At 42.7% G+C, this 131,066-nt stretch overlaps 2 protein-coding genes across 3 annotated transcripts; both read left to right on the plus strand.

Moving 5' to 3' along the window:
- The first annotated feature begins 12,278 nt into the window (after positions 1-12,278).
- Positions 12,279-80,023, plus strand: LOC127466577 (metalloprotease TIKI1-like). 2 transcript variants are annotated; one of them, XM_051777492.1, is made up of 7 exons: positions 12,279-12,641; positions 19,789-20,349; positions 54,663-54,809; positions 56,980-57,154; positions 69,980-70,070; positions 75,808-76,065; positions 79,019-80,015. In XM_051777492.1, exons 1-7 carry the CDS (start codon positions 12,435-12,437, stop codon positions 79,197-79,199), a joined length of 1,620 nt encoding a protein of 539 aa, XP_051633452.1. In that variant the 5' UTR covers positions 12,279-12,434; the 3' UTR covers positions 79,200-80,015. The 2 variants fall into 2 exon arrangements, with proteins under 2 accessions (XP_051633452.1, XP_051633453.1); XM_051777493.1 differs by lacking the exon at positions 54,663-54,809 and having other exon boundaries at positions 79,019-80,023.
- Positions 80,024-80,618: 595 nt separating this feature from the next.
- Positions 80,619-86,632, plus strand: LOC127466593 (kelch-like protein 10). Its single transcript, XM_051777529.1, has 6 exons — positions 80,619-81,491; positions 82,888-82,918; positions 83,896-84,348; positions 84,442-85,056; positions 85,510-85,659; positions 86,172-86,632. The coding sequence occupies exons 1-6, from the start codon at positions 81,241-81,243 to the stop codon at positions 86,541-86,543; spliced, it is 1,872 nt and encodes a 623-aa protein (XP_051633489.1). The 5' UTR covers positions 80,619-81,240; the 3' UTR covers positions 86,544-86,632.
- The last annotated feature ends 44,434 nt before the right edge of the window (positions 86,633-131,066 follow it).

Genomic DNA, 131,066 nt, shown 5'->3' on the forward strand with positions numbered 1-131,066 from the left:
GTCTGAGTAAGTACTTTGCAGTCTGCCTTTTAATTCTAGTAGGAGCAGAGCAGTCATTCAGCAGCTGGCTGGCATAGCAGATGAATTCCCTCGTCTATAGGCATCCATTGTGTGAGATTACAGATGTCTCCACAAGAAAGGAAATCTTCTCATAAAAGGCTGTGGCTCAGGTAAGAATGCATGAGCTGTTCTACTTGTATCATGCCATCTGGAGGAAAGGTCTTTCTGTATTAAAAAAAAAAAAAGAAGAAAAACACAAAAGAGGAGAAAAGAGTGGATCTCATTAATGTGTATAAATAATTGCAGGAAGGGTGCAAATATGTTGGAGCTAGTTTCTTTTCACATGGGAAAATGAGGCCCTGGAAAGTTGAAATGGGGTCATTCAGATCTAAGACAGCTCCAGAAGCCAATGCATCAGGTAATACCACTTACTGCATGAGGTGGTTATGCAGTTCTGTCCTAGAGATAAAAAAAAGCAATGCATTCCAGCTTTTTCACTTAGGAAAACTCTGTAACGCCTTCCTTTTCCTTCTGTCCTCTATGTCTGGAGACAGTTTGACTGGTAGTCGACCAAGCATTCCCAACTCACATAAATACAATACATAAAATATTTATATAATTATATAAATATAATAAATCACGTAAAAGTAGAAGGGGAACAGAACTGGAAATGTCCCTAATAATCAGCAGATGAACAACCTGTTGCAATCCACTAAACTTGAAACACAAGCAAAGATTTGGTCAGGTTTTTTTCAGAACTAAGTAATTTTGTGGTATAAATGAAATAAAGAGCCAGTAAGAATTTTTCTCTTCCACTGTCTCGGGGAAATATTCTCCAGGTTTTTGCAGTCTGTTGGTAACAAACAGCAGTGTGAGGGACTAGATGACTTTTAAAATTACGCCTCTAACTTACCTGAAGGATAAGTAATGATAAAATGTCCAGCAACTGGTTAGGTGGAAGTAACAAACAGGATATTGTAATCCAGGCCTCAGAGATAGCTCTCACTGTACTTTTCTTGGGGGGAATTTTCAGACAACAGACCCAAAACCAGCCCTAATGCTGAATGATTTGTTCTCTCAAGGTACTGGTAGACAGTGACTGCCTGGTCTAAATCCTACTCATGGTTTTGAGCATACAGCACTGGAAATGAAGAAGAGCAGCATTATTTCAGAGACAGTTTGCTGTCTGTGGAAGTCAGGCTTGGCTCTCTGAGAGCTTTTGAGATCTTCACCAGCACGAATAACCTTCTCTTGAGGAAAAACACAGAGATTGAGAAAAACAGTGCAAAGCGTCTAAAGACGTGAAGTTTCTGAAGCTGATACAAAAGTGAATTTGGTCTCAGAGCCCGGGTTATGTGAGATATCAATGCCATTTTGCAGGGGTCTTCTCACTTCTGATGCCACAGCAGAGCCAGTTTGGGATTCTGGTGCCAGGATCAAACTAGCCTGTGCATAACCAGTTACATAGGAAGACTTGACCTCAGATACTATGTTCTCACTGCGTGTCATTTACAGACTACCTTTAAGGTAACCATGTCCCAGAGTTAGCAGAAGCTTTATGTCTAGGAGACAAGCAAATGTGCACATGGAGCAGTGTGGTGACTTCCACTGAAGAAAAGCCCTCTTGCTGCTGAGCTGAACGCTGCAGCATGGATGTCCTGTGTCTCCAAGGGTTTCTGTGGCAACTGAGTTCTGCTAAACTCACCTGTGCTATTCATGCTTGTGAAGGTGCAGCCATACTTCTTATTGAACTGGGAAACTTTTTGGTACTATAGCTATCATGTAACAGTTATTTTCTTTTAAAAGTGTCAGTTCTAAACTCTTGGTTCTGCTTACACCAGCACTAGATAATGTTTTTGACAGTAGTGGCTGCCATAGATGTATCAGGATGCTTGATTACAATGCTTCACCTCAGGATGCTTGTCGTCCTCATTCAGCATGGCTTCATGGCCCTGGACACCAAAACAGAGTATGGATCACAGAGACAGGTCCAGAAGCAGCATAGCTGCTTTAGCACAGTGATACATGAACACACCACATAACCTGTTCGCTCCATATGCTGCAGTATGGAGTTGGGCATTCCTACCAGCCTTTGAACTTTGTTATCTCAGCATGACACTACAAGTAATAGCATATTCATCTCAGTGTCTATCAAGGACCCTAAGTTGCTGTAACTTTCATGCAAACTTGAACACTTGGCTGTTGAACTGGATCCCTTAACTTTTCTGAAAACACAAACTACAAAAATATAATCCAATTTCTTTCATAGGGTGTGTTCTGTTGCTTAGAGCAAGGTGACCAGTCCCAAAAGCTGGTTAGACTGTTGTGACACAGCAGGTAGTTTGCAAATATTCATTGTCCCAGCTTTTCATTGTATGCAACAAGATCTGCCTTTGGAAGCCAAAATAGGTGTGTGAGAACAGGTGGGCAGGCAAAGTTATTGTGAAAATGCTTCTGGAGATCAGAGCCTGCTCTGCCTTAAAATTGGGCAAACCCACACTAGGTCTCCATCCCTTAATTTCAAATTTTCTTGAAGGAGATCAGAGAGAACAGTCCTGTGGAAATCTGCTGGAGTCTGGGAAGAAACTTACCTCTGGGTAGATCCTGAGGAGTGAAAAGTGTGCATTAAAACCAGAAGGATTTGAATCCTGGACAAGAAGTGGCAAGGTATAATTGTGTCTCTAGGAGTGATGGGGAGAATCCCACAAAGTGGGATGTAAATTATCTGGTTTTCCCCAGCGGGGTTTAGCCAAGAATTTAACACCCTTGTTTGCTTAGGACAGGTTCTGTGGTGCTTTTAGTATTTGTTAGAGCCCTCAAAGGAACTGCTGCTGTCTCATGCAAATCGGTCCAATGAGCACTTCTGAGCAAATGACCTGAATCAACATTGGCCCAGGCTCCCAGAGAAAAACAAACAGTCAGCCTTCCAGGCTTTACTGGGAGTCTCTAGTAATTTATGAGTGCCTGGGGGAATGCTTCATGAGGAAGTGCAATCTCCTCCTCTGGTTTAGGGTTACAGCCTGAAGGCCATTTTTAGAACTGACAGGGATCCTGTCCTGTGCCAGTACAGGAAGAACATGTCCTGGTGTCTCCATGTGGTTTCCACTATAGGTATATTAGCTGCTCCTGATAAGCAACTGGAGGGAGTTTTCTTGCAGGATGACATTTAGCACAGCCATGGAATCGTTACCACAGGGCTAGCCCTTGTGTTTTTAATATCACCACCTTGCAGATGAATTCTTCATAGAGGAGGCGGAGGGACAGAGTCTCCTTTTGCTGTTCTGGCACACCTGGGATTCAGCATCAAAACCAGAGTGGCGGCATTTCTCTCCTACTGAGACACTGGTCTCACCCCCTGTGCCCTACCTGCCACCCCCCATTGGAGGTCTATCCCTCCTCTAAGTGATGATGATTTTTAAAAGTAATTATCTTAGATGGAAAGGTTGACTTGATAGAAGCATACTGTAAGGAAAACCCCTTCCATACGTAACTGATGCTCCAGTATCCACTTCTGATTTGTCAGTCTGCAGCTAAATCCCACCAGTGCACAGTCACTTCAGGAGGCCTCACATGGCCAGTCTGGGACTAGAAGCGATTTTACTGTACGTGTAAGGCACTGAGCCCAAATTCACAAGCCCTGCCAGGCCTGAGTTGACATGCTGGCAGCATTGCCAGGCAGGATGGAGGAGCAAGAGGTTGGGAAAAGGAAATACTTACTAGCAGCATGCCACAAGGGTGTGCTAAGTGTGCTAAGCACAAACAGGCACAAAACTTCTCCTTTTCCAGACAGTTCTGGGAAGGCAATCTTGTGGGTAATGCAAAAGATAACAAGACAATGCAGAGACTGGAGGTGCAGCAGATGCATCAAGCCTGCTGAACTGGTGTGCAGTGTGGCTGGGGGTAAAAGAGATGGTGAAAAAAGCCATGCTTTGGCACCAGAGGTTTTTTGACATACAGAAATAAATATGTTGTACTTTTTCCCCTTTTCTCACCAGGAACTAAATTCTCATCCAGGCAAAAGCCATATACAGATTGGAGTAGGGAATCTTCTGAGCTGGTTCCCTACTCCAGCCTGTATATGGCTTTTAGAGGCCCAGTTTTGCAGTAATGAAAATCTTGTTCAGTTTTAATGAGTTATTCACAGTCACACATTTGAAGAAACAACACAATCTCTTCCTGCCCTCACTTCCTCATCTATCTGTTCCTCTGACTTGATAATGACCAGGATATATCCTACAAAATTTGGTATTCATCTCAAAATATTTTATTAAACTTTTAGACAGTTAGAAAAGGCTATTGTCTTTGATGCCACTTATCCCTCAAATCTTGCTCTTTAGAACACAGTCTCTATATTGTTGATATTGGAACATTTTCTGTTCACTTCAGTTTCATGAATGTCTTTCCATCTCATTGCTGCACCTGTCCAGAGACAGATTGACACATCTAGATAGTGATCATTCTTGCTTTGTTGCCATATTGCTGGACAACAGAAAGAGGTACAATCAAGAAAAGAGCAAAGGAAAGAAACATTCTCTAACTGGAATTAAAATGCTATCTGTAACTTTTCTTAATCACCTATAAGAAATGTCTGGCATTTATAAATCAGTCAAATCTGACCAGGAAGTTACAGTCTGGGAAAAAATTGCACCCCCCTTATTCCTTCTAGCAGAACTGCTCAAGATGCTTTCCTGTGATGAATCTAGCTGGTTTTATTTGAGCATATGTCCCTCCTGCCTTCTGTCCAGAGCTGTGAGAGCTGACTCGCCCTGGCACTGAATGCTTGGTACCATTCTGCATGCTTTGCGTGGAATCTAGACATTACCCTACTGTGATGTTGGCAGCTATTGAGAAGAAGGACCCAGAGGCAGATGGTTTATAATGTCTAACAGATACTGGGCCCCTAGTGAAGCCAAAAGCCTGCTGAAGTGGCTTAAATCTCATGAAGATGGATAAGGGGGAAGAGGCCATCCTAGGAAAAGTATGGTCCTGTGCTTTAGGATGCATCCACAGAAATCATAATGCCATTTTTGTGTCAGAATGTCTTTATGAATCAGAAGAAGATAAGGGGCAAAGAACAACACATCCCAAATCCATTTATCTGCAGAGAAAGAAAACTGAAGTCAATGTTGAGTGCTCTTCAAAATCCCTCTCAGTATCTTATGTAGAGTCCATTTGTGCATGGGTAAGCACTTGGTCTGCAATCCTGAGCAGTCTGAGTTGGGAAAGTAGCTCTGACCCTTTGTGTGCACAGAAAGTAGACGAATAAGCTTGTGCATGGACTTCTGTTTCTGCTATAAGCCAAATCCATGTCAAAGATGTAGCAGCTAGCTTGACTACTTTTCAGGTACAGAGATGAAGAGACCTGGGAAAGTCCTACTTTGAATCTGTCATTTTCTAGCTGTGGGATAATATCCCTGTCTGTCTGAAGAAAGGCTATATAAGGCCCACAGGCCCTTCTGCTTCTGTTTCACATGTTAGAATTAAGCTTTTCCTTTTAGAGTTTCACCATGAAGTGCCAAAGCTCATTGTAGAAAATGCCTCTGAAGTTTAAAAAATGAGGCTTTGGTTTAAAATAGTTGCAGGCAGTCATGGCAGCTAGGAGGAGTCCTATCCACCATTGAAAGGCAAAAAAGCAGGATGGAGTAGCTTTATTGCATGGGCCTGGGTTCCAGGGAAGAATGGGCTGGCTTGCTAATGGTTTTGGGCAGATGGCTTGGTCCTGGATCTTTAATCTTCACATGGTGAGGAGATATTCTTAGGAAAGAACTGTCTCCCCAGGAACTTCTCTCCTATATGTTTTCAGACGTATTGAGTATTAAATGCATAGAACAATGGAGGGTTCAGGTTCTTTTTATTGTTCTGGTTTGGTTATATTTTCTGCACAACAGAGTGTTTGACTAGATCTCAGCCTCAAGTGGAGATCTGTTTCAGCTGTGGTACTGTCCATCTGCTTCAAGTTAAGCACGCTTCCAAGAACCTTTCTGATCTGGAGTTAGAGCATGCTCCTGCTGCTTTCATGTCCCTGGCAACTCACTTACTTGAAAGACACCACAATGATGAAAAAATTTGTTTTATGTCATCATTGTGGTTGCAGAGGAGGTAATTCGGCCTGTGTTTGTAGCACGTTTTTAACACAGGATTTAGGGAGTAATCCCGTGGTCGCTGAAATCCTGGACAGAGCTGTTAGCAGAGAGAGTGTAAATCAGATCCAGAATGGCTAAGAAAGTTACACAGTATTTCCAGCAGAAACAGTCCTGGTGCCTGATGAAGGTTGGACAATCTTTCAGCTCCTCAAGATCACCTGTTTGGCAAAGGTAAGTGCAACAGTCATGACTAGAGACAGTTATTAGCCCCCTTTCCCCACCCCAAAAGGCTATTTCAGCAAATAAATTCAGCATGAAAAATTGTCAAGCTAGGGTTGTGGCATTTCTTGGAATGAGTAGAAACACATTTATTGTCTCTTTTTATTTTTTTTTTTTTAATCTTGATGAAGTATAGGCATTTTATTCAATATTTAGTGGGGAGAAAGAAAATTCCCAGTCGACAGAAAGCAAAGCAAGTGTTGATTAAAAGAAAATTACCCATGAAAATAGGGCAAGGATAGAAATTTAATTTCAGCTCTGCTACGCTAATGGGCTGACAAGAAAGAAGAATCTTTGCAGTCAAGTAAAGGATAATATCTGACAGAATCATATCCAGGTATGTGGTCTCTTGAGAGGGCTCAAGGCTAATCCAGAATTGCATGAAACTTTTTCAGTATGCTGTTTCTTTAATTTTCCTTGGACATTTTGCAGTTAGTAAAGCAAACTCTCTGTGTAAATCTTTACAAGGTCTGGGCTTCAAAGGTCTTAAGGCAGAGATGCCACTTGCTGTGCAAGTCTGTATAGCAAATAACCCAGCAGGATCACCAGTGGCTTTATGCCGTGCAAATGTGTACTTCAAGTGCTTCCCAGAAGTCAGGTCTGAACAGGCTGGCAAACACAGAGAAGTTCTGTAGTGCCACAAATGCCTCATCTGACCTTCAGCATACCAAAGAAAAATCCCGTCCCACTGAAATTTGTATCAAAATCACCAAAAACCACCAAAAAATGGTTTCCTTGTGCTGGAGTTTCACTCCCATGACACACCCCGTGGTTCTGTTACTTACACTGTGTCTTCAACTCTCTCGTCTTTGTTCATAGTCTTTTAGAGACAGTTGGAAAACCAGGAGAAAATATGTGCTTTGAATGTGTTGGAAAATTCCTCCCATCTTTAGGGAAATCCTTAATTACAACTGCTAGAAAACCAGAATAGTTTTTCTCCCCCAAAGACATCCTGAAAAAAATTATGCTAATTTAATGAACAAGCTGAATTCAATGCACGCCTATGTGTTTTATATTTCTTTCAGCTGTTCCAAAGCAAAGTTTTGCTGATATTTCCCGGAAGACGTCAGTAAACTGAGGGTTTTGCAAATTTTGGAGCCCTCCTGCAGGGCAGCTGCTTCCCAGATGGATGCTTACGTGCACAGGACCAGGATGCACCTGGGTTTCAAGGGCTGATTGCTCCTGCATCTCTCCTCCAACCCAATGAAGGGCTTGAGATGGATGGAAGTGAAAAGAGGGACTGCTGCATCCCTCCTTTCTGATGCCTAAGGAGCTGTTCTTCTGTCAGCAGCACCGAGGGCCTTTTATAGCCTAGAAGTGGGGCTGCAGTTCCCTCTGACAGACAGACAAGTCTTCGGCGACATGTATTTCCCTTCCAGTCCTGCAGGGCCTGTTCGGTCACTGTGCTCACTGTCCAACATGTGATTCCACACTCAGTGCAGAGGAGCACCAAAGCATTAGGTGAGAGGGTGAGCCATGGCCTGATTAAGATGGAACATCCCTTTTGGAGAAAATCGGTTAATATAACTGAGACTACTGGAGCTTCACCATGGAGCTGTGGTCTGTTTCTACTTTTCCAGTTGTACTATGATGACAATGCCGCTCAGTCACCACTTTAAAATATTTCAGTATTTTCTATCTGTAGTAGTTTCTATCTGCATAAGATATGGGGTCACTTGGGGTCAATTATTACTAAATTGAATAAAATTATGCATTAATAATTTTTTTTAATGATTATTTGCATTTTTTTCTCCTAACATTATGGATTAATGGTTGAATAGTTCACATCATTTCTATTATTTTGTTAGCACTTTATTATCACATTTTAAACAGTTTGGGTTTTGATTGCACTCTTACAAAGAATACTTTCAGATGGGGGCAAGTGGTTTATAAGCTGTCCTTTAACTCCTTCCAGCCTGGCTTCAAATGATCCTTTCCTTTATTTCTAAAGTGCTGGGACCCAGCACAATTCAGAGCTCCCTGTTATGGTCATGTACTTTCTCTTCACCTCCTTTCAACGTCTAAGAGATTTATTTTTGTTTAGCTTTCTCTCTCCATTCAAATTGAGATTACTATTATTAAGATGCATTTGAAGAACAGAATTCTACTCTTTACTCTTTATTTTTGGCTTTTGACTAACTATGCTTGATAATTACATGTAACCACTTCACTTTGTAATATATTCCCCATATTTCCCTTCCAGCTGACCTAACACTTTCATACAGTAATATACTACAAAGTTCATTAACCCTTTTTTATTTAGAGGCATAATTGGGATTCTGTATTCCTGAATCTCTGAAGTCCACATCAATTCTTCTAAGCAAACTTCCTTTCAAATGCAGATAGAGTACTTTTTCTCAACTTGATGAAGAAAGCCCCTTTGCCTTCTTTATTATCTGCTTTATGATATCTGTTTCATAATTTTAAATGGTGAGAAATCCTCGTGCTTCATTTTCATGCTGTTTAAAATCTATGTTAAACTCAAAACCAGCCAAATCATGTCCAACAGTGGGTGAGTCAGAGCTGACCTCCCTGTTAAAGGACCACGAATATAATTCTGCCCTGAAGTCTGTGCAAATCTCTTTTGTTGCAGTTTCTTTCACTCGGAGTTCACTGTGTTTGGCTGTATGAGGTGGCTTTCTTTCCCGCTGCAGGTTGATGTTAGTTAGGTAATAAAGGCACATGCACAGTCTGGAGGTCTCTCGGGGGTGCGTGCTCTGTGCCATGTGTGTACACAGATTCATGCCACCTAAATCAGCACGTGCAGGAGTTTTGGACTGTGATCCTCTGCAGATCTGTCTGCAGTAACACCCACTTGAGGAGACTTTTTCCTCTGACAGCCTCTCAGCCATTTCTACATAACTACTCTTATGGCCTAAGAAACTGACTGAAGTTAAGCATCAGCTGATGAAAAAAGAAAGCAGCCTCTTTTTGCACACAGTCCAGGTCACTTCTTGGCCCCACTTGTAGGCATACCTAAAGCATGGGATGCGAGTGTGAGCAACTGCCTGTGCATGACAGCTGCTTAAAGTAGCTGCTTAAACTCTTGTACTGTAAGAGACATGGCTGCTTCAGTTACCCTGAATTAACTACCAACCAGATAACTCAGCCCACAGACTCTCTGTGGTCTAAGGCCCGGATTAAGGAAAGCATTTAAGTGTGTACCTCAGTTTACCCTTTCTCTGCAATCTACATGAGCACATGGCTGAAGTCCTGTTGAATCGTTTCACAAAGGATGGGGATAAACAAATCCGGGTCATTCTAGAGACAGAAATTCATTAAATAAAGAATGTTGGTTTTTATCTCTTGGGTTTTTGACAATAAAAGTGGCTTTCTACTGAAACATTGCAGTGAAAACAAAAATTATTTTGGAAGTCTCTTTTAAATATTCCCTCTGTCCTTCCTTGTTACCTATTGTCCACTAGCAATTCATCACAAAGAAAGCCTTTCCCACAAATTTAAAAACAAGGCCAAGCAGCATGTTAACCTGCATTGCCTGTATGCCTGCAAGCTGTGTTTCAGAAGGTGTTGTTATATATTTTGCTAATTTAGAATCAAAAGCAAGCCAAATGGTCACACAGAAGGTATCTGGTTGGTCTGGCAGCACATCTCTCCACCATGAAAAATTTATTCTTATTCTCTATAGATTGATATAGGTGTTGTATGAATGCTACCTGGCTTCCATGCCCAGAAATACATATGACAAAATGGGGGTCCAGCTCACTGTAATTCAGGGCAAAGAATATGTTGTCACTGTTTTACACCTGGTTGCTAAGAGTGGTGTTTGTAAAAGCTGCTTAACTGTCTATGACTGTTAGGCAAACTCACATTGGAACACCCAGTGTTGAACAAGGGATCCTTTTTTTTTTTTAAGAGGGTGATGAAAAACCACTTCTTGCTCGGATTGGTATAGGAATACCTGGATTGCTGGCAAAATGAAGGCATTGTTTTTCCCTGCTGTAAAAAAAAAAAAGAATAAAAATTAAATTAAAATAATCAGGGACTGTAACTACTATATATTGCATAATATTGCCATGCTCTTAGTCAGGTAGTACCTTTTGCTCCAAGTGATTAGCATTACCTAACAAAAGAAAATGCATTTCATGTGTTTCCAGTATCATTCTCCTCATCAAAATCCACAGTATTAAGAAACACAGTAATGCACATAAGAGAAGGCAAAACAATGAAGGGTTTTGGCTCTACCTACCTGCTGGAAAGAATTGCTTTCCACCAAAAAAAAAACTAGGCAAAATTAAAGAACCGCACCTTTTCTTTCTTTGAGTTTGTGGGAAGTTTGCCATTTGCTCTGAACCAGAATTTAACCTTGGGGACAAATATCTGGATCTCTAGGGTTGAAAAGGACTTGTTTAAGAATAGGAATATGGGAAAGTCAAAGTAACAATGGCTATCTGAGTCTGCAAATAGCCTGAAACACTTGGTCTGCAGCTTACCTGTTGCTTAGTGCACAGTTTCAGAAGGAATGGCCCACATCATAAAGAAATTATAGTGGTCTTTTAAGACCATCTTTGTTCATTCTGTGTACTCAGCCCAAGAGTAGGTCAGAACCACCAGTAATTAAAAAAAAAATCCAGAAGCAACCTCATTCACTCCCACAGGACAGTGAGCATAACGATGACTACTAAGTAGAAATGGTAAAAACCCTATTACTAAATAGTATATTTTACAGATATATAATATATATAATATATATTACTATTACAATAGTATATATTACTAATATATACTATATTAATATATATATATATATAAAATAGAATAGATGGAGAAACGCATTGTGTAGAAAGGTCTCCATAAAACCAACACCTTATTCTTCTAATTAGGTAGCAGATCCTGATTCATGGAATGGCATAACCTTTCCCCTTTCCTTTGACCTCTACTATCTCTTTATTTAAGGCTTCAACAGATTTTGGTTTCAGTGTTTGGAAGTACTGAATTAAAACAATTTGGGATGATATAGGAGGGAATGTTCCATACAGTACCACCATATACCTTAGTGAGCCACTGTGTCAGTGTTCTAACTTTAAAGGTTGACCTTGCTTAAGCCTTAGAAGTGCTAATTTTTGCAATATGTGAATTAATTACATATGCCATAGTAAAATTATCAGGAAGACCCTATTGAATATTTCGAGACCTATGAAAGCTCATTCTTTTAGTTTGCATCGGACTAAAAACTGATATATATTTGGCTTTTCCCAATATTTTTAAGACTGTACTTAATAGCAAGAGGTACTTCTGTGATGATTTAAGTCTCCTCAGCAAAAATGGCTGAATTTCACTATTTGAGATGGTGATCATTTTTCAGTGTATTTTTGGTCATAAAAGGACCACAGAGCATGGTGCTGACGATGCCAAGGTGACGGGTTCAATCTCTGTAAGGGCCATTGACTTAAGAGCTTGATCACGATGATCCTTGTGGGTCCCTTCCAACTCAGAACATTCTGTCATTCTGTGAACACCGCTTTGTGCAAAGCACCCTGGACACACAGTTTTGCAACAGCCACCTCGAAACAAGAACGAGTCAGAACAGCTCAATCCGGCGAAGAGGCCTGTGAAGAACCACCACATTCCGTTCTGTGCTCACTCCAGCAGAGCCGCGGGATGGGCACAGTCCGGCGGGCAGGGCCGGGGCCGTGCGCTCCCGGAGGGTCCGGGCGCGGCGCGTTCGTCGAGGGTTGCGGGGCGGGGGGCGCAGCCGCAGCGGCCCCCGGGGCCAGGCGGGATGTCCCCGCGATGCGTGGCTCTGGCCGGAGGCTGCGGGACCCCCGCTGCCGCCCCATCGCCCGCCCCCGGGGCGGCGGGGCCCGCGCCCTCCCCTTCCTCCCCCGCCCGGGACCCTTTAAGAGGAGGGGGCAGCGACTAGAGGGCTCGGCTGGGGGACGGGGCCGCTCCTGCCGGGGCTCTGGAGTTGGATCGCCTGGCCAAAGAAACCCCCAGCAAACTAAATAAAAAGCGAGCGGGAGAGGGAAGGGGGGGAAAGAGGCAAAAAAAGTCAAATTAAGTTAAAAAAAAAGAAAAAAGAAAAAAAAAGAGAGAGAAGTAGGAAAACGGGAGATGTGGAGGCAGGAAAAAGGGGGAAGAACAGAAACCGCAGGGGGACGCGGTCCACAGGCTGCGCGCAGGGCGGCGATGGTGCGCCCCGGCGGGATGTGCTTGCTGCTGCAGCTGCCGCTGCTGCTGCTGCTGCTGCTGCTGCAGGGCTCCCTCCTCCTGCTGGCCACAGCCCGGCACGGCCGCGCCGCCTGCCCGCTCCGCAGGAAGGTAAGTGCCGGCCGGGGTGCCCTGGCAGCCGGGGTGCCCCGGGGACGCGGGTCTGCGCCCCTCGGGGGGCGGTGGCGGCAGCGTGGGGTGTGCGGGGCCGTCCCGGCCGCAGCTCAGCCCGGGCTCAGGCGGGCGCGGGGCGAGGATCTCCGGCGGCCGCTGCCCGGGAGCGGCACCGCGGAGCGGAGGGAGGGAGGGAGGGAGGTGGCTTCCCGGGGCTGTGTGCCAGGTGAGATGACCACCGCCTGAGTGCTGATGGAAGAGCGTGACCCCCTGGGTGAAGCCCAGGAGGATCTTTTGCCTGTGCTAAGTAGGACGAGCTGCGCCGTTTGCCACAGGACGGTCTGGCCCGGAGTGAGTTGCTGCCAGCATCCCTCGCAGGGGTACCCTCTAGCCCTATTACGAAACGCTAAGGTGCTGGAGCAGGTTCGGACCATCAAAAGGTCGTGCCCCGGGAGTGAAAACGCGGTTACAAATTGTGTTAGGTTTTGATCATCTTCTAACCTCATCAGCCTGACTGCAGTAACCAGGCGCAGCATGGGCTGACCTAGCTCTGATGGGCGCTTAACACAGCTGAGGATCAGTGCTGCAGGTTAGGGGTGATACCAAGGCCAGTGCGAAGCTCGTGAACAGGGTGGCTGTCATTTCCATGAAAAATCAGACACCGAGGAAAAGCCTTTCTTGCTGAAGCTTCTGAGATGAAAGTATCAAAAATCATGAAGGAAAAGCCTTCTTGAACTTTGTGTTAACGGACCGTCTGTGCTGTCTGTTGGCATCTGCTTGGACCCGAGGTGATTCCAGGACATGTGGACCACCACTTGTGCTCACTATCCTTCCCAGGCAGGGTTAACTCCTCCAGCAGAGCTGTTACGGAGACTGGATGCCCTCAGAAGTAAGTGCAGATCCGCTGCACTGGGGAGGTGCCAAAGCCACAGCAGACTCAGTGCAGGGTAGGTGTGAGAAGTTTTGCAACTCTGAAGGTCTGTTCCGTGATTTTACTCCTCCCTCTCACTTGCACCTGGTCTTGGGGCCTTGCTGCCTCCAACCGAGCTTACCAGTTCCCCAGGATATCTTCTTCTAGGGGTTAGGGAATTGCTGATTCAACCATATGCCAAGCTACACATGCTTCACTGGAGGTGTCTGCCTAGCTTGAGTTAAACAGAGCTTAACCCTACCTTGTGGGATAGTGTCTTTAAAATTTGCTTGTCCCTGGAACCAGTTTGTCAACTGGATTTATAGGTGGCCAGCTGTGACACTGCCATAAAAACAGGTCAAGCATTTGGAGTAGGTGCCTCCTTCCCCTTGAGGGCGTGAAGTGCAAAAACCTGTGAGCTGCTGTGAAACTACCGACAGGAGCTACTGAGAGCAAGGACGAAGGGGACAGCCCCTGAAAGCCTGAGCAGCAGAAGTCATGGTTGTGGAAATTTCACAGATTTGGTGGGACAGGCAGGTAGTTTTGCTCAGGAGATATTGACTGGACTTCCGCCAGTTACTAGCAAAACTGCTGGTGAAATGTGTTAATGATATCTCATTATCTGCTGATTACTCTGTCATTAAAACATGAGACCACCTGTAGTTGTGGAATTGGCAGGCTGTTTCCTAGGGTCATTAGGACAGTGGTAGTAGCTACACTCTCTAGGTATGGCAGCATCTACCTTATTTACAAAGCTGTTAAGTTTATCTTTACGAATATTTACATCCAACCCCTTAGGAAAAAAATATATTCTCTTGTTCCTCCATCATCAGGCATGGCTTTTTGTTTGTTTTTATTTTAGTTCTTTATGGATTTTCTTTTCTTACTTCTCTAGACTACAGGTTTCTTCTTTTTGTTAGGTTGCCTAAAGTTTCTGTCATGAAAAAAATATGCACGCCAGCACCTAAAAGAAAGAAAGAAGTTATTTTAAGGAATGAACATAAAATATTTAAGAGAGCTTTCTCATCATCACTCCAAATTATAGTTAAAACTACAAGCAATAATGTGCCCCACCGTTCTCTCTTTTTTTTTTTTTTTAATAGGAAAAAAAGAAAGACATTGAGAACAATTAATCTAAAATAAAGTATGCTAAAATCTTTCTGGGTTATATGCCAGTTACTAAGTAATGTGGTCTGGTAGTGCTTTCTTTTTGCTTAACGTTGGAGTGTACAGGAAAAACTGAAGCCAGAACTGAGGGATTAACAGTGGAATGCTTGTAGTTGTAGTGGGTTAGTTTTTTATGATGTGTTGTTCCTGACGAAGGGCCAATTAATTTTTATGGCTACGTTTCCCCATATATGCACTTCAGCAGAGCAAGTCATCTCTACCTGTGGCTTTTTAGTTAAAAATTCTGTTTTTATTTTTCACTTCTGGCAGATGGAGACCGAACATGTGTTCTTTCAGTAGCTGTAGCCAGCACAGTGTTTATTGCTAAATGAGTTCTGCTTAGAGTCTTAAGCTGAGTTTGAAAGTGTCAATAATGCAGGTGGGCAAAAGCTCAAGACTACTAAAATGTGCCTAGCATTTTTGTGTGCATTACTGTAGTTGCATGAGCACTTACTGTAGTTAGTAAAATCACAGTCTTTACCTCAATTAGTTATAAAGGAACATGACAGGATACGACGCCAGGATAGATAAGAGAGAGGGAGTAAAGCCATATAGGGAGGGTTATAGGGCTGTCTGCCTGGGTGAGATATTGCATGCCACATGCTCTGTCTTCTGCAGCAAGCAAAAAAAAAGAAAAAAAAAGGAAAGAGAATATTGTAGATTAAGAAACAGTGCATTTCTGGGCTGAGATTTGGAAGAAGGAGTAGCTGTGAGGCCAAGTGGTGAGTATTAAGATTAGGGGTCCTGAAACTCCCCGAAGCCACAGAGTGCACCTACCTGCACAGTGCTTTGAAACACACAGTCAACATAGATGAGATGGAAGAAAGTAAAACTGATGTAGAAAGAAGCAGACCGAGTGTAGGTTTTCCACGTCTGGAGTTCACATCCAGCTCTTCATTCTTTGGACAGCAGATTTTCTTTCCCTCTGAGCCCTCATTCTCCATATCACTACAGTCTTCTGCCTTGTTTTTTAGTTTTTAGATGGATCTTACTGTGGGAGCAAGCTGTATTCTATTCTGGGGCTGCCACTCTTTCCATTTGCTCATAGTTTTTCCCATCATGAGTACCACCAGTAAATTGAAGAGTGGAGACAGAAATGTGCATCTTGATCTATTTGTGAACCTTTTTGTTATGCTGCTGAAACTGAAATCCCTCAAGTGTACAGCCCAGCTCTCTTAAGCCTCCAGGACACCACTTTGACTGTAATTTATGTTGGTTTTAAAGCACCCTTTTTTGATGTAACAGCTGTGTTAAAGGATCCCACAGCAAAGGAAAATCAGGTTGTAGCACCTTTATCTACTGCATGCTCTCAGGCAAGTGAGGTGCCGCCAGTGATGGTGTATGGTACGATGCTGAACAAGCCTTGGCACTGCTCCTGTGCTATCTCACAGCCACCTAGAGCACTGTTTAACAGCTTCCCTTTTACGGTATTGGGGAGAGATTATATCCTTGCTTTTCCCTCTCTGAAGCTGCAGTGACACATGTGAGAGCTCCAGGAGGTGGGCAGGGATGTGAGAGTGCACAAAGGTATAGCAGGGGAAGGCAGACTTGCTCAGGCACACCAAGGACTTTGACCCATCCCCTCTCATGCAGAGCAGTAGGAGGGTGTTTGCAGGGGTCTGGCACGGACACAGAGCAGTACTGGGACTCCAGTCTCCACCTTCTGAAGAAAAGGAGATGCCAAAGGAGTGTGAGGCATTACCATGTCCTGAGCAGCCTTTTGGAGGCAGAGTGGGCTTTGTGAGCTCCCCTTGTACCATCACTTAGTGATGATACTGAGCTGCTGGTGCCCAGAAACTGACTCTGCAGGGTCTGGAGAAGTTCCCCATCAATGGTGGAAAACTGAGGGTTCTCTGCCCTCTCATGCTGGCTCCAAGCTATTCTGAGAAGGCAGGTCTGAATGGTGTTTGGGGTCATTTCCAAGTTTGTGATTGCTCTTGTTGAAATGGAAGTGCCAGCAAGACTGTCCAGCTGCTCTGCTTTGTAAGGTCGCAGTCTTGAGGACTGTGTGAAAATTTTTGCTAGGTCTCAGCTTGCTTTTTTCTGCTTGTGCTACAGGCCCTTTGAAGGAAGGCTTTACTCTGTGCCTGATGGCCTGTGTGATTTCTTCAGTGGTACCACTAATAGCTGGCAGTATTACTCTGCTCTCAGTATCCAATTATGAAAGTGGGAGGGCTGTGCAGAGCAAATAAGGAGTGTAATGCCAAAAGCCTTTCTAGCTAGGCTGTGTGCAGCAGTCCAGAGCAACACTGGTGATCCCTGTTAAAGTCTAGTACCATTAATCCGGTACTTGCTTGAGCCTTCCAGCTGGGTTTATTGAGGAGCTAGGTTGAAGTTTTAAGCTGGCTGGTGACCACTTGTTCTTTACAATTCCTTGCAGTTGTGGTTGTTCTTGTGCACTCCCAAATACATGGTTAGACTTGTGTGAAGAGAAGTGTTGACCTTCTAACCCCTTGCCTACCCCAGCTGCCTCTTCTGTCTTTATACTTGCATTAGATAGAAAACAGAACTTCTGGTCCTTCCTTCTTGCTGGCTGACCACTACTTTCAGTTCATTTCCCTCCACGGTGGTGAATCCCTTCATTTTTCCCTTCTGACTAATGACAGGGGGAACCCTGTTTTGTTTTCCCTCTTGTTTTACTTTACACATTCATTTTCCTGTGTTCTTCCCAGGTCTGTGTCAGATTTGTATTCAGCTGTTGCCCTGTATCTTCTTCAGCTCTTGGTGCTCTTCCTGTTTGTTCTCCCTTCTTCCCATGGTCTTCAGGAGGGTTTTTGTGGTCTGTAATTTGGGTGTCAGGATTGTCCTATACGATATAGAGTTGTAGCATGGTGTTACCAGGATCTGAAGTATCCTTCAGACTCTTGAACACTATGGAAGAGTCAGAAGAGCCCTTTGCAATATATTTGTTGTGGACAATGCACATGGTGTGATTTTTTTTTTTTTTTCCCTGTATAGCACCAGGAGTTGGACTCAATGACCCCTGTGGGTCCATTTCAGCTGTGGATATTCTATGATTCTGTGGTGCATGCTGGTAAGCTGGACTAGTGGAAGCATTTCTCTGGAGTGCTGCCTGACCCATGGCCTGGGTTTGATGTAGAGAGCTGCTGGAGAAGGTTGTCTGGGATAAGCCATTGCAGAGCAGCCTGTAAGATTAACCTTTCTGACCCCGTGGCTTTACTGTCAGAAATTTATAGTCAATGTGCTTCCAATAAATTCCTCCAAGCAGACTGTTCTGCGTTTGGCAGTCAGGTAGGCTTCTTGGATCAGCACACATGCACAGTTAGCCCCAGTGCTGAGGTTAAAGTTATCTACTGGCTCACAGCTGACCAGATGTTTGAGTGCATCTGGAAGCCTGTTCTCTTACTTAGTCATGCAGAGGCTACCTCTTCCTGTCTGCGCAGACAGAAACTGTTTGTATCCATTGCTCCAGTAAGTACTGCTGACCAGTGGGGTTCATGCATGCTGTGGGTGAGGAAGGTTGTGCCTGGTGCTGGTGTAAAGTGAGTTGGAAGGATTTAAGCAGGATCCATTTTATCCCATCTGCTCTTCTGTCCTGCGGGAACACCACAGGCCTGTACCAAGGTGTTCCTGGTGATGCTGTGAGGTACATGAGAACAAACTTAAATATGATTCTGACTTTCTGATGGCTGTGGTTTTGGACAGATTTTAAAAGCTAATCTAAAGAAAGAAGCTTTTTCCTCCGCTGTGTTTAGAAGTCTGTACTCAGAAACCATAGGCCACTTTTGGCCTGCAGAATTTTTTCTCTTATTTTCCAAGGTATTGCATACCCTTCTCTGCTCCTTAAGAAGGAGAACTGTGAAGGGTCTTGGCTATGTGTCTATCTGCCATGTGCTATGTCCCTGTAAAACTGGATTTCTACCTACTCTGGCAAGTCTACCTGCCAGCTGTGTTTTGTGTTACTCATTTTCTTAATGTCTCACTGTCATAGTTTAACTCCACCTGGCAACCAAGTAGCACGCAGCCATGCACTGAATCCCTCCTCCATGGTATGCAGGAGGGTGCTGGAAAGGTAGAAGTGGGAACACTCTTGGATTGAGATAGACAGTTTAGTAGGTAAAGCAAAAGCCATGCGCACAAGCAAAGCAAATCAAGGAATTCACTCACCCCTTCCCTTTGATAGGCAGGTATGCAGCCATCTCCAGGAAAACTGGGCTTTATCATATGTGGCAGTTACTTGGGAAGACAAAACCCATCACTCTAAGTGTCCTCACTTCCTTACTCTTCCCCCAGCTTTTTGTGCTGAGCATGGTGCCGTGTGATATGGAATATCACTTTGGTCAGTTGGGGTCAACAGTCCTGGCTGTATCCCCTCCCAATTTCTTGTGCATCCCCAACATCCTTACTCGTAGAGTCTTAGGAGCAGTAGAAAAGGCCTTCATGCTGTGTAAGCCCTGCTCAGCAGTAACAGAAACATCTCTATGTTATCAACACTGTTTTCAGCACAAATCCGAAACATAGCCCCATATAGACACTGTGAAGTAAATTCACTCCACCTCAACCACAACCAGTATACTCAAAGAGGAAAGTTCTCCCAAGATGCTGCATGACCCTCTGACTGTCACAACAGTTTCTTTGATGAAAGATGCCTTGCTGTGCGGAGGTGAAGGCGATAGAAACCCTGCTGTCCTGCTCCGCTTCACCAAAGTGATGCCAAATTTTGACTCAATGAAAGGCAGAATTTGGATAAGCATCCTGCCTGGAGATGATGTGCTAGGGCTGTGCTCTGCTGCTGGTTTTGGTAGATACCTGGGTGATGTATCAGGTGATGTCACTGTCGAGAAGACCCGGTGTTACCATTCAGGAGGAGAAAGCCACAGCCAATCTTCTCACGTTTTTATTTAATGAAAATTGAATTTTGACCTCAAGACCTGAGCAAAAGGATGGTCAAAGGGGACTCTGTGTAAGTGAAGTCACTTTAGGAAAAGTCCATGCTGGCAAGCTGCTGAGCCAGGTGACCTGCTAGCTTGGCACCTTAAGCCTGTACTGCAGTGGCCTGGTGTAAGTAAGTGTGCACGTACTCATCTGTGTCTCCCTCTCTCACAGCAAAATGAGCTGAACTCCTTCCTGTGGACCATCAAGAAAGATCCCCCGTCCTATTTCTTTGGCACCATCCATGTCCCGTACACGCGTGTCTGGGATTTTGTCCCAGAGAACTCCAAAAAAGCCTTCCAGCAGAGCCACATCGTGTACTTTGAGCTGGACCTCACTGACCCCTACACCATCTCAGCTCTCACCAGCTGCCAGCTCCTGCCACAGGGGGAGAACCTCCAGGATGTGCTGCCCCGTGACATCTACCACCGACTCAAGCGGCACCTGGAGTATGTCAAGCTCATGATGCCATCCTGGATTACCCCAGACCAGCGGGGCAAAGGGCTGTATGCAGACTATCTCTTCAATGCCATTGCTGGCAACTGGGAGAGGAAGAGGCCAGTCTGGGCGATGCTGATGGTGAACTCTCTGACAGAAGCAGACATCAAGTCACGGGGTGTGCCCGTCCTGGATCTGTACCTGGCCCAGGAAGCGGAGCGGCTGCGGAAGCAAACGGGTGCTGTGGAGAAAGTAGAAGAGCAGTGCCACCTGCTCAATGGGCTGAACTTCTCCCAGGTGAGGCAGAGTGGTGTGCAGGGTGCCAGGCTGGCTGCTCAGGTGGATATCACAGCAGCAAGAGCACGGGCTGGGGTGTGGGGTAAGTGCTTTCTACCCAGTGATTTGCTTGCTCCCTGCCACCTGTGTCTTTGCTTAAGTCCTCAGGGGAGTTTGCTAGCATAGGAGTTCAGTCTAGATAATAAATTCATTTGGGCCTTCCTGGGGAGACCCCAGTTCTCTTCCTTGGGCAGCCTCCACCCTCAGGGACACTGGACCTTTGGATGTATGCTCTCTGTCCCTGACTGGGCTGTCCTGCAGGAGCCCAGGACAGGCTGGGGCTCAGTTTTTGTAATAGCAAGTTAAAAAGACAGGTGTGATCTCTTGGGGAAAGCAGGGGTGCAGTGAGTAGTGCTGAGAAGTGCTGATCGTAAAAATATCACAGTGGATATTTAAATGCCCACAGTTATAGGGCCCTCTACATTGGGAAAAGTGTGGGGGTTTTGTTTTGGATTTTTTTCCCTTCCTTTGATACCAGGTGAAGGGCAACACAGCACAGTTTTCTGCAGGGAGCTTCACAGGCTAGTGTGGGTGCTGGTCCTAGAGCCTTTGTGTTTGCAAACCAGATGGAGTTCAGCACCCTTGTTCATGCAGTATCACAGCAGACAAGTAGAGTGACCTTTGTGATGTCCATGTGTTGGGGTGTTCCTCTCAGAACTAAATACTTCAGGGAACAGTATCTGTCACTGTCTCTGCCCTGTGCTAATCACATGGAGGCATAAGGTTGCTCTCTGATGTTGGATGACTTTGCTACAGGGAGGTGCTAGTTTGGGGAGATGAAATGGCATTTACTTAGGAATAGGTGAGACCTGCATTTTGCAGCATGCCCTGATAGCGCAAGGTGGGAGGATCTTTGGTCATGGGAAGTTTCAACTGATGCCCAACCCTTTCCCCTGCATCCTGTCCTGTCACTGATGCAGAATGTCCTGTGCTGGAAGGGAAGGAGCAGAAGGGGAGGTGCAGCCCAGCAAGGGCAGGGACAGCATTTTGGGGCAAATGTCTGCAGTGTTGCTACCCCAGCCAACATTGGTGGGGAACCACTGTGCAGGGAATAGCACAGAAGCACAGGCTGCATCACTTGTGCAGTCCTTAACTGCAGGCAGGACATCACTTCACTTGTTTGGAGCTGGGCAGCCTCATTTGCATCTCCAATCTTGCTTAACATTGTGCTTTGAATCCTTATGCTGTCTCTTAGTTCACAGCTAATGCAGGAATAGGCTGAGAAGTCCCATTTCTTCCACCTCTTTCCTGGTTGAGGCTTTATTAACGTTATTGTCCATGTTTTTCTGTTGCTGCCACAGCCCCTTTGGTTTAACATGAGAGAGGTGGAGAGAGAGACAGTGGGCCATGTGCATTCCTCTCCACTGCCTTGTAAGAAAGCAGTAGGGAGACTGAGAAACACTGCTTGCAAATTATGTCCCAGTTAAGTTCATTGCAAATGTTGACTCTTTAAGCCTTCACACGGCTTTCTTCAAAGAGCAGCTGTTGCTGTACTGTTTTGCAGATGGAATAAACATCAGGCTGCATTGGCTAGGGACACAAAGCTGCAACATCTAGAATTGCCCAACCTGCTGAGGGGGCCAGAGTGACCAGAACTGCAGGAGAAACTTGCCTCTAATTGGGACAATCACAGCCCATAGTTGCCCCACAGTGAGTGGAGGTGTACATGTGCATCCTGCAGGCTGTGGCTCTTTCCATGCCTGCTCACTTCCAGGGGAGTCCCTCGAGAGAGCAGGTCTGGAGCAGCTACTGCACTGCAAATTCACACCTTCACTTTTGCCCACTACCAGATTTCCAAAATGGGCAGCTTAAGGAAAAGGAGAACCAGAAACAGATGATTTTATTTCTAAGCCAATTTCTTGGCTGTTTCAGAAAATTACTTGTGAACTGTCACGGCTGGCAATTCTGTAAATCTTTGATTTTAGAGCTTTCTTCTCAGTTTGTTCAGGCAGATTCCCAGGGCAGCCTGTGCCAGTGCCTTACCACTATCACAATAAAGAGTTTCTTGCTGATATCTAACCCAAACCAACCCTCAGTTTAAAGCCATTCCCTTGTAAAAAGTCTCTCTCCATCATTTTTGTCATTTCCCTTCAGATACTGGAAGCTGTGTTTACAGGTCACCCTGAAGCCTTCCCTTCTCTAGGCTGAACAATCCCAATTCTTAGTTTTTCCTCAGAGGTGCTCTATCCATCCAATCCATCCCTCTGGACTTACTCCAGCAAGTCCATGTCTTTGCTGTGCTGAGGACCCCAGAACTGGATGCAGTGCTCCAGGTGGGGTCTCACCAGAGCAGAGTGGAAGGACAGAATCCCCTCCCTCAACCTGCTTGCCATACAGCTTTGGATGCAGCCGAGGACACAACTGGCTTTCTGGGCTGTGAGTGCCCATTGCTGGGTCATGTCCAGCCTCTCACCCACCAGCATCCCTCGGTCCTTCTCAGCAGGGCTGCTCTCAGTCTGTTCATCCCCAGCATGTGCTGATACCAGGGGATGCCCCAATCCAGCTGCAGCACCTTGTGTTGGTCTTTTACAGCTTTGAGAGTTTCCCATGGGTCCACTTCTCAAGCTTGTCCAGGTCCCTCTGGATGCCATTTAGAGGGATGCTTTTTATCCTACAGCAGAGAGGAATTATTTACTTGGCAGAGGAGCAAGTTTAGTGGTTTCAGTTTGTTTCTGTATAGGATCTGCTCTTTCCTTCACATTCAACCTGATTGTACTACCTGGTGAGGAGGACTCCCAAGGCACTTCCAAGCAATATGTTGTTATTAGCTACATTCCTGTTTTGATCCATGCTTTGAGCAAGGCCTTGTTGATGTATGTTATTGCAGGCAAAGGTCTGGAACAGTTTACTGTTGTCTCCCTGGGTTTCACAATGCTCAGCAACTGCAAAGTCCAGACAAACCCAAGCTATCAGCTTCATTCTTCTCCTTGTGAAGTGAGAACAGTAAAAAATAAAGAAAATACTCCCAACAGCCAACACTGTCTGTCATGGGGCTTTTTTGTACCAGTTTTCTCTTTATCTTTTTTTTAATGACTCTCTTATTTTGCCAGCCAGATGTCTCTGTTCTTGCTCACTCAGGCTGGCTGCCCACATTGCTAAGTCATAAAAGTATCATTTCTGTACAGTGCACAATGATGAGTACACTATTTTTGAAATACTTTACTGCCTTGTCAATCTTTTTCTAAATTCTATGCAACTTTAGGGAGTATGGAAAGATTAGTCTACCTCCATGTCAGGGCCATGGTGTTTATTTTTCCTTTCATGCTCTTTCTATCCTAGTTTTTCTTAAAGACTTGTTCTTCCAGCCATCTCCTCTCATGGGTAGTGCCTCTTGTTGTAATACCCTGTAAGGATTCAGGTCTCGTTTCTAGCAGTATCTGGGCTTCCAGAAGATAGAAGATTTTGTAGCTGTATAGAATCTGCCACCACTGACTTTCAGGACTGAAGTCAGTCCCTCAGGCCTCCCAGCTGTTCCTTTCAAGTTATGCACATGCTTACTTGTTTGTTGTATTGGAAGCATTAGTGCTCCAGTCTAAAACCAGTGCAGCTTTGCTGTTGGCTTCAGCTGTAGTGTCATGAATATTAGTTTGATGTTGGCTCAGAAAATGAGCAGACTTTGGCCTGTACTGTGGCATACACTTGCTTTGGTATACTGAGGTGATGTCCAGGCTGTATTTCTCACAAATTGGTTTAAACTTGAACACAAAAAGTTTGGACTTATGTCTACCCTTTGTGTGGACCTACGGTTCAGTGTGTAAACACTGTCCACCACTTCCTAGCCAAGACCCTCTCTGGTTTGGCTTCTCCACTACGGGGACACTTTGTGGAAGATTCTACCTGTTGTCTGTTCTTGATTTGAGAATTATCTCCCCACATGACTTACCTGTGGCCAAACCTTATGACAGCACTCTTCCTATCTGACCATCCGAATGCATGACTACATCTTCAAAGGTAGTCTTCAAAACTGCTTGGGTGGCAGTAGAAAGCAGGCAGCCACTAAGGGCTGACTGCTCTTGAAATCCTGGCTTCAAATCTGGGACTGAGCACTTGAAAGTCTTGCTATTTTCATGTTACAGCCAGTTCCTCATACAGTTAGTTGCAGATAGACAACGAAACAAAGTTTTCTACATTAATAATTTTGCATCAACTAGGATAATATTTGTTCATGTTTCTAGTCGAAGAGCAACCTTTGCAGCAACAAAGCACTGATTCTTGCTTTCCTCTAGAGGGTTCCCAGCTCTTCCAGTTTCTGGACTGCTAATGTGAGAGCTGTAAGACTCCTGCTTAGCAAATACAGCCCTTCTGACATAACAGCAACATCATTTTTCCTACTTAACCTATAAACTCACTTGGGTGAAAGGGCTGCCCTTGATAGCCCCTCATATAAAATTATTATTTAGTAACAGTCTACATCTGTGGGGAAGGTAGGAAGCGAAGACACCACTGCCTTGTTACATGTGTTACATGGTTTGTTGGTTGATTTGGTCCCCTCTTTTCTCCCCTCCTTTTAAGAAGTTAGAAGTGATGGCTTGAAATTAGATGCAAAAGATACCAGTATAAAATGGGAGAGAATTGTGCTAGATTTCTCGTTTCAAATAAAGAGGGTTTTTTTGCTACATGTAATTGGTCAGCTATACTGTTTGTTTTTAATTTCTGGGATCATGAGGCCAGATCTGGCAGTGTTTCCATTCATAAAACTTTGGTTCAGGTTCATTTTTGACAATGGCAGTAATGGAAAACCTCAGAAAAAGAAAAAGCAAGGAGAGGCACATGGTGCAAGATCTGCAAGGAGCAGTTAAGATCTAAATTGGGAGCAAAATGAAGAGCAGTTGCTTGATGAAAGAGCTGACAGAGAAGCAGAGCATTTAATTGCTAAACAAGTTGGACGGGACCCTGTTTGTGGTAACCTGATTGCATCTTCTGCCCTGAGGGTGTAACTTCAAGCTGTATTTGTCAGCAACAGCCCTCCCTCCTCAGGTGATGGGAACATCAGGGTTTTCTGCACATGAGCTGGAGCTGGAACAACTGAATTGATCCTATTTGCATCTTTGGCTGCTGGAGTCTGTGACCTAGACTTGTTTTTGTTCTCAGTTTTTGTGCAGACACACCTGCAGCCTCCACGTCTAGACATCAGGGATGGGGAATGGGCTGGCTGGTGGGAACCAAAAAACTAAGGCTTCGCATTTCTATTGTCATAATTAGAGTTTAATTAAGATCTTTTTAACTACCTGGGGATTTCAGGGTTTTTCCCTCAGTGAGCGTAAAAGGGGAATTCACTTGCCAATCTGCTGTCTCTGCATTCAGAAGGGTGGAGAGTTTGTTTCAAACAGCCTGGACTGTGTGATAGGGCTTTGAAATCTCACACTATGAACTGTGACAAGGATTTGCACTGGTCACATGTACCATTATAATCTCCTTGCATTTTCTTGCTATATGTCTGTCAGCTAGCCAGATTTTCCCATTAAAAATGCTCTTTGCTCAGCATATTACACAGCTGAAACAGATGTCAGGTGGCAAACATGGCTTTGTCTCTCCTTGCTGCTCCCATGGGTAGCTCCTTACCTGTGGCTGGCTCCCAGTGTTATGTGAGCATGCCAATGCACTTTCCTTTTTACTCAACTAGCAGGGACTGGGCCATGAGTTGTATGTAGAGCTTTGAGGGCACTTGTGACTGGATTATCATCCTGTCAAGTCAGCACTAGACTGGTGGGCTGGTTGGCAGGTGCACTGTGTGACGCTTGAGATCCTCTAGCTTTGGGTGAGAGCACTGTTGCTGCAGAGGAGCATAGCCCTGTCCGCAGGCTGAAGGGTCCTGGGCATCGACAGCCACTCAAGGTAGAAGTTTGGGCTGGGTGCTTTTTGGAGCAGTTCAACCAACAGTAAGGAGTGTGGACCAGGAAGGGGATATGGGCTTGGCATATCCACCTGGTCATGCAGTTGGGTGCCTCGGTGCTAAACTTTGATCTTCATGTTCTCAGGTCTTGACACAGAATTGTGGTGCTCTGATGCTGTGGCTTTGTCTGACGGCTGCTCCCAAGGGCTCGCTACTTGTTGCCTGTAACTGAACGTGAAGTGTTCCGTAGCTGCCAGCTTTTCCTTGGACAATGAGGTTGAAACCATTCTGGACACCCTAAAGGCACATGCCTGCAGAGCTGAAGACTATTTCCTTTCTGACTTCAGAACTGGACTGTACTCCTGTCACCCTCCTGTCCAGTACTGGTCAGATGATTACTTTTTGGCCTAGACTGGATTGTAAGGGATGTAAGTTGGCTCCTGCAACCCAGCTGACAGCGTTTCTGTCCCATGGCAGTGGTTCTCAAGACTAATTTTTAGTTTTCATCAACAAATCCAGGCAAATTCAGACAGAAAATACAACCCAGCTTTATCTTTCAGCTGTTTGATTTTGTGAGGGTTTGTATTCCACCAAAGAGTCTCTGCTATCAACTTTCTTTACCTGGGCTGAAATTTCTGTAATCAAGCAGTTGCAGACACCTTGAGGTGAGTTGTATCTGTACTGTCCTGGAGACCACACTGGGAGCCTGGTAGGCAGGTGTAATGTACCTTTCTTTATGTCTTGTGTTGGGCACTGCATTTCCAGTTTCACAGAAGCCTGCAAAGAGGCTTGACCCTGCAAAATGCAGGCATGTCAGGAGTAGCTGAGAGCTTCCAGTGGAGGCATTTCTGCTGAAACAGATCATAGCATACAGCCTAGGTCTGACCTCCTGAACAGTCTCCGCTGCTCAGCCAGTGTACTTGTTAGGCTAGGGTAATTTGATCACAAGTTTCATCCCTGTGTGAATTTATGAGGCCTGTTTATAAAGATAAATGAGCTATTGTCACAGCTGGAGTCCCATGGGATGAACTGCATTTTTGGAATGTTTAACAATAAAGTGGTTACAGCCCTGTTTTCCAGAAAGGAGAAAATGGAGAAAGATGAGAGGGTGACACCACATATATTTTTCTTGGCTTTGAAGCTGTTGGTAAGCCAAAAGAAGACATGGAAAACTCTTGGTTTAGCTGATTAACAATTGTACAGGGGGTGGAAGCACTTGTTACCAGTACTGCACAGTGCTTCAGTGAGCATCTCCCTTAAACTCTGCCAGAGGAGAACAAGAGAAAGATTATACTTTCATTTAAGTATCTCAGGTACATTTTTTTCAGCACTAGAAGAAGCCTATACACCTAAAATACATAGGTGAATAACATTCTGACTGGAAAGTATCACTGCTGTCCTGGAGTAACAAAATTTCAGACCTCATCCAGGTTGGTAAAAAATAAGGTACATCCTGTGAGTATTGCTGGTCCCAAAAATAATTCCTGATATATGCTTTATTTTCAAAAGGTTACAGGTTAACTCTATTTTAGTTACAAAAGATTAAGAGTCTACTACTTCATTTTAAGATCATGGGTTTACAGGGGGATGTCCTTGAGAAAAGGTGTGGTTTCATCTTCCAGTTACCAAGTGTGATTGTGCACTGGCAGTAGCTAAGCAGACATCTAAAATTTAGACAAATTAGAGACTGTGTGACTACGATACAGGAGAAACAGAGGTGTTCCCACATACCAATGTCTTTAAGACATATGTGCTCATCCATAACTGATGCTTCTATGTATCCTTCTACCTGAAATACCTTTATGGAAAGAACCACCCTGCAGACTGCTGAATTCAGTGCTGGTGACTGTGATTTGGAAAGGAATGTGCAGGACTGCAAGCTGGCACAGAGCAAGTTCTCGGGCAGTGCAGTGCAGTGCAGTGATGGTGGTGATTCAGTGGTATCTGCCTAGTTGTGATCCCATGTGCTGTGTGCTTTTCTGTTCTTGCTCTTCAAGACAGATGCTGGAGATCTCTTGAGGGCCTGTTGGTTCAATCTAGTCTGTAGAACTGCTGCAGGGTGCTAGATCTCACTAAGTAAAGGAGTTTGCCAGTGTGTTATAGAGCCAGGCTGGTGTATCTAGAACACATCCTCCAAGCCAGAATAGCCTTGGCTTAGGAAAGAGTATGAAGAAGGAGTCCTGTGGCACTTGAGCAGACCTTGAAGAGTCTTCTGTAGCCAGACAGAAAGTGAGTTGCATCACATCTGTTCTAAATTTTGCAGAGAAGCTGTCCTAACCGGTGGCAAAATTTTTCTTTTCCTCCTCTGTGACTAGTGGTGGTGAAGATCACAGCCTGGCAAAGAGCTCTCTCTGTGTGCAGACCAAGCTGGCAAGGGTGAAGCAGGTAGACCATGGCAAATGGAAAGGTGCCTACAAATAATGTTGTCTGAATGAATTTTTTGAAAGGTCAGCTGCTATTTCTTGATGCAAAGCTTGCGTAAATCAGCACAGGATCTCCCACAGGCATCAGTCCCTTACGCTTCAGTCGCTATAGAAGAAGTAAGAAAAGTCCTAGGAATAAATTCTGATGGTGGATTTCTTTATACAAGCATGGGATGCATGGAGAGTACCTCTGGAAAACACAGCTGTTGTACACTCAGTTTACAGCTGCTTCTTGGTGCAGGGGGTGGAGCTGACCTTCACTTTTTGCCCCTCCGTGCACATTGCTTTCCTGAGATGTGTCCCAGCCAGGGACAGCACCAATTCCCTGTTAAAACCATGTTATATACGTTTTTGTAGTGTAACATTTCAGGGTACTGGTTCTGTAGTCATATGCCTTGGTTACACCGGTTTAAATCCCAAAATCTTCCTACTCATTCAAATGCTCACTGGTTGCAAATCAGCATCGATTCTTGATTAGAAATACACAAGTTTTTGTCATTCAACTCTGTCTTTGTAGTCTTTGTATAGACACTCACATACAGTGCCCAGAGTTTGAATGGATCCCAAAGGATCTCAGCTCACTGGAAGACTTCTTGCAAGTGACACTCCTGTTTTCCTTCCTTTTCAGGTCCATCAGCGTTTCCCTGCTGTCCCTATAACTTCACTCTTTATCCAGTTTCTGTGGTCAAGAGATTTAGACATAGTGTTAAGAGAAACATTATGTTCAGTTCTCCTTTCCCTTGACTTGTTTTCTTCTCCTTCCTCTCTCCCTGTCTTAACAACAATGTGGTTTAGGGCAGATGTTGCTGATGATGCAGAAATTGAATGACATGTCACTTTGTGCTTTCATGGTTGTATGCAGAGCACCAGCCCCCAGAGGGTGTGTGCAGCAGGAAAAGGGGAGAGGCAAAAGAAATGGGATTTGAGTTACTCCCAGTTTCTGCTTAAGGCTGTCATTCTGCCCTTCATCCCACATCCAGGGCTTGGTTTTCTAGAAACTCTGTCAGGTCTGGTTTGCTGGCACCCTGGTGCTGTGAGGCTGTACAGTCTTGCTGCTGTCACTTTCTCTGCTGCCTCCAAACTCCACAGGAACCCAGAAATTCAGTCCTGTTCCCCTTCTGAATGAGCAGAGTTTTTTTTCTTGTTTCCACTCCCCCCACATACTGGGCTCATGACCTTTTCTGGAATAAGCACAAAGGGGTAGAGGTAGAACTGAGTTTTAACTGCGTTCCTGCCTGGTTCCTTTTCACAGTTTAATGTCAATACTTAGCCAGAACTTTGGTTTGGGGTTTTTTTACCTTTTATTTTTTCCTGAAATACACAGACACATTTATTCACAGGACACTTGGGCAGGTCAAATGCAAACCGGTGGAGTGCCTGAGCACTGACTGTAATCCAGCAAGTACTTTGGCTGCCACCAGAGTTCATATTTAAAAACAATGATAACCATTAAGCAAACTTTCCTGACTGTTGGGTGACAGGCATCAGCCCTGCAAGAGCATCACTGCTTGAGCCAAGGTGCTTCAGTTCCATGGTGGAGTGCCACAGGCCTCCTGGAAGTCAGTGTCTGTTGAAGGTTTCCTCCCTCAGCACCGTGTGCAAGCACATGTGGTGTTCTGTGCAGGTCTCAGGACAGCAGGTCTCCCCGCTCTCCTCCTGCTCCCAGGGTGCATGCATCAGGTGATGGTCCTGCTGGCCAGGAGAGGACCAAGAGGGAAGCCCAGGCTCCTGCCAGTCCAATTGCCACCACCTTGTTACATTCTATATGGAAAATACCTTCTGGGCAGAACTGCATTCCTTGCTGGATTTGTACATCTGTATGCACTGCAGGTTGCACAGCCAGAGGTGTAGGGAGGTGAGAGGCTTAAGGCTTAGCTTTCCACTCGCTGGAAGCCCTTGTGAAGTGAAAAGGAATGCTCTTTCCTCCAACTGGGAAACAGAGAACAGAGCATGAGAAGGTGAAGCGGGTTCACCAGGGCATGTGCTGTACATAGACAGTGCCATTCCATGGATGGTTAAAGAGCTTCCCAGGGTCTGCAGTGGTGAGAGCTGCACAGACACCTGTCAACTTCTACCTGGTAGAGGGAGGAAAAAATGTAACTTGTTGCAAGGCTGGGAATAAGACAGTTGCTCTACTGCTGCTGCATTTTCTCAGCATTCTCTCCCCAGCTAAGGTTCCTGGTTTCTGCTCACCAGCCTTTCTCAAGGACTTTCAATGAGCCAGATATTCTCATGTTGCCACATTGTTCCAGGGGACAATGCAGTGCTTCTGTTCAGAGCCCTTTTATGTCCCCTCTTTCTCCTCCTTTTTTCTGCCCCATCACCCATGCCAGGCAGAGGTGCAGTTCTGGTGAATTAAGAGAGACATCTGCTTTGAAGCTGGGATCTCACACCAAATTGATCAAGATCCTCTTCAGCCCCAGTGTCTCTGCTTGCAAATGCCTGCCTTCACATTGTTAAAGTGTGAATGTGTGCATTGGCACTTCTGGTTTGCTTGAACTCTGATTTGTTTTCTGTTCCAGTTGTGTTTTAATCCAGCCTGGCTCCCCTAGAAACAGGCGATTCAGGGTCTAACTGTGGGTCATATAATGGAAACCTGGAGATTCACCAAGATATGAGTCTTCACATGAAGTATTTCAAGTATTATGCAAGGCTTTCAAACATCCTGTAGATTGCTTACTCTGTTTCTAGTTGCATTTGCCCTGGCCAAGATATTTTCCTCCATCCCTTTCAGCCCCTAGAGGAGAGTAATTGCAGATTAGAAAATGGATAATGGGAACTTTATATTGGCCATAGAGGGTTCCAGCAGAGGATTTTATTAATGGACTTTTCATAGCTGAGAGTTATTGCTGCAGCAAAAGTACCTTTCTGAAAACTGTTCTGCATTTGCTTTCAATGAGGGCAGAAACTGTACTTGCCTCAGACCAATCTGAGTACAAGTGGTCATCTCTCATCTCTGCTATGACTTCTACTAAAAGCGGCAGGGGAAAATTAAGGTACTATCTTGTTGCTAAGACTCACTGGAATGAAAATCTGGTAAAGTCTCTAGGTCTCAGGTAGCAGTAACTGAAGCCAATCCATTTCTCAGCTTTAGCTCCTACCAGGAAGATGATCTTATTTTCAGTCATGTGCCATCTTATTTAGGAGTGGTAGTACTGTGGTAGGAAATAACTCTGTCCCAGCATGAGTCAAACAGCAAAGGGGTTGCTGGTATAGGCTTCAAAACTCCACGTCATGAGCACCCATGGGAAAATGAGTTGTGAAATGGTTGGTGCAGAAGTGGAGAAGGCTGAAGTAAAATTTCTCAAGGACAGAGACTACTAAGTCTGATAGGTGTTACAGTCATTGAGTACGTGACAGAGAGTACAGGGAAAATATCATGACAGACCAGCTCCTAATTCTGGCATCACTGCTTTCCCCTCCACTTCTCCGAGCTATGCCAGTGGCAAGCATTAGCATGTCCTGTAGAAATCTGGGTGCTCTTAAATTTTACATTTCGTGCATATCTGCTCATACTCTTTACTTGATAGTCAATGAATAACCTTGCAGAATTTGTCTCCAAGTCTTTTCATCTTACACCAGCCTCTGCCACTGGGAATTGTAGAGTTCAGTCACTTGTGCTTTGCTTCATGTGGCAAATGCTGCTGGATAATTAGCTGACTGTAATAAGTTCAGAGGATCAGCATGCTACATATCCGTGTTAACTGCTCACATCATATAATCTAGCCTGGCCAGGACCCTGCACTGCAGCGTAGTGTGTTTACCAAATGGCCTACCTATGAAAAAAGGATCTTCTGTTGAAAAAGGAAGAGCATAGAGCACCAAAGTAGTTGTAGTACTGGGGTTCTGTGAAGTGGGAGAGGAGGGATCAGATGCTCCAAACACATGCTCCAAGTGTCACAATGCCTGGTTGTATGGTCTCATCTCCCTTCTCTCTCTCTGTGTTTGTCTCCTCAAAGAGAGACTTACCACCAGATAAAAACAAAAGGAGGCTGAGCCCCAAAGATGTGAACAAGGACATCAAGCAAAGTTAGCAAGGCAATGTCTAGAGCAGTGGCAGGCTTTGGTATCCAGGAGAAGGGGATGGAGAGCCTTACTTGCAAGTGGTGGCTGGTAGCAAGTTTCTGCAAACAGGTCCTGGGCTAAAGGGAAAGCAGATCCTGGTGTGTTCCTGCAGACTTCCATCTACTTTGTTCTGGGTGACAAGGAGATGTAGTGCCCTCCACATCTCACCTATGCCCTGTGTGCTCGACCAGCTTTGTGGCAGCACTGGAATTCCTCATTGCCAGTTGTGTGGAGGGCTTTGACTAGATTTGCTCTGAGGAATTGAGGTGGACTCTTATCTGCCAAAAGTTTTCTGAAAAGGTCAGGGCGTTCTCAGTTTGAAAAAAAAAATCCATGTTAATGTAATCTTGATGATAGATTGAAAAAGATGGTTCCTATGACTGTTATTTGGTTGTTTGGTTGGGTTTTTTTATTAGTTCTTTGGGTTTTTGTGTTTTGTTGTTTGTTGTTTTGAATGGGGTTTTTTTGTGTGTGGTTGGGTGGGGTTTTTGTTTGTTTGTTTTGTTTATTTTGTGTGTGTGTGTGTGTGTGTGTATTTTTTTCCTGGCAAAAACATTCTTTTCCTTTAAAGGATGCTGTGGGATGGTATGTGAGGGAAAAAGAATCGGGTGTCTCCAGGCTGAAAAATTATAATAATGCCACTGCCTTTCTTCTTCTATTGTGCCTTCTGTTACTTGTGTAACATCAGGATCAGCAGTGCTGTACAGAGCTGTAATGGAGATCTTGCAATGAATACACTGTTCCAGTACTTGGAAATAGCAGCAGCAAAAGAGTTCACAGGAACAGAGGGGATGGTAGCATGCTGCTTATGGCATTGGGTTTCCTAGAGAAATACAGCTTGGCCACATGCTTTAGTCACACTCCAGGTTCATTTCTTTTTTTTTTTTTTAGGAGTCCTGAGAAACTGATCCTTTCCTAGCTTGAGAATCCAGTTTCCTTATTAGTAACAAGCCATTCCAGCAGCTTTTAGGGAGGTAGAACTGGATTGTTACTGCAAAGCAAGCTAAGGAGATGTGAGGTAGTCTGACTGCTCTAATGAAGGTGGATTTAGTCTCCCAAGTAGTTTAGGCTTTTCACATGCAGTGAAGCTCTGTAAATAAAATGGATTTAAAATGTTTTCTTTCAGGAACTAAGGATGGCGTTTTGTCAAAAAGTAGAAAGTATGCATCAGGATTACAACAGATGTGCTTTTGTGGATGGGTACAAAATCTGTTCTGTAAGCAACAGACAAATAACTGCCTAAGAGAAAAGGAAATACCAGAATAGGATTGTTTTGCTTGTTTTCTCCACTGTTCTGTTAATATGTCTCTTAGCCTCAGGTGATGCTGCTCTTGTTTTTGATGTTTCCTATTTCAAAAAATGTTTTGCTGTTAAAGGATTCAGTGAAGGTGGATTTTGTTAGTTTATGTTGTCTAAATTTTAGCACAAATTTCATTAAGATTGACAGTAGCCCAGCATTGCAGAGACCTAGGTGTAGCTGGGAGTTTTGCTTTTTGCCTCTTAATAGATCTCTGTTCCTCTAGCAGGAATTAGATTTTCATGTTTGAGAAGATTATATTCTGAAACATAATTACTTTTGCACCAAAGTGACTCTACATACTTCTGTGAAGGGGAGGATAGGTGATGTCTCAGGATATCTTTATTTTCAGGGCTCTAGTGAGTGTAAATTGAATTATTTTGGAGGCTGGAACAGTATTTCACACTTCTGTCACCAAAGGGCATGCTAAAAAACAGCAGGAGGGTAAGTTTCTTTACACTGGGGGAGAGGGGGTATTGGCAGATGTTGCTATGTGGCCTGAACCTAATGTTCTTTACAGCTTTGTCTCTTGAGTGCTTTGCCTCATGGTTAAATGAGTTATGCTGGGTCATGAAAACTTTTAGTTCAAGCCTATGGGTCATGTCGAGGGGTCTGTGTTTAGTGCAGGGAGTGATGTCCTGTTTCCTACAGACTTCTTGCAGTGTGAAGGCAGAACATACCCTTTGCTCCTGGATGTGATGTTTGCCAGATAAGTAAACATGTATTGGCTGAAGCAGATTTGGAAAAGTATTAAGTGGGTTAGAAGAGTAAGTCTTATTAGTCTCAGTGGTATTTGGACTCCTACATCCCTTGTCTGCATCCAAAAATCTTTGCTCACTGTGGCTGTATGGGATAGACTGGAATCTGTATGGTACTGGATTTTTGAAGAAGCTGTTTAAGGTCCCCTATTTCTTTCCAGCGACAGAGTTTGTCAGTGGATGTTAGGTCTGAATCTCCTCACAGTTATTCTGCCTGTGTTGTGACAACCCCATCATCAATGTCGCTGAAGAAGGAGCTGTGAACAAGTGAGTTTTCCAGCTGTTGGTGCAATGTAACAGCTCAGATTTCTGGAGCTGAGAAGACTCTTTGCTTCATGTTGGTTTGGCTCTGCTCTCTGCTGTGCTGCTTTGTAACAGGGATGAAGAGAAAAACCGTCAGTACACTTTTCGGCCTAGAGCAGAGTGAAGGTTGTGGCTTGCCTTCCAAGTGCTTTGCTGAGTACCTTTTCCATGGAGTATGCTTACAGGGGAGACAGCAGGATAGACAAAGACAGGTGCACACATACCTCAGTGATCTTGGGTGACGGAATTTTTTGGCTATTTGAAAATGTGGGCATGATGTAACTCAGGCCAAGGGAAACTTGAACCTTTTGCGTATACAATTCATGCTTTTTGTTATGATGTAGTATTGTCCTCACAGGTAATAAAACAGGAAGATGCCTGACCTGGAGTAGACAGGCCATGTCCTCGAGTTCTGTAGCTTAAATGGTTCTTCAGCACAGTCCTGGTTAGCTGATGCTTATTCTTTCTCCCCACTGGATTATTCATAGCCACAGACCAAGGAATCATATTTTCTCAGCTATGGCTTTCCAAGGCACAACTAAAAGTGTGTGGAAAAGGGTTTCTTTTCCTGTTAGAATTTTCCAGGTTACGGAAAGGTCTCTGTTGTGAATTGCAGTGTGACATCAATTTTTTGACAATGGGAGACCTATACAGACCTAGCCTTAGGTTTTGGAGCTCCAAAATTTTTAAATTGTTCTCTCGCTATATTTGTTTGTAAAAGCTAAATTTAATTTTCGCAGTACTGATTCCCAATGATTTTGAATTGGGCTGAAAGAGGCAGAGAATTTTTAAAATCTTTATATACAAGAACTTAGTCATAGGTTGATTCTCTTTGGAGAACCAGTTTTGAAAAACATTGCTGTGGTTTTCAGAAAGCTGGTTGTGCTGAATTTCTGGGCTTGTTTTTCAACTCTGTTTTCCTTCAGCCCAGCACTTCCCAGAGCACCTGTTTGCTTGGTATCTTGGCAGTCATTAAAACATCCAGCTGTTGTATGCAGAATTCTCCTGGGCTTTCAAGTCATTGGTTGTGTAAGGCATTAGGCAAAAACTAGGACTGCCTACTTGTGAATTGCTCTGAAAGTCAGTTCTGAGGAAGGTAATATGAAGTTTATCATCTGCACTGAAAGAAGACTTCTGGATAAACTTCAGAGTTGCAACCAATTTTGTGGAGAATTTGAGGACAGTGTAAATGCTGTAGCACAGAATCCTTTTCTGTCTGTTTTTGTCTCCTGTAATCATGTGAACTTTTATGATTCTCGGGGAAGATAAGAGTGGCTGGTACCATTCCAGTCAAGGGAAACATGCACACATGGTAAGAGTAGGTAACACCTTGGCAGTAAATTCTATCTGCTACCAAGATTTAGATTTGGCTTTTGCTTCTGATCTGCAGCCTCTCCTGACAGTCCCCTCCTGCAGGAGCCACTCCTGCTGCAGCCTGCTGATTGCTAACCTGTGCTGGAGATGCCACTTTAGGTGCTGCTGATGTTGCTGCAGCACTGGTTTTTTTTGTGTGTGGTCTAAGTGTAAGCTTGCTACCACTGGTGAAGCCTTGCAGCCACTGCTCTGCCTCGGCAACATCAGGACTGGGCACCAGTGTGGAGTGTCTGGTTGCCTACCACGTCTGAGTCTCAGAGGAAAGGTAGATGTTCCTACATCCATCTCCACTGGGGCCATTCAGTGCTGAGGAGCAGTCTCAGCTGCTTCATACCACTGTTCTGAAATGGCTTTCAGACTTCCCTTGGTGGTATGCATCCGTGCTCAAGTGGGGGGTGTGTGCATGTGGGCACGCTGAGCTGGAGCAGCAGTGTGATGGCAAGTTAAACATGTGAAGAGGATCAGAGAAAGGCAGAGTCTGGCAGAGAGATGATTTGTCAAAAGGGATTGGAGTACTGTGAAATCAGAACTCTCCTTGTAAGACTTGTTATTTTGGTGTTTTGGTTTTTTTTTTCCCTCTCCCCCCAAGACTAGTGGGTGGGATCAATGTGTGGCAGAGGTTAACGCAGTCCCTTGGCTGCAGTCACACCTTCAGCAGTCTTTTCTGGTTGTTAGAAATATGTTGTGAATCTGTCTGTGCTACAGGAACAAGTTAAGTGGCCTCTGAGCTCTGTGGATATGCACGAATGATTTCTGTTCAGTAACCTAAGTTAAAAGCTAATTTAATAACGACACTTGGTACGTTAAGTAGGCTTATAAGATAAACTGACCGAGCTAATTAATTTAATAAAATTGAAATTGAAGAACCAGTGAAGGGCCTGCAGTTGGCAGTCACTAAAATTCGTGACTCAGCTGGTTTGCAGACTGCTACTGAGCTCATATGATGTGGATGATCTTACTGTCATCAGGTGTCACTATTCAGAGAAAGCTGTAACCAGCACTTTGTAAACAATCTCCAAGATGAAATTATTCTGTCATGTAACAAACAGAAGCATTTCAGATCTTGTGGGTTTGCTGAGTTTAACAAAATTAGCAAGAAAAGTATGCTTTTCCATAGAAATTAATCTTTGGGAACATTATCATATTATTTTGATCATTGACTTTCTCTCTGCATGTATTTATTTTCACCACACTAGATGGCTCTTAATTTTGTGCATGCAATATTTGGGTTTTAACCAATTTTGGTTTCAAATTACAGCAGCGGCTGAAACTTTTTTAATAGGCAGATACAAATATGCAAAAAAACCTAGAGATTGGGGCAACCTATCATTTAATACTACTTTTGGCTTAATTTCCATGATTAGTTTTTTCAGGTTTGGAAAGATCCAGTATTCTGCCATCACTTTAGCTACTTTGTGTAGAACCTTCTAGTTTAGACTTAGAAGATGGAGAATGTTTCAGAGATAATTGGGAAAATGAGGCAACAAACATTCTAAAAAGCAAAAATCCCGAAGTGTTATGTCAGTTCAAAATGGAGATGGACTTTGACAATTCAACTGACAGTACTATAGTAGGAAATGGCAGTTTGAAGCACCTTGCATGTTTTTGTCCATGATTTCTAACACAGTTTATAAAAAACCAGAGCTTTCTTCCTTTTTGCCTTTTTTTTTTTTTTTTGGTCTGAATACAGGGTAGTATGTAGTATTGTACTTTACTGTCTAAAACAAGCCATTTTTTGATCATTCTTTCCTTAAGAATATAGCCTGAGAAGAATGGTAGGCAGATGATGGTTTAGGCATCACAGGTTGAAAAACCATATGTGTTGCTACAAGGAAACGTGCAGTAGAAAACATTAGCAGGACACATCTAGGCACAGGTGTCTTCAAGAGAGGAAACAGTCAGGAGCCTTAACCTTGGGGCTATCAGGGAAACCATTCAAGTGGCTCACAGGCAGCTACAAGGTGTGGTGAGAGCTCAGTGGCAGAAGGACCAGGTGTGCTTTGTGTCCAGGTTTTGCCAAGCACACACAGCCTCTCTTAACAACCGTGTGTCTGTCTCCAGTTACTGTCTTCTCACCTGAAGAAGTAGGTACTTGTAGTGTGAAACCATTTGGTTATTACAGCTAAAAAGACCTGCTGGGTCTGGGGAAATCTGATTCTTGTCCCAAAGCAGAAGTACACCAAAATGATACCTGAGAAATCAGGCTAATGGTGTCTTAAATTCAGTGGTGGAGACTGTACAGTGATCCAGGGGAATCCATCCCTTCTTCTTTCCTTTCAATCTTACCTTCCCCTCATACCTAAAATACTTGCTGTTGCAAGCTGACCTGATGTCTTCTTGTCCCCAACTTGTGGACCATAACTTGATGACCTTTTAATTTGTTAACTACCTTTTTTAGGCAAAGTGAACTGTGGTGATGCCTGTCTCTTTCCTCAGGCTTCCCTTTTCTGAATTGACTGAGTCAGCATCTTCATCCTCTCCTGTAGCTTATGTTTCCAAATCTCTGAACAGTCTTCCTTTTCTCCTTTGGACTCTGTGTTTCAGTTGTGTCCAAAATAGGATGCAAGAGACTGGCAGAGGCCTTGACAGGATGAGATAGGACAGCCTAATTATTTCCCAGTAATATTACACTATTAGAAACTGTCTTTGGCAAAAGCATCATGTTGCTGATTCATAAATTTTCTGATGGCCTGCCACCTGCAGCTCCTATGATGGTATGGCTGTCTTCCCCATATTGACTCATGTTTATTTGTATACTGATTCTGATTTTTTTCTTCCAAAATTTTGATTTGATCCTTCTCAGATTATCCTTTCATTTAACCATAACTGTTTTGAAATATTGCTCTATTTCCAAAGAAGGAGTTCTGATGACCTTTTAAACCTTGAAATTAAAGTCCTCATAAAAAAAAACCAAAAGAAAAACCAAAACCAAAATCAAAATAAAATAAAAAACCCCAAACCAAAACAAAAACAACACAAACCCCCCCCCCCCCACCAAAATGTGTTTGTCACAATAAATCTTCATGTACTGAGATAGAGATTCAGATGTTCACAATCAATTTTGTTATTTTTAGCTCCAGCTCCTTAGTCTGTTGCAGAAAGGCACATTCAGCTTGCAGTGAGAGCCTCTGTCCTGGGAAGACCTCATAAACTAGCTTGGTTAAACGCGTTGCCTGTTTATAAGTCTGAAAAGTCCTTTGATTTCAGTGCCCTTTTGGTTTGGAAGTGCTTTTGGATGGACTGATTATACATATAAGATTTTCCTGGCGTGACCTGGCAGTCCTTGGGCATAGAAATCCCATGTTTTCAGCATGGATTTGGCTTGTATCTCAGTGAACCTTCTCTGGTCATTAATATCCATTAGGACTTCTCTGTGTGGGAAGTGAAGCCAAACAAATGAAAAAACAATGGCTTTAGACCCAAATTCGTCAGAAATATTGCAAATTCATTGTAATCACACATTCATTCATTTAAATTAGTAAATCCCATAAGCATTTGCTGGATAGGAATTACTTATCAAATAGTGTCAGAACACGTGAAGAATAAAATGACATGTGGAAGGATTATGGCGTTTCAGTTCACTTGGCTGTATTAATTTGGGCAGTAATCCTGGGCAGAGTGCTTGTATCACTGCGTCTGACTTTTTGCAGTGCTGCACAAGCCACAAAGCCATGTGTGACTGCAGACTCCCTAAGCTGTGGTACAGCCGTGCCCAGCAGCACAGGGTGGTACGTGCTGTCAAGCTCAAGTCCAGGTTTGCTGTGCATTGCTGTACGGAAAGAGAAGTAGGAAATGTTTTGGGAGCTCCGTCCTGAACAGCTGCAGCAGCATGTCTGAGATCATGATACTTCACATCTGCAGATGAGGACTTCTGCAGTTAAGTAGCTTTAGGGCCAGCAGCCAGCCTGTGGTCCAATTTTATGGTAGTTCTTTATGAGCTACTTTCAACAGGCTTGGTGCATCCATCTGGTGACACTGAAAAGGGAACCCGATAGTAGCATTTGGATTGTTTATTGGCTTGGGTTTTATTTTTCCTTTCTACAGTGTGTGCTTTCTGCAACAGCTTTTTCAGTGTATTAGCTACAGCTAATTGCCAATACCTTTGAAAGGCACCCCATTCTCCATTACAGGGTTTTTAAAGAGAACAGGGACTGAGGATGAAGGCCCTCATGACAAAAGCAGAGGTATTTTCTTGTGTCAGCAGTTAGGAATTTAATAGTTTTTTTACAGAAGAGGTCCATGGGACTTCCTTTTTTACTACCCCCCTCCCACCCCCTCTAACAGCCTGTAAATGCCTAGCTACCACTCAAAACTAGGATAAAAGTTTCAGAAGACTTTCTCTGTTTAACCAAACAGGTTGCTGACACAGCTGATGCTTTGTTACTTATGTTCCCTTCCAAATTAAGGAAATTGACTGTACAAATTTGTGCTCATTTAGCATTTTTTCACTTGACTTGTTAAGTGAGGAATTTACTCCTAGTGTCGATAAAGCCACGCAGTCTAATGAGTGCGATAAGAAAATGGAATGGGCAGAAGCAAGAAGTGTTTTAAATAGTTTTTCTGGTGGCCAGGTTTTTTGAGAACAGTCCACCAGCAGGTCTGCGCTGGTGTGATTTCCCTCGTTATGCAGAAATATTCATTGTACCACTTTGTAGCTGGGGAGCAAAGATTGTGGAGGTAGTAGAGGAAATTAAAAAGAGAGCAGCTCTGCAAAGAACACCTTTGGAGTATCAGAGCATGGCAGAAAGGCTGAAGTAAGCAAATGTTTTTGCTAAAACACAGTGCTGTTACGGGCCATCAGGAAAAGAACGGAATAGAAGTGATATTGGTTTAGCCAGCAAGTTACTGATGAGGGGAGGGTTAGAAGATACCTGGTAAAACCAACCATTTAAAAACCAGCAGGAGGAGCAGACGCACGCAGCCAAGGCTTCTAAAGGAACTGGCACAGGATACTACCAACTGCTGGGCAACCTTCTTGGACATTCATGGAAAACAAGTGAGATACAAGGAAACTGGGCCAGGGAAATGTAGTAACAGTCTTTAACAAGATAAAAACCATGTCCTTGGAAATTATTAAGCTGAAAGTTGAAATAAAATGATTTTGAAATGTTACAAAAGGTCAAACATGTCAGCACTTCTATCAAACTATGCTTTTAAGCTATTCTGAATTGAAATTGAATTAGCCCTTTCTGATGGTGGAGAATTGCAGACCGTTTTTTGCAGTGCTGTGGCAACAATTCCATCAGCACAGAAGAAAATTATGATAGGCTTGAATTATTATTTTTTTTAATTTCATGATTGCTTGTGTCTGATTTTTTTTTTTTTTTTTATGGTGGTTTTCAAAATGGGGAGTCAGTCCATGTACCATCGTGTGGTGTCCTTGAATGACTGCTCTATCTCATCACAATTTAAATTAACACTGAGCTGCACCAAGTACATCCTTGACACAATATACTGAGGGTGGGCCCAGTGACTTTTAAGTTTTATGAGACCATTCAAGATAAAAGATTGTGCTGACAAAACTCTGAGGGCCTCTGGACCAGAATTATGGGATTGCTGAGGAAATTGAGACCCTAGGGCTTGATTAACTGAAACATAAGTAAAATTATCTCTCTGTACCTTCCTGGTTGCAAAACAAAGGCGCTAAAAATATTTTCTAAGGGCCTCTACAGAGAGGTGATATGTTTCCAGCAGAGGCTGGATATTTCTAGCAGGTAGATTGAGAGGGGAGTTAGGATTTGGACTGACATTTATTTGACTGCCTTTCTTGCAAAAAGAGGACTTGGGAGAAGTCCCATGTCCCATAGCCGAAATGACTTGTCAGTTTCCATAGCCAAGGATAGAGAATAAAGAAGTTACTTGAGGGAGTACAGCCTTCAAGTTTTGTTTTACTTAGTTTGAACTGTTTAGGAACAGGTATGTAGTTGGACATACTGACTGTGAGCCTGGTGTTTGACTCCAGTTTGAACTTTCAAGCAGTGGTGCTGCTGTTTTTGTGTTTGCAAGCTTGCAATATCCTGGTGTGAACAAGGCAAGCAGGACAGTTGTCAGGTAGCAGTGCTGTTTACTTCACCTGAAAGGTCTCCTGAAAGGAATTGTACAGGGGGGTTGCAGTAGGGGCTGCAAGGGATTGGGGTTCTGGGCTTGGTACTAAGCTTTGATGCTGACCAGAGGACATACCAAGGGAGTGAGTTGTCTCCCTTTGATCTCACTCTCACTATTTATGGATGGGTGTGCAAGCACTTCCTACCATGATGCTTCTTGTCACCTGGCAGAGAATCAATAGTGTCATGTCAGAAGAATCTGATGCTTCCCCGTTGCAACCTAAATTTCATACTGAAATATTCACACCTTTTGCTGTTGTGTCCCAGAGGTAAGGACAGCCTGATCATAAAAACTAAATGTGAGAGCAGTTAGCACATGAAGCTGAGCACTAGCATGTGACCATCAGGAATGGACCCTGTACTTCTTCCTACCTTTGGAGCAGCAGAACACTGGGAACATCAAATGGAGCGAGCTCTGACTGAGCTTGTCAGGTCTCCAGCCCACCAAGGTGCTTTCATTGACTCTGTGGCTTATTTGGATAGTCACACAGTCAGAATGAATGACAGCAGGTCACACACAAACAAGCAGAGGGGGGAGACTGGAAGCAAGGGCTTGGAAAGGAAAAGGATGATAATTTACATAGAGCTTTGGTTTGTGTAGCAGGAAGAGAGGCTTCAGCCAATGTATCAGAACCAGCTCAGTGTGCTTATATAGTGTGAAATCCTATTTATGAGTGCAAGAAGCAAGTAGAAACCATCAAATGAGACACTAGCAAGCATTACACTTAATTTGCAGCACTGCTCAGCTGGAAGTCTGTAGCTTGTGAGGGTTGAATTTTTGGAGAGTGTGGTGCATGCACATGACAAAAGGCTTTAATGCCCTCTATCTTTGAAATTCACATGTGCACCCACAGTAGTTCGTAGATCATCACTGGGCTTGCAGAGATCGCAGGGGGGTTAATCTGCAAAGCATCCAGTGGCTTCTGAAACCTTTTTGCAAACTTAAATTTTCTTTTTACGTTAATTCCAAACCGCTCAGCAGGTTCTTGAGGTTTGACCAGATTTCAGTTTTTTGGGGCTTTATATAAGAGTTTGAAGTGCTGCTCTCAGGGATGGTGATTTCATTCCTTGTTTTATCTGTCACAAGCAGACGTTACTCTTTATAAGTTTTCCTAACAAGATATTTGTTGTAAATTTACTTTTCAACACCAAGCGTGTTTAACAACATAATAAATATGACATATTCTGAACAGGAAATCTCTGCTGTCCTGTTAGGTTTGCATTTAGTTGTATTTGATCTTGAATGGTGCAGAGCCTGGATAACTGGCATGATTGAGAGCAACTCATGTCTGATATTGGTTGATGAGTGGTTTTGGATGAATATTCTTAGGGCAATGTCTAGGAAGATTCCTACACCAACAGGGCTCTCGTGTGCTTTTCTTCCCAGCTGAACTACTGCTGTCTCTGGAAAAATGAGGCAAGCAGTAATATTGACCTTTTTCTGTGTTCAGGGGGTTCCCTGTCCTGCTCATTGTAAGGAGGCAAAAAAACCCCAAATATGAGCTCAAGTAAGAAAGCAAACTAATGCACCTGAGAAAAGAGTAGCTACTAGAAAGGAAAGGGAGGTTTGGAGTTAGGATGTTATGAAGAGCAAATGAGCACAACTGAAAACAGAATCCTGATAGGAAGCAGTGGAAAACACTGTGAAATAAGGGTGCATTGTGTATTGGGTCATACTGGTGAGGTAGTCTTTGAGAAGAGCTAGTCCAGTGGGGTCCCTCACTGTTAGTGACTGTGGTAAAAGATTCCCTATTTGGGAATCATAATTTGTAGGCTAGCAAGATGTCCTATTCTTAGGAGGCACCTTTGTTTCAGGAATTGTTGCCAGTTAGAAAGTTTGCAGATGGGTCATAAATGCCAATAGGGCGGCATTTTTTTAAGGTGACAAAATGGAGAATTTGTAGGAGTTCATGACTATAACATGGATTTTGACACAAGTTTCTCAATGCCAACTTTATTTTCCTTGTATATGAGTTTGGGAGGAGTCCTTTCATGCAAGTGAATATTTAAAAAAAACCTGTAGGAGCTTTATGCAGTGGGATACGTAGAATATTTGAAGGGATGAGAAGCTGCTTTACGTTTGTCTATTCTGTGTCACAATCCAGAGTGAGGTAATCTCTGAACTCTTTCATCCTTGATCCAGTGTCACAACACTGTGTAGACACATCGCTTGTGGACTTGCATCTCAGATTTTAACTGAGGAAACATAAGCCTAAGGAGTTCTGGTAGGTGTTGCCTGACACAGAGAAGGCGCACACTCATAACGAGGTGTAATGTGCAATGATTCAGGAGGGAGGCATCCTTCTGCAGACCTTTGGAGTGGATAGCAATAGTATAGTAACAAAATTTAACCCAGGACTTTGTATTGTGTTGTGTTGTCATTCAAGTGTAAGTTTTCAGACTAGAGTTTTTGTAGTACGAGACTTATGCCTACACTGTACAGACCTTCTTGAGGGTTTCTTGTCTAAAAAATGGAACTAAATCACTTGGGAATCCCTAAAAAAGGTCCCATTAGTCTATAAGTCAGAATTTGTCTAGCTTGGGCAGCTTGAATTGTTTTTCCCTGATTACCTGCTTGTTGTTTTTCTTCTGTCATAGTTTTAGCAGATACTCACCAAGCAACTGCTATTGTACAATATTGTTTGTTATTTCCAAAACTGGATTCAGAGGATAATGATTCACATCCCACTAAACCTTTAAAATCTTTTGCGCAATTCTGAGTGCACCGCGGCTTTTTGCTTTAATGCTGAAAGTTACAGACTTTTAGCCAATATATTCTTGCATTTTTTCCATGCAGAGAGTTGCTGGTTAAGTTGATACCAATTGCACTGCAGGTTTTCAACATTATTTCTGAAAAAGCATTGCCCTGGCTAGCCCAGGAAAAATACCCAGTTGTTCACTTCTGAGGCCAAAGTATAATGTGCCCATGAGATAAATCTTGACATGCTTTGTTCTTGTTACTGTTCATTTCATCACACCCCAGAGCCTGCCTGCTTATCTTAGGCCATTTTAATCTTAACAGTCAGACTTAGGTAATCGTGGTGCCTTTGTGAAAATTATGAGCTCTTGGCAGATACCTCTGCTTTTCTCAGAGATGCTTGAGCAAATGTTTACTCAGGACACTTAACCTGACAGTAAGTGTGTGTGACCATGTGCTGGAACTTCCTGTGGGGTAGGTGACCTGCTCTGGCCTTTAACAAAATTGTTTGACTACGTAGGGCTCAGATGTGCTAAAGAAAATGTGCTTATCTCATTGCTGGAACTGTTGTCTACCTTGTTGACTGAGAAGACTGAGAAATTTCTGTTCAGTTGATCTGAAAGTTTTGAGCTCAGAAATATTCTCATGGCTTTTTTGCCTGGCAAAATTTTTTCTCTGATTTTTTTTTTTTCAGTCCATGCCAAGTGGCAGTGTCTGTAGACGCTTCTGTGATCCAAACTGAACTGGCATCCTTCTGGCTTCTTATCTTGATGGACTGCAGTTACATTTTGGTGATTTAACACCTTTATTTTTAAAAGTAGGCAGCAAGAGAAGGAAAATAGTAAAGGCTTGTAGTAAGTTGGGCAAGTCCTGGGATTAGCTAGGGAAATAAGAATCTTTTCTTCTGGCTTTGGATGCATTGAAACTGGCTCAGAAGTCCGCAGGTTAAAATCTGTCATACTTTTACAGCAATAGCTTATCTAATATGAGATTTTTTGCAAATTAGTTGAATTTCGACAGTCAGTTAAAATTCCTATGGCACCCTTTATGGTATGCAACAATCTTTTTCAAGAACAAAACAAAGGAAAACAAAACAAAACAAAAAACACCAGATACTTTCTAGCAATGAACAACCTTTCTTTCAGAAGCACCAAGCGCTCAGCAGTTTCCTGATTGCTCTGGCAGCAGGTGGGTTTTCCCGGGTCTGAATATCAGAGTGCTTTAGATTTTTTCACAAAGACAGCTCGGTATACTGGCTGAATTGGAACCACTGGTCGTGTCCTAATGCGGACAGCCAGGGAGGGAAGTGGAGGTGCCATGTGGTAGTGGAGCCAGCTGACTCATCCCAAGAACGTCATCTCAGGGCGTTCGTGCTGCACAGCTGGTGGTTTATAAGTTCCCATCCTACCTTGGGACATGGTATTTTTACTACGTGGCTGGACTCACAGTTACTGTGAAGAGCACAGGCTTACCCCTGTGTCTCAGTATTTGAAAATGTTGTCAGCTATTCCTCTTGGAAAGCTTTTGCACTGAGAACTTCCAGCCTCTGATCTGCCTGAAGCCAGCTAGGGACCATTTTAGCAGTTCTTGTTTGAGATTTTTCTTGGCAAGTCTAATAGTGTATAACAATATGTAAATAGAACATAAATTCTCCCTTTCACCCCTGTAGCTGTGGAAAAGTTCGTCGTGAGCTCTGCTGTGCTCCATTTGGAGGCCAGAACCTTCTCTTAAAGATTGCTTCCAGTGGCCTACAACATAAACATTGGTTCAAAATTGTTGTTCTGTTTGGAGCAGCAGACAGAGCCCTGGCCTAGTTGCTCTGTTGAGTGGAAAAATGTTTTATCAGTGCTGAGTGTTTCATATGGAAGAAGCTTTTACCGCTGGCAGAACTTCAAGAAAATCCAAATCCCTGTGTGGATACCAGGAGACACATGATAACTGTCTGGGGCTGTTCATGATGTTGTAAGGCTGGGTTGTTTACCCTGTTAACTTTGTAGTCTTGATTTAGTCATGCTTACCTGAATTACACAAGTAATGTACATCAGTTTTGCAGAAAGAGCCAAGTAAAAATTTTTTTTGTAGCCAATTAAAAATTTTCTTTCTGTGTTATTCCATTCCACCAAAAAAGGTGTAAAAGTACTGGCAAGAGCAAGTTCAAACTTTAGTATTCTATATTCCTAAGGCATGCTACTTCTAGCAATCTTCCAAACTGCTATCAAGTTTAGTCCTAAGTTATACATAGCCTGTGGTAGAAAGGACAAATAAAAGAATAATGAAGGCAAGGGGGTACTTATGAGAGTTTTTCTTTCATCTAGCAGCACTCCAAAAAACATCTGTCATTTAGTGAAGAAAAAAAAAAAGGAGGCAAAATCCCAGGTCATCAATACCAAGTTTGTTTAGTTTCAGTAATTGTGTTTTAGGAAGATTAAAAAGTACTGCTAAATGTTGTTCTTAAAGCTGTGGAAGATAGGAAGGCTTCAGCTTACTCGTTACAGTCAAAGACACAGTCATGTGTCATCATTTCTACTTTTTTTAATGTATTTTCTACAGTTGGAAAGCCAGATTGTTTCCATTCTAAGAGAATTTTCCTGTTAAGTTGTTTAAAAGTAAAAATAAAGAGTTTATTAACTTCAGTATTTTAGTTTTGTTTCAACTAGATTTAAGAGTATCCCGTGGAAAAGAAGGAAGTGGAAGTAAACCAAACCAACTATTTTAGTAGAAGGTTGGTTTTTTAAAAACAAACAAAAAGCCAAACAAAACACCAATTGGAGATGTTGAATTTTAGAAGTATAGCTAGTGTCAGCCCAAGAAACCCTAGTTTCAGATTTTTCCCCTTTGGAACTTAGTTATTCTTTTAATATTAATTCAATTTTAAGATGTTTGTGTTAAGTGTGCTGTAAACTAAATTGTTAGGCAAAGGAAAGAAACCCTTACTACTGATTTACTGGCTAGACAGTTCTGTAAATCGGAAAGTGAGCATATACTAAGAGAAATTGGGATTGTTAGTGATTCCTTTTCATTTGGTTAAGTGTTCCCAAGTCTGATTTTGACCTGAGTTTAGGAGTTATGTGGCAATGCTAGTCCAAAACAAAATGGACTTGCTAACTGAAAAAATGCTAAGTATGAGACAGGCAGGAATTCTAAGTGTAGTGTCTTGAAAGTAGTTTGTTGGGGCTCCTTTTTTTGGCCTTGAGCTTTGCTTCAGGACAGTTGAAACCCGAAAATTAGACAAAGGGCTAGTCCCTTTGAAGTAAAAATGTATCTGATGAAAGTTTCATGTGCGAAGGTTTTAAAAACAAACTTTGTTAACATTTACAAAATCTTTAATACAGATGGAACTAAAAAAAAGTTTAATCCTTCTTTAGTAACATGCTAATCTGGATCACCAGTTCAAAGATTGCCTGTACACAGATGCACTTCATGAAAAGCTTGAAGCATTCCTGCAGCACAGGGAGGAATCCCAGTGAGCTTAGATGAAGAGTTGCCAGGGACGAGGTGCAGCAGCAGGTTCATGGCCTTGCAATTAGCCCAGAGAAGGATGGGAGCAAGTTCCAGCAAGGTCTTGTAGATTTCCAGATGTGAATTGCAAGCTGCCCTGAGAAATGGGAACAATCTATTCCACTGCTGGTCTTATTCCACGTTCAGCATCTAATGGGGTGTTTATTTCTGCTGCTGTCAGTGAAAACATAAAAACTACCTTTCACACTGTAAAATCAGTGTAAATTACTCAGACAAAAGGATAGGTACTAATGCAGTCTATTACAAGTAAATGAGCTGCATTTCCAGCACTGCTGTAAGTAGTGGTCCTCTGATTCAACATTATCAACCATCCTTCTGTAACAAGAGGATTACTTCTAAATTCCCTTGTTTTATATAGCTCCTAGCTGAGGAAGGATTGGTTTGTGTGTTACCATACAAATTCCAGATAATAACCAAAAACTTCAGTGTCTCTTTGTTTGGTTCTGGAAAGACACACTGCAAGAATCTGGCATACAATGTCCTAGTGTAAGTTTGTTTTCGGCAGACCAAAGATTGAATTCTTCACTGCCTTTACCTGTGTCAGCATCTCTGTGTCAGATTTGAGGCAGAGTGTCGTCTAAATGCCTTGGAGGATCCTGATAGAGAAAAGTGCTCCCTCTCCTTGCAATGCTGGCTTTTGACTAAGAAAACCCCAAACATAAATAATAGGAAGCCCATGGGAAACTTGTAGCTCGTAAGTAACACAGTGTAGTTTGCACTTAGTTTCATTGACTTGTACTGTTCATGTCTTGTCCCTTGGGTGAGTCTCTCATAAAACCTCTCTCTGCTCATGGCTCTAATCCAATCTTTCTCACAGAAGTAGTCCAAGTTTGGGAATTTGCTTCCTTTTTCTCTCTTGTTTACAAAAGCAGAGGCCACAGGGAGCATCTCATCGGGTGCAACAGCTCTGAAAGTGACATAGACTGCTCTGAAGCCTGCAGATGGTGGGTTAAATCTCCTTTTGCTATTTTCAGCCCATGCCAAAATAAGACTTCTCTGGCCTGTTTGTGTAAACTGCTTTTTGCAGGGCTCCTCATGGCAGGTGGGCTCAGGTTTCCAGGCTCTGACATTGCCAGTCCTGACTTCTTACCTCGAAGTCAGCTGTGCCACACCACAGCGAGGAATCCTGCTTTCTTCTCAACACTTGGCCTGCTGGACCATTACCATGACAACGGAGGATTATTGATTCTCATAGTCATGATGCTTTTGATTTAAGGCTCGCTTTGATTTGGGGCAGTAGTGTTCACTGGCCCAGAGAAGCAATGGTCTCCTCCAGGTGAAGAGCAAGGAGAGAAATCCGCTTTTGAGAAGGAGGAGAAAGAGGGAAAGGATTGGCTGAAGAGGCTGAATGGAATCCGTAATGGATGCAGTTATTAGCTGGGAAGGACCCAAAAGCAGCCCATGACTCCTTAAGACAATTAAAAGCAAATTGTCTGGCTGAGCGATCCCAGAGCAAGGAAGATGCTCCCCCAGACTATAATTCAAGAGTTTGAATGGCCCTCAAAAACCGAGAGCTGAAAGAAAAAAAAACCCAGAAGATGAGGCAAATGATGGAACAGATGTGAGCGCTTTTGTTGGGAAGACTCGAGGCTAGCAGGATGGCGATAGGCTAATTTGAGGCGAATAATGCCAGGTTCCTTTCATATGCAGAACAGCACTTTGATCCAATGTGGATGAAAGTACTGAAAAGTGGAGAGGATGGCAGGGGGTCCTTTGTCTCTGACAAAAGAGGCATCTGCCAGGCTCTAACCCTCTTTTCCCCGCCCCCTTAGCCTAGCAGGCCACTCTAACAATGCTAGCAAAGGGGACAAGTGTCTCCTGACAGCTGAAGAAATATCCAGGGGGAGAATGAGGTTTGCAGCAATATGTATACCAGAGAGCTTAATCGATTTTTTCCACAGTACAAAAAGGGAGAGGGTTGGGGGAAGACAGAGATCACAGTGAAAATGGGAGGTGGGAGATAAAAAATCCCTTTCTAATAAACTTGTTACTTTTGTTCTTCGAATACATCTTTTTCAGGAGCTGCTTTGATGCTAGTATGAATACACTTATTGGAGCAGAGTAGGATGGAGTTGCTGGAGGGGGGTGTGAAGTAAGGAAGAATGGTTTTGCAAGGAGGATGAATGTGGAGTGATTTCTGTGGATTCCAACACAGGAAAGATCTTGGAAGTAGTAAAACAGTGCAATGCAAAAGATACCTGCAAGACAGATGCATATTTTCTGTATCACCTTTGGAAGAGCTCACAAATTTTTACATTTGATTTCTAAGCAAAATTGAAAATTTCTTTTCAACCTTTTCTTATTTTCTATTTTCTCAACTACTTGAAATTACTAGAAATCAAAGGAGTGCAGTATCGAATGCGGAGTTAGGAAGGCAAGCAGTATTTGTGCCAAGCAAATATAACAGTTGCAGACTAGCTGCTGATCTGCTCTCTGCTTCTAATGCTCTGTTGACTTTCTTCAGCTTTTCACATCTAGTAAACAAGACTGGGATCAGATTTGCAGTTTGAAGGGCTGTGATCTTCTTAAGTGTCATTTTGCACCTAGTCTATTGTTTTCTTTGAGAAGTGACTACAGATAGGAGTTATCAACTTCTGAACAACACCCATCTCAGTAAATTAAATCCTTTAAGAACAGTAGGTTCAGGAATCTTCCTTCTTGTGAGATCTTGACAGTGTTTATCCATTATTATTTACTGAAGATAACCTCCTCACCAGGGCAGAACTTTAAGCAACACCTGGTATGCAAACAGGTCCCTCCCTCTTTATCCCCACCCGCCTTCACTTCTTGACAAAGTGTTTCAATTCTCCCAAGAAGGTACAAGTGGTACAGAAATTGAGAGGAACTATCACATTTCTTTGAGAGGCTGTGCACTCATGCTGATGCCAAATTGTAATCCTATGTAGTCGTTCAGTAGGTGTGCCATCATTCCCCTCCAGCAGATGCCACTGTTCTGTTCAGAACAGCTGATGTGGAGAGTATTGTTGGCGATAGCATTTCCTGTTGTGCGAAGCCTGATGCGTGAGTTACTGTAACTTATTAGAGAGGGCTAATTTTCAAGGACATTGGTGCTCTCTTGACTTCTTGCTCCTAATGCAGAGAGACTTAAGCTGCTGCTGCTGCCCTCAAAGGAGCTGAGACTACCTGTGTCCCTCACAGCATCAAGGTGGAAATCCACTCTCTGGGTTGGGAACTTTAGGTCGTTCTTATGTGACTTCTCTCTCAGGTGCTGCATACAGTGATTGGAATCCGGTCTAGATCCTGGTGGGGAAAGATGTTGCTCATGGGGAAGTCTGACAACATGGGCATGAGAAAGGACAACACCTGTGTGGCTCAACCTGACTGCTACAGGCCAAGCCAAGTCTGTTTGGAGGACAGAGTGAGTCTGTTTCACTTGAGGAATACTGCGAGGAAGGAGGGAAGAGATGTGCATGGAGCTGAGGGTTGCATGCAGAGTAAGTGACAGTAGGAGTGCAGGCTGTGGGGGTACAGCGGAGAGAGGAAGATTTGCTTTGTTCTCATGCCTCTCCCAGCAGGCTGGTGTTTTCCCTACAGAAATTGGTTAGCCTCTTCTGGTTTGTGTCTGGGTGAAACTCAAAAGGTAAAGATTGCAAAGCTTTTTTGATGTCACAGTCCCTACCTGCTCTGTGGGCAGGGAATGTCTGGTCATTGTTTCAGAGGCTGCAAAGTCTAGAAAGGGACATATTGCTTTAATGGTAAATTGTAAAGCAGATGATCCTATGGTAGTCAAATAGCTTATATAAGCCATGATAATAGCCAAATATAAACCATTTACATGGAAGTGTTTTTGGATGGACTGATTATACATATAAGATTTTCCTGGCATGACCTGGCAGTCCTTGGGTATAGAAATCCCATGTTTTCAGCATGGATTTGGCTTGTATCTCAGTGAACCTTCTCTGGTCATTAATATCCATTAGGACTTCTCTGTGTGGGAAGTGAAGCCAAACAAATGGAAAAACAATGGCTTCGGAGTATGATAAACTCCAGCCTGCAAGCAAACTTTTATTCAGGCATTAAGTGGTTTCAGTTTGGTCTTGTTTAATTTACTTTCAAATTAAACAGAGGTCCTTTGCAAGATGGCCACTGTTAGTTTGATGTAACTTTGCTGAGTGTTCACCTGGAGATATTATTTTAATCCAGTGCAGTTTGTACCAACAAAGTGAATTATTGCCCTCTTTAAAAACATGAGATAGGATTGAATGTTACTATTCATGAACACTTCCCCAAGAACTAATGCTAAGTTATGTGCTTTTGTATTGGGCTAAATACACAGTGATTTGGATCCAAACAAGTAGCTCTAGCTGTAGTGGGGACAGTGATTCCAAATTTGGTGGAATTCGCACCTTTCTGTAGAAGACAGATTGTTGTTCTGGGGGAGGGAAATTGCACCTGTTTGTTCTCACATCTGCTCTATAATCCTCAAAATTAGTTCATACAATCTCAGATTATTAACAGTTTGCTTACTCATGTGTGAGTTTCATGGTGTTGTCAAATACTTCCAGTTCCAGAGTGCCTTTGATGGTGTTTGAGGCAAATATCCAAGAGGAGTTAATTGCACAGAGACTAACCAGAGCTTAAAAAATAACATTCCCAAGATTAATTTTTGAAAAATTTCAAAGCAATATCTCTGAGCTTACTTCCTTTAAAGAAGCCAGTAGGTATTAGGAAAGCTTGTGTCTAGTTTTGGTGTGAAAACTGGTGGTAGCTTGAGTATGCACTATGGTGAGGAGAGATGGTGATGTTTTACTTGCCAGGTGCTGATAGAGGACTGCTCCCTGTGCAGGTGATTATTCAGCTCCACATCCCACCAAAGGTGCCCACTGGCATCCCGTGTTCAGCCTGGTGAGCTTCTACCCCAAGTCTTTCCTTGGTTCCCTGCCTTTCTGGAGCTCAGTGACCACCAGCTGAAGTGATGGAGCAGCTAGGGAGAGGTGTGGAGGTTCTGCCTTGTCTGTTTGGCTCCAGGGACACCTGTGAAGTGTTGCTCCAAAGTGCTCTCTTCTCCCTTTTAAGTGGGGTGAGCGCTGCCCACGTGTGGGGTGGCTGGATCAGCAGCTCTCTCTAGGTCAGATCCTCCTGAGGCCACCGCCTTGGGAGAGCCATGCTGTGCTCTGCTGGTCTTCTCCCTTTTTGGTCAGTGGAAAGGCTCCCTGATGGTTGGAGTGGTGGCAGCTGGATAGTTTATCTTGAGGCAAAGGGAATGGGAGTGTTTGCATTCCCAGGGAAAGGCCCAGGAGGAGGGAACGCACGAAGCCCTGGTGCCTTCTGAGGCAGTCAGCTGGGAGAGAGTGAGTGCTAGGTGACGCCCTGCAAACCCCAAAGGCCACCATTCTTCCCTTGTCTGCTCCAGGAGAGCCCTTCCTGCCTGAAATAGATGTTGTCTTAGAGAAAGAGACATGAAGCAGGAAACAATAGCCTGGCACTGTTCTTGTGAATGAGAAAGGAAAGGCAAACACGGAGAAGCCATGCTTAATTTAGGTAGGTGGCTGAGGAGCTATGAGGACAGGAGCCCGTCTTGTTCTGGGGCTCTGTAGTGGTCAGGCAAACCGTCATCTAGGGGAGAAAGATTTCCCCTACTTTCACCTGCCCCTTTGTATCTTCTGTATTAACCATGTCACGGTCAAAACCCCATGGAACTAAATGTGGTGGGTCAGTTTCCTCTGAGCAGGCCCAGAGGAACCAAGATGTGAGTACCTGTGAACCCAGGAGAGGCACGTGTTGGTGAGATGTGGACTGTCTCAGAGCCAGTCCTGTACTCAGAGCAAGGCAGCTGCAGAGGGCCCTCGTCAGGTGGCTGTGTGTCTGTGACCTTCCCATGGGATGAAAAGAGAACTTACCAGGAACTCTGTCTTTTCCTCCCTCTCCCCCTCCCTCAGGTGGTCTTTGCTTTGAATCAGACTCTCTTGCAGCAGGAGAGACTCCGAGCAGGCAGTGTCCAGATCCCCTATACGACTGAAGACCTTATCAAGCATTACAACTGTGGGGACCTCAGCTCCATCATCTTCAACCATGACACTTCTCAAGTGAGTCTAGCCACCACAGCCCTCGTACTATGCACATGTCCCTTCAGCGCTAACCCCTGTCACACTTGTGCTTCTCTGTCCCCGAGGCAGGCCCTTTACAGGTGAGGGCCAAGGGCATGCTGCTGGCTCCCCGACCCATCTGCTTTCCTGTTCCAGGAAGCCTGCAGCACCTCAACCCCTGTCTCACTGCACACAAGCAGCAGAGGTGCACCTGGCTTTCCTCTTTGGACAAGTGGCATGTTTGTTTTAGCATCAAAGCTCTGTGAGTTAATCTGTTATTTTGTTAAGGACTCTGTGGAACTGCTCTAGCTTAGGTATGAGCAAACTTAACAACAATATAGAACAACAGCAGGCTCTTTTGTGCTAAATGCGACAGAGAAATGCACTCGTGACTTGGACACTTGTGTAAGGCTGGGCAAGTTGCAAGCTTTCTAATGTCCCCTATCAGGATGAGTGGGTACTGTGGACGAGGCCCAAAGAAGAGACATGGAGTGAAAGAAAGAAAAGATAGACTTAGACTGAATGTGAAGGAAAAGAGACCTTCTGAGACCTCACAGACTTGGGTTTACGGAGATGGTTTCCTAAGCAGCACGGTGGAATGTAATACTGATCTTTAAACCACAAGAAAACGCCCAGCAGGGACCAATTTGGCCTGTTTGGGCTGTTAGATTAGCTAACCTCAGACTGAGACATCAGGCCTCTCTATTCTTGTCTGTGAGATATTGCCTGGTAATTTGTGCACATCAGTGAAATCACAGACTCTACCCTTACAGTGCTGAAAAAGCGGGTGTTGATACCTGGGCTATCTTGCTGAATAACCATTTTGTGATGACCTTTTGATACATACAGTGCAGTACTGCAGAGCTGCAGAGTCATACTAACCCTTGCTTCTCTAGCACTGAGCTTTGTGCGTGTGTTGCTGCCTTCCTGTCCTGCACACCTTTCCTCCTGCAAGTGCAGGCAACTTGGTTGTAACACTGCCTCGCTTTTACACAGTGCACTTCATTCACGAATTTCAAAGGACTTCTCAAAGGATTTCTCTTAGAGTACTGTAAGAGGATTCGGGTGCTGTATCACTATTCTACGAAGATGTTGCAAACTGGAGACAGCTGGCATTGACTCCAGGTCCTTGGAGAGTGTTGCTGTTTCTAGGACATACATGTCTCCGACATGTCTCCATGTAAACTGTCCTTTACTTGGACAGTTGAGGGGCTCAACCTCAGGGTACTCTCCCTGACTGAGGAGCTGAGTACTAATAGTTTGGAACATGGTCAGTTTATGTTTAAAGCAGCACTTTTCAGCAAATTTTACCCCATGCTGGCCCAGTGTGCTAAGTGTGCTAAGAACACTTTGGAGAGAGTTAGTAATAATCTGAGTGGCTCCAAAGTCTCTTCATCTGCTGCAGCCTTGCAAGGGAAAGCACCTGGCTTATTATGAGCTCTGCTCTCCAGAAACCACCACTTGCAGGCCCTTTTATTAGCAGTCCCCATAACAGCAATGCCTAAAGCTACATGTCAAGAAGCCAGGATTGCTGCAACTACAGACCCACGCTTCTCTCCACTGGCAGCAGGTCGGGATAGTGTGCAGTCACAGCTGTCCTGGGGGCCCCAGGAGAGGAAGCCAGCATTTTAGAAGATACTTTGAGGACAGGGCAACTGGAAGGGGTAATGCTTTCTTTCCTGACAGAATCTGGCCGTCTTTCCTTTGAAAAGTTTAGGGATTTTTTTTTCAGTTCAAATTGCACAGTTATTCTTTGGCAGCCTGAGGGCTCTGATACCAGCCAAATTCTCTTAGAAGTGTGTAATTGTCATCATAGTTATGACATACCTATGGCAATTTAAGGAAAAAGTATGTAGCTAAAGGTAGCCAGGGGCAAATATTTACTTTCTTCAGCCAAGCAATCAGGATTTAGGATCTCCAGTGTAGCAAATGTGTTGACTTTGAATTGGAAAAAAATCATCTGTCTGGGTCATGAAATGAGAGAAGTGAAGCATTATTTAGAATCTTGCTGAGCATTTTTTTAGCTTGCTTTAGGTTTTGTCCTACTGGCTGTGCCTTTAGGGACAAAGCCATCGCCACATTCGACGTGGAACAGAAATGCATGTGCATCGTGGCTGCCTGTGAAATAAATTCCCCTTTCATGAAGACTGGTTTTTTTTTCCTACCTTAGGTCCCAAATTTCGTTAATGCTACACTTCCAGCCCGTGAACACATTACTGCACAAGAGACAGACAGCTACTTCCGTCAGGAGCTCATCTACAAGCGAAATGAGCGAATGGGCAGGAGGGTGAAAGACCTGCTGGAAGAGCACCCAGAAAAGAGTTTCTTCTTTGCATTTGGAGCTGGTATGTGATTGAGGTGCCATTCAACTTGAACACATTCTTCCCATGTCCGTTAGAAGCTTTTTACAACTGCTTGTCTCAATTTAAAGAAAGGTCAGTATTTTTACCGTGGTGGACACAGAACTCAGCTTTTCCCCTGATAGTTGTACCTTAGTAGGAAAACCTTTTCAGTGTATCACTGTTTATCTTCAGTATGCAAAGAGCTCATAGTGTATGCACTTATTACAATATTTGTTCATTACAGACATTTTTTATATGTATGGTCGAAGGCAGTGACTCAACTACAGCGTACATACAGAAGGAACAGCTCATTGACATAAACACATGTTTATGTCTGGGCAAACAATACAAAAGGAAAGGAGGAATAGGGGGTTGAGATGAAAGGCAGCAATGCAGAGGTTGCACCAGTGCTTAAATTAACCTTTCAAGAACACATTCAGAAGAAGAACATGCCAAACTGTGTGAATCTAAGGGGTTCAATAAATGCAAGACGGGAAGCAGGGCCTGATTTCACCTTTCTCTTCCTCCTGCAGCTCTTTACTTCTTTCACTGTGCTTCCACAACTACAAGAAAGTTGTGTCTGCTACTATTTTTGAGCGGCACATTGGGTCCACTTAGGGAAAACCTACTCCATTTTCTGCCTTTTAGCAGCCAGCAGGACTCTACAGGTACACCCAGCAGCACATCCAGCTCCATGAGGCTGACACCCTCACTTCAGACTAGGGCTGGATGGAGGGTATAAACAGGATTGGTTGGCCATGACTCCCATCCTTTTTTCTAGCTCCAGGGAAGAGAAGAAGTGAGGATCAGTGTTAGAAAAGACAGGTGCTAATTCCCAGAGAATTATCACATCCCCACCACCATGAACCATATGGCCCTTTGGAAAGGGGGGGAACTGAAACAGGTGTCAGTATCCATCTGTGATTTTCTGGTCTCAGTACATACTGCTTTAGCGAGGATGGAAGATCTAGACAAGCCAAGGAAAATATTTACTTAAACACTTGAAAACATTTGTATTCAAAGTCTGTGGGAATTTATGCTCTTGCAGCCGTTAGCTGTGGTTACAAACTCACCATAACAGGGGGTTCTGTATGTGAGAGCAGGGAGGTAACCAAAGGTGGCTGACAATGTTTGTTCAGACACTTGTGAAGGTTGTAACCTGCCGTCTCCCTGCAGCATTGCTGCTCTGTGCAACTCACTGTCACAAAGAACACTGAAGCAGGCACTGGTTGTGCAGATTTTGATCTTGTCTGTCTGTAGGCTAAGGACAGCGCTTTGCTGTACTCCACTGCTGATGTTCTGATCGCATTTGTCCCTGCTGGGCTGATGTACCTAACCAAAGCATATGCCAACCCCAAGGGCCAGTTTTGTCAGTTGCAGGTAGCTAGTCTTCTGTCAGGAGGACAGGCATAGATATTTGGGCTTCATTTACTGCATCACAACTTGAGGGATGAGCAGCCCATGCCCATGGACAGATGTGGATGCATGTGTCACTCTGGGTCTGTCTTGTCCCAAGAGCAGGATCATCTGAGAGAAGAGAGCCTCTTCCACTCCTTTCACCCACTCTGCATTCCAGCAGCTGCAAATCACATGTTTTTAAATGTTTTTGTGTCATTTGTCTCCCATCCCATCAGTTTTCTTCTGTTCCTGCTATTCTGCCCCAGACTGTCTTCACTGTCATTGGTGTGCACAGTGCTGCCCCAGAGCCCAGAAGCACTGCAGAAGCAGATCAAAGCCCTGTCCTCAATCTCTCTTGTTCTCAACTTTCATAACATTCTTAAAGTCTCTTCCCATCCTTTCTGGATTCTTGCTTTCCTCCTTCCTCTTATTTTCCCTTTTTTAGTGTCCTGATTGCCAACAGTGCTATATTGCAGCATTTCCTGGAGCCTTGGTCCTGTATGAACACCCTTGATCTGTGGCTTATGTTCACATGGCTTGATCTCCGAGCACTCAGTGTGCTCTTCTCATGCTTTTCCATCATGCTTCTGAATCCAGACAGGTTCTCTGCCTCCTTTGGAGACACTAGATTGGTTTTGAAATTGTCTCTAATTACCCTCTGTCTTTGAAACCAGTCTATCCTCTGTTCTCTGCTCTTCCAAATAGTTCTATTCAAAGAATAGTGCCAGTCTCCCCCTTTTAGCAACTCAGTTCCTCATTATGCCCATGTTTGACTGCATGAGTATTTTGGGGAGAGGGTGTGTGTGTTTTCTTTCTTTTTGTTTGTTTCATATTAAGTGTCTAAATAAGAAGTAACATTACAGGATCTATTGCAGAAAACAGATCAATTTTTACAGATTACTGAGGTTTCCTGAGTGGACATTACAATTATGACTGCATTCTTTTATTTTTTTCCAGCAAGTTAATTTAGCCTTTTGCATATGCAGATTGCTGTATGTGATAGATAATTATGTAGAAGATTTATTTTTATGCTGGCAAGCAAGGAAGATGAACAAATATCTTATGACCAGTTTTGAGCATTGCTTGAGTATTGCACTCTGTTAATTACTGGAAGAAAGTTCCAGGAAAGTGCTTACATAAGGCAGGTGAGAATGAGCTGTAGGAAAAGAGAAGAAAAAGGAAGGCCATAAAAATGGGAGTAAATCATGACTCCATGGTGCTTTTTCCTCTTCTGACCACCAGTGAAAAAAATATCTTCTAGCCATGGTTTATAAACTGCAGGACAAGGTTGTATTAAAGCAGTAGTAGAATTTTGAAGGATCTCCATGTTAGAAGAGGAGAGAAGACTTTTAGTTGTTTTCTTTCCAGACTTTTTCACCCTGTGATTTTTTATTTTTAAAACAGCTTGGCTTTTTATAAGGAAAGTTAATTTTTTTTCCATTAACCAAACTCCATTGAAAAAACAGCTTTTATCATTAATTATATGTAAACAAACTCATGGTTTGTGGTGACTGTGGTGTTACAAATACCTTTGCTTATTATTTAAACTGCTCTTGGTATTTTTATTTTAAATGGAGGGAAATGAGAAAATAGTGATTTTTTTTTTTTTTTTTTTTTACATTCCAACTGGATTGATGGGATTTAGAGATGGGTAATACATTGTGCAAAAATATCTATCTCTTTCCAGGTCTTAATATAGCTCCATGGCTATAGATGCTAATTTCTTACATAGAATTATATGTGGTAATGGGGACTGTAATAGATTTGATCATTAGAATCAGTGTATTTTATGCTTTTGCTATATTTTAACAGATCAGACAAACTCCTCCTATATTCTGTCAAAAATGCTTCACAGTCAGAGCTCATTGCTGGAACTATTTTTGTCTGGAAGTAATTTGCACAAAAGTGGAGAACTAAAAAAATAACAGATTTTGCTGAAAAGATCCAAAAAAAATCTTTGCTTCTGGCCAAAGTTGCAAACGCGCAAAGATTCAAGCCAAAATAAGTCTGTTTGAGGGACTTAGAGGAAAGCATGGGAAGAGAGAGTTGGTAATACCAGCAGCATTCCACTAGGTTCAGTGAGGGTTTTATCTGTGGCCAGACATTTTTGTATGGTGGCACTACAGCTACAGGCCAGACCTACTCCCTGTTGCCAGTGGTAGAACTTGTGAAGCGAAGCCAGCTGCAATCTTTCACCAGCAGTCTTCCTTCTGCATGCGTTTCTAATTTCTCTGAACTGCAAGTGGAGCATTCAGGATCTGAATGCTAAGCCAGCGCAGGTCATCACACACGTGATTCCACAGACAGCCAGCTAGTTTCTGGTTTGTCTAGGAAATGCACATTGACATAGAGAGGGTTGTGCTGTCCTGCTGTGCTGTGGAGAGTTTTACCATTTGTCCAGGTCTCACAAGGGTGCTGTGTGCTGGCTAAACCTTCCCAGAATCAAGGGATCGTTGATACTGACAGGAACCTCTGGAGATCACCTGGTCCACTCCTCTGCTCGAAGTAGGATCATATAGAGCAGTTTTTCTAGGACTGGAGTCCGGTCAGGTTCTGGGTATGGGCAAGGATGAAGACTCCCGAATCTCTCTGCACAACCTATTCCAGTATATAACCACTAAAGATGCTTTTTCTTATGTTTAAATAGGATTTCCTGTATGTCAATTTGTGTTCATTGCCCCTTGTCCTTTCATGGGACACCACCGAGAAAAGTTCTGCTCCATCTGTTTTGCAGCCTTCAGTCAGGTATTTATGCATCAATTATAACCCCTAAGCCTTCTCTTGTCCAGGCTGAACAGTCTCAGCCTCTTCTCATATAACATATGCTCTAGTTGTTCATCATCTTTGTGGCCCTTTGCTGCACTCTGTGCAGAATGTCCACGTATCTTTTGAACTGGGGAGCTCAGAGCTAGGCACTGGACCCAGATATATATCACCAGGCCTGAGGACCAGGGAAGGATCACCTCCTTCAATCTGCTGGCCTACATGACTGGTCTGTTTGAATGTTCCTGATGCTTCTCTGCACAGAGTGAACCCTGGACTTTCCCTCTAGTCACAGGAACATGAAGTTCCTGAAGGCTGGTTTGTCCCCTAGAGAAAGTAAGAACGGCATTAAGAATTTGATCTTTTCTATATTCATTGTTGTCAGATCTCCTGCCCCCTTCAGCGCTGGATGATACTTATGTAGTCAGTGGAAGCATTCCTTGTCGGTGGAAACATTCTTTGTTTCCCTTGATGTTTCTAAGCAGCTTCAACTCTAGGTGAGCTTTGCTTCAGTGTGGTCATTTTATTCTAGGAAATAGCACAGCTTGTTTTCTTTAGCTTACTTACAGTTTCTGTTGAAGGGGCTAAAGAGTGACAGAAAAAAAGTGTTGCGTTTGGGGTTTTATTTAATGTATGAGAAAGCATATTTAGTGGGATGAGATCCTGACTTTATTATGACAGGCAAGGCCTCTGGTGAAGCCAGAGTTTCCAGGAACCAACTTTAAATTCCCTTTAGTCTCTTCTGCCTCTTTGAACAGTTGAGAAACTCCAGAAGTGCCAGTTCATGAATAAGAAGTACAGAGGGATCTAAAATGCCTCATATCCCTGTGGAAGAAATTAGTGACTTCAGTGAGAGATGCTGGATGATTTGACAACCTCAGAAGCTGGTCCTCTTAATCTTGTAAACACTGGAAAATTCCTTTTTGTCTCAGAGCTATCTTTTTTTGTTGCTCCTGAAAAAAAGTATAATTCTGAGGCTTTAAAGTATAGTGGGTGTTGGCCAGCCACCATTAACACAAAGAAAAGAAGGATGACGGTGAGAACTTCTTCAGCAACTATTTCTTCTGATTACTAAAGGAAATAACAAATATGTTTATTTAGCATTAGTCAGACCATATGGATTCAAACCTCCAGGGACTGACTGGGTTTTTTTTCCCCAGTCTTTACTCCCCACCCCCCACCAAGACCTCCCAGAAAGAAGAATTGTTATGAGCAGATTGATGATCAATATCTGAACTAGTAGTCCAGCTAGCAGCTCCAGATCTGAGTTGTCTTCTTCCTGGTAACTAATTCAACTGATTCTCACTAAACCAAAGGTAGCTCTCAGATGTTTGACGTGACCCAACAACAAGCAGAAGGATTTGGAGATCACTGCAGAAGCATAATTGACCCTGTCTGAGCTGAAGATGGATGTGTAACCTTTAGTCTCAGCCACCTGGTCAAGGAAAAGAGAGCATGCCACTACCAGTGCTTACCTCAGAGTCTGCTGTGGTCCACCAAATGGTTTCCTGCAGCTTCTCTAAGTTTTAAAGGCAGTCCTAGAGATGTGAGAGACTGGTCAGTTGTGTGCCAGCCTTGCATGCCCAGTGCATTGGATGACATGTCTGATGCCTTTTCCCTAGTCCCTTATGTCATGAAATGCTAAAACAAAAAAGGAAAAGATTAGTTTTCCAGGGGAAAGTGGAACTGTGCTGATTCTGAATGGTGTGTTAGGTGGTACTGTTTCCAGGTAGAGCTGTTCACTGTTACTTCTTGAAATTTGCTGCCCCAGCTGGCATTCTTGGATGGGAAATTATGCAAGAGGAACAAGACTTCTTGTCTCTGGGTAAGAAAAGGTTAGAGAAAGGACCTGAGGAGCTGTCAGCAGTGGGTGTGAAAAACAGTCAACAGTGCTGAGCCCGGGATGTCTCTGTCCAGCTTGTGTAGGTGTTTAGATCTGTAAAACTAAACCAAACAAACCCTCCATGGGAATATGAAAGTTGCTCAGGTGAATGTGATAACACTTTGAAATTCAGTGGGCATTCAGAACCCAGCATGGAAACTTTGGACCTGCCATCGGACCTGCCATTTGAGACTGGAGATGAGTGTGCACCAGGAATGTAAATGTATTTATGCCTTATGTAAAAGATTGTAAATGTGTAATGAAAAAGCTCATGAAAAGTCCATAGGAAGCTGAATCCTTGTAGATCCTGGAAGAGGACAAAAAAAAAAAAACAAAGGAGAGAGAGGAAGGGGGAAAAGCTAATGTAGTGATGAAACAGATTTAAAAAACCAGATTAAATTAGTTCTGTGGGGCCATCTCACTTTTCTCTGGGCATAAAGGGCTTGCTGATTGCCTGCTTGCTTCTGTCCCTGGAATGCAGCATTATTTTAGCTTCCTTGTTTAGGAGGAAAGGCCGAGTGCCTGAAGGTGTGCCTGTACCTCTGTAATCTGAGAATGCCAGATACAGCCCAGCAGCTTTGAGAATGTTTTCCTTAGTAGCCTCTTTGAGTCTGCAGAATGCTAATGACAGGGTTTATTAGAACAACAACCCCCAAAGGGCATAGATAATGTTGTGTGGAGGCAGGCCCCACATCCAAAGCCCCAGGGTTCACATGAAGGGCACTACTCTTGACATCTCTTGACACGTGAAATGAAGAAAGCTTTGCATTTCTGCATTAGAGGCGGTAGCCTCTGTTCCACCATATTAGTGCAACCATCAAAATCAGCCAGGCCAAAAAAACTGTGCTGTTTCTGCTCAAGTACCGACAGTCAGGTCACCCTCAGGCTGCCTATCAGTGCTAGGCTTACCCATTGCTGCCTTCACTGGGCAGCTGTAGCAGAAAAACTTTCATCATGTAATGTGTGTTTTAATCTAGTGGTATTTAAAGTCCTTTTATGGAAGGAAGCAGTGGTGTGCAATGGAAGCAGATCCAGTGGCTGTGAGTACTGTAGCTCTGACATGACACTGGTAATTCCTGCCCTTACTGGTAACATGATGCTGGCTGCTAATGTAGTCACCTACATGAGGGTCTGCTTGCCTAATGAACCTGAAGTTTAGCAGTGGAAAGCTCTCAGTAAATGCCAGCACAGAGGGAGCCCCAGTGGGCTACCTGAAGATAAGCTTTCCTCTTAACTCAGTTTTCACAAAATAAGCAGTATGGGGTTGTAAACTTTTATGTTAACTTTTCCATAAATTTGGCCTTACAATTAGCAAAAAACCTTTTCCTAACTTCAGTTTTTGGAGGAGGTTATCAGGAAGTTTGACTTTGCCCAAGGGTAAAAATGGGAAACCTTAGGACCAAAAATACTTAGGTCTTACATTTAAGAGACCTCATTTTTGACAGAACTGGGTAGATAAAAAGTACCTTCTTATCTTTCACAAGAAAAATTCCTTCATTTTTTCTCAGGCAAACTAACTTCAGATGTTCATCTTCTATGGTATTAGACCATTTTTCCTATGTCGTGCCAGGCCTTCATCATCAACTATTTTGAGAAGTTGTATAGTTAAGTTAAATTAGCAAAGCACATTGCTTTTGAAGAAATGGAAGTTGGTTTTTTTCATCCTGAGTGAATGCAGGTTTGAGTCACTTTCTTTAAGTCTCTTCATGTCTAGTGGAAGTTCATGACTGTTCCATGGTCATGCTCACCAGATTTTCCCCTTTGGTTGAGAGCTGTGAAGTTTGATCCACTAAGATTTTGAATTAAAAAAAAAGATTTCCATGAAATCACATCTTTTGAAGACAAACATTTGTCATGGCCTAAGTGGAGTAAAACCTCAGATTCAATGTTTATGGAGCAGTATTTCATTAATATTTCATGCTGTAGGTAATCACAGGAAGGATTACATTTGGAAGTCTTCAGTCTCCTGCACTTAATGGGAATTTGGAAAATCTCTAAGTTGACTTACATTACCACTAGAGGCACCTCACTCCTTCAATTTTTATAATTTCCTTCTTCCTGTAGCACTAAATCTGTCAAGAGTATCATGCTCTTGGTTCTTTGGTTTATATTCTGATACCTGAACTTTTCAAGACTTGGAAATACTGTTAGAAGCAAGATTCTACTGGATCTAGTGTTACATGTTTTACATTTGATAAACTGTTTTAACTGAAATGGCAAATTTGGAATTCCAGGCACTATATGACTGACCTCAGTTTTCCATGTATTGCTTGGGTTATTTAGTGTAGCTGCACAAAATTTCCTCCTCATTCCGGGAGAAGTGAAGTGCAGCCTTGCTATACCTGGGTGAGTGGTGCTCATGCTTGAAAAAAGCATCTTCCTCTTGAGAAGTGCGTACAGAAAGCAAGGGTCTGAAGGACACTCGTTTGTAACTAAGTTGATTACATCACCTCCTTTCCTTCTTCTGCTTTGGATCGTATTAAATATTCTGTCTAGCTTTTTTTACTCCTTAACTTTTACTAACTGGATTAAAATTACTCCATCTTCTGCATCCCAACATGTAGTTTAAAAGCTTTAATTGTGTGTATGTGAGAGGCAAAGTGACGAAGAATGGTAGGAGATGATCGTTGCCATAGGCATTTCTAGGAAGTTTCTAAATAATTTTAAGATCTGTACATTCTTGAAAGTATTTGTTTCAGTGCTCCATAGAATCTCCGGCACCAAAGGTCCGTTTGAGCACTCCCAGTCCAGATAAACATTGAGCTTTATGATGCCCACAGTGGCTAGAATAATTTGTGCCATTTTGTGGTTGCACTGTTATAACCATGTGCTATAGTTGTTCCCACCACATCTTGGAGGTCAGTAGTCCAGATTGGGTTTCCTAACAAACAGTTTGGTGTCTTTATATGCATGTTCAGTGATTCATTGTCTGGGGATGTTTGTAAATAGTGAGGTCCTGACATGTTTCTGGGGCAGATGGGAAGTGCCATCTTTCTACTAAGGAAAACATAGAATTATGTATGCTTGTGGGTTTCCTTTTACATGAAAAGGAGAGAAGGTCAAGGAACTTTGTTTATCTTCTTGGAATAGTCAATTTAGTTGAAATTCAGAGAGGAAAGTAATTTTGAACAGTCTTACAGAATCAATTTCTATGAAAACTAAAACAGAAACGGAACTTCAGTTTTGCAATACTTCCTTGTTCCTTTCCTTAGATGCAGAAAATTATCAGCCTCACAATGGCTTAAATTTGGGTTCAGGAACCTCTGCTGAAACCCACAGTCCTGGCATGGTTATCTAGACAAAAGCACCTGTGAATGCACTGGCAGTAAAAGCTGCAAGCAGGAGACATATGTTTCAGGGCAATAGTGGTAGCCTGTGTTCTGCAGGAATGTGTATTGCTACTGTGGAAGGTCAGGAGTGCACAGTGTGTGTCCGAGTGCGTGGCCAAGTCTGCAAGTGCGTGCTGGTCAAACAGCATTGTTCCTCAGGCATATCGCCTGTTTGTGGTCCCTGCATGCCACCTCCTTTCAGTGCAGATTAAAGGCTGGGGTCTTATTTACTCTCCAGTAGAGTGCATGGCTGAGCTGGTGCACACAACAGCTTCTTAGTTTCTCTTTGAGCTTGAACACAGAAGAATAGAGATTCATGGCTCCCCACCCCCTGCCAGAGTAAATTGACCTCTTGGAGGCATCTCTTCACCTAGTGGTGTGAGGACAATGCAGGGCTGCGTACAGAAAGAAAAGAGCAGGCTTTCTGATGGGACAGAGCCCAAGGCTTTTCTTTTGGGAGGCATTCAAGTGTGTGAGGCTAAAATAGAAAACAGGTGAAAGAGGCCTACTCCCTGTGATGTGACTTTCATCTAAGTCTCCCTTGCAGCAATAGCTGCTTGATCTCAAACTTTGGAGACTGAATCTTTCTCATGTTTCTTCCAGTTGGTTTTGGCTGTCTGATCTCTTTTTGTGATGGTCCCTAGAAAAGAGGTAAAAGCCCTGACTCTAGGGAGGTTCCTGCTGGGGCCCTGTACCTCAATCTCTCACCTTTCTCCCTCTTTTAATTTTTTATCTTGTTTGGTTGAACCTGTAGGTCCTCTGGGCCCCGGACAAGCTCTGTCTCATGGGGCACACGTGGCCCACCTTTTGGATAACAAACACTGCATCTCCTAACCTTTCTTGTACCTAGCCTGATTGTTCACATCCTGTGAACAATCTAATATCACATGTTTGTATTTGTACACATCTGTTTTACACCTATTTATTCATTTGGTCAGTTCTCTTTTGCAGAGTATTAACACACCATTTTTCCTTCACATGCAGACATAGCTCATTGCCTTGGCAACAATGAGCAAAGCACTCTGTGAAGGTATGTACACATGACTGGGATAAAAAAGATAGTCTTATCACTGCATTAAATTAAAAAGAAGGAGCCCAGCTTCAGGAAATCACTCAAGCAGGCTGACTGATTGAAATGGGATTCATCCATGTGCTACAGTAATTTCCTATATATCAGTCTAAATCACTGCTCTGAGCAAAGGTGACTGAAGATTGATAAGGGAGTAGTGTGTTTAATGGTGTGATGCGTGCAACTATTCAGTAGTTCACTCTTGAAATGTATGAGACTGTAACATCTTAAACTGGCTTGAGGAAAATTATTTTCACACCATAGATTGCCCTACAGATTGCTTATCCTTATGCCTTGTCCCTTTCCTCTTGAAAGACTTGGATTAGGAAAATATGAGTTCAGAGCCTTGACACTGCTTTTCACTTCCGAAGATGGGACTCAATTCCCCCAGCATTGCCTGCACCATGCGAATACCTAGTCTGAACTTGCCCCCATCCCCTGTCAATACAGAGGCATTTCTCTAAAAGTCTTTCCTACATCACTGTCAGTTACAAGGGACAGATCATCTTTTGGAAGCCACCCCTTCTTCTGCTGTGTGGAGGAGCAGTTGTTCCCTCTCCTCTTCCTTTTGCACACACTTCTCCTCTGTGTTAAAGGTGAGAGACAGAAAGTAGATCTGGCATCTTATACCTAGTGTTTGTTTTCTGATGGCTGATTTTACTCATTAACAATATTTGATTACGCTCATTACTGTTCCCTGCTGCATCTGGTCTTTTTGCTGACATGAGGGAATTCTCAGTTAGAGAATTTCTGGGGCTGAACTATTCAGCAAGAAACAGATATCAACAGTATTAGGTTAGGTTCACGTAACAGCACATCAGCTTTACTCCTTCTGAAGACAAAATATAAGCTGAGGAGCTGAGGAAAAAATCCAATTACTAGGGGAGAAAATATGGTACCCATGGGTGTGCATTGCAGTGCTTGGTTAAAAGGTTTCATTTGAGCTAGATTGGTTTGTGTTCTTAGGTTCTGGGGGAAAGTTCATCTTCATAAATATCTGTGCTCAGATGATACCATCATGATACTGTCATGCCTGAAGCTGGTAGTTCATGAGCACTTTGCTATTGTGGCATGAGAAAGTGGAATTTTGTGCTCGAATTCACTGAACCAATTTTGGAGTGAAAAGTCAGGAGTTCATTATGTTTAGTCTCCTAATAATCTCACCACTCTTGGAATTCTCTTTATAACTTCCTGCTTTCCCTGGCTACTATGATAATTCTGGTGGTTTTATTGCCATGTATTTATGAACAATCTTAGCAGAGAACAGTTTGTCAAGTTTAGCACTGCTTGCATCTGCAGAAGCAAGGGATCACTCTAATAAGTAATTTGCTCAAGGCTAATTTTAATTAATGCAGGCTGTTAAATGAAAAAATGTTTCATGAAAGCTAGAACTATGAGGGACTGTGCAAGGCCTTTGTTCTCCATCTGCTTCTCAGCAGCCTGGTCTGATGAGGTGTGAAAGTGACAGTGGAAGACATTCTGTGTGCAGAGCATACAGTCCTTACAGCATTACTCCTGCACCCTTTGAGCAGTCATATATGCACTATGATGCCAAAAGATGGTCTTATGGCCAAATTATGGCCACCACATCTCTCTGAAAATGGAGTGGAGATGTAAATCACAGAATTAGGGCAGAACTATCTAAGTATTTTCAAAACTTTTGTCAACATGACTGAAGTCAGGTTCCTGACCCCAGTGGCATATACAGAGGAATGAAAGGGGTTGACCTAAGTCATTGGTTTTCAGAGTTATTTTTTGTTCTCTACAGTTGGATGGTTTTTAATAATTAAAAAATTGTTAGTGATAACTGAACAACTGCTGGAGAGTGTTGAAATGTGGCCATATTCTGACCTATTTTTGTGTCACCAGCAACTGTAGGCTCAGTGCTGCTCTTGAACAGCGATGTCAGAACTTTATCACTTGTTCCCACAACATAAGCCACAATGGCCTGATAATCACAGAATCATAGAATCAATTAGGTTGGAAAAGACCCCTGAAATCATCAAGTCCAACCTTTGGCTGGACACCACCGTGTCAATCAGATCACAGCACTAAGTGCCACGTCCAGTCTTTCCTTAAACACCTTCAGGAATGGTGACTCTACCACCTCCCTGGACAGCCCACTGTGCAATAACCTGGGGAACCAGAGGAACTGCAATCACATCTGCATTTTAGAAAGGCAGAATGTAGTATTTGAAGTGACCTTGGGAAAGTTCAGCAATCACTCATTAGATATCCTGTGTTTCTGGTGCATGCTGGTCGGGAGAGAGAAAGCCCTGCCTCCCCTGAGTGTGGCACACCTCCTGTGATGAGGAAGGACTTTGTTGTTCTTCTCCTTCTTTCTGTGTGCTTGTTGAGTTCTGATGTAATTTTTCTTTTAACTGCAGGTCACTTCATGGGCAACAACGCAGTGATTGATGTTTTGAGGAGAGAAGGGTACGAGGTAGAACACACTCCAGCTGGACAAGCCATCAACAAGTAATGCATGCTTTCACCTAGCTGAGCAGCCATTGAGGGCTGGGTTTGTAAACAATCATGAAGAAGCAGTGGCAGAAGGAACTATACCTAACACTCAACTAGGCTCCTTCTCTCCTTCCCAGAAGTTTGCTTTTCTCTTCCATGAGCTAGTTTGGAAACAAGATTTTGTTTACTTTTTTTTTTTGTGGTTTGTTTGCGTTATTTTTGGTTTTATGTTTGTTTGGGTTTTTTTTTAATTGAAATAACATTTTCCTCCTCTGTAAGTTTGAACTCTTAAATGAAAAGCACAGACTATGCATGCTTGGTACATCAGATCTGGATGCTGTCTCATACCACATAAGGCTTTCACACTTCTTCCTCCCTTTTATGTGTTTGAGTGCCCTGCCTTTTACTGTCCTTCTTTTACACCACTATTTTTCATTTTTTCTGATTACTCTCTGTCAGCCTGGAATCTGAATGCCCAGAGTCTACCCAGTCTCTTTGCAAGCTGTGCTCATGACTGATTGCTCTCATGTCCCCTGCTCTCTTCTGCATTTTTAAGCCAAGGTACTTGTTGTTCTGGTTCATCCTGTCCTTTGGGATATACCCTTACTGCCTCTTTTATCTCTCACTGGATGCTTTTATCCATCTCCATGGTTTCAGTAACTACAGATGCCAGATAATCTCCTCCTCCACTCTCTGCTGAGAATTACATGTGCTTTTGAGTCACCTCTTCCTGGAATTCTTGCCACCAGCTTAGGATCTGCAATCCTTGTCTCCCCCTTCTCCAGAATCTTACCAAATACGTGTCTGTCAGCTATGCCCACTCCTCCTTGTAGTCACTGCTAAAAGACCACAATGGAGAAAAGGTTTGGTCCCAATTATGGTGCTGTTTTCTTTTTACCTTCTGTGCCAAGCATGCTGTTCCTCTCTGTTTACATCTCTGTTCCTCCTCCCCCACAATTCTGATATGATGCTCTCAGACAGGACCATCAGCTTTTGTGCAGAGAGCACAGAGAAGAGTCTTGGTCTGTGCCAAGGGCTCCACAGATGTGGTACAAAATAATAGATATTTTTCTCATACTCTTGTTACTTCACCTTTCTCTTTACATCACTTTTGCTGCTGTCTAAAACCATAAGATTCAAACTCTGGCAGATCATATTTTTGTGATGATTCTTGGCATGGACATATATCATTAACTCTATGTGCACTGAAAAAAACTGAGCCAAGACTTATCCCCACTCATATATGAATGCCAGCCTCTAACCCTGTTGCCACCAATGGGCAGGTGGTCTGATAAGGAGAAGGCCCCTGTGCTTAAGTATAAGACTTATTGATTCTGTAACACTTGAATCATTCTAGAAACTCCAGTGTATCATTGTTTGAAGGATTTATTAAAACAAACAAACAAACAAGAAAACCAAACAGTTTGCATTGATATTCTCGTGTTGGTTTTCTCACTTTTAGCTTAGGTATTCCTAAAAACTGCTGTAGCAGCTTCTTAAAGCTTAAAGAAAGACAGCTTAATAGGTACTTCAGAATAAACAAGATCTGATACTTCTCTGTAAAGATGTGGTTGTAAAGAAATCAAAGGCAGACAATTATGGAAAGGAGGGATAGATTTTAACTCATCAGGAAGTTTGGTATCAAGAACACTTGGGGTAGCTGGCACCCAATTCTCTGACTACATCATGGGAGTTCATTGTCCAGCCAGTGAGTCTTGTGCCTTTGAAAGCCCTCAGTTTGGCATGAGTTGCATCTTAAACCTCTCATTGGAACTACTGGACAGAACATCTTTCCTGGAGTCTTGATATTGAAGCTGACCGAATAAGCTACAGAAGATGGCACTTCACTATTAATGTTTCTGGATGACTTGGAAATATATTTAAAAATATGAAATATGTTTCAAGAAAAAAGAAAAGAGTATATGACATGGGGGAAAGACCTGTGGCAAGCATGTGTCAGAGTTCTAGGAACTGGATAGAGGATTTCCCTTGATTGCTATCCTGGGCTTGTTCTAGGAGAAATAACAGGGCAGTCTGTGACAGTAAACCCAGTCTAGCCACATAAGTGTGGAACCATATCCAGCCATTGTCCTAGACAGCAGTGCTGCACACAGTCCAGACAGTGCCTGTGGACTGTTTTACCATACAAAATTGAGAGAGGAAAAAAATGTCAAGTAGTTGAACTGAGACAGAGAATTCAAGCAACTGTTCTGGTGTTGGATACAGTGGGGCTGAGATGTTGTAAAACACAAGAAGAAGGAAGTCTGCAGTTGTCTCCCTTCCCTGCAACATGACATTGTGCAGTAGCAGCACAGTCTGCTGCTTCCTGTGCTCTGGCTAAACAAAAAGTCTCTTGTGAGGTATCTTGTAGATATCTGTATGTAGGAACCAAGAAAGATACAGGATTGTTATACTTGTTTTCCTGTAGCAGGCAAATGACTGTGTGCAGTAACACAATTTCACCTTTAGACAGGGCTGCCTGAGGTGTGCTGGCCATTTGCAGGGGAAATGGGATGGGATGAATGCCCCTGGTGGAGGCAAAAGGGTTCCTTCTCCCTGCTGTCTCCAAAGCAGGGAAGGCAAAAGAGGTTCTCCAACAAGGCAGCAGTGCAAAAGACGGTTTATGAATGGTACCACAAGTTCAATTAAGCTCCTTCTGGTTTTAAATGTTGTTCCTGACTTTGGAATGCATTTATATATTGTAAAACAGTCATCACAATCACAGCCATAATTAAGGTGCTTCCTGACTCCTCCCTTAGCTGCTGTGCTGGGAGAAGGAACTGGCCTGGGGGAGGAAGGACATCCTTCTGCATCTGTGTGCCTTTTCCACTGGTTGCTTATTCGGTCCCTGGATGAACTGCCTGCAGGAAGTGTTGCAAAGGAGGTTATGTACATGGGTGTCTAATAATACTGTCTGAGGCTGCATCTACCACAACAAATGGCTGGCCATGCAGGATGCAGCTCATCCTGTACCTGTAGCAGTGCTGAGCTCCAGCATGATACGGCCATGAGTTCTGTGGGGATGGCTGCAGACAGCATGGCACTCTAGTCTACAGTGGAGCAGGGGTGCCCACTCCTCTCCCTGCTGTGACTTAGACAATTAAAGAACAAACACAGTGAAGAGAAGATGGGGAAAAGGGAATCCTAGGCAGAGGGCCTTCAACCAGATCAAATCAGGTGAGCGGAGACAGCTAGTGGGGGATCACTCTGTAAGGTGGAGTTAAAGTGCAGGTGATGTGAGGCAGCTGAAGAGGAGAGCTGAAGGGTTGTGATAGTTCAGAGGTGATAAAGTGTGACAGAGTGTGACAATCTCAAGGATTTTGAAAGAGATTGATAGCCTAAGGCCTATTCTGCATCAGTCTCTGTCAAATAAACTTTACCATGTGACCAGTCTATGATTTTCCTGGCAGGAAATAAGACAAATTATCTTTGTTTTCCATCTGCTCTTGCTTTCATGTTTCAGTCTACAATTTTATTCCTCCTTCTCCAGGAAGGACTCTTTTCATTCACCATCAAATAAACGTGCACCCAGTGATGGGCTAGCTTGAAAACTGCAGCCATCCTGAAACATGTCCCTTTTTGACCTCCTCCTTTTTGTGCCACTGGAAGCTGGAAAGAGAACACAGTTCTGAGAAGATTTCAGTTTTTAAAGCCAGGTTTCTTGCCGATGGTCTGTGGTTTTGTTATGGTTTAACCCCAGCCAGCAGCCAAGCCCCGCTCAGCTGCTTGCTCACTCTCCCACCAGAGGGACTAGGGAGAGAATTGAAAGGGAAAAAGCCAGAAAACTCATGGCTTGAGATAAAGACAGTTTAATGGGGAAAGCAAAAGCCACACACACCAGCAAAGCAAAACAAGGAATTAATTCACTGCTTCCTGTAGGCAGGCAGGTGTTCAGCCAGCTCCAGGAGAGCTGGGCCCCATCATATGTAATGGTTACTGGGGAAGGCAAACACCATCACTCCAAATGCCCCACCTTCCTCTTTCTTCCCCACAGCTCTATATACTGATCATGATTTCATATGGTATGGAATATCCCTGTGGTCAGTTTGGGTCACCTGTCCCAGCTGTGTCTCCTCCCAACCTCCCTGTCAGCGTGGCAGCATGAAAAGCGGAAAAGGCCCTGGATCTCTTCTAGCCCCACCCAGCAACAACAAAAACATCTCTATCAACCCTGTGTTCAGCAGAAACCCAATACATAGCCCTGTACTAGCCACTATGAAGAAACTTAACTCTACCCCAGCTGAAACCAACACAGGTTTTCTGTTACCATTCTGAATTTCAGTCCAAGCCAGTCTCCAATTTAATCTTCTTACAGAAGACTGTTGGATTTCTTCTCTTCTCTTTACATAGCCATAAAGATCAGTCAGATATTCCTGTTGGGTTCTCTGTGCACTCAGAATGGATTGAGCTTGTAGGTTTGCCCAAGATGCTCATAAAGAAGAGGGCAAATTGCTTTGTTCCAGACAATGAGAAGTGTGGGCCAGCAAAGCTGTGAGTGAATAGAGATGTTGTTTGCTCTAAGTATAAAGAAGCAGAGCTTCAGTAATTAGCATGGAGCTGATTGTTGGCTTTTTCAGTTTATCACCTTTGCAGGAAGCTGCGTAGCCATAGGCCCCCATCAGATACTGGAATGTTGCTGTGAGGTCTCCATGCAACCTTCTCTTCTCCAGCCATGTTAGCTGTCACCAATCACCTCTTTGTTTTCCATGTGCCTTAGCATAGTTTCTAGAAGAATCTGCTCTGCTATCTTGCATGGCACAGAGGTGAGACTGACTGGTCTGTAGTTCCCTGGGTCTTCTGCTTTCTGCTTTTTAAAAACGAAAGTTATATTTCCTTTTTTCCAGTCCTCAGGAACTTCACCTAACTACCACAATTTTTCAGAAACTGGATAGTGGCTCAACAACTTCATCTGCCTGCTCTCTCAGGACATGCAGATGAATCTCATCAGGTCCCACAGACTTGTGCAAATCCAGATTCCTTAGATGGTCTTGAACCTGATGCTCTCTTACAGTGAGCTTGGGGTCTTCATTCTCCGAGTCTTTCCTGACTTCAGTGGTATGCCTGGGGCCCTTGCTGTTGAAGAATGAGGCACAGAAGTTGTTGAGAACCTCAGCCTTCTCTTTGTCCAGGGTAGCCAGGTCTCCCATTACCATTAATGGTATCTTGAGCTATTCCCTTCAAAGACAGTAATTTTGCAAGATGCATTTCTGTAGCCATGACCACAATCTGCTTTTTAGCTACCAGTGAGAGTTGTTGATCCAGGACTGGCTTCATCACTTAGTGGGCTTTAGTCATTTTGTCTCTGCCACTTCCCCAGAGTTACTTGGCTCTGGGTAGGAAATGCTGAAAGGGATAATCTGGTCTGTGTTCTGCAGTACAGCAGAGGATGTGTAGTAGACCAAAGGAGCGAGGTTTGACCTTCTCTGATTTTGAGGGTGATTCCATTTTTGTCTCTTTCTAAGTAGGTAAACTTATTACCAAGAGTTATTCTGCCCTGAGCCAGATTGCATTCTTTCCTCAGATCCAGATTGCCGCTTTTCCAAAGCTTTTTTTTTTTTGTTAAAGAGAACTATTTTGATCAGAATATTGACTTAAGAAAGAAGGGGCAGAAATATAAGGCAGGGAAATGAGCATCCAGCCAATATGTCAGGGAGAAACGCCTATTTTATATACATGTGCCTTGATAGTATCTGTATCATGATTTTGCCTCAAAGCCCTTTCAAATGTTGTCTGTGTTCCCTCTTTCTTCCAGCCAAAAATCTCCCAAAACCTTGTTAGCCTTTTCATCATCACACAGTCCCTATGCCACGTCCCAGGAGCTCCCACTGCCATTGCACCCCCAGAAGGAGGAGGAGGAGAAGGAAGAGTTCCTGCCTCACCTGCTACTGCCTGACAGCATCGATGTGCTGGATAAGGTAGACAGAAAGTACAAAAAGAAGAAGAAGAAGCAGCAGCAGAAGAAACGCAGATTGCGACAGTTTAACGACCTCTGGGTTCGCCTTGAAGAAAGGTAGTTCAGGGCTGGGGAGGGGGGATGGTTTGTCATGCAGAATGGGCTTTACTTAGACTGTTTAATTTGATCCACCGAACCTCTGCTGGGGCTAGATACACCCTGAGGATGGGATCTGACCTTCTCCCTCACCATGATTCTTTCTGAAAACTTTACACAAGACTGCTTGTGCTTAAAGTGACAAAATAGCTTTTTTTTTTTCCTCCCCATGGTTAGGTTTGTGAAAAATGAGGCCCAAAACAAGTGGAAGCCTTGTCTAGATCATTTTGCACTGGAATGATCTAGAGGAATTGTGAGTGTATGGCAGTCCTCTCTATCACAGAAGGGTGGGTCCAGTGGTAGTTGGTACAGGTCAAAGTCTTGGGCTGTTATCCAAGAACTGCTGCATGTGTGGAAACTGTCATACCTGACATATGTACTCCTTGCATTTGGACAATATTCATGCAGTATTTCCAGTCTCCGTATTCTTCCAGTCTCAAAAAGCACAACAGCCTAGTGGATGATGGAGTTGATATAAAAAACTGAGTGTGCTGTGGGGCAAAGGTCCACACATAACCCTTAGTTATGTGTTATACAGAAGAGCTTACTTACCTGCAAGTACTACAGCAGCCTGCAAAAAAAAAAAAAAACCAGCTTTTCCCTCACTACCTATACTTGGGCCTGTGGCTGATGTATACCTTAATGTTTCCCTCCTGTCAGATAACCTTGCATCATTTACTTTCTATTAATGCAGTTGCTATCAGCTGATTGCAAATGGGTTTTGGGAGTTTCTGTTCATAGACTGTTTAGTTGAAATGGTAAGGACTGACTGCCTTAAGCTCCCCCCTGCCTCTGCTGTGACATGTTCAGGTTTTCACGTGCAGTTTTTCCCACAAAGCTCAGGGAAGTCAGTGGGCAGTGACTGTGAGATACGTGTGCACTTGCAGTATCAGTGCCTTCAGAAGATGAGGGAAGATGGGAAGATGTGCTACTGGGATTAAATTGGAGGTACATTAAGGCTACATACTGTTTTGCAAGTACTGCTAGGCAGTAGTGCAGCAAAAGCAAAGCTAATACGGCAGCTTAGGAAACTGCTGCACAAATATGAGAGCAGCAAATGCCATTTTTCTTTCTTTTCTTTCAGAATGTTTCCTTTCTTCCCCTGCTAATTAAGTCATCCTTTGCGCTAGAAACTTATCCAGATGCTAGGTGACAGATTAATTTTAGGGGTGAGCCCTTAGTAGCAGAGAGCTTGAACGTCTGGACGTGGAGCTGTTGCATGACAGTACTGGGAAAGACAAGCGATGCCTGGGAGATTGCCGAGGGAAAGCGGCTGCCAGTCGGGCACAAAGCCCGTCCGTGCGCTGGGTTTCTGTAAAGCAGGGGTTGTCTCCGCTCTCTCTGCCCAGGCTCCCGGGCAGGCGTGGGATGAGCTGACAGCCCCACCTCGTGGAGCAGCCGCGTCTGTTCCCGCGGAGATCCAACACCTCTGGGCTCAGCCTGGCTCGTGTGCAGGGCACGTCTCGCTGGGAGTCTCAGCCCTTGCTCTAACCGTTCCTCGGGGTGCTCAGGCACAGGTTCTTTTTGCCAGGGCATTCACAGCTTTCAGGTTTGCAGTTGGACTCGATGATCTTAAAGGTCTTTTCCAACCCAAATGGTTCTGCGATTCCTTCTGTCAGCCTGAAAATGTGAAAGGTGCAGCTCAAGGGATTTTAATACAGTCTTGTAGTGGGCTTGGCAGAATGGCTTTGGTTTGTGCCCCTGTACGCATTAGCTGCCAGTTGTACTTCTTTGATGTGCTGCCAGCTGGCTTCACTCCAGCTATTGTTCAAATCTTCAGGGGAACCCTTCGGGTAAGGAAGAGTAAATGTTTTTAAAAAGGATACTAATTGCCTTCAGTTTCCCAAAGCATATTTTTGCTTAATGGGCCAAAATAAGACAAGAATGATGAACAGCAGCTGGTGCAGCAGCTTTTGTATTTGCCAGGTGGACTTGCTTTTAGTTTCATCCAAATTTGTCTTCAGGTTCCACAGAGCACCAGGAGGCCCTGGGATTTATGTCAGCCCTACAGCTATGGGATCAAGTATTGCTTTCAGTCCATTGCCAAGGAGAACAACACCAGTGTTGCATGTGACCCTTCTGACTCTCGGCTTGCTGCAGTATGTGCTCTCCCCCAGTTCGGGACAGTTCACATTAGCAACCTACAGCACAGAGTTTTCTCTCCTCTGTCATGTATTGCCATAATGGGAATTCAGCACCATGTGGGCTCTGATTCAGTTCTTGTTTATCACCACGTCAGAGTACTCACTTTCATGGGAAATACTCTGGAATGTGGTGATTTTTCCTGGTGACTCTAGGACGTGCTTCTGGATGTGACTTTTCCTCTCCTTAAAGTATGACATGCAATCTCTTTGTAATTCATGACCTGTGGAAGTATAAAAACAAGTTTGGTCCACACTAAGATGCATGAAGCATGGCTGAGGAAGATGTACTCAGTTGAGAAAGGATATCTCACTCCAGCAACACTCCTCTGCAACAATGCTTGTATTGTTCTTATATATTTACTGCTTAGCTGAAAGGCACTAGGAATATGGTCATCTTACCCTCCTGACTGATTGTGGGAGCAATGGGCAGGCTGGGTAGACCTGAGACAGGGCAGGTATTTTCCTGGTGTTTTCACCCTCCTCAATCTCTCTTGCTTGTTGCTCTTCAAGACTACTCCGTAGTTCAGCCGGGTAGCACCCTCGTCCTTGTGGGCTGGCACGGGAGCTGCCCACGCTTGTGAGGAAGGGACAAGACAGCACTCTGCCATTGGGAGACAAAGACTTTTGGTGAGAGTGTAACTTGTACAAGAGACCATTCCCGTGAACCCAGAAGACTAACAGTGGGGAACAGAGACTGACCACCTCCTGCTCTGTGGCTGTTGGGCAGTTCTGGGCTGGGTCTGGACTGATGTTCTTCTCTTGCCTTGCAGTGCTACCGACCATCCTCCCCGGATCCGCATCATTAATGGCTACATCACGGTGGAATCCCAGCCCCGGGGCCACGGGCGGTCCAGCCACACCCGCACAGACGCCAGCAGTGCTCACCAGCGTTCCCGTTCTCTCTTCCTTCCGCTGCTGGCTTTGACTTTGCACATGATAATGCTGCACTGAAACACAGGGGGACCCAAGTTGCAGGGCTGTTGCCTTAAAAATAAATAAATAATAAAAAAAGAAACCTACGTGAAAAAATGAAATAGAAGACTCTGGGTGGTTCACCCGTTCTTTGGGGTGTTCTTAAACTGCCTTCTTTTCCTGAGTCTGGATGATTAACACTATTAACTGGTTTGACCTACCCAATACAGGAGAAGATATTTTGATGAAAGTGTTATTTATCCTTCTCTTGCAGAAGAATGATTTCATGTTATCCCATAATGCTTTGGGGAGATTATAATGTTGCTATAACATAGCTGTTGTTTAGCTATATGAGCCCAACTAAATTACAATTTTTTCACCTTCAGTGCCTTGTAAGAAGATTTACATACCACTGACCTGTTTATTAGAACGTATTTTGGTCATATGAGCACAGCTGCGAAAGAGAGGTTGATATTTTATGTCTCTACTTCGTAATGTTTTTATGTCTTGCCTGTTAGGGCTCCAGATTACATATAATGGTTCATGACAACACCTTCTACAATAGAATAAAACAGTGAAGACTTGTGAACAGAATATTTCTGCTGTCTGTTTGGTGCTGTGTAAGATGGGTACACCTCAATCTCCAATGACCAGACAAGACTTGAAAGTGCTGCTCACGCTCCCACCCCGGCGCTATTATCAGCACCGAATGGCTCCATCCTGCCTGGGCGGAGGAGGGGTTTGGGGAGTGGGGCACGGTTTGAGCTTCATAACCGGGAGCCAAAAGGACCGTCCGGGGACCCGAGCCACCAGCCCCGTCCTCCGTCTCCTCTGGGGCTTCTCCCCTCCGCCCGCACACCGCGCCGCAGCCGGGGGGGCGAGGAAGGGCCAGCTGAGACAAGGACGGAGCGTGAGCGATGCACCCCCTGCCCCGCCGGGGCCGGTACCTGCAGCTTGGCCACCCCCTGCTCCCGGAGGGTCCGGAGGATCCCCCGCACGCGCTCGGGCTGCCGGATCCGGACCGTGGCTTTCTCCAGCTCGGGCACCTGCGGGCAGAGCAGAGACCCCGCTCGGTGCCGCCCTGGTGGGACCGAGGACCCTCCAGCGCCCTCCTGGCCGCGCTCCCCCGCCCAGCCCCGGGGCCGCCGCTGCCCCAGCCCGGGCTCCCGGCCCGCGGACCCCGCTCACCATCGCTCCCGCTCCGCTCCCGCGGGCCGCGCAGCTGCGGGGCGGGGCCGGGGGGACGGGACTGGAACGGGGCCGCGGGGCCGGGGGGGACTCGGGGCGTGCTCGGGGTAGGGGGTGCGGGGGGACCCCCTGTGTCCCGCCTGCGCCTCCCCCGGCGCCCGCAGCAGCGCGGGGCGGGACCGGCGGCTTCGTTTCTGCCGCAGCGAGCGGGGAGGGCGAAGCAGAAAGGAAAGATTCCAATAAAGAAGCCGCGGGCAAGGGCGCCCGGCACTGAACCGCCCCGCAGCGCCGGGGACGCGGAGTCGCGGAACCCTGTGCGGGAAATGCCCGCAGAGAACCGTCCCCCAGCACTGCCAAGGCCACCACTAACCCATGTCCCCAAGAGCCACACGGCTTTTAAACCTGTACAGGGATGAGGACGCCACGGCTGCTGCCCTGGGCAGCTGTGCCAGGGCTGGACAGCCCTTTTGGGGAAAAAACTTTCCCAATATCCAACCTAAACCTCCCCTGGCACACCTCGAGTGACAAATCAGGGGCAGTGTGTGCGACTTCAGCACTGACAGGAGCTGGGCTGTGCCTCAGCTTCCTCCTGGGTGAGGTGGCACAAGACACTTCAGCAGCAGTCAGTGCCCACCTTTCGGGACTTTTACACTCTGGCAAAATAATACTGAGGATTATTTATTATTATTAATTATTCTTATGCTGGGGGATCACACAGACGATTTTGCTCCAAGCAACCATTAACATTGTGCAGGCCTGGGGTTCAGCATAACCAGGGCCGAGGGGAAGTGAAGGCGCCGGGCAACCAGGGAATGTTGGGCCTGGGTCACCCTTGTGGTTGTGATGTCATCACGGGTCGCAATCCAGAGCCAGCGCGTGGGTTCAGCGCTGGATGTTTGCAGGCAACACCAGTGTTCCACACGCGTCGGATAGGTCCACTGCCTCTGACTCCAACGTGGGGGATAGCTCCACACCCACCAGACAGTCATCCTCCAACATGGAAAGGGAGATGAGCGAAGGGAATTGCAGCATCTCCAACGAGCTCCGCCTTGAAGGGAGACCCTGTGATGTGATCATAAGCATAGATGGAATGGAATTCAAGGCTCACAAGCAAATCCTCTCTTGTTGCAGTGTCTACTTCGGGTCAGTACTGGAAACACAAGGATTTATTTACAAAGGCCTGGAGTGACAGGACAAGGGGTAATGGCATCACACTGACAGAGGTTTATATTAGATAGTTGGAAAAAATTCCTCCCTGTGAGCCAGGTGAGGTCTTGGCACAGGTTGCCCAGAGAAGCTGTGACTGCCCCATCTCTGGAAGTGTCCAAGGCCAGGTTGGATGGGGCTTGGAGCAACCTGGTCTAGTGGAAGGAGTTCCTACCCATGGCAGGGGTTGGAATGGGATAATCCTTAAGGTCCCCTCCAACCCAGGCCATTTTGCGATTTTATGAGGGCCGTTCACCCCGGTGCTCCCTGTCCCCAGCCAGAGGCTGTATCTCCTTTTTCAAACAACCAGCAAGTAAAACATTAATTAATAAACTATGGGGCCTCCCAGCAGGGCTCCTGCCAGTGCCTAAACTGTTGTCCTGGGAGTTCGGGAAACACAGGGGACCCAAGGTGTTACAATCTGCTTAAATATTGCAGAAAGACCTTTTAGATTCGAATGTTCCCTTGAGCAAAATTAAAACTCATACAAGTTATCTGTTGAGACCAAAACTGTTTTATTAATTGCTAAGAGATGCAAAGAGAAGGAGGAAAAAATAAGAAAAGGTGAGAAAATGCTAAGATTAATTTTTAGGAGCAAAGAAAAAGATTACCACCAACAAACTACCTTTTCGTCCAAGCTTATTTATGGAGGGGGAGGGGGGAAGAGGGAGAGAAAGAAGCAGTTTTGCCCCTTTTTTTTCTGTAGTCTCTGCCGATTTCGGTGTGATGTTATCTCTTTAGCTGCAGGGGGTCTGAAATGCAGCCAGGATGTTGGCTTCTCCGCAGCTCACGCTGTCACTCACACCGGCCCTGTCTCAGGCTTGTGCAGAGGCCTCGATCCTGCTGTACCTCTCAGAAATAGGGTTAGGGTGGAAAAACACATGCAGGAAGCACGGTGGGTCCTGGTCCACTCCCAGAGAGCAGGGGTCTAGCTTCGGACAGCCAGCTTCCAGGCGGTAGAAGGAAAGGCGAGGGTGAGGCGGAGGGCGAGTTAGCAGTTATAGCCAACTCTCCCATTCCTCGTTCCCTGATTTTCCCAAATTTCTCTTCAGCTTTTCTAGTGTTCAAAGGAGGTAGTCTATGGTGTTTTGGCACGTAGCCCTGTTCAGATGTTCACAGAGATATGATAACTGTGAACAATACCAGGATCTTTTGGCAGGAAAACTCCTGTGGGAAGACTCTGGTGAGAACTTTTGGTGGAAAGCTGACACAGAAGTTTTGGTAGGAAGTTTTTGACAGGCAGAAACAATGGTGAAACATAATTTTTGGCATTTGTATGTTATCTGTCTGTTACACAAGGACAGGATTTAATGCAGCAGTGCTGTGTTTTCAGGACTCTGTTTAACAACTGTGCAGACAAGATGGTGTAAGGGGGGTACTTTTGAATTAGATGATCAATGGAGCATAGAGGTGTGAGAATGGAATCATATTAGGATGTGAAACCAGCTAGAGTATGGTACAATGTAACTTCATGGCACAAGCTAATTGTAAGGTCCATTGTGCTTTTTAGCAAGTCAGCCTGATATCCCCTATTATCAGAGCTGAGTTCTTCCTTGGTTTTGCTACATATTGCAAGATAGATACATCTACCCTTGAAACACAATGGTAGAGGTCATACATAGGGGTGAGAAAGATGATGATGGGAGGAAGATTATGTGGGCAGGGGTCGCTCGCCCCTTGCCCTACAAGTAGGGCATGCGCAGACTGTTGCCATGAGGTAATGATCAGGCGGTGTTTGGCTGCCATTCAGGCATCACCTTATACTGGGTACTGGCCCTACGTAGTGTAATGTGGAACTGATAAAAATGGGGTGTCAGAGCTGCTGAGTTGAGCGATACTCATCCTACCACCGAGACTGTGTTGCTCCGCGGGGACGCCCGCTAAGCATGGGTACCGACCAGCTGCTGCAGATCCTGACAGCCCTGGCCTGTCTGTGTGGGTAAGCACAGTTTATTGATAGGAAGCAACTGAGAGAACAAACTTTTTAATATCCTTTTGGTGTTCCTTTAATTCCCCTTTTATGTTTATAGTATTTTTTCCTTTAGTTTCCCTTTTTACTAACCAATGTCGTGTTATCCATAATATTGTGTTAAGATCCTTTTTTGGTATCCCTTTTTCACTAGTTAATACTGTATTAAATGCTGTTCGTAGTATTTGTTTTAATGCCACCCGATAAGATAGTTATTTTGTATCCTTTTTTTTTCTTTTTAGTTTTTAATTCCTCTTGCTAAGTTTATTACTATTATTATTATTCTCACTGTAATAAAAGATATTTTGTGTGCTTGAGTATTTTTTGGCACTTGTCTTTATTCTGGACATGTATCCGAACGTACTGCTACAGATGGTCTATCAAATCCCCGGTGTTTCAGCTGAAATTATGGGTCTCATCATCAATTACGCCTACACTGGGACAGTACCGATCACGGAGGACAACGTTGAGAGTTTGCTGGTTGCTGCAGACCAGTTCAACTTCATGGACATTGTCAACCTGTGCTGCGAGTTCCTCATTTCTAGGCTGTGCTTTGAGAACTGCATTGGCATCTGCAGGTTCACTGACTATTACTACTGCCCCGACCTGCGCGCAGCCGCATGTGTGTACATCCTGCACCACTTTGAGGAGGTGTCCCAGGTGTCCGAGGAGTTCCTAGACCTCTCTGCTGAGGAGCTGGCACACATCATCGAGAAGGACGAGCTCAACGTGAAGAGAGAAGAAGCCGTGTTTGAGGCTGTGCTGAGGTGGATCGCTCACGACCCGCAGAACAGGAGGCAGTACATCGCCTGCTTGCTGAGCAAGGTGGGTGCAGCACAGCTTTGAAGCTGTCCCCAAAGGCTGCCGAGGGGGAAACCATCAGCATTAGTATTCTAACCTCTTCCTTGCATGTTCCAGGTTCGACTGGCACTCCTACCGTCTGACTACTTCATGAACAACGTCAAAGCTCACGAGTACGTGAAGGACAATGCCGGGTGCAAAGATATCATCAGTGCCCTGTCAGAAATCTACGACCTGAACTCAGATGGCCAGAGCGCCTCAGCCAACGCCAACCCACTCACCCGGCCGCGCCTGCCCTACCCCATCCTCTTTGCCATCGGGGGCTGGAGCGGGGGCAGCGCCACCAGCACCATCGAGACCTACGACGGCCGCACCGACAAGTGGCTGAACATCCCCTGGGAGCAAGAGAGCCCTGTTACCTACCACGGCTCGGTGTATTTGAAAGGCTACGTCTACGTCATCGGCGGATTTGATGGCACAGATTATTTAGACATTGTCAAGCGGTTTGACCCACTCCAGAAGGCGTGGCAGCAGGTGGCACCCATACACTCACGGCGCCGCTATGTCAGCGTCACCGTCGTGGACAACTTCATCTACGCCATGGGAGGGTTTGACGGGTACATAGAGCTCAACACAGCGGAGCGCTATGACCCAGACACCGACCAGTGGACCCTTGTCACCCCCATGCACGAGCAGAGGAGCGACGCCAACGCGACCACGCTGAATGGAAAGGTAAATGGACGGGGAGAGGATGGAGAGTTGCAACATGAAGAAAGTTCACATAAACCTTCACTGGATTTGTAACAATTCATTAAATCCTGGACCTAGAGATATAAAACAGCATCTCCCTCGTGTGGCAGAGATGTGACCAGGAGTGTGAAAACTCTTCTGGAGCTGCTGCCCCCCAGCAGCCCACCTGGTGCCCACCAGCCCTTTTCCTGGCCAAAGGTACAATACCAGACCTGTCTGCTTCATGCAGCTTGGGAAATTAAGGGTCTAAATCCTGCTGGCTTCAACTCCCTGTAGTGCTGCTACTTCAAACTCAGGATGACATTCTCATTCCCCTCCTAAAACAAAACAAGACACCCCAAAAATCCAGCCACACCACTCATTTTCTCTCCAACAGACTGTCTCACCAATGGTCTAACTGCTCCCCAGGCACTTTCCTCTCTCTCCTGTCTCCAGGTGTACATCTGTGGTGGCTTTGATGGTGATCAGTGCCTGAGCTCAGCTGAAGTGTTTGACCCTGCCACAAACCAGTGGTCCCTGATCGCCCCGATGAGCAGCAGGAGGAGAGGGCTTGGGGTGATGGGGTACGGGAACCAGGTGTACGCGGTAAGGGCCACCACCACCCTGCACTGCAGGCTTTTGCATGGCTGCAGTTCCCACAACACCAGGCTGGCCATGTGTTTATGTGAGGTTTAGGGAAGTCAGAACCAGAACAGTTGATGGACTTACCAAGAATGTTATCACCCATCGCACGCTTTTTGGTAAGAAAAAGATGTGGGCAATGTTTAAGCAGCTGCAGCAAACAACTTATCTTCTGCCACTACCAACAGCATCAGCAGCACACAGCAGGGCTTGGGCCTGTTCATTCATTGTTTATCTTCTCCATGGACTGCATCCAAGCCCTGGAGAACTGTCAAATCTGACAGCTGCACACAGTGCCTTGGGAAGCTCCCGAGGGAACAGACTGCAATAAGCAAGTGCCATGTTCTGAAATCCTGTGCTCTCCACCATGCTCAGACCACCGCCAGGGAGGCAGGAGCAGCTCCCATCTCACTGGTGCGTGACAGGATCTGGCTGAGGGAAGGCCCCTTTCAACTCTGTCCCTTTGGCATTCACAGGTTGGAGGGTTTGATGAAAACAGCTGGCACCAGACCGTGGAAGCGTATAACCCCGTCACCAATGACTGGCACGCCGTGCCCTCCATGCTAAACCCACGCAGCAACTTTGGCATCGAGGTGATGGACGGCCTGTTGTTCGTGGTCGGGGGCTTTAACGGGTCCAGCAGCACCGTGGCTACCGAGTTCTACAAGGAGGACACCAACGAGTGGTACAACGCCCACAGCATGGGCATCACCCGCGGCGCCGTCAGCTGCTGCGTGGTGCCAGGGCTCTCCAGCGTCATGGAGTACATCGCCAGGCCACACTGCTACCGGCACAACACCTCCATGGACATCTCGTTCAGCACTTCAACTCGGAGCACCTCGTTGTAAATAGTTCCCCCTTAGCTAAGTCTTGTGATCAGCCATCACTGGCTGCTCCTGTAAACAGTCCTGCTGAGCTAATAAAGTCTTCTGAGCATCCCACCATTGGATACCTGTGTAAATAGTTCTCTTTAGCTAGTAAAGTCTCTAGAGCAGGAAGGGGAGCAAGTTTTCTGCTGAGTTCATTGCCCAGACTTCCCAAATTGTTGGAATCCCTTCACTGCCTGCGTGAAATGGACATGTTGTTGACTGCTGAATGTAAGAAGTGTGGAAGTCATAATGAATTGTTTTCTATGTTTGCATAGCACACCCTCTTGTGATCACACTCATTTTGTGAGCAACATATCCCTCCCTCCTCTTAGGGGAGTTTCATTGCCTGGGAAGGTCTCATATTCATGCATGGGAGGACTTGGAACCAATGTGTTGAGCTCGGTAATTTGGAAACATAGCAGTCACCTGCCCCAGTAAGACAATAAACCCTCAGGTTTCCCTTCTTATGCATTTACACATACCTTGCTACCTTTTCTGTTGCCTATAAAACGTACTTCTTTTTCTTATCCTTCTACGGAACATTAGAGGAGGAACAGCAAATGTTCCAGCTTTCTTAGCAGGCTTTTCAGCTCTTGATCTCATCTCAGTCCACCTCCAGAAGAACTAAACCCGAACAAAGCCTCAGTTTGCTGAGGGGAACAGAGAAAGGAGAGGCTAAGTATCACAGTTAGCAGCAGCACTGTGGGGAATGAAATATATCTGGGCCAGAGTAGAAGACAGCACCACCACCTCATTGTATATTCCTTCTTATACAGAACACTGCAAGACCTCAGGGTCCTGAATGCATTCTGGCTTTACACAGCAGCCAGGCTGGTGATGTGTTCTCTCCTCTGGTCTCTCTCCGGTTGATCTTTCACTAGTCATAGGCCTGGTGGGTCTGGTGCTTGTTATCCTTGACCTGAATATTACTTGAAGGGAGCAGATCATATGGAGTAAAGGTTAGTTACAAAAATGCACTACAGGCCTGACAAACTGGGCATGTAGAATTATAGGATCACAGGATGGTCTGGGTTGGAAAGCACCTTAAAGATCATCTCATTCCAACCCTGCTGCTGTAAGCAGGAACACCTTGCACTAGACCAGGTTGCTCAAAGCCCTATTGAACCTTGCCTCGAATGCTTCCAGGGATGGAACATCCACAGCTTCTCTGGGCAACCTCTTCTTGTGTCTCATCACCCTCACATACATACTTGTGTATTTTTGCAGTGCATCTGAGTGGGGCCACCAAAAACTTTGCATCAGAGTGTGTCCTGCACTTGCTAACCTGTGCATTTGTATTACTTCTCCTCCTTTCATCCTTAGCAATTGTGTGATGAAGTGTGGCACAGGAAGCACTGGGAGAAAGCAACTGAGGCAGAGCTTCTATTTCTTTTCATCATTACAAGCCAAATGCTGCTATGTAAAATAGCCCCCAGGCTGACTTTTTCCTTTGTTCTCTCCTCCATGGTTGCTCCTGAGCTTCATCTCTGTGAGGATAACTGAGTCGAGTGGAACAGCCATCAATGTTTTTCGAAGGTTGGCATGAGGAAAGAGTAGTTATAAAATGCTCAGGAATTACAGAGACATGAAATAACACTATAGATAATTCAGTTCTGGTAATGTAACTAATTTTGTGACCTGTTTCCCAGTGCCTGACTGTGTCAGGGAACCGGATGTATTTAAACTCTGATGGATTTTGTGCCTCCAGAAACTGCATTCTGGGAGTCTTTCTGCAAAGTAATCAAATTCTTTCAAGATATTTTTGAGGGTCTCATGGACTTGGCCCGACACCTGTGAACTAAACTGGTGGTTCCAGCCCCTCAATTTTTCTTTCAGACCAGTCTTTGTGGTTATCCTCTGCTCCCCCCATGCTGGCTCCAAATTGGTTTGTGCAGTTTTAGTCTTTACCAGCAAAGGTCAGCAGACCAGCTATCTAACTGTAGACACTCACAGTGTGGGAACTGCTTCTGGAGTCCCAAACAAAATTGGAGCAGACATAATACCTTTCTGCGGAAAGGTATTATGGCATTAAAACATTGGGTAAGACCTTTTTCAACTCTCTACTGGACAGGATTTGAAGCCACAGCTCCCCCAGGTGCCCTCTTAACACCTACTGAGAAGCTGACTAGGGAGACACCTTCTCTGTGGAGGTGGCCCTTTCTAATGAAATGGTAGAACTCAGCTATTTTGATCATGTTCAAATTAGCAATAGAATGAAATAAACCCCTGTCTTGTCTAGTTTTATTGTTATAGATACGTAGCTGCATATTATTGTGATTGTCCACCTGGCTTTTTAAATCATCCCAGGAAATGTATTTTTTATGTCTAATTTGAACGTAGTAGAATAAGTATAAACTTATCCCAGAGGTTGGTAGTGGGCAAGCCAGTGTTCTGAGACCTTCCAATGGTGGGTTTGGACTTAGTTGCATGTGGAAGGCACATGAAGTTTTGTGCTGGACTGTTCCTGTTGCAGTATCCTGGGTAATTATTTGTCAATACAGCTTCGGGGATGTAAACTCACACCCAAGCGGATAAAATGGACAAAGGCTATGAAAAGTACTGGAGCAGAAATGCTATGAACAACAAGAATCTTGACCATCAATCTCTACCCTTCAATGAAAGGTAAAAAATGTGTGACACAAGTGCAGCAGTGACACTTATGTGCTTGTCAGGCCACATGAAACAACGATCTGTCTTGGGGACTTGATGTTTCTCAGGACTTTGGTGCTGTGCAAGCACCCCACCCATTCAGAAGAACTTCATCACTGAGTAGAGAACCCATATCCAGGCTCCTGTGATACATGCATGTACACAGGCTGCTTTCCCCACACTAGACTTGGGATGAACTGCTAGCTTCTTGAATGCCACACAGTGCTTCTTGGCTTTCTGTAGCGTTGTGTACTTTGTCTTGCAGCTTATGTTGCTCCCTATGGAACCAGAATATAATAATGACAATAGTGTTTTACAGAGGAAATTGTTCTCTAGAAGGTGACTTGGGACCAGTATCACTCTGGTGAAGTTTGCTCAATTAACAGAAATACAAGAAAATATGAAGTGTTTTTCAACAGAAATCACCAAACATTGCCCAGGATCTGTTCATATTTTGCTGAAGGACCACGGGCTGGTAGGAGAGCCTCTTCAAGCTTGCTCAAGCTTTTTCAAGCTTGGTGCTTGAGTTGTCTGGACATGTGGAAGTTTAAACAGAATAAAAGTACTACACTCAGCTGAATTCATAGCATTGTTTATTTATTGATTATTGTGGCTGTAGTTGTCCATTATCTGCTTGGGAAGTAGAGCTGTAATGTTGGAGTTGTATTCTGTGGTAAGACTCAAATTTGAGGAAAATCAGTTGTGCTGAGAATTCTGAAAACATCACTTGTGGTTAACCCAAGAACTCAACAGCTATAAAGGAAATTAGGCAAGTAAAGCAGTTTTCAGAAGAGCTGACAACCACTGTCTCAACAGGTCATCACCTAGACAGCAGGAATGGAAACTCATAATCCCTGAAACATTTATGTGTACCACTGTGAACAAACACACAATAATTTGCCCAGGAATCATGATGTCAGTGATGAAATACAGTACAGAGATTGGTTTACAGCCCGAAAAAAAGACAAAAATACGCTTTCCAAAATTTCAGTGGCAGATGCTAATAAGAAACTGAATATTCTTCATATATCCAATGCTTTCCTGAATTTCTTATCTGTTTAACCTCAATAACTTCCTCTGGTGACGTGTTCAAGATCTATATGGAATATCCTGCACCTGAATTTCATCAAAACTCAAATTTGTTTTCAAATCTCTTCATGCTTGCAATTGGCCACTGCATTTCTTGATGCATTAGTTCTGATTTATTTTTTTTTAATTCAGAGTAAGTGTGTTGTAGAACCTGATGTTTATGTCTGTTCTTTATGTGGAAAAACATAGTGCATTAGAAGTCTTAGTAGTACCTCTGCCTTGCTGCACATATCCTGCCAGACCTCTCTGGGGAATCTCTTACTGCATAACCCCTCATATCCAAAAGAACTAGAGTTCAATCCAGAGTTCAATGACTGGTGGACTAGCAAATAAGGATGAAAGAGGTTTCAGTGAATTTTATATCCTCTGATATGATGAGGCCAGCCTTCAAATTGGGAGATCAAAAGGTGAGTTAAAATTTGGTCTTGAAATGCTTAGACACCCCTTAAGCAGTATTATAAGTGGCCATCCTCTCTAGCAGCTCCAGGTCCTGGGGGTTCCTCCTGTGTGGCAGCTGGTGCCTTGTCCAGGGACCCAGAGGTCTGTCTAGAGGCCTGGGTCTCAGACTGATGGATGTGGCTGCTGCTTTCCCACTTGAGAATCAACTGGTAGCAAAGCTGATCGTGTACCCCAGAGACAGACAGACAGACAGACAGACAGGCAAATGCAGACAGAGGACACTGACACGGCCAGCCACACACATGAGGTGCTGCTCTCAACAGCACCCACATACAGGACTCACATAAAACATCAGCACAGACAGCAAAGTCCCCTCCTCCTCTTCAGCTGGTGAAGACATTCATTATTAAAGGATATGCACTCCTGCACTCCACCTCAATTCCTAAGAACAGGCACAGTCATGGCTTGTACTGGAATGGCCCATCCCTCTGCCTATCCACTACTCCCCCTTAGATCCTGAATCCTCTTCCAGGCTTTACAGGTCTCCTACTCACTGTCTCATCCAGTTAACAGATCCAGAACCACACACTGAACTCAGGTCCCCTATGTTCACAGGTCCCCTCAGTTATCATCTCTGCCCCTCTGCCTGCTTAGCCTCTCTGCTCAGACCCAGCATCTCCGATTGCGGGCTGGTACCGCTTGTGGTTTGCAAGTGAAGTACACCCCACATCTGCACAGCAGGTTGGCAGAAGGTACAGACCCTCTTCTGCCCCACAACAACCAGCACAGCCACTGGTGCTGGGCACATGTGCCTGTGACTTGCAGTCCCAATTCAGCCAATGCAGCTGAGCCCCTCACCTGCTTTGTTCTCCCTCGCTGTTTTTCAGGATACTCACTGTTGTCATATTGGCTGGTGGCTAAGACCATCATACACCGTATTTAAGAAAAGATTTAATAAGAGGACAGGACCAACTTCAGTGATCAGGCATTGGGTGTATTCAGGCAAGTGTACTGACCAGGAAAACAGTTCCCTTTATACCGGTTCCTGTCTACTCCCTCTCTGTGTTCCTACCCAACCCCTTCTGCTAAACATTCTTTTGTAAATTTTGGGTATTCCCTCAGACCCTGCCTTGAACATTTCAAATCCTCACAATCCTCTTTTCCCCCTTTATCAGTTACAAAGTCCAGGTGTCTATCTCCAAAGCTGGACCTGATAGTTTCCTTTAATCATCAGTTAGTAACTAGAAACTTTTAGTCCTTGGCATTGTGTCTCTTATCTGTTGTCCATCAGGTTTGTGTCTGTATGTGTTCTTGCTTGTCACTTCCCCTTTCATTTATTTTTACCTTTGCCATGAAAAGATACATTGATCAAATAACCTTAATTAGGCAGATGCTCTTACCTTTCACATAACAGCACAAGATATTTTCTAAGCAGAATGAAAAAAAGGCAAGTGATTTTTTCTTGTTGGCAACTTGGATTTATGTCACAGCAAGAGTACAGGCCAGGGAACAAAATATATCAAACTAACTCACACCTTAAAGCTTCCTTTGCTGAAACCAACTCCATGTTGCTAAACCCAAGAAGCAGAACTATAGCCCTGTCTTTGATAATCCAGCATGGAAGAAAAAAACTGAAGGTGATACTATAAAGACAGGTAGCATGACACTTGAAGATATTTGCTCATTTGCTCCTGATGCAGCGGTAGGCACCAGCACCTTGCACTGAGCCATGTGGAAGCCAATGACAGCATCTCAAGATGACTATTTTCAGCTTAATCGGAGCTTGTGAACCACATATGGCTTGCTGGAAGCATGGCTGCTGGCTGGCTTCCAGAGCAGATACAGGGGTAAGTCTCTCCAGGGACAGGGAGACTTCTGATCCTGTCAAAAAAAAGCTGAGGATTTTTCCCCAGCAGCTCATACAGCTATAGTTTGCCAAGCAAGGAATTGCTGCTTTGGTCTGAAGGCACTACATGAGCTGCACGTGGAATGGGCCTGCTGGAGACGGGTGTCTGTATATCTTGGACTCTGGGACCTGTAGGGCCATAACGACACGTTTTGTAGCCTGGGGAAATAATACCTGCTGAGCACATCCTACTTTCCCCCTCCACATCAATTTTTATCGTGGAAACAAATGACAAGAAAAACAACAAACAACAATAATATCGTGTTCTTCTCCTAATTGTATACAGCACTGTGATGTAGAATTTGTGAATATGGTGTTTGGCCTGACCAGATTGTTGGACTTCAGCAGACAAGTGTTGTTAGTACAATGAGCTGCTGAGAGAACACATTCTAGTCTGGTAGTGAGGCCTGGATAAATATTTTGGAGTCCCAGATATTTCAGCAAGTCATAGTACTTGGTACCCAGACAAGGCAAGTGAAAGATTCTTACCAGCCTAGACAACAGATTTTCTTGAGCACTGGGGGACTGCTGGACTCATACAGTAAAATAAATAAATATCCTTTTCAGCCACATCTTGTGTCTGATTGTGATCTGGCTGTCACTAAAGCTCTTTCAGGAAGTTTGTAGACATTTTCTGGTCCTAGGGCATTTCTGTCACACTATAGAAGAGAAACTGGGTCACATATGATGAGGGAGGAAAGGCTGAGAAAATGGGCTGAATGGTACCTCAGCAAATGGGGCAAAAGCTCCTGTGATAGCAGGAGGGTCTGAGTTGTGTTGACCTCTGCATACCATCATCTGGTGTCTTTGAAATGGTCTCCTCTGCAACACAACTTTCTCCCATTCTCCATCATCCTAAAAAGCATATCTGAAGCATGCAGATCATCTCGTATGATCTCTTCATTCCCTGCTTGAAGCTCTGAGCACTCTCTATGCAGCAGCTTTTTCACATTCCTGATATTTAATCAAGTCTATTTCTATTCACTAATAGCCTTATTCTTCAGGGCAGTAATTCTCTTCCTCTCTGACAGGATTCACATATTTCTGGCTTTTTGAACTGTGGTTATCATCATAGATTGATACTGGAGAAAGAAACTCCTAATGCCTCCATGTAGTCTTTCTAGCAATTGCAGGTTAAGTAATGGTGGGGTCTTTGCTATTCATTTTACCTACTGCAACATAACATTATTCATGTGGATAAGACCCTTGTTTGTTACTAGGTCTAAATGGACACCAACAGAACTGCTCACTAACAGCATTCAGGCGTTGAGGAAAAAGGAAGAAAATACGTGATGTGTGACTTCTGTAGTAGTGCCTGCTTGATCTACGGGATACATCATCTTGACCTGAAGTAAGAAGAGTCGGTTCTCATAGAAACTCCTGATTTAGATGTTTGGCAGTTCACGGAGATGCTGGAATATGCAGTGTCCCTCAGCTAACACTAGATGTTGCCCGTGTGCTTTAGAAGCTGATACTCAACACACGAAAGGGAACAGTTTGTTTGAGGCTTTAGAAAAGGTAACCTAGGTACAAGGCTATGTGCTTGCTATTTCAGAATTATTTCAATCAGCAGTGCAAATACGTTTCTGCCTGACTTTATCTGACAGTTATTTCTTTTTTTCTCCCCACTCTTTAGGCCTGGCTAGTCCTATCTGAACGATAATTTGGAGGGAAACTCTTATCTACCTTCTTAAAATTTCCACTGTTTTTTTGCTACCTCTGTAGGAAGCAGTGCTAGCCAGGGTGGAAATATGCATTCATTTCAAGCGAATATGGCAAAGTTGTTACTAAGCCTCTGAAACATCCTCACCAGTTTCTATACCATAGAGAGAATCTTTGTGCACTCTGTCTTGTTCTGTTTGCCATGACGTTCTCTCTTGAACAAGTAAAAGTATATGGTTAAACCACTGAAGTGGGAGTTGCAGTACTTTGTTCAGATCCTTGTTCAGGCTGGCATTTTGGATGAGTAGTTTTGCTCTATTTGTGCCTTGCTCTCTCTTTTCTTAAGAAGGCACTTAGTGGTGCTTCCTTCCCATGTAGGGAGGATACATTCTTAAATATAAATCCAAGTGCTTGAGTGGCACTGATAAAATCATGTGGGAGAAAAGTACTCCTAGAGAATAGAATTAGAGTCATCATCTGTATTAAAGATGAGAAGTCTACCTCAAAATATTCAGCTCTCCAGAGTATTGTGTATTTGGGGGAATTAATGGCCAGTTTACAGTCCTAGCAGCCAATTCCTCTGAAACTCTGGCCAGACCACTGTTCTTGTTCTTTTGAGGGATACCTTGAAGTTTTAGCCATCTGCAATTCCTTCAACGTGCTTTAAGCATATCTCTTCCAGAGAAAATTAAACCACAGGAGCTCTGAATTCCATCCTCACAGTAAGTAAGCATCAGGCTGACTGTATACCTGTCACCCTGCTTTGAGAGGAGACCCCATGCTATTCCTACCTCTCCCCTTGTGAGAGAAAGCCACTTCCACTCCCAGCCCTACTGCTCTTGAAGAAAATCACTTTCTTTCTGGTGCGCCGACAAAAAGTGTCAACTGTGTTTCTTCGGTTTTACTGCTCTTCTCCTTGGATTTTATATCACTCCTAGTTTTTATATCATTTATTCTCCCAGTGGAATCATACGCTGCATCTTGATTCTTTATGTTATGCAGCATTTCAAACACAGGCATGTCTGGATGATAAATCCATGTACCCTGTCAGAAATGCTCAAAGTCTGAATGGCTGGCAATTAACAAGCAAAACATGCCTGCAAAAGTACATGTCCTTCTGTATGATGCTTTCTTTCTGATTGGTGTGCCTTCTCTGGGCCCTTTAAATTTCAGAGCTCTGGGACCCAGAGGAGTTCTGCCTTCCAGATACGGGGTTAAAAATTTTCCTCCATCTCAAAGCAAAAGGCAAGGATCAACTATTTGAGTGCACAAATACCACCTTCAGCACACTTCTGATAGGCCCACATTAGCTACCCTGAAGCCACTGAAGGTGAAAAGCTCTTTTCAGCTTTTAGAATCTTTCTTTACCTTTAAATCCCCACCAGCTTACTATTTTGATTCACATTGCCCACAGAAAGAGGTCCTTAGGAAAGTAAAGGCATATTTATCAAGGACCTCTGACTTCACAGAAATCTTTCCAGGTCATTCTGTTCCTCTGGATTGGGTTGTGAGGGGCTTCTCTGTAGTCAGAAGAGACCAAATTAGAAAAATCTAGAGCATAAACTTCATTTGCTTGAAGAGAGAAAACAGAAGATTTGCCATTTAACTGCTGCAAAATTAAACAGCAGAAGTATTTGTCTTGTTGTGGGTTAGTCCTGGCAGGGAGCTCAGCCAGACAGCCACTTGCTCAGTCCCCCACAGGGGGATGAGGGAGAGAGTTGGAAAGGTAAAAGTGACAAAACTTGTGGGTTGACATAAAGACAGTTTGAGAGGCAAAGCAAAAACTGTATACGCAAACAAAGCATCACCAGGCAGATGTTCAACCATCCCCGGGAAAGCAGGGCTTCATCACATGTAATGATTACTTGGGAAGACAAATGCTCTAAGTCCAAGTGCCCCTGCCCCTTCTCTTTTTTTTTCTGTTCAGCTTTATCTGCTGAGCATGATGCCAAACAGTATGGAATATTGCTTTGGTGAGCTGGGGTTGGCTGTCCAGCCGCATCCCCTCCCAACCATTTGTGGACTCCCTTCCTGCTCACTTGCATGAGAAACAGAGTAGGGCTTGATGTTGTTCAAGCACTGCTCAGCAGTAACTAAAACACATATATGTCATCAAGTCTATTTTCAGCACAGATCCAAAACATAGAACCATACAAGCTACCATGAGGAAAATTAATGCTATTGGGCAAAACCCAGTACCACAATGGGGGAAGGTACTATACAGACATTTAAAGTTTTACAGATTAGATTTGAAGTTACCAAATCTTCATTATTTTTTCTTTAACAAATAATGTATATTTCATTTGTAAATAATTATATAATGTCTAAGAAGTCAACTAATGCCTAAGAAGCTCTCTCTGGCAACCTTCTGTGAGTAAGAACAGCATAAGTTATAGATACTCAAATAAGGAGCTACGTAGTACTGTCAATAATACTAGTAAGCCAGGGGAAATTCTGGTTTATATGTTTTCCAAACACACAAACCCAGGTGCTTCAAGGTTTGTGCATAACACAGAACCACAAGACAGAACAAGGAAGGGATAGCAAGCTGTAAGTGTGGAAACCTTGAATTTTAAAAGTTCTAATATGGCTTCGAAGATATGCAGTTGGATCCACTTCATTTATAGACTGAAAAGTTTAGGACAAATGTTGTCCAAATGGTTCTATTAAAACAGCTAATGACTCACTTGAGGAATATTCCCTGTCATGGCCTGAGTGCCGATGACCTGGTGCTGCCTGCTGGGAGCTTTTCTGTAGTTGCTACCATAGGTCAGATGATTAAAGATCTGGAGCATCTCTGTTACAAGGAAAGGCTGAGAGAGCTGGGCCTGTTCAGTCTCAGCAGGACCTCATCAGTGAGGGGACCTCATCAATGTGTACAAGTATCTAAAGATGATGGATGAGACCATCTCCTCAGTGATGCTGAGCAATAGGACAAGAGGCAATGGGCAGAAACTGATGCACAGGAAGTTGCACCTGAACATGAGGAAGAACTTGTTTACTGTGCAAGTGGTGGAGCGCTGGAACAGGTTGTCCAAAGAGGTTGTGGAGTCTCCCTCACTGGAGATACTCAAGAACCATCTGGATGCAATCCTGTGCCATGTGTTCTAGGATGACCTGTGTGAGCAGGGAGGTTGGACCAGATGACCCACTGTGGTCTCTTGCAACCTGACCCATTCTGTGATTCTGTGATTCTGTATATAATTACAGTGTTCAGAACTGGAAATCTCAGTTCCCAAAGTAGTTCTCTCTGGAGTAGAGACAATAATTGAGCATATTCTTTTTATTATGAGAGTTATTATGAATAATTAAAAGTCTGCAATACTGTAGACCCCCTCCAGGGTCTATTTCTTGCTGCTGACACCTTGAACTTTTTTATCTGTGTTCAGGGATTGAGTGGATAGAGCAGCCTGCTTGGAAATTTGCAGCACCTGCCTGTGTGTAGGGCACTGAAGGGGAAATATCACCAAAGTACTGTGTAAGAAGTAGAAAGGACAGGAAACAGACTGTTCTGCTCTTGTTATCCTTATGTGGTGCAGACACCTGGAAAACTTCTGCAGCTAGTCCCAAAGCTGCTCTTATGGTAAGGACATTGAACACACAGAAGCACAGGGCAGGCCTGAGTTTGTATACTTTCTCAGCTGCCAGCAGTTCTTGGCTTGGGCACTTTTTTCTGAACCAGATGTCACTTCAGTGTACTTAGCAACCTCTTACAGATTTGTCTTTCGTAAACTTGTTCAATTGCCCCTTGAACCCATTTAATGTCAGCATCTGCAATATGTTTTGGCAATTTTTTTCTGCAGATTTACTTGTTCCTATGTGAAGAACTATATCCTCATTCCTTTTCAACCAGGCTCTTGCTAACTTTGTATGTCCTTGGTAATACCTGAACTGTTTTCAAATGAAAATTTTCCCGAGTAGTATCACCTTGGGCAAGGACATAATGCAGTATGTGTTCTGGCAGCAATATATTGTATCAGCTTTGGAAACATTTGAACATAGGCTCCTTCATCCTGTTCTAAAACCACATATTTCTAGCAGTGTAGCTTTATCACGATAAATTGTACTTATTGACTGGCAGCCCTTCTAACTAGCACTGCTTGACATTTGAAACATGCGATACCAAATCGGTGACATGAGATTTTGTCACGTTGCAAAAGGTTACATATGCAACTTGGAGGAACGGGGAGGTTCCCAGCTCAGGCAGATGGAGGAGGTAATTGGTTGTCACTGTCTCGAAGCTCTGGCATTTTCTCTTTGTTCTGCTAGAGTTTTGGTATCACAGTTCTTAGTTTCAGTACTGCTTTCATGTCACAGTCTACCTACTTGAATCCAGAGAGCTTGCAAAAGAGTTGGAAGGGATCCACCTGCAGTTCTTGAAGAACCCCAGACCAGAGCAGGTGGATGCCCTAATCAGTCTGTAGCTCCTTGGGAAGGCCATGCTGGATGGCAAGAGTTTGAGAGTGCATCTTCTCCAGCAGCAATGATGTCTGAACATGTCCCAGCTTCCTGTCAGCTCCAAGTTATTCTGACATATACCAGTTCTTCCTTAGTACCTGTTTGTGGAGCTGCACAGTAAGCTTGTTCAGCCCTTTCCCATGAAAACAATAACAAAAAACCATAAAGATTCCCAGTTTTTCCATCGTTTGGTGTTTTGTTTTTTTCAAATTTGCTTGTTTCTCGATTCGGTTCCTAACACGGTGCACAAAAAATCTTGAGGGTAGGAAGGAGGGAGGGCAAGACTGGGGAACATCACAAATTGAACTAAAATGCTGACATGGCAATACTGCCTGCCCACCCACAGCCTAAGGATGTAAAAGAGGAAGAGTTTACAGCAGAAGGTCATGACTTCTGTTACATCAGTTAGTGTTCTGCTTAAAACCCACAGATACACTTCTGGACATGCAGGCAAAGCCCAAAATCAGATTCCTACCCCTGAAAGCTTGCTGATTTTTTCAATTTCATTTTTTTTCTTTTAATATTGTTTTTCCTTATGGTGCTTTACTGGTGACTAGAGAAGTGCTGAGATACTGAAAAAGGCACAATTTACATCTTAATTGTAGAATAGATTTATTCCCCCTTCAGTAAGGTTTCTTGGATGGACAAGTAATGTCCCAGGGTAGTTCAAGACTTAGCAGATATACATGGATGATTTCTATAAGAGGGAGCACTAATTATACTTTCTGTCTCTTTGCATATCCCATAGGAGGGTAAGTTACACACAACATTTTGATCATTCAACTCCAAGGGAACAAACAGGAAAGGAATCAGTCACTGACACCACTTGTTTTACACTAGAGATAGACTCCAGCCCTGAAAGAATTTTTTTTAAAAGTCAACTTCTGCAAAACAATTATGCTGAAAAAGAATTTAAGGAATAAAAAGGAATTTAAGATAGATAATTGTCATTACTAGATAAGGTCACGTAACTATTTATCAGAGGAGGTTTCAGAGACAACCTTTCACAAAAGTAAGTGTTTCTACAGTTTTCTTTTCTCTGCAGAGGTGAAGGTTTTATTTTGCTTTGTTTGACTGCTGTAAGTGGAAACTCAAGTCTTAGGAATTCCTTTCTACCTAGACCCAGAAAATACCTCATTATAGAGGTAGTCAGTTAGGAAGAATTAATTTGGCATGCAAGTAAGGATGTATAGGTACGAACTAAGAGGCACAATAGCTGAAATATTTCAGCTGTATTGTGAGAGTGATTTGACTGAAAAAGAGGTATGAAACACAATTTAATTGCAATTGGAGTGAGTTGATTTCTTATATTAGCCTATATTGAAAGATCTGGAGATAATGGTGTAAACACACTGGAAAAAATAAGCATGTATTTTAATCATGAGGTTTTGGCACAAAAAAATTATCATATTTGTAAGTGTGTTGCTGTATTTCCAGTTTTGAAAATGTGAACCGGTAAACTGTGGAATGTTTTGGCACTGTGCTTCTTTATATAGTTTTTTTCACAGTTTTGTTTTGTTTTATTCAGGCAATTTACACTCAGTTTGGAACAGAAAAAGCTGGTAGACTTTATGAAGTTCTGGCTGACACCAAAACAAACAAATGATACTAGTCCTGACACTGAAGATAACCTGTGGTAACCTAGAATTGAAGGAGACTGCTGTGCTTCTCTGAAAACAGTAACATCCCACACTGAGCTCTGGGATCAAGAGCTGAAGCAGCTCTACAGGCAGCCACTGGACAGCTTGACTTGGATGCAACTACAGCCTAAGCGTGGATGATGCCTAGCTGTGTATCCACGGCTTGCAATGCAGAGCACACATCCTTCCCAGGAGCTGTGCTTTGTTAAAAAAAACCCAAAACCAAAACAGAAACGACAAACTTACCCATACAATTATTTTTATGCCGTTCAGTTATCTGTGGTGATTATTTGTATCAAAGTCAGTAGGTTTTTTTCAGCTTCTCTACTCTTTCGTACAATCAGCAATGTTTTAGTGACCATCCTTCTATTCGAGTCTTTTGGAATTTCTTTTCACTTTCAGTCTAATTTTCCTCTGAAGGCCATTTTAAAGCTCCCACATCTTTCTGTCTTTGGCTTCTATCAGTATTTTTGCATGCTGGAGGTGATTAATGAACAATACTCTCTTAATATGAGTCTTTCTGACTTTGTGATTTATGGGCATGAAAACAAAACTGTGAAGAATGTGTTTGGGGTTTTTTTGTGGCTTTGGATGGGTGATGTTTGGGGTTTTTTAATCCCTTTTAATAGTACAAAATGCCTTTCAAAATATTTTTTTAATTTATCTTCCATAGGTTTTATAATGTGAATATTTATGCCATTAATACTAATTTTTGTGACCACTGTCAGTTTCAATTGTTGCAAGTGGTAATCAAATGTATTTACAATCTTGACTGTGGATAGCAATAGAAGAGTTCTTGAAAGATATAAACATTCTTCATTCTGTGAAATTTCCTAATATATTTAAAAAGGATGACTTAGATGGGCAGCTGTAAAGAAAGAGAAATAAAAATTCCCATTTGGATTTTAGCAGACAGCATTTTGCACAGAAATCAAGATACTTATTTTGAAGGAAGGAAGGGTAAAATTCTAATAATTTTGCTTTTATTAATCTTTTATTTATCTTATTTGAACAGAGGAGGATATTATTTTTGCTCTATAACCAAAAAGATCACTGTCTGGGATTTTTGATGAATAGGGCGATCTGTCAGGTCTGAACAAAATATTTATATCCTGCTTTTAGTGAGAGTTCAGCAGGTAAATAAGTAGTATTTCATGAAGGTCACCTAGGTTTATGGTCAAAATTGAATTATTTTCTGGCATCATCAAAGGAATGATGGCTAGTCAGTTGGAAAGTCTGAAATTTAATGGTGCAGCCTGTTTAACTTGCTCTACCTTGTAAAAACCAGTGTACTGGTTCTTCTAAAGAAGAAAAAGGAACAGTAAGGTCCAAGTATGCACCTCTTCACACGTCAGTTCACAAAGGGATAAAATGAAAAATAAAGACAAAAAATCAAAGGAGTGCCCTTAAAATCAAGATACGTTTTTATACATGTGTGTACATTTTTATATATATGTGTTTATGTGTATATATGTGAGTGCATGTGTATATAAATGTAGGTAAATTAAGAATGCACAGACAAAACAAGCTGCTGTTTAGGTGAGCAATGTGTCATTCAAAACAGAAAGAATACTGAAACTAGAAAGTCATGATCTTGATCCCTAATGCACTATAGCCAATGTTTTACTTTTTTAATGATTCTTCTCCAGGGCCTAATCTTGTGAGAGAACAGCATAGGTCTCATCCTTAAAATGCTCTAAATTCTTAAAAAATACTGGCTACTGTCTACAGCTTAACCAAATGTGAAGTTCAGGGACTTTCAAGCTTTTCTCAGTGGCACTCTGGGAACAAACTGTACTAGTCACACATTGTGTAACAGACAATTTCGATGTGCTTTAGTCATCACTGAATGACCAGAGATGCTACGTAAAAAAGTTGGAGAGAAAAAAAACCCAAAAACTGATAACTGCTTTTCACACAGAACAGCTCCCAGCTGGTGAGATAATGTGAAATGAGGAACTCAGGAAAATTATCTCTGTCTAATAAACATAAAGGGAATGTTCACTTTACTAATCCAGAACATATTTCTTGATTTTCTGGACATAAAATTGCGACTTGCGGAATATGCTTTATTTTAGAAATAAAAAATCTGAAAGATTTACACATGACTTATAAGACAAGCGTCAACAGAAAGGTCCAATACTGAAGGGAAAATACAGATTAAGGGCCTTATCAACATGGAGGTAGCTGCCACCTGAAGCAACAAAATAAGCAGCAGGGAAGGGTACTGGGAAAAAAGCCCAAAGACTGCTACTTTATCAAACATATAATGGGGTAATCATGAGAAAACGACAGAGCTTAGAACTGTGATTCCAGAAACTGTCTTGGTGGAAGGAGATTAGTTTTAAGATAACACAGCAGTGAAGTATGTTTTTAATTACTGATGGAAACCAACAGAGGCAAGACTAGGGTGAGAGAAAAAGTTGATAAAGACTCTTGAAACATTCTGAGAAGGACAAAGAGGCAGAGAAAGAGAAACTACAGAAGCTAAAGGTATGAGAGCCAAAGAAAGAAAAACTTGTGGAAGAAGTAGCAAGGGAACTGACTGTATTTGGTGAGAAACAGTATACGATGGTCCCCCTTCCCTGGTGTTGTTTATTGGACAGGTTGCAGAAAATTCATGCTCTTTCCTTGCCTGCCCAGCAGGTGGCATCGGGTAGACACAAATCGCATCCTCCTTTCTTTTCGATTTCTGATTTCTTTTTCTAAACCGTAACTAAGAAACTGCTTCTTCTGTTCTTTGTCTTCACCTACTCGCCCGGGCAGAGATGAAAACCGTCTTGTAACTGAACCTTTTGACTGTCTACTGTGTGACATCGCCCTGTATACCACAGCAGTCATCAAGAAGAAAAACAGAAAAAAATGCTCTCTGGACTAAGACTGGCACTGTATAAATGAGCATTCTAACCGAGTAACTTGAACTGATGAAGGTGTAGCGGTATAGCAGAAAAGCACTTCCTCCTAAAACATTGTCGGTGTCAAAAATGTAGAGTATTCCCCAGAGACTTCAAATGCGTCATAAATGGTGTAGGGTGCGAGAAGACTTTGTTATGGTCACCCAGGATAATTCATCTTTCCTGTCCAAGTAGAGTCCCAAGCACTTGTTTTCTTGTTGTTACGGTAGCCTGGGACAGTTCATTTCTTTGCATCTCCAGTTTGAGTTTGTAGAGTCCCAAGCATGTTTTGTCTCGTCGCCTTGGTAAAACAGGAAAGTTCACCCCCCTGTCTGCATGTGCCTTTGCACAGGTGTTGGAGGTCAGCTGTGGATCTGGGAACCTGGACAGCAGCACCTGCACTACGTCAACCAGTTCCATAGTGAGCAAAACAGGACACTGCATGCACATCATATGTGAACCAGCACAAGTTTTATCATCCACTCCTGCTGTGCTTTCCCCCCAGCTTCCCTCCCCACCAGTTCCTCATTTGATCAGCACTGGTGTCCCAGGGCTTGCACTGTGGTGACATTTGGCTTTCATGAAAGCCAAAACTGTCACTTGCTCGGTGCAGATCCCTCAATCTTGCTTCATCCCTGAGGGATCTGCACCTGCTCTTCACTCGTAACAAATGGCCACACAGTTTTTGTCCTTTTCCTGTAATTGCCCTGTGAACTGACAAATTTTAAATCAGCAGGAAATAATTTGTATACTCAGAGGAATTTCTCTTTGGTAATTACTAACTTTTTAATGAAGACATGCAGTTTGTAACAATGCGTGTATTTGCCGTTTCAGAAACTAGAGTGGAATTATGTCCCAGTGAAGATTAACCAACTACTTTAAATTATCTATATATCTAATCATAGAATCAGCTGGGCTGGAAGGGACCTTCAAGATCATCAAGTCCAACCCTTGATCCACTACTGCAGGGGAGAAAACAGGTTCAGCAAAATGAAAGTAAATAAGTTTGTTGAAAATAATAAAATTTCAAAAGAATAATTTCTGTTCCTTTGGAAATATGTCAGAAAGTTCTAAGTCAACCAGGCTATTGATGTTTCATTAGGTAATTTCGGTACATAAGTATCATGATTCCCCATTTACTCCATTAAATTTCTTTTACTCAGAAAATTAAAACCTACTGGAAAGCAGTTTCTGTCTTAAGGTCTTAAGAACTCTTTGAAGTTCTTTCTGTGTGAAGATTTTACAGCCCATTTATGTCTAACCATTGTCCATAAATCACCTGTTATTTTCTAACTCTGAGAAATGTTGCACATTGGTTGCTCATATGCCATTGCTATAAATGATTCTCAGTGGAGTTATAATAACTTTTTAATTTTACTGCTAATGCTGTGTCATTTTTGGTAAAACTGACATAAATTTTGTATGCATGTGGAGGATGTAGTTCACAGAAGTGCTGCTTGCCAGGCCATTGTTTAGTTGAGATACTTTATACAAGTGGTGGTAAGAGAGGCCAGCTAACAGAGAAAGAGCTGAGAGGCAGCCAGCAAACATGGAACTTTGCACAGCAGGTTGTACAAAACGGGGGTCAGCAACTTGGCTTAGAAAAGCACACATGCCCTTAGCAATGGTGCCACTGCACCACACACCAAGGCCCTCAAGAGATGCTGGACCAACTGTCCCTGCAGCATCTGAGCTGCTATCCAGTCAGAGCTCGGGAAGGTGGATGCTGCCTTCCAGGAGAGGCCTTTTGCTGGGACTGGGGCAGTGTGGGAAGGCTTCCTGTGCTGCAGGAAGTGTGTCTGTGTTGAAAAATGGTGTTGCCAAATAAAGAAGCTGTGGGAAGACTGTGCAGCAGCAGAGATGATGGAAAAGATGTTGAATAGGTCTTCTCCAAGACTCTGGCTTCAAGAACTTGAACCTAAAAGCACTGAATGCAGCGCAGGTAGTCTGTACTTACAGGTTTGGAAGACATTATGGCAAGGTTTGGATGTTTATGAGTTCAGGCATCAGGGGGATGGCTTCTGCTCCATCTGTAGAATTGGTCATAGCAAGTAGGTGCAGTGCTTTTGTAGCTGTCAAGGGTTGACAGCTCTGTCAAATAAACCTCACACTGGGCTGAGCTTGAATCCTGCAGCAGCCCCAGGATGAAGCAGCAAGAGATGTGAGACTCCCTGCTGTGATACCTTTAAGACACTTAAGAGGTGCATAAAGAGAAAAGAATTTGTTTTAGTTTCATTGGGGAAAAGTGAGAATTGCTGGAGCTCTGAACTGAAGAAAAGGGAAGCAAGGATCACAAGTGTCAGAGCAGCCAACAGAAATACAAATCTTCCCTAATGATGTTGTGCATCTGTAGAAACCAGAGCCTGAAGATCAAAGAACTGAAATCATTGTGTGCACCAATGCTGACAAAAAAAAAAAAAAAGGACAAAAATCAAGGCCATTGAAGACAAAATTCTCAGAAAAATTCTTGGGGAAACACTCTGGGCAATGAAGAACTCATCAATCCACTGCAGCAATCAAGTGCAGGAGACATGCTTGCAGTTCCTGGACAGAAATCAGAATAAATGACTGATGTGCTGATATTTGATTTAATGTTTCTCCTGGGTAGGATTATTTATACAGAGGAAGTGTTACCCTCTTTTCTGTTCCATGGACCTGCTGGAGTGGATGGAGCTCTTCCCAGGGATGGATGAGGAACCAACTGAGAGCGTATGGATCCAGAATAAAGGGAAGGCAGGGACACGTGACAATTACAGCGGAGGTCTGCTACAGTCTGCCTGACCAGGAAGACCAAAGAGATGATTCTGGCTACAAGCAGACAGGAGCAGCCTCACATTCCCAAGTCCTGGTCCTCATGAGAGGCTCCAACCACCCCGATAGCTGTTGGAGGGAAAACACAGCAGGGCATAAGCACCCGGAGGCTCCTGGAATACATTTATGATAATTTCCTTCTCCAAGTGATAAAGAAGCCAACAAGGACAGGTGCTATAAAGGATCTCATTCTCACCAATAAGGAAAGGCTGGAACCCAAGAGCAGCATGGGCTGCAGTGACCATGAAATGGTGCAGTTCTAGACCCTTAGGGGAGCGAGGAAGGTGTACAGTAAGCTCACTACCCTCGGCTTCAGGAGACCAGACCTGCTTGTTTTAGTACCATGGGATAAATCTCTGCAGGGAAGAGGGCCAGAGGAAGATGGTTGATACTCAAAGATCACCTTCTCCAAACTCAGGAGTGATACATCCCAGCAAAGAGGAAGTCAGGCAAAAATGCCAGGAGGCCTTCATGGATGAACAAGGAACCCCTGGAAAAACTCAAACACAGCAAGGGTGCACACAGAGTGGAAACAATGACAGGTAACCTGGGGGGCACACAAAGGTACTCTCCGAGCAACCATCTCTAAGTTAGGAAAGCCAAAGCCCTGATATAATTAATTCTGACCAAGGGCATGAAAGGCAACAAGAAAATGTTCTACAGGCACATTGGTGATTAAAGGAAGACTTGGGAAAATATGGACCCTCTCTGGAAGGAAACAGTACACCTGATTACCAGGAACATGGAGAAGGCTGAGGTACTCAGTGCCTTTTTTTCCCCAGTCTTCACCATTGAGCGCTCCAGCCACAATGCCTGAGTTGAAGTTGCAGAAGGCAAAGTCAGGGACTGGAAGAATGAAGAACCACCCACTGTAGAAGAAGATCAGTTTTAATCTAAGGTACATGAAAGGTGTACAAGTCCAGGAGACATGAGGAGTTACATCCTTGGGTCCTGAAGGAACTGGTAGGGGAAATAACTAAGCACTATCCAGCATATTTGAGAAGCTGCGTCAGTCTGGTGATGCTCCAATGGACTGAAAAAGGAAAATATAATCCCCATTTTAGAAAAGGTACCTAAGGAAGAAATGGGGAACTACAGGCCAGGCTGTCTCACCTCTGTTTCTGGGTAGATCATGGATCAGATGCTCCTGGAAACTATGGAAATGTACAATGACATGATTGGTGATGGCCAAAGTGGCTTTACTGAAGGTGGACAAAATTGGTGGCCTTCTACAATGGGGTTACAGCATTATTTGATGAGGGAAGAGTGACTGACATCATCTACCCGGATTTGTGCAAAGCATTTGGCACTGTCCCACATGACATCTTGTCCTAAACTGAAGAGACATGGATTTGGCAGACAGACTGCTCGGTGGATAAAGAATTGGCTGGATGGTCACATTCAAAGAACTGTGATCGACAGTCCAAGTGAAGCCTAGTGACAAGTGGCATTCCTCAGAGTTGGTACTGGGACCAGTGCTGTTCATCATCTCTGTCAGTGACAGGGACAGTGGGACCGAGGGCACCCTCACCAAGTCTGCTGACAACACCGAGCTGTGTGGGGCAGTTGATGTGCTGGAGGGAGGAGATGCCATCCGGAGGGACCTTGACAGGCTCAAAAGGTGGGCCTGTGCAAACCTCATGAAGTTCAACAAATCCAAGTGCAAGGTCCTACACCTGCATTGGGACAATCCCAAGCAGGGATTGGACAATTGGGACAATCCAGTCAGGCTGGATGGAGAATGCATTGAAAGCAACTGTGAGGAGAAGGATTTGGGAGTTTTGGTGGACGAGGAGCTTGATGTGACCTGTCAATGTGCACTTGCAACCTAGAAAGCCAAGTGCATCCTGGGCTGCATCCAAAGAAGTGTAGCCAGCAGGTTGAGGGAAGTCATTCTGCCCCTCTACTTGGCTCTTGTGAGACCCCATCTGGAGTTCTGCATCCAGATCTGCCCCCAAAATAAGAAGGATGTGAACCTGCTGGAGCGAGGCCACGAAGATGATCAGAGGGCTGCAGCACCTCTCTTATGGGGACAGGCTGCAAGGGCTGAGTTTGTTCAGTCTGGAGAAGAGAAGGCTCCGGGGAGACCTTAGAGCACCTTCCAATACCTGAATGAAGTCTACAGGAGAGCTGGAGAGGGACTTTTTACAAGGCCATGCTGCAACAGGGCAAGGAGTGATGACTTTAAACTGAAAGAGAGTGGATTTAGCTTAGATACTAGGAAGAAATTCTTTACTGTGAGGGTGGTGAGGCACTGACACAGGCTGCCTGGAGAAACTCTGGATGTCCCATCCCTGGAAGTTGCCCTCCCAAGGCCAGGTTGGATGGGGCTTTGATTAGCCTGGTCTAGTGGAAGGTATTCCTGGCCATGGCAGATGATTGGAACTAGATGATCTAACAGTCCCTTATAACCCAGGCCATTCTATGATCCTATAAATAAGGGTGCCTTAAGGAATGTTTCTCTTTCTCAGAAAATGGCTTACACTTGCACCTGGTTTAGTGTAGATTTCTCCATAGAAGGCATTTCTCAGCTTCTGTGATCTGGCATAATATAACAGACATATTTGAGAATTTAGGCTGTCCCTCCACAGTTAAAAAGAACTTGGAGATCTCCACACCACTGAGAAAACAGGGTTGAGAAGTTACTTTGCTTGAGTAAGTGTGATCAACTGATTACTTTTAAAACCTTCTGAATACATATTCTTTTGTCTTCTCATCAGAATTTTTGATCAGAAAGTCAGTTTTTGTGATCTACTGGCATAGCACCCGTGGAATAAATACTAACTATGCCCTTTTCTTGGTATTAACTCCTGCAGCTCTGAAGCCACAAAATTCTGCAGAGTCTTTTTGGGTTTAAGTTTACTTTGTTATTTTGTAATAGAAGTCCACCATGCCCAAGTCCACCATGAATATCCCTTCACCTTGAACTTCTGCCTGTGAACAGAGAAGGGAGAGAGAATTTTAGGTGGAGTGAGGTGTCCTTCAGCATGAGTTAACATTTACAGACCAGGTGTGCTCTGACGAGCTGTCCCTGTGACCAACACCAAGAGGAAAAATTTTTCTCCAGTATTTGGTTCCTAGTTACAAAAAACCTGCAAAAATACTGTGAAAAAATGTACTTCTTCTGCAGTACACCAGGGGCCACTACTGCAGGACCACAAGAGGCAAAAGGAATGTAACAGAAAATAAGTGCTACCCATGAGAAATATTGGGTTGTCACTGCTCAAGGATCTGTCATGTGTTTTGTAATTGGAAGTCTACCAGAGACACTATGGTATCAGTTTTCCTTTGAAGTATTTTTAGCAGGTTATTTTAATGTATCTTATAAGAATATAGAAAATTTAAAATACCTTAAAATAGTGTCTTATTAAATTGCACTAAAATTTACACACTTGCAAACTAGAATATTTGCAGAAAAATAGTTAAAAGTATTTCCCAAAAAATGGGATTAGTATGGATCTTAGGAATTTACACTAAAATGTAGACCAAGCTTCTTTGTTCCATATCTCATGTGAGCATTCATTCTATTTGTCAGTATATCACAAGAAACTAATAAACCCATCTAAGTTATAAAAACGTTCATTCTTTATTCCAAGTGCAGAATCTGTATTGAGTCTCACTTTAGATGACAGATAGAAATTCCTTTATTTTCAAAGCATATTTATCTATCCATCTACCTGCAAATTACTTTTCAAGGTCAAGATGCTTAAAGTAATCTTAGAAAATGCTCTTGGACCTTGAGTACCCATCCTTTCCTATTCCAAAGCTGAGCATGATATGCCTAGATCTCTCCCTACAGGCATTTACTTAAGCTGTTATTAGCAAACTTCACTGACAGAAATTCTCCAAGTTCCTCACGCCATCTCTTGTCGTGCCTGATTATTATTCATCACCTTTTGAAATCAGGTCATTTTTACTGTCAGGTGGATGAATTTAAGCTAAGTATCAAGCAACATTTGACTAAAGCAACTTTCTCCAAGGTCACATAAGAACTGTCCAGAAAGGATCAGATTCTTCTGCTCCTGTTTTCCTCAATATTTCACTTTTTTTCTTCTCTGGTGGGGTAGTGATTTTTCACCATCAAAACACAAATAAGAACATGTAAACTTCCAGCTGTCCCCATTTTAAAACAAGCTTATTTTCTTGTCTTGCCTCTCTAGTGAGCTTGTATGAATTTAGCATCTTCTAGGGAAAAAGTAATGGATTCACTACTGAGAACTGAGAACCTATGACATCTTTAGTTTAAACTGTGATCTAGCACATGAAATCAAGTAAGAAGAATGGTTTCAGATAGTCTAGTGAAAGACTCTAGGATCTGGCTATAATTAAGTTAGATAACTTAGATAACTCAAGTTATCTAAAACTAATCTGTTCTTCTTTCAGCTATTTAGTAAAACTGCTAAGACCTTTGAAAAAACCCCAGTAATCTGAAACAGCTTTTTCTAAAACAGCTTAGTCTGACTCTCCACAGAACTTACATCAGTGTTTCTTGAGGTCTTCTGAGCTTCTGACAAAGTCCTGTCTAGCTTTGTGCTGTACCTTAAAACCCCACAGCAAACAGAAGTTAGATGTATGGGAACGTGTTACAACCTGCCTCAGAAAGGAGGGGGTAACCCAGGTTCTTATTAATAAATCCCTTGGAGTGGATTAGAGTGAAATGACACTGAATAATCGGTGTTCAAAAACATATATGTGTGGGGTTTATTTTAGAACAATTTTGCTTCAAAGGTAAACGGGCACGTTAGCATTTTGGGTGTTATCATCTATATCTATCATATATAGTAACATGGCATAAAGATAACCTTTAGGGAAAATGCATAAGAGAGAGAAAGGAAAACCAGGATGAGAGTAAGGGAGAGTAAGGGAAAGAAAAGATGAGAGTGGAAAAATATGTACAGTCACTGCCCATGGAGTCCAATGATGAAACTTGGTAGTTGCAGCTTCCGTGTCTGCCAGTTGAAATGATGGCCTCGATCTGTTTGGGATGAAGGAGGGAATTCCACACACTCAAAGAAGTTATGAGTTATTATATCCATGGATAGTGTCCCGGGCCATGCCACGAGCCTCCAGGGTCTCCTGGGCTTGCGCGGAGTTCCTGTGAGGGACCTGGTAAAAGGGTTTTTCCCTCCTTTCAGGATTGGCAGGGGAGTGGGCTTTGACACCTTCAGCAGCACCGAAGCCTGCAAAAGTCTCCTGGCAATCCTGGAAAGTATAAATCATTAACCATTTCAGTCTCTGACGGAATGGAATTCTGCCTCCAGGGGCCTGCTGACTTGGGTTAGGATACCCTGCAACAGGCTTGGGTTAAGGACAACTGTTGGAGTGTAGGTATCTGAGGTTTACAGTGGTATTTTTAAGCAAGGGAGAAAGATAGTTTTCAAGAGTTTAGCCTTAAAAAGTTTTCCAAGATAAGGTATCCCCTAAGCCGTACATGATTTTAAGCTTCTTGCCATTTGCTGACCTGAGTCCGGGAAGGTATGCTCAGATTAGTAGTTCAGCATGTGAGTGGAACCTAAGAACATATTTCTAGACATACTTAAATGGTATCTTCAGTTTTGCAGTTAATTTGAGAATGTATTTAAATCCCTTTTGGATACAGAATGTTGTTCATAATACTGTTTGTTTTATAGACTTGTAGTTTGCCTATTGAAAGTCATACACTTCCAAACTTTTTATTTGCTATTTGCTTTATTATATTTCACTGACTATTCTCTCTACTCAAGAGCAATGCCTCTGTTAAACTGGATGTGCCATGGTTTGAGGACATCATGTGATTTATGCGTGGTGTACAGGAATTCCCTTTTGTAAAGTGAAGTCAGGCCTCACAAATCAATTACAGGTCTTCAAAAGAGTTAAAGGTGCAAACCAGTTGGATTCTAGGACCCTTGACATTCAAAATATTCGGCAGCACCTCCAAGGAAAGAGCGGTAAAGCAAATACTCTACCACTGAATAAGGACTGTCTGTAATTGGTTAAAAAACGGAAACCAAGGACAGAAATAAATATTATTAATAGGGATGCAAGTAGTTGGCAAAATCCCATTAATCCCTCTGCTGAGATAACTTCTGTTCTTTATGTTTGCAGCTGCCCCGCAAAAGGGGGTGATCAGCGAGGTGGCATCATTGAACACACACAGAGAAGTAAAAACAAAAGCAAACTGAAGAACTGTTGAAGAATCTCATGCAGTAAAACGGCCAATAAGGTGGCAGATGTACAGGTAAGCTTAATGCATGTGGGAAAAATCCTAGCTCTGCCTATAGAGCAACCTGAGAACTTGTGACACACAGTTCTGTGAGGACCTAAGAGCACCAACCAGGAAATGGAAAAGAAGACAATGGAAAATCATGGGGAGGAGTAGATATTTATACCATGCCTCTGTATAGAGAGCATCAAATTAAGCCATTAGATAGCAAATTGAAAAAAAACAAAAGAGTTCAGCGGTACTCTAGCTGAAAACTTACAGCAAAGGCTGAAAGCTTACATGGTTTCGAAAAGCAATTGGGCATATTTCCAGAGAAAAATGTCCATTTATAACTAAACTAAAAATAAAGAAAACAACCCTAACTTATGAAAACATGCACCAAAAATCAAGGGTACCTAGGGGAGGTTATGAGGAACAAACGTTGTGTGATCTCTCTGGTTGTATATTCTCTCTTCATACTTACTGAACTTGCTTACCTTTGCAGTCCTCGTGTTTTGAATCAAGATGCTGGTTCTCCTGCCTGGCCATTCTTTCTGCTGGGTAGGAGAGGTAACTGCTGCTTGAAAGTGGGATAATATGATAGTTAAAAAAAACATTAAATTGGAATAGTATGTACTCACTCAACTTTCAGCTAATTTATTGCACGGTTATACCCATTTCTGCAAGACCATTTATTTTACATCTTTTTCTGCTCTAAATCTTTTCCGTGTTTAAATTTCCCAAAATTTTAGTCCCACTTGTTATATAAGAAGCATGTTCATCCAACTAAAACTAAAACCTATTGTAGATAAATCTACTCCATTCAGAAAATGGGAGTTCAGTTTTGATATTGCTAGAGCCCCTCTGTTAACTTCACAGCACTGCTGTAAAAAACAGAAAGTTTAAAAACATAGTTACTGCTTTTTCTTTTAATTCAGATAGCCAATGAACCTGCAAAAGGACTTCATGCAGACATAAGGTCAGCATTCACAGAAATGACAGCTACATTTTTTTAAGAAAATGTCTTTGGTGAAACATAGAGAAAAAAAACTTTTGGCATTTGGGGTTTTTTTCATGCTGTTAGCCAGGTATGTCTGAAAGTACTGAAGCACACAGGAAGAGGCAGTCACTAAAAAAGTTATTCTGCCTGTTTTACATATTTAGGATATTTTTAAGGAGTGTTTTACAATTGTAATAGCATTTTCTGCAGATTTTATATAGTCACTAGTTTAAAAGAATCAGTACAGTATTTATTTTGCTGCTATGAAGCCTCTCATCAATTGTATTAATTTTGATTGAACAGAAAGGTCCACACAAAGCTTGTTACTACTTGAAGCTAACTTATAAAAATACAACATGAAGGAAGAAAACACTAAGAACAAGTCATGTCTGTGTTTCCAAGCAGGTCAATTAATAACCACATATTTGAATTATAAGATCACAGATTGTGAGTGGAGATATGGATGTATTTGCTTTCATAGTTAGTCTCTTTTTATCCCTGTGAAAGTGTTTTTAAATAAGAATACTATAATGTTCCTTTACTGATTTTGCAGAAAGTCACTATTTTTAACATTTTCCACTAAAACCAGTAGGAATTTACTCATAAAATATCCAGTGTAATTTTATTAAGCTTCATCCCTAAAAGGACTTTCTCTCTTATTAATTCTCACAGTTACAAAATCATATTTTTTCCAGTGATACAATGAAAACTTGCCAAATTATGTGTTTTAAGACAGAAAATAGATACTAAAAAGTCCTTGGTTTCAGCTTATATCCTGATTTCAAAACATTTCCCATTGCTTATTTCACTGTGCACTAAAGGTTTCAGAAGCTGTGAGCAAAAACCTGCTTTCTTTTTAGATTTTTAAAGTATTTTCTGGAGAAAGTTGCTGCTGTAGTGTTATGAATGATCATTTTCATTCACCCCACCCAGGAAAAAAAAATCTTGAAGAATCTCTCTATTTTTTTTAAATATTATATATGTGTAAAGAAAATTTTCAGCAAAGACAATTAGAAAAAAAAAATTAAAACTCCAGAAAACTTATTTCAGGATGCCATCCAAGTGCTCAGTATTCCAGTAAGGGCTGAGGGGTTCCAGAGTTCCATGGGCCATTTAAACCAATTTTGTAGTGCTGAACTGATAGCTTCAGCTTTTTCAAGAATAAATGCGGTTGCAATTCAAAGGAGTTTTCCTGAACACTGATGTTTTCAGCCAAAGCACATAAAGAGATGATCAGATACACCTCTTTCTGCCTTAGGGGAAGAGGTGTGACACTTCGGCCGTTACACGTGTTTAGAGCTGCATGAAAACTGTTCCCCAGAATGACTTAATGCATTTTGCTTTAAACGCGGAACGAGAGGGAAAACATTTGCATCTCCTGTTTGGAACATCTGGTGTGAATCTAATGACGGTGACACTTAACTGAAACTTCAGTTGTTGGGGGCAGGAAGATGCCACGGGATAACCTCACTTAGATAACAAGCACAGCACTTGCACTGCGGTGTCCTGGCTGTCTGCTTCTGGCATTTCTCGGAAAAGAAGAAGAGCTCTGCAGAAGGCAAGTTATGTAACGTGACCCAGAATCTGCATGACCAACTGGCTGCCAGCTGAAGCTGTAAAGCCAGTTGCAGAAGCCAAAGATTTTTTTTTTTTTTTTTGTCTTCTGAACGTGGCTTGTCGTGGCAGTCTAAACATTAGTTCCTGACAGGCAGGAGTACTTCACTTAAACGTGGGGGAAAGCTGAGAGACCTATTCTCTGAGCTGTGCCTCTAGTATCCATGATAAAAGCAAGGAGAGGGATGTGAAGGGGGAAAGAAAGGTATTGTGTAGGCACAGTATAGTCCATCTGTTTAACATGTTTATTCCATCTGTTTTAGATATTCTTCCTGTTTTATTATGACCTTGGTGAAGTGCCCTTTTCACTCCATTGACTGGGGAAGATTCAAAATGGCAGGCTAACAGAAAGACACCATACTTTCTGAAGGCTAAAATTAGGTAAGCTGGATTCCACACACACCCTACTGAAGCCCTCAGTGAAACAAAGGATGTAGTAAGTGAAGTCTAGGGTCTGTGATCACTAGTGATCTCAGACTCATAGATTATTGAGTAAAGATTGGGTGCCTTTTAGAATACTCTTAATATCGCTGAAAGTTTTTGATTTTTTAAACCTCTTTTTCTCAGAAAGATGAAGAACTTTCTAAGTTAAAAACTCCACTGAATGTAGACATGTAGACCCTGTGCACAGAGCAGTTAAAGAGTCTTACATTCTGCTTATCAACTCAAAGGTAATCTTCTTGAAGTCTCCTATCCAAAAATAAGTATATAAAAAAATCAAGCTTCTGATATTAGGAGAGAGCATTTCTTCGTATTTTATTCCATACATCCCTTTTCCAAGATGAAAAACAAATTTCCAGTTTTTATCTTCTAACACAAAATGCAATGTCTTTTCTTCCTCACAGTAAGGAGCTTTCACACCCACAGTCCATACTGCTGTCCTCTTTGAACTCTGCCATTATCTTGTCTATTGAGCGTGTTACCCATTACCCAGCTGATTATCTCCTTCTTGCTTGCACAGAAAGAGCCACCATAAGGAGAAACTTCTTGCAGAGCAGACAGTAGCCATATAACTCTCACCCTCTGCAGTTGGAGCAACCCACAATTGCTCGACTTCATACCTTCACTGCATTTGCAAAGAAATATTGTCTGATTATTTGTATGCCTGTGTCTGACCAAGCCTCTGTTCCATATATTGAGGGGGTCAATGAACAGATTTAGAAAATTTACTTCTGGTGGCACAAGTTACTGAAGAAGGCACTGACAGTACTGCAGTCACTTCTGCAAGGCTGTTATAGTTTTTGACTCTTAAAAACACCTCTCTTACATTCTGCTCTAGAATTGGTGTTGTATTACTCACTTCAATAATCATAGTGTTCATGCCTGTCACCACTGATGCTAAATTCAGGGTGCTCAAGACTGCGTTGTTACTGCTCAAAATTCAACTGAGTTCGTAGTTTCTGTGGTTAGGGAACCAAGATAACTGTGTGTACTATAACAGATAAAAAAGGCTGCAAAAGTAAGGCACAGTTTCTATTTGAATGTCTCCTCTATTTCTGTTAGATATGAAAGTGCTTAGTCTAGAACTACTTTGTTGTGGTTTATACGTATTTTTGTATAATCTCATCTTTATCAGAAGTCTGTGATTTGTCTGTATTTCCCTTGCACCAAAATAGCTTTTTTCAAACATCAAATACTTTAAAAGATAGATACCTAAATATGACACTTAAATTTCTATTTCTGTCCAGTCTTACATATTTTATATAGTTACCTTCCTCATATACTGAGACATACAAACCAAAACCAGACATACTGTTCTGAACTCTTTTGCAAACCTGAAGATAAAGACACTTACATATCTGTTGAAATGAGAGTAGGCATTTTCAAACATCCCTTCTAAACATGATCCTTTTTGATCTGCCCACTGTAACCAAATATGAGTTGCAAAAGGTTTGTTCTTAGACACCAGATAGTAAATATTCATTTACAGATGACTGATTTTGTTTGGACATCAACACTACAATCTTATAATCACAGAGAGGTTTGAGTTGGAAGGGACTATAAAGATCATCTGTTTGCAACTTCCCCAGCACTAGTCAAGGACACTTTTTACTAGACCAGGTTGCTCAGAGTGCCATCCAACCTGGCCTTAAATGCTTACAGGGATGGGGCATCCACAGCTTACTGGGAAAACCTGTGCCAGTGCTTTGCCACCATCACAACAAGGATCTCTTCCTGATTTCTAGTCTAAACTGACCCTCTTTCAGTTCAAAGCCATCACTACATGTCACTGCATGTCTTGTAGGCCCCCTCTAGGTAGTGAAAGATGCTCTAAGGTCTTTCCAGAGCCTTCTATCTCAGCCTGGAACACCACAGGAGAGGTGCTCCAACCCTATGATCATCTTAGTAGATCTCCTGTGGATTTGCTCCAGCAGGTCCACATCCTTCCTCTGCTGGGGGCCCCAGAGCTGGACACAGGTCTCCAGGTAAGGTCTCACAAGAGCCAAGCAGAGGGGCAGAATGACTTCCCTCGACCTGCTGGCTACACTTCTTTGGATGCAGCCCAGGGTGCACTTGGCTTTCTGGGTTGCAAGTGCACACTGACAGGTCACATCAAGCTCCTCGTCCACCAAAACTCCCAAATCCTTCTCCTCATGGTTGCTTTCAATGCATTCTCCATCCAGCCTGATTTTGTGCTTGGGATTGTCCCAGTGCAGGTGCAGGACCTTGCACTTGGATTTGTTGAACTTCACGAGGTTTGCACAGGCCCACCTCTCAAGCCTGTTCAGGTTCCTCTGGATGGCATCCCTTCCTAAAGGCCACATTGTCTTTGAAAATATTTTTATTATGTTACAGAGAGCATATACATGATAATTCACCCTGCTCAAAAAATATAATTAGAAGAATAAAATAGTCTCCTTGGTTCAAATCCTAAAATATTGTTGGGGTTTTTTTTGTTTTGTTTTGTTTTTTTTCCTTTTATTTTGTTCCTTTCCCTTTTGAAATATGACAATCCAAGACGATTGTTTTGGTATTCTGTAGTACTGACTCCTAAAGTAGCTTAGAGAAAAAAGATAGATTTTATTCCTAGGTTTTACCCAAGGATTTTAAAGAAAAAGGGCATCCATGAGAATATCAACTCTGTTAATCTGGTTTTTCATTAACCGCCAGACCCTTAAAAATGGAAAATGATGGGGGGAAAAAGAAAGTGTGGAAAAGTAAAAAAAACAGGTAACGCAGAATTAAATTCTTAGAAGCAGATGTATAAGCCCTTGAGACAAACTCTGCAAAGCATCTGTGTGTTCATTCACTACAAACCATATATAAAGATTCCTATTTTCTTTCTGCTTCTAGCACTCGTCTTGAAAACAGTTTAATTCTATCAAATTTAGGAGATAAAACATTTCTTTAGGCTTCTCATATTCACTTCTTTATTAAACTTTACTTCTTGTTTACTGTATCAGAGATATTTTCCCCCTGAGATGAAAGTCAAAGCACATAATAAAACCTTTTTTCATTTTCCATGGTCCCTTGTTCTCACTTTTAATTTGACAAGCTAAATGAAAATACTTTCTGGTATCTTTGAGGGGAGACTCTTTGTGTACACATATGCAATTAAACAGTGCTGATATAAACTAGTTTTAGAAGGTTTGCACGTCTAGGAAGTTTTATTTATCTCTTATTAAGAAACTAGTATTTCCATTTAGAATTTGAAACCCTTGCAATCATTACCTGAAGTTAAGACATAAGTAGTTCAAGAATGTTGATGATCACATTAAAGACCATAATTTGAAGTTTCAGCTGAAAAAAGTGAAAACAAGTGTTTGTTTTGCACATGCACTGATTCTGTTTATATAGAAAACTGGGCACATATACAACTAGATTACCAAAATTAGTTGTTTGTTCTCGTGGGTAATGAGACAAAAAAAGTTATAAAGCATACATATCCAACTGCAGCAATGACCATATTCAAATCAGGTATGCAATTTCTTCTGTATGATGTCAAATTTTCAATACTTACATCATTTTTATTGCTTGACACAGATATTTGCCTAGTACTACTAGTACTGATTTACACTTTAACAACCGAAACTGATTATGATATAAAAGCACTTCCACTTCCGTGTCCATGACATAAAAAAAAAAATCTCTCCTTGATTCAATAAAGCAGAATATTCAGAGTATTTGAATATATAAAATAGTGTCTCTTTGTGCACAGTCTGTAAGTATAATGCATACAGTTCTGACACAACAGATAGGACAGCAGCCTGTGCTACTGGAGGACAGAGGAAAAAGGAAAAAATAAGCAATGACAGATGGCCAAGGAGGGAACTCCTTTATCTGGTAGACTGCTAAATATCATATCTTCTGAGCTCATGAAGTTATCCAGGATGTCTGAGATGGAACAGTTTTAGATCTTCCAGTATTTAGACAGGTTTCCTACACTTCCATATCCATCCCTCAGAAACTTTCCTATCCATCCCATACCTGCTGTATTTAGCTGATCTGAAAGCAAAGCAGATGAATGATCAAGGTATATAAGCTGTTTTATTTTCTGTCAGGCTTTTGGCCCAACCAGACATTGGAAAGCTGTATTGTTTCTTATTTTGTGCTTGATTTCTTTTCATATCTTGCTCACAGCTATTATTTCTACAATGTTCCATGAAGGAGCACTTTGGTGTTCTGTTCCAAAGTGAAAATTTAGGTAAGAAAATGTTCTGTTTTAGGATCTTTTTCCTTAAATCATAATACTTGTAAACATACCACATGTGAATGTTAAACTTTTTAGAATATTTTTTAAAATAGTTCTTATATTAGCTTGAGGAGGTCAAAAGCTGATATTGACCTATCTCTGCCTATGAAAATGTTTGCCATCCATGTGCAGTTGCAAGTGCCTTGCTACAGATACTTTCTTATGGTGAATTATATATATCTTCAGGTACTTGAAAGACAATCCTTGGTTTATTTTGATAATATGTGATATGTGTAGCCTGACACTTAATTTTACCTATTTAAATCACAAGAAAATATTTTATAATGTATGTATCATATATATATATATTTATGTAAGTTTGTATTTCTGCAGCAAGAGTGTATTTTGCTCATGTGGATGGCAGTTTCCAAGACTTTAAGCAATGCATTGAAACCTTCTGACTGTTGATGCAGAATTCCTTAGAATGCATAGGAAGACCAATTTAATGTTTCGGGTTTGTAGGTTTTCCTTAAATACATTTTTAAACTACTTATGTTAAATGAATTATATTTTGTAGATTAAAGAGCAAATTTGATTTAACCATCACAGTTTGTTAAGCAGAAATAATAAGGAGGAATGGCTGTACTACTTGTTAGATCTTGTTTCTCTTACATAACAGAGGATTATTGGATATTCTCTTCAGCCCATTTCCTATCAACTCAAATTGTAATAAATTGTTTCTTGTTATTTATACATTTAATGTTCTATACTAGCATATATGTTATCTATGACTTTGCACAAATCAATCACTTTTCATGTGCTAGTGGTTTTATACTTTTTGATTTTAAAAAGGAACACTTTAATGGAATACTAAGAAGATGTCCAGATCCGAATTCTCAATATTATATTTGTTAAATCTTATTCATTTTTCCTACGGGGACTCTAGTAATCCTCTAAAATCTGCTTAAGCAGGACATTTATAGCAGCTGAATCAAAGTAATATTATATGTTTAGAAACACTCAGGGTAAGAATTTTGAGACTTTATATACAAACTAACGGATGCATAAACAAGAAGGAAAAAAATGTCAGTTTATGCTTAAGGTTTTTGGGTAGAACTAAAGTGATTTTGTGCAGTTCTTGATTGTACCACAGATCCCCTGAGTATGTCTTTCCATATCTTTTTATCTTTCCCTCTGCTAATCAGAATAGATGATGAGATATACTTTCTTCCTATACCTGTTGTATTTAGTTTGAAAGCTCTCCATATTGATGATAGACAGTCAAGCACATAAGAAACTAATTTTGACTGTTTTCTTGGAGTGCATCTGTGTCTTGATAATGGCCACCCCTGAGTTTAGAAACACTATTTCATTATCCCTGTGTCATTCAGAGTAACCTGACCTGCAAGTCATAGTTCTACCATGTATCTGCTGGTTTCTACAAGATTTCTAATTGTTTAAATTTCTATTCTAAATCCACTGTGCAGCCAAACACACACCAGCCTTTTTGCAAAGATGGTGTCAGCTTCAGCTTTTAGAAGGAGTTTTTGAACCAAATCAGTTTACTGGTCTCATAGCCCTCTATTTGGGGAAAAAAAAAGCGTCCCAGTGCATGTTCATAACAATATTAATTATAAAAGCTAGCATTAAGCTACAGCAATAAGCTGAAGTACTAGCAAAATAAAGGTGATCCCTTCCCGGAGAAAATAGGGAGGATAAATAACACAATATTTAATAAACTTTGTTCCTCTGGGCTTGCAAAAGGAATTTAATAACATCTAGTACTAAGGTAGTGAAGTAAAATCATTAAAATTTTGACTCATTTCCTCATTTTTAAGGTCTCATTCAGCAATAAACATAAGGAGTTTAATGGCAAAATTAGAAACACACTAAGAAGAATAAGCTTCTTTATGTAGAAATCAGTGAAAATTGTCTTTAGAACGATCAGCATGAAATATTAATAAACACTTTAATCTGATTTTAAGCATCTATTTTGAATTTAAATCGTATTCATAGTCTGCAATTCAGTGGAATAGCTACAACACAGAATTAAAAAAATATACTGTATATTCCTGGGAATGAAATTTAGGAAATATATTTTTCCAGTGTGGTTATTCTTTTACTGAGTAGCCCAGAGCAACTAGAAAGTTGGTGCAGAATAGGAGAACTAGATTTTGGATTGAGCCACATAAATAAGATGATAATCCCAAATATTCCATGGAAGTATTTCCAGTGAACAAAGAAAAAAAGAAGAAATACAGGATGAGGCTTATGAAAAGTACTCTGAAGGATGCATATTTTTCATTTTCTCCCCTCTATATGGTGTAAAGAGATAAATACCATAATTATATTAATCCTTGAAGTTGCAGCTGTGAACAACAACACAAGGATCAGGAAAACACAGGGATGAAATTGTTCATAGCACCACCTTGTCCAAACTTCCTGGTATGGCAGGTTCACTTTCATCCTTCTTGGTGCTGCTGTTCTATATTGTGAAGATTCTTGGCTAAAAAGAGTGAAAATTTGTTCTCTCTTTAAAAAACTCACTTCTAATAAAACTGCACTTGTGGTGAATCCAGTCTCAGTCTTACCTAATGAAATAGTAAGTATACATACAACATAAAAAACCAAAGCTTCTAATACTCATGAATTTTTTTTTTGTACTTCGAATGTGAAAAAGGGGGAGGAAAACCCTGATCATGATTCGTGGTTAACCCAGGGAAGTTGTTGTATAAAGTATTATTGAGCATCAAATTCTCATTTGTACTTTGAACATCTTCACAAAGGCATTTTGACCAGTGAATATAAAACACCTAAGATTAATCAAAACACTTTTTTTTTTTCTTTTTAAGTGAAGTGTTCTTTTGCTTAGTAAGTGCAAACAAGTGCTACACGGCACAAACTTTTGGGAGTAATAACTCAAATACTTAATGTAAGATTCCTAAGCAGTAATCATCGTTAAGAATGATGCTTAAAAACATACTACTGGGACAATTATAGTTTTTACAGCCTCTTTCAAGGTGCCCCATGCTGGCCAGTGCTGCAAACAGTGTATCTGGCTAGAGGTCAAAATACGTGGGTGGGATAAACCATTGCATTGGCTCCTGCTGCCCTTGCAGGCACAACAGGGAATGCCACGACCACAATTCAAAAACGCAGCAGGAGAGGATTTCAGTGCATGGTAAATTCGGTTTGTCAAGCACCCACTTTTAGGATTTCCTCAGTTTCCCTAATCAGAAAAAAAATTCTTGCATTTGAGAAGATGTTTCTTAGGAAAATGAAGTGTGGGAAAAAATGAGATTAACTTGGGTTCAATGCCTTCTTCAGCTGCGCTCTTTCCATCTCTTCTGTTTTCCATAAGCTACTCTTTGATGGGCCCGTCAACTGTACGGAAAGAGGGAAGGGAGAACACATTCCTGGGGCCAGAGTAAGCACTGGACACCTTATGGTAAAATAGTGAAAAATCTCACTCCTGGACTGAGGCAAGCCAGTGGCACAATTCTCACCAAATTCTGTGAGACTGGATGCTGGCAAACACCAAGCCTTTTCTACACGTCAGTGTAAATCAAAGCAAGCAAAACATTTCACCAGCACAGTTTTCTTTTGTGAGTGATCACATAGATCACATAGTGTGAGATTTGTTCATTTTTGGTGACGTGAGTGTTAAAATTTTCTTTTAGGAAATGAATGACAATAACCTCTAAGGAATGTGCAATACAAGCTGTTTTCCAGAAAAAGTGATATTTTCTCTAGCGGAACAAAAGTTTCATATTGCTGCTACGATACCTCATCATGAAAATTTATTTGAGTAATAGAGATGATTTTTCTAATCACTTAAGACTTCCAAATCCATTTAGAAATACTGTTTATGTTCCCAGACAGGCACTGCAGTCAATATTTTGCAGTTGATACATAAGGAAAACTGATACAGTCACTCTCATGTTATGTTTTTGTCAAGAACACTTGCCCCTGTTTGCCTGTAAGAATACTATTGACTTTACCACAATTTTGAAGGCATTTAATTCATTTCTGTTTTGTAATATGTTTGAAAGAATGTAATCTAAACAGTTCAGTGTTTTCTGCTCAGGACATGATGAAAAGCGTTGCTTTTAGAAAACCTTGAGGAAACCTCCTTCAGGCTTATCTTTTATTTAGAGAATAAATTTTTAAAGCCTGTTCTCTCTTCACTGTGTAATTTGTGAAGTGTTATATGCAATTCAAGAGTGAATATAAATAAATTTGTATGACTGCATGAGTTTCTGTTTGGCTGGATACAGCATGAGAGATTTAGTTTGAGTGTTTTTTTGTCTTACTGTACATGATGTGAGGGAGATCAATATCTCTCAGCAGAGATTGTTCATCCCTGCAACAAGATAGCTTTTGACAACCACATCAGAAACATGTCCCTGCTGCATGCTGGGGTTCTGCACACAGATACTGAGCAGACATTCAGAGGCAGAGTGAGGCTGGGAGGTGGACAGCTTGGTGTTCCATCAGCTGTTCTCCTTGTGGGTTGGAAAGGAGGGTCCTGTGAGCTGCCAGCCACTGTGCTTGGGCACGAGGTGGATACAGCCACCAATCTACATGAAGTGTTAAAAGTACAGCAATCAAGTAGATTATTCTGCACTGGGTGACAGCTGCTATAGGTGTCATACCCTGGAGTTAAATCTGTAAATTCTGGGTTTGAATTGCAAATAATGATTATTAGATTGGATTATTCCCAGATACCCTTAATCATACAGTTAATAATTTTCATTAAATTCTTGTTTTAGAAATGTTTACTAGATTATAGCCAAAACCTGAATTGCCCTCAAGTGTATTATATTTTTTTTCCTTTAAGAGAAGTCTCTGAATATTTAGGACATCTTTTACTTTTACAATAGCTCTGAAAGAGCTGAAAAGCAAAACAGAAAATGGAAGTTACTTTTGTGTTACTCTGCCCTTACACAAATCTTTCTGCTGCTTGTAGTCATTAGAAATAATTATCTTAGCAACTTATATGGCCGTCATACATCAAGAGTAACGACAAAAGTATTTTTACATCAAAACCTGTCTAAACTGACAAAGTTATTGCTGTCTAATTATCAAGAGTGCCTCTGTTCCCATTTTCTAACAACAACTGAAGAAAAACATGGACAAGTGTACGGATGATTTTTTGTCTTAACCGATTTTGGAAGATCTGTTAGTCTTTATGTCTGATGTGCATCCCCAGGAACTGTCAAAAAGGCATTTCTCCTTACGAACAAGTCTCCCACACTCTCACTATTGAATTGCAAGTTCATAGGAATCTTCAGTGCTTTGCAGATGCTTATCGTCAGCCCTTAGTTTTCCAAAAGCCCTTTTTGACTGCTTTTTGATATTGACAAGCTCTCACAAGTACAAAAATATCAAAAGCTCAGTTGTTTTTTTTTTAATAAAAAGCGCGTTATTCTTACGCTATGGAGGCAACCATTACAAAAACACAGCTATGAACAAGGAGTAAGTGATTCAATTGTGATTTTTTGACAATGCTTTTAAGTTGTTTTTTTTTAGAGCTCTATGGAAAACCCCAAAAAAGCTATTGCTGTTTTTTTGAGTATGTCAGAAGAAGTGGAGAACATCTACAGTAGATTTCTAAACAATCAGGTTCCTGCTCTGTAGGCCGGTGCAGCAAGTTCTCTGAAGTCTTTAGGAAGCTTCTTGCAAGATCTTGTCCTCAAGGTAGCCATTACAGATGGTATAGGAATGTCATGATGAACTTGACCTTTCTCAGCTCTGAGACCTGTGCAGAGACATGAAATAAGAGGCTGGCCCAAAATTGCTGTGTAGCCCTTTCTCCAAAGGTAATTTGGAATTAAAATCTAAAACTCACATGGCTGATTGAAAAGTCTGTTAAGTCGAGTCTGTTTCTGGACACTTGATTGCAATCTGCAGCGTTTCTTCAAGACAAAGACTTCTGGGAAGAGGGAAGAATGTGCTGAAGCACAGCCCTTATGGATCTTGTGGTAGTCAGCACCTCCACAGCTTGAGCTTTCCAGGTCATTGCACTGCATCAATCTCTGAGATAGGGTCATTCCATTCATCTGTCTGATCTCTCTGGAGCTATTGCTTCCCATTTCACTTTGAATATCATGTGTTTAAGGCCACTTTCCCGGGTGTGTGGTCTAGGTGGTTTCTGGCAGCTGTATTCAATTTACACTGAGGACATTTTAAGATAATTAGAGAAAACTAAGTCTCTAGGTGTCCTCCTCATTACCACAAACACTGCTTGCCTTTCAAAAATCCCCTGCTCACAACCTGAAACTCTGGCAGTCTTTTCTGCTGATGTTAGGTCTGTTTGTGGGGGAGTGTGCTGGGTCACTTAATCTCAGGGCATGTTCATTTTAAATTCAGCAGCCGCAGGAGTTTAGTGGAGAGATTTGCTAGACTGGTAGCATGCAGTGGACACTTCTTCAAAGAACACCCAAGGGACTTTAACAAACAGGGCATGTCAAATGTTGTGTTTGGAGCTGGGGCTGGTGCTTGAGATTGTGTATGCTAAACAGTCCTAAATCTTTGACTTCTCCTGTTCAGAATCTTATCCACCCAATGACTAATGCAGAAACTTTTGTCTTTCACCTCCTTCTGCTCATTCATAGCCTGTGCTGTGTAAGATTCACACACTTTTGCAATGGGAGTTTGACATTTGGTTGCACGTAATTATAAAATTGGAAACTTTCAGAACTGGCAAAAAACTTGGTGCTTCGAATTCCTTGTGAAGTCGAAGTGTCTTGTGATTCACAGTGCTGAGAAAGTGCATTACTAAAATACTCTGGTCATAGGCAGAGACGTTCACATTAATGATAAACATGTATCATATTCTCAGTTCTTCTCAACACATACCATGTGGCCTGTTAATTTATTGAGTGCTGTTAGCTGCAAAGATGTAGAAAACAACTTTCAAGCTAGGAAGGTGTAGTCAGATCATAGAAATTGTTGGTCCTCTTAGAAGCTGGATACTGGGATAGAAGGATCTGTCATCACCACACTGTGGATATTTTAAATGTGCTTCAGATGGGCTGAACTTAGCCATGGAGTTCTAAGTTTAGCAAGTACAATTTAAGTATCCAGTGTTAAACTTTGCGAATAACACTAACTAAAATACTCAGGGTTTGTAGTGTTCTGGTCAAAAAAAAAATGTTTTCCAAAGTCTTCCTGTTCTGTGGTTTTTGTTTTCCATGAGGATTTTTGACAGGTAAAAAAACCCGACAACAGCAACAACTCAAAACAAAAATAAGGAAAAAACACCCCCCCCCAACAACAACAACAACAACAAAACCAAACCAAACCAACCAACAAACAGAATACCAAAGCTCTATGTGGAAATACATCTTTTTGCCACAGAGTTCTGAATCATGGATGATTGTTGCTCTTCTGTCAAGATGCCTCCTTTTCATTGCCCCTAGATAAGAGGGAAAAAAAAGGAGCTAGCTATCTGCAGTTTTGGATAGTCCTCATGGCCTGACCCTCCAGAGAGGTAAAGATTCTTATGCACCACTCTTCTATTGATTATAAAATGAAAAATCTTGGCTTTTGGATGGAAATTAGAGGAGCTTTTTCTCAGGAAAAATAGGCATCTGCAGCTTTTGGAGGTGCTTTTTGCACTTGTTAGCGGAGTTATCAAGCAGTAATTTTTCTTAATACAATGAAACTGACAGTGGAACTCAATTAAAAATGAATTCTTAATTATAGTTCATAAGCCTTCTTAATTGCTCACAAAAACTAGTGACAGTTTTTCACCAGAATTGTTTCTAACTAAAAGGAAATTCAGAATAATTTTGGTAAATCTATCTTTAAGAGCTCCTGTGACTTTGACTTTATCTTTTCGTTCATGAACTTCAGTACTTTATGCTGAGTGGATTTGGGGTTTCTTGGTTGTTGTGGTTTGTATTTTGGCTTTTTGGCTTTGGGTTTTTTTGTTTGTTGGTTTGGTTGGTTTGGTTTGGTTTGGTTTTGTGTGGTACTGAATCAGCTAACAATCCTGACATTTTGCTTCAGAAGGTGTTTTTTGTAAGTGATGAGTCTACTAGATTCATTTATGTGCTAGAAATTAACAAGCAGTGATAAATACGTCAATACTAGGGAAACCAAATTCTCTGTTAATGGATGTTAAGATTAAACACCTGCTGAAAGCACTTGAGACACAACTGACTGCTCTTGCTCCCATACTGGACAGGTGAAAAATGATGTGAATTATTGGCATGATCCAGCAGACTTGACAAGGAGTTGGAGATCTGAAGACCATCTGAAATGGTGGTAGAGAACAGTTGTGATGAAGGGTCTAGTTTTAACAGCTGTGGTATCAAATATAAACCCAAGATGCACTTCTACTCTCACCTGTGTAAAGCTTGTATAAGTAGGCCCTAAGTATATTCTAGCTTATTCAAAAGGGAAGAAAAAGGATCCAGCTTTCTGAGCACATGCTTTCTTTACCTACATTGAAACTTGGAGTTTCCTGTGCTTCATGTCCTTTCTCCCTTAGTCTGATTGTCATAAAGAAAAAAAAAAAAAAGGCAAGAAACCATTGTTTTGCATATAATTCCAAACTGGATGTATAATTCTGGGAAGAGGAAGGAGGAAGTCTTTCAGCCGAATGATCATCGCTCAGCCCAATCCCTTAACCCGGAGGTAACCTCACCAAGAGTTTTACAGAGTTTCAAATTTTTCTTCCAAATACTGCCAAGAGGAGCCTCACAAAAGGAAAGGGATTTCAGCTGATTTTGCCTCTATTTATTTCTGTGGGCATTTCACAGTATTTGGGAATTTCACAGTATTTGACACTCTTATTGTCTAAAATCCCAGATTAGTCCTGTTCTTCATTAACATTCTTCTGATTTATACTACCCCCTTTTCCTAGGCACATGGTAATTTAGAATAATGGGTTTAGATCATGATCCTTTACTTCTTTGTTATAGTCAATACTGAAAAGTTAACATTGAATGAAAGAACTATGTAGCTTCACTGTAGTATGTCAATATTTTATATTCACTGTTAGAAGTTATACAGCTGTATCTCTCAGGCTGGCAGATAAAATAGCAAACGTTCAAGACAAAAATGTTCTAACAAAAACAAAGAATCCACATTGTCTTGGGAATATCCAGATACCAAAGTTAAGGTAACTCATGAGTAAAAGTTAAGATTAAGTTTGATTGTATCTACAGTTCTTTATGTTTGATGAATAAACAAGGGTAGATTCTCATCTTCTTATGCTGAATAACTTCATAGCAGAAGTCTACCAAGCCTTCTGGGAAAAAGGCTCTCCTCAGCAAGAAAAAGTGAACAAGGACCTTTACTATCATGTTCCTCTGTTGCCGGTGGACAGTAAGATCAACACTCCTTGTGTAATGTTTCTGTAAGATCTTGGATTTTAAGGATATTAAGGATTAGTTTCTTGCTGCCATTTAATCTTTGTAATAAGTTTGGGAGTTTTTCCTTCTTTTGGAAATAAGTACACCATGACACCAACTGGTGATGCCATGAAGAGCTGTGAATCAGGATGTACCAATATTTCCAAGTGTGCTGCATCTCTCAGGAAAATGTTACATTCATTCACACTTTATTCTGCAATGTTCTCTATGTACAGTAACCATTTTTCTGTGCTATTTTGCACTAGGTCATTCTACAAATTTTGTGGTTTATTATCTTTCAAAAGGCCAAGTGACAAGTGAATATCAAAAGTATCTGACTTATATGTGTAATCAGCAAGCAGTTTCAGTCCAGTGTAAAGAGCTGTAAAATGCATAGCACTCATACAATTTGAGTTTTAGGACATTTCTACTAGAGACAATCCAGCCTTGGCAATCTAACACTAGGAGGTAGTAATCTATACATGGAATTTTTTTTATTTACATCAGCTTTTATGAATTAAAAAAGTGATTTCAATTGATTTTCCGCTGTCGTTTTCAAATAGTTTCCATCCTCCATCTGATCCTAAGATGTATGAATTCAGTTAAAAATATTCTTATACAAGAACTTCTTTTTTCATGCAAGGAAGCATGCTTTGCATTAGGAGGCTAAGTTATTGTGACTGTGTTCTTTAACATTAGCTTTTACCTTTTTATCCTGTCACTGGAGATTATTTTCAAAAACGCTTTTCAAGCAAAAATTTTAGTGATCCTTGAACAAGTGCTCTAAAGTTCATTAACCACCCTGCAACACAAGTTGCAGAAGTAATTGGATATTTAGGCTTTTTATTGATTTGTTGTTCACATAACTAAAGGAATAAATGAAATGAGCATTTCAGCTGTTGTCCAAGAGAGAAGCCAGGTACAACTAACGCCCAGACTAATTCTGCTGTTCATTGAGATATTTCTATTAGGCAAAGCCCCCTTGAATTACATTTGGTACCTCAGCAAGGACAGTTTTGTAAGCAGAAGCAACAAAATAGGCAGGAGAAACAATAATATATCATGAGAGTTTTCTCCTGCCGGCTTGGAAAGAGCTACTTAGAGCACTGATGCCCCTATGAAGAAAAAGATCTCTCTGAAACCTGGACAGAATTTTCAGTAGAGGCTTTTAGCATAAGCCATTTTTACCACAAACCATTTTTACCACTTGGACCTGCACCTAAAATTGAACCATAAAAGTTAAGTGAAATATAAAACAGGTCACTGTAGTCAGGACCTTCTCAGGTAAACCTCCTTAGGTGCTTTTCTGAACATAACTCCAAGCAGTGCAACAAATTCACTGGTGTGATGATCTAAGCTTACAGTTACAGAGGTAACATTCATTACGGTGAAGTCTCTGTTCCAGGTGAGCTGTCACCACCTAATGAAGGCCACAGAGGAAAAATTCAGGTACCTTATCCTTAAAGAAATAGTAGAAATAGAACTACCAGCTTCACCATCACCTTTTAGATGGAAGCACTCTCTTTGACTAATAGCATCATGATCTTCTTCTTTCCCTCTGACACTGACAGTGGGAAGGATCCCATCACGCAGAGAGGGGAAAAGTTAGTTCTTTACTGTAACACTGGGAGAATAGGAAGTTGAAAGGCAGACAGAGAAGACAACAGCTTGTTATTTTCTTCTAGTGAACATTCAGAGAAGTGCTGTGTTACCCCAAGAGGAAAGGTGTCTGCATCAGATCATGTACTTGTGCAGCTCTGCCGTGGTCAGTAGGGAAAATAAAATCACACCAACAGAGGTGTCATTCCCACCCACAGTAGTGAGTGGAAAGAAGCTGCTGCTGAGAATAGTGCTTTTTTTCTCCTTATATTCCAGGAAGTGGCATGATTCAATTATGTTTTATTAATATATGTATTATTATTAGAGAGTACCCAGGGACAGCAAATAGATAATAAAAATTGATACATTGTAGTTTAGGAAAATAAAATCAGTCTTTTATACACTCCTTTTAACAAAGTCTACCAACCAAATTGGAAAGGATACTGTACTAATAGAATTTTCAGAAAATACTACTTTGGTAGCGTAGACTCGATATGAAATCTGAGCCCAATTAAATCAGTGGGCAGTTTCCTACATATTATGCAGACCCAAGATTTTGCCCTAATTGCGCATAGGTAGTCAATATTAGGTTGCCAACTGTC

This window comes from Manacus candei, unplaced genomic scaffold (assembly GCF_025592945.1).
Source record: "Manacus candei isolate 608988 ecotype Guabito, Panama unplaced genomic scaffold, ASM2559294v1 h1tg000010l, whole genome shotgun sequence".
NCBI lineage: Eukaryota > Metazoa > Chordata > Aves > Passeriformes > Pipridae > Manacus > Manacus candei.

Excerpts from the sequence above, each read along its gene's own strand:
- LOC127466593 (XM_051777529.1), top strand. The coding sequence starts at position 81,241 with ATGTTTGCAGGCAACACCAGTGTTCCACACGCGTCGGATAGGTCCACT. Across the intron at positions 81,492-82,887 it reads TGTTGCAGTGTCTACTTCGG|GACTCTGTTTAACAACTGTG; the intron begins GTCAGTACTGGA and ends CTGTGTTTTCAG. Across the intron at positions 85,057-85,509 it reads CGACCACGCTGAATGGAAAG|GTGTACATCTGTGGTGGCTT; the intron begins GTAAATGGACGG and ends TCCTGTCTCCAG.
- LOC127466577 (XM_051777492.1), top strand. The coding sequence starts at position 12,435 with ATGTGGAGGCAGGAAAAAGGGGGAAGAACAGAAACCGCAGGGGGACGC. Across the intron at positions 20,350-54,662 it reads ATGGGCTGAACTTCTCCCAG|GTGGTCTTTGCTTTGAATCA; the intron begins GTGAGGCAGAGT and ends CCCCTCCCTCAG. Across the intron at positions 76,066-79,018 it reads TGGGTTCGCCTTGAAGAAAG|TGCTACCGACCATCCTCCCC; the intron begins GTAGTTCAGGGC and ends CTTGCCTTGCAG.